This window comes from Bactrocera dorsalis, chromosome 3, assembly GCF_023373825.1.
Source record: "Bactrocera dorsalis isolate Fly_Bdor chromosome 3, ASM2337382v1, whole genome shotgun sequence".
In the NCBI taxonomy this organism is placed as follows: domain Eukaryota; kingdom Metazoa; phylum Arthropoda; class Insecta; order Diptera; family Tephritidae; genus Bactrocera; species Bactrocera dorsalis.
Window position 1 is genome coordinate 72,994,746 of NC_064305.1, and position 110,270 is coordinate 73,105,015.

The following is a 110,270-nucleotide window of genomic DNA, read 5'->3' on the forward strand; positions in this document are numbered from 1 at the left end:
TTTCTCATCGAGCAAGAACGCGTTTCATACCCAAATATCCACCAAAATTCTTAGAACAAACTCGCTAAAGATGTCGAGCTCTCTTGCCATCTCATTAACACTTACCTGATATATCCGATGTTACCCTAATAATGTTACAATAACCTTGGCAAAATTAATATACTGTGTTCAGAGTATACTATTGATTTCTAACTAATGGAACATAAAGGGTGTTTTCTTAGACGTGTGTTTTTCAAAGAGTGGCAATAATTCGAGCAGCCATTTAATTTAGTTAGTAAATAATACGCATCCTCAGAGACCCCGTGCAGTACACACCGAATACTCTATTGCTGCTGAGAAGTGTATTGCGGCAGTCACTTGCTTGAAATCATTTTTGAAACATAATGGCAATACCTTATCTTTATGATAAGGCTAAGTTCTTGGCCGAACATTAAATTATATCGTTCTATTTCTTCTCGAAAACTATATGTTTAAAAACAACTCTTTAGGTTAGACTGAGCTTGACCCAAGTTTTCGCCCATCAACAGAGAATTTTCCATCTAATTGGTGACTCATTGGTTCGACAAGGTAAAGATTTAAGTACCCATTTCCTATTTTTATTCTTGTTTCTACTTCACCCTCCTTTACATACCAGAATATTTTTCATATAAAAATTTGCATACCTTTCTTAGAAGTGTAGATTTAAAAGTAATCAAATATGTTATTATACTCTCTTGACATTGCTTCCATTCCAAGTTTCATCTCCATTACCTCTTTCTCTTTTGCTCAATACTAAACTTTTCTAAATCTCATCATTATGATTTCAGTTTTATGAGCCAATTTTTCACAGTGTGCTATTTTGATACGCCTCCAAGATTTCGAGATGTTGTGATGAAAAATTTATTTATAGCTAAAGCGAAAACAACTGTAAATTTATAGCTTGAAATTTGGGTTTTCAGATGAAAAATATATATTCGGTTAATTTCACCTTGTTTTCGAGATATCAACGCAATTAAAATCTAAATTTATTTATGATGTTGTGCAAAATAATCGCGGAAAATTTTGTTGTTTAAAAATAAATATAAAACTCGCAAGTTTTTGAGATATCATGACTATGGAGACTATTTTCAAGATATGGCTAAGAATAATTCCTATTTTAAAAACAGCAAAGTACTCGTAGTATTTAAGTTATAGAAAATAAATTGTATTTTTAGAATCGCGCGATTGTGTGTGAATCACTTAGTGAGTGAGATATAGACATGAAAATTTGAATGCGAAATAAGATATTTTTAAAATTGAAACATTTTTTTTAACCAATGAGTATGAATTATAGGTTTAGTTTGCAGTTCGAGTGAATGGTTTGAGTGTTGTTTTTGTGTGGTGGATAAAATTGAATATATAATTTTCCTGAAATGGAGATATAGATTTTTTTATTTTTGAATAAAAATTAAATTTACAAGTATACTATAAAAAATTCAAATTTCGCATTTGAATTAAATTTAAAATTTGTTTTTAATTTTCGCTTTGCTTTGCTCAATTCCAATAATTTTTTTTTTCAATACTGGCCTACACCTCATTTTACTGTTCTTTTGCAATTTTTATGTTATATGAAGCATTTTTAATAAATATCTACTGAATGTTTTTATTTTGCCAAAAATAAAATTGTCATAACAGTAAATTATATTAATTTACATAAGCGACTTGTCTGACAATTTTTAAAATTTATATTTGAAAATAAAAATGAAATATTACAATGCTTAATTTTAATTATGCGCTGATTATAAAAAGAATGTTAGCAGAGATATATACAGAACCAATTACCAACAAGTAAGGAAGGAATATGTTTGGGTGCAACCGCACATTTTATACTCTTGCAACTTTCAGGAATCAAAGTGAGGGAAATACCTTAAGCTGTAAAAATCATGACGTCAGGGGCAAAACGGACTACGGGTTCGACCTCAGCGAGCTAAACAAACAAGTTAAAGAAACAGTGCTTGAAAATCATCATGTTTGCATCATCTTGACGTGGGCTTGCAAATATGACGTCCAAATTGTTCAAATCGAATTTCGCTGAAGGCACTGAAGCCCACCACAACTTGTTCCAATTGCTATTCATGAAAGATTATTTTCTTATATTTTAATTTGAAAATGAAAAGGAAAAATAATTTGAAAACCTTCAGCTCCTTTAGCGAATTTTGTTTTATCTCTTCGGCTGAAAATGGGCTCACACGCAGCCAAATCTGGTGAATACGGTAATCGATGGTATTGATTGCGTTTTTGGCTTTAAATTCAGTCACAATAGTGGCTCGGTGGATGGTTGCAATATCATTGTGTAAAATCCAAGAATTGTTCTTCCATAATTCAGGCCGATTTCGACAGATGCTCTCACACAAACTCCTTAATGCGGCCAAATAGAACTCCTTATTGAACTTTTGTTCCTCAGGAATCAAATTATAATGTTCTAAACCACGAAAATCGAAAAAAAAACAATGAGCATTACTTTGATTTTTGAGTAGCATTGGTGTAAACTTTTTTGTTTTCGGCTCGTTTTTTTATATTCTGATGATTTTTGACTTATTTGCATGTCGAATAAACAAACCTATGCCTCATCGGCAGTTTTAGTGCTTTCTATGAATGTGGGATCGGAATTCACACGAAAAAACTCAGCTTTATCGAGACGAGTCGACCAAGAACGCGTTTCAGACCCAAAACATCAACCAAAATCAATCGAACGAACTGGCGAGAGATATCGAGCTCTCTTGCCGTCTCTTTAACACTTGCCTGACGATTTTTAAGCAATTTTTAATATTTTCATCCGTTGAAGAGTTCGACGGTTGCCCAGAACGAGGCATGTTTTCAATAATCTCTCGACAGTTTTAGAAGGCGTTGTACTACTTGTGGCTTGTGTTTTTGATAAAACTGAATCAACGTAAATCAAATTTTGTGACAAATTCTTCGTTTGATATTTTTTACTATTCTAAAAATCGCAAGGCACTACTGAGGTGTACTGATTTAAGCAGCTGCTGTAAGAAAAATGGTTGACAGATAGCGCTCATCTTTGGCATAGTAATTAAACACAGTTTTACCAATTTAGCAAAATTTTGTTTGAAATATCATTTACCTCGAGAATTTATTTACAATTTTTGAGTTATTTTTTGTCTTAATGTATTCTTAATAGAAGCTATAATTCATTACATAATATATTTTATTATACGCTAATTTAAAGACAAGTCAAATGACGAAATTTAAATAAAAAAACTTATTTTATTATTTATATTTATTACTAAATGCGTAATAAAAACTATCGCGCAGCAGTACGTGCTTTCCATTAATTTTTTATATGGAAAAATTGCAAAAACAACAAAAAGAGCAAACAAAACGTAAATAAATCCAACCAGCGCAGCTAGTTAGCAAGACAAACAAGCGATTTGGTGCCATAAAAACGCAACACACAAACACACATGTTTGGTGATTATTGAGGTAAAAGCAAAATAAAAATTCCGCCGTGAAAAACAAGAAAATTCCTGTTGCTGCTAAGACGCAAAACAGGTGTACAACTACAAATAACATTTGGCAGTGCGAAGCGCGATGCTGCGATCGACTGTTTATTGGCTATCTTCTAGTTTTACGACTAAAAATAGCTGAGTTTCGTCATTTTGCGAGAACTTCCAGAAGCACAAAGAATAATTGTCGATAGGCATGCGAAAGTATGAACGAGCTAAAGCAACAATAACACAGCATGTTATTGAAAAGCGCAACAGTTAGGCGCGTAAGTGGAAAAATATTTCGCTAGCAAAACAAGTTGATCATAGGATATTCCCAGCGGTAAGTGTATGCGTGTGTGCGCGTATACATATGTAAAAATGTAATTTCAACGATGAAGCATACTTTTTTACACGCACACCCACACGTACTTCTATACATTGTCAGCTGGCAAACTTAGTTCGCTTGCGCTTGACGCTTGTATGACTGTATGATGGACAGCAGTCACCAGTCATTACCCGCATGCCTCGTCCAATTCGTAATCAACCAAAAATGACAATCCAACGCCAACCAGCTCGCCAGCATGGCGGCACTGCTGCAGGCGTTGGAACAATTGCGGACGGGGCGCAGCACCATCGCAAATATGCCATAGGCGACAGCATTATCATAGCAGCAGCTGCGGCTGCCGCGGGCAGGTCGTTGCGGGCATTTTTCTTTACACACAAATTTTCCGTTTTGCGTAATTGCAAAGTACATTGCGTCTAGGTCCTTTATTTGTAATGTGCCAAATTAATTGCATTTTTTGTTTATTTGTTGTTGCATTTTGTGTTTTTTTTGCTTTCTTTCAAACCACTTAAAATTAATTATGAAAATGTTGCTAATGAGATTTTAAGTGTCAGAAATGTGCCCGTTTTTAAATGTAATTTACTTAAAAAAAAAAAATAACAATTGTTTAATTTTTTTCTGTGGTTCAAAGACGCTAAGGTCTGTATATAGATTATGTAACGGTAAACCTTCACTAATTGTGCGTTTTGATGAAAGAGCTGCTGCTGACAGATTCATTCAAGTGCATTTAAGCTTTTGAGGCAAAAATGTATAATTTTTTGTATTGTTGTTGTTGCAAAAAGTCAAAACTTTATGTGTTGTTGTTGTTGTGCTGTGTTTGTCAATTTGTGCAAGGACGCGTTATGCAGTGTTTTAATTCACGTATGAATTACTGCTACTTGGAAAAAGAACATATCATGTCGAAAAGGTGAACCGGAAAAAGATTGCTCGCAAGTGTTTAATTAAATTGAAAAAAAAAAACTGAAAAAAATTGTGATGTTCAGTTTTTTAATTTACTTTTATGTGAAAAATACAAAAAAATATGTTAAATGAGTTTACGTACATGTATCCTACGTTTTTTTATTTATATAATTTTTTTTTTCTAATTTGTGATTTTTTATTTAAAGAGAGAGTGGGATTAATTTGTGTAAATAAAGGCTTACTTTTATAAAATTTTTTGAAGAAAGAGTTAAACTCTCTTTTAAAAACCAATAATAAGTATAACATGGTATAACATTTTAAAAATATTCTGCGTAATTTTTATGGAGAAATGTAAAAAAAACATACGGCAATGGACCCAATTATCTTGAGCGTCTCGGGAAAAAGTGGAATTGTGGTGCTCCCCAGAACGTTTTATTACTTGATAATCGCTTTGCCTAGATAACGGGTTTTTTGATATTTAAACCTTTCACTTTTCAGAGGAAAACAATTAAATTTTTGCGAAAAATTGGTTAATTTGTTAATGAAAAATTAAAATTATCAACAATTTTGGAAAAATTCTACAATGTTTCCTCATAAAAGAAGTTTAGAATTAGTGTTCAATATTGCGAAACTATTGATAAAGTATTTAAGGGGTCAGTAGGGTAATATTTTTTCAAAAATTTTTTTTTTGCATGTTCTGTTCCCTTATACTCTTAGACCACTTTACCATTGGAAGGTTTCGAAAATTTTTTTAAATGTTCACAAAACGCCTGGCTATCGTCCTTAAAATTTTTTTGCTTATAATTTATTGACAATGTTATGACAAAATTTATGTAAAAAAAAGTTAATTACCTTTTTATTTATCGACATTTTTTTATGAATCTAGTAGGGACCATAACCATTCACGTACTTTTTAAGTATAAGTTGGGTTTTTGTGTTTCAGATGATCGTGTCTGCCAGTGAAAAAAGGCGTCATCAAAAAATTCCGAAAAAAATTGTTTATGCACTCCACGATATACCTCATAATATGTGAATAAAAATTATATTGTAGAATAAAAATTTCTATGAAAAAAATGTCAAAAAATAAGCCAGATTATCCTATTGACCCCTTAAATTTTGAAGTCATTAAAGCCACCGACTATGAAAACATCAATTGTAGGGAAAATACTTCAGAGCTTGGAAATCTGATTGAAAACGCTTATAAAACAGTATAAAAATACTCCTAACTTCATAAATTTGGTTTCAATCGACCGAAAATTTAACACAATCTTCTTGATATATAATGTTTTTAGTTAATTCAAACAAAGTAAAAATCCTACTCCCTCCTTAATTTGAAAACTTGTGATTAATATGTAAAATTACATATTTTTTACCATTTTAGTTTTTGAAAGATGCTTACTTGAAATGATTTTTCGACTTAGGGCTGGTATTATTTGAATGAATTATGGTTGAAAGACTTAAAACGCTGATAAAAGATATTTGCTTGAATTAATTTTAAAATTATTAATGGTGTTTGTTTTTCTAATAGAACAGTAACGTACTGGATTTTCTTTTGAGTCAAAATGTTCTACAAGTAAAATGCCAAACAAATGTTGTTTGGACAAATTTAATGAAATAAATTTATTACTTTTGTTTCTCAGATTATTTATAAATACCACAGTGTTATAAGTTGCGGGTTTCATAAAGTATTATTAAACTTTTTTAATCTATGAATTATGTTTTATGAAGGAACAGAAAAACTTGGACATAAATTTGCCTTTTTTTTACCTTTTTGATAAGATGTAAAGAAATAAAATTCTTTTAAAAAATTAAATTGAATTTTTTTTTAATCTATTTAAAGTATTATGAAAGATAATATTAACTACGATATAAGGGTGTATTTTTTTAGAGTTTTGAAATGTAAAAAAATAAAAATTTTGATTTCTATTATTTTTTGTTTAATATTTGTTCATCAGCAATAATTGTTTTATTCTAAAATTGAACGCGAAAAAGCATTAACGGTATTATTGTACACTTTGAAATTTTTTAAAAGCTCTAACTATGTAAATTCGTTTGAAAAATATATTTTTTTTCAGGTAAATTCAGCATATTTCATAAAAACTTTTTCATCATAATTGTAATTTTGACTCCTTTGGTTTTTTACTTAACATATTTATTTCAACGATACTTTAAATTCTAAATTATTTTAAATCAACGCGCAAGATCATCGACATTAGTTCTACGTCCGCTCAAATTCTGTAAAACTTTAAATTATATTTTAAACTTTGTTTTCGGATTTTATTGCTATTTGTAAAATCTAAAAGTTTTGCATTGTGAAGGAACAGAAAAACTTCGACATAAAGTTGACTTGTTTTACATTTTCGATAAGGTGTTAAGTATTATAAAAATTTTTAAAAAATTAAATTGAATTTTTTTTTAATCTATTTAAAGTATTATGAAAGATAATATTAACTACGATATAAGGGTGTATTTTTTTAGAGTTTTGAAATGTAAAAAAATAAAAATTTTGATTTCTATTATTTTTTGTTTAATATTTGTTCATCAGCAATAATTGTTTTATTCTAAAATTGAACGCGAAAAAGCATTAACGGTATTATTGTACACTTTGAAATTTTTTAAAAGCTCTAACTATGTAAATTCGTTTGAAAAATATATTTTTTTTCAGGTAAATTCAGCATATTTCATAAAAACTTTTTCATCATAATTGTAATTTTGACTCCTTTGGTTTTTTACTTAACATATTTATTTCAACGATACTTTAAATTCTAAATTATTTTAAATCAACGCGCAAGATCATCGACATTAGTTCTACGTCCGCTCAAATTCTGTAAAACTTTAAATTATATTTTAAACTTTGTTTTCGGATTTTATTGCTATTTGTAAAATCTAAAAGTTTTGCATTAACCATAATTTTATAAAATTACAATTACTTAAAAATTTACATTATTTTGCTGGTTTATTTGTTATGGTACTATGACAGCTGAAGATAAGCACACTCTTTCCCCATGAGCTCACAACTCACTTTAGAAAAACAAGCAAAAGTTAGCATATTGTTTAGTTACACATTTTGAAGAAAGCCATACAATTGTTTATAGGGTTAAGCATGGTAAATGTAAATAAAATTTTGTGGAGGGTTTATAAATTGAAAAATCAGAAAATATATGTATACAAGTACAAGTATGTAGAAAAACTTTAAGATATAAATTGCATAAAAATCATCCAGCAGGTGATCTGAGTTTGTAAAGATGTTCTATATATTTGGTGGTTTAGCTTTTCGGCTCTAAATAGTTCCTCCGTTTTAATAAAATCTCGAATCAAATTAATTCTGAAATGGTTTTCGATATTCATATTCAGAAAAATTAATAAGCAAATCGAATATTGCAATAAGAATAATAATATTGTCATACATATGTATATATGTAGTAAATAAGTAATAAATTGAAAATAAAAAGTTAAATGTCCATTATTTTGTTGTTTTTGTTAAAAAAAGGTCAGAACTGCGTACATGTTATCTATCGAACTGTAACTATAATCATGTCCAAATTAAAGTAATAAATCCAACTATACATATATTAAATATAATAATAATATATATTAAGTTTGGCTTTAATTTTCAATTAAATTTTTAATTCAAATGATCAGTTAAAATTGTCAATGTCAAACAGTTTCCTATCCAATTTGCGACGGAAATAAGGCTTCGTAACAAATGTTGCGTATACGCCATGTATCGCATAGTATTGAATTTGCCAGCAAATTGAGCGGAAATGCGCTTTGGCAGTTTTGTTTTATTAAAACAAAATATGCAGAACATATCGTAATATTATATTATATATGTATGTTAAATGCAAATAATAATAAATATTGAAACTTTATTTTACATATAAGCACACAAGCTTGTGGATGTAGTAAGTACATACATACATTCGTTCATAAATTTGCTGCAAGTTAGTCATTTCATGTAAGTGAATACGTGACCTGAGTGCAGTTGATTATCTAATAAGAATTAGCGGCGTGAGCTGGAAATGTGGATGCTTTTCGCAAATGTAAATATACAAATGATAAAGAAGACTTCCGTCAGCTGGCTCAATTAAATTTTGCTCTTGGCTGGATGAGCATTGCTAATGCAAATTCTGATTGTGGTTTTAGAATTTAGGTAAATATTAGCGGTTTGTGGATATAAGAAGCTTACACATCTGGTGTATATATATATATACATATATGGTTGTTGTTTATTTATGCTACGATATGCTTTAATATTGAGTTTATTGCTGGAATTATAAGATTTTTGGTTTGAGCTTATTGTCGGAATGTTAAGATTTGTGCGGTTTGAAACATTTTTCGTTGTTCTATGTTAAAATACACTTCTTATAGATACATACATTTAAGTGCATAAACATATACATTTTTTTCATAAAATTTGATTTAGAAATATTTACGAATTTTATATAATTTTTAGTACATTTCTTTATATCTTGGTATTTTTTTCGAGATGATTTTTATGTACTTGTAACTTTGTAATTTTCACATTTTCATATTGTTAATTTCTCTTATTTGTGTAGCAAGACAACTAATGGATTAAAATTTGTATTCCTTTTTATTTGAATGCCAAAAAATTTAATTGCAAATAACTTGCACATTTCTCCCCTAAGTAATGGATTGTAAAAATAAATTTTGAATACTTTTTTAAATCCAAAATTATATAGTTTTTTTTGTAATCTCGAAAATATTGATTAAAAGCAATGTTCAAATTTCTAATCTCAATTACTGGATTAATAAAAAAGTTTAAAAGTAATTTTTTAATTCCAAAAATATTATTAAAAATAAAGAATAAAGTATCTTATCTTAAATACCGAACAGAAAAAATGAAATAAATTTAAACTCCATTTTTAAATTTAAATAAAAAAAAATCTTGAATTGCAAGTTATTTCGCTCTTGCGTATTTTGTGTTAGACCTTTTTGGTAATTTTTGAAAACGACGTTTATTTTTTAATAAAATAGCAATATAGTCTAGCACTTTTCTCTCTTAATTATAGTTTTTCACTCAGAAGTATATTGGTCTTATCCCATTTCATGCCATTTTTAATATAAAAGAAAGGTTCTTATTTGTTTTTAAAATTTTTTATTAAAAATTAGAAAAATATTTTTGGGTATAAAAAATTAAATTTAGCAATTAAAAATGGAATTATAAAAAAAATTAATTAATAATTTAATTATAAAAATTAATTAAATAAAAAAAATTATAAATTTTATAAATATAAACTTTATAAATTTTTTTTTGGAGTTACATTTTTAATTACAAATGTTTTTTTTTAATTAAATTTTTGAATTAGTTTTAATTATAAAAATTATATAAATTAATAAAAAAAATATAAAAATTAATTAAATAAAAAAAATTAATTTTATAATTAATTAATTAAAAAATGTAAAAACTTAATTAAAAATTTAATTTAATTAATTAATTAAATATAAAAATTTATTTAATTGATTAAATAAAAAATAATTAAATAGAAAAATTAAATTTGTAATTATAAAAATTAATTAATACAAAAAAATTTTATTTTAAATTACATTATTAACTTCTTGTTACGATTTTGGATTAAAAATAAAATTTTCAATTTTTTATTTGAAATTTGTTAATTAAAAGTTCACAACCCTAATGCAAAATAATTGACTGATATACTGTATATTTCATCTGAAAAAATATTTTTTTTTAGTCCCACAAGCTATAAATCTAAGAATATTATTACATTTTAAGTTCAAACGAATATTTTCCATACATTGTATTGAGCGCAAAAGTAGAGAGCAGTTACTAATTAATTTATAAAATCTCTAAATTCAGTTAATATGTAAGTGCTACTATGTAAAACATACTTTATGACACCTTTTACATTTTAATTATAGTACATTACATTTTAGACGCTTTAGCCATTGTACGTTTGTATACATTTCCCACCTGCAATTTGAAATTTTATTTATATTTTAATTAACAGCAAACAGTTGTCGCATTTTAATAACAGAATTAAAAATAATAAAATCAGACAAAGCGTAACTGTGCAATTATAATAATAAAAATAAAGCCGTGAATTCATTTGGATGCTTGCAAACAGCAGAAAATCGCTTAAGCATACAACAAAAATTTCTTAAACACATATGTACATACATATGTACTTCAAATTAACCAAATTCGTTTAGTGCTGTTGACTGCTGGCAATGTGTTTTTGTTTAGTTTAAGCTTTTAATACCGCTATAGTGTATGTGTGTTGTTCATAAAGGTTATTTGGCATTGTTTTTGCCTTTTAGCTGTTTAGCGCAAACAAATAAGGTCGTGTTGAATTATTGTGTGTCACGTATACGCCATGGTGTATTTTTAGTTTAATATTTTTGTTTAGAGAAAGCGTTAAATGGCCGACACGTGCCGGAAAAACTATAAAAAAGCAAAGTATGCATCGAAATTTATATTGTTGCAAATTAAAATTAATTTCTTTTTAATTATAATTAAAATTAATTTTTTGTTAAATTTTTAGATTATTCCTAAAGCTGTAAGAATCCAGCATTTAAAATATTAAAAAGAATCTACATGTACTTAAATAGTTTTTTCCAAGAATTTATTAAAAATATCATAAACTTGATATTCTAGTATGGATACATATAAAGGGTGATTTTTTAAGAGCTTGATAACTTTTTAAAAAAAAAAAACGCATAAAATTTGCAAAATCTCATCGGTTCTTTATTTGAAACGTTAGATTGGTTCATGACATTTACTTTTTGAAGATAATTTCATTTAAATGTTGACCGCGGCTGCGTCTTAGGTTGTCCATTCGGAAAGTCCAATTTTGGGCAACTTTTTCGAGCATTTCGGCCGGAATAGCCCGAATTTCTTCGGAAATGTTGTCTTCCAAAGCTGGAATAGTTGCTGGCTTATTTCTGTAGACTTTAGACTTGACGTAGCCCCACAAAAAATAGTCTAAAGGCGTTAAATCGCATGATCTTGGTGGCCAACTTACGGGTCCATTTCTTGAGATGAATTGTTGTCCGAAGTTTTCCCTCAAAATGGCCATAGAATCGCGAGCTGTGTGGCATGTAGCGCCATCTTGTTGAAACCACATGTCAACCAAGTTCAGTTCTTCCATTTTTGGCAACAAAAAGTTTGTTAGCATCGAACGATAGCGATCGCCATTCACCGTAACGTTGCGTCCAACAGCATCTTTGAAAAAATACGGTCCAATGATTCCACCAGCGTACAAACCACACCAAACAGTGCATTTTTCGGGATGCATGGGCAGTTCTTGAACGGCTTCTGGTTGCTCTTCACCCCAAATGCGGCAATTTTGCTTATTTACGTAGCCATTCAACCAGAAATGAGCCTCATCGCTGAACAAAATTTGTCGATAAAAAGCATTTCGAACCGAACACTGATTTTGGTAATAAAATTCAATGATTTGCAAGCGTTGCTCGTTAGTAAGTCTATTCATGATGAAATGTCAAAGCATACTGAGCATCTTTCTCTTTGACACCATGTCTGAAATCCCACGTGATCTGTCAAATACTAATGCATGAAAATCCTAACCTCAAAAAAATCACCCGGTATTAACTAAGTCAACAAAAATGGCGTTGCCACTCTATTTTTTCAAGAATAAAAAATAATAAAAAAATTAAAATATAGCGCGAGTAAAAGATTTATTTCGCTTTTACAAGTAGGCTTTTTTTAATTTTTGGCGTTGCCACCTTAAAAAAATTTATGAATTAAAAATTCTTAAAAGAAAAATTTAAAGCAATATTTTCACAAGTTTGCTCATAATTTTTTTTGGCGTTGCCACCTAATTAAAATTAAAATTTAAAAGTGAAATTAATTGCAATATGGGCGCAAAAACAAAAAAAAGAATTATTTTAAAATTTTGACCTTTTGACGTTGCCACCGAATTCTAAATATAAAAAATAAAGAATTATTTTCCGCTATATTAGTAACCATTGGTGCACGCAAATGATGATTTTTAAGGCGTAAGGAGATGTTTGCGTATGGCTAACGGCATTTCGGAATAATGAACGTATCAAGAAGACTTTATTTCGTACGATAACTAGCACTTATTGCCCTCTAATTAACATTGTCTACTTAACAAACTAATGAAACTATGTTGGAGCCAAAATACTGTGGTTCAAAGTCAAAAAATTTGTTTGAGTAAAAGAAAAAAAAAACAAAGAAAATAAGTTTGTCTATATTTCAGTAAACGCTTTTGAAAACAATCATCATTTTATTTTTAACAAAATGTGACATCTCGTTGTCTAAACAGAAAAAAACTTAATTTTTGACATTGCTGTCTTGCTATCATGAACATGGGTTCAGAATAAACGAAAATACGCCTACGCATCAAGGCGAGTGCCTATACAAATTTAAAGACAAAAATATAAGGTGCCTTCAAGTATTTTAAATTTTATTATATGCTCTATTTTAGAATAGAATTTATATTTTATTTCTATAGAATAATAATTTAGGTAAGCATGCTTTTCAGGGAGCAGAAAACTATATTTGAATAATATATCCGAAACTCCCTCATAAATAAAATAAAATAACAAGAAACTATAATGATTATAATCTCCCAAAAATTGTACAATAATAAAAACACCATGAGACACCCTTTAAAATTGTTAATAAGCACACACAAAAATTCATAATTTTTTGGCACACTCTCTTTTATTGCCTTTTGGAAGTGTCTCGAATCGCAGATAGGCACAAACAAATACATGTGTGTACTAGTTGCTATATTATTAAATTCAATAAATAAAAGAAAAAACTGTAAATATGAATTCACGAACAGGCCGCATGTGGCCACTGCGTTGATTACTTTCGCGTCTGGTTGCTTTGTTTTTATAGATTTCGTTTTTAAAAATATGTTTTTATTCATACAAATTACTTTTAGTCGCCGCCACTGCATGCGTGTGCGTGTGTGTGGGTGTGTGAAAATGACGACATTGACGTATGCATGTTATTTATAATTTAAACTTAAACTTAATGAGCGACGAAAAGCGCAATGGCATTTTGCTGTGAATGACCAAAGCGTGCTATTTTTGAAATTTCGGAAAGTCATTGCGGAAAAATTTGCTCCACACATACACATACACGCGTATAGGTAGAAACGAAGTGATTGCTGAGCACTTGTAGTTTTTCGAGGCTTACAAGTGTGCTTATTAAATATGGATATGTAAGTATGTATACATATAATAACAGGATGGCATATGTGCATATATACTGTATACATTTGGATGCTTTGGTAGTGAAGCAGTCGTTTTGTAGTATGCTGTGAAATCGGCTTTAAAATGGAAATATTTTTGCACAGCCTACCATACACTGTACAACATTGTTTTTTGGAAAAACTCGGTTTTTTATTCAGCATAGTTCCCTTCAAAGGTATCACTGATTATTGCGACCTTTCAACTTTTCAATACTATTTTTGTAGTACCATTTGTCTTTTGCTTCAAAAGATCGCCTCTTCAATCGACGAAAATTTTTCCTAACGAGCATTCTCTTGACATCTAAGAGATAGTCGCTGTGGGCCAGATCTGCAGAATACGGTGGATGGAGAAGCAAATTGAAACCAAGTCATGTAATTTTGCCATCGTTTTCACTCACTTGTTACACAGTGCATTGTCTTGTTGAAGGAGCATTTTCTTAAAATGCGACTGTTTTACGGCGATTTCGTCTTTCAAACGGTCCAATAATGCTATGTAATTGTCGTTATTGATAGCCCTTCCTTTTTCAAGGAAGTCAATAAAAATTTTTTCATGTCCATTGGACTTCGGAGTGAAATTGTAAAGCCACGTTTCAGCCATAGTCACATATCGACGCTAAACACTGTCGTCCTTTTTGGTTGAAAGTGAGTTGGCGCAGCACCCACTTTGAACATAGCTTTATCATACCCAAATGTTCATGAATGATATGATGCAGATATTCAGTTAATATCTCTAGAGTGTCGGCTATTTCGAACAATTTCACTTTACGGTATTCGGTGCTCGTTTCACCACGTCTAAACTTCGTGTACCAATTTGATAGTTGATTTTCCTCGGACAGTGTCCGGAAACTCGTCATCAAGAAAACTTTTTACTTCACCTGTATTTTTTCCCTTTAAAAAACAAAATTTTATCAACACCCGAAATTTCTTTTTGGAAATTCCTTTTTACCAATTTTTTTTTAAAATCAAACAAAAGTTGCTTCATTTTAAATGTCATAATTCACAAACTAATGATCCGACAACTGTCAAACATAGACACCCGCCTTTTCAAGGTTAGGACTAACTTAAAATTAAATGAATTTAAATCTTGTAGCGCCATCTATATCTCAGACCGGAGCTTTTTAATTGAACTGTTCGTCTTTTCATGTTCTTTTCTTATAATACAATGATGTTCGATGAGGCTGTTTTCTATTTTTTGTTCGGATTTTTTACGTGGCGGGTCCCAACCCAAGTGAACAACATCTTCTCACTTTAGCTCGCATTCAAACTAATTTTATTTGGCTAACCAGACTGGAAGTTGTGAGCTGCTTGAGCCATATGTAAAATAATTGTTTCTGGCCAGGCAGCGCTCTTAAATATTGTTGTGTAATGTTTTTTGTGTGCTGGCTTTTATCCTTCTTAACGTTTTTATTGCTATGAAATAATATTATATATTTTATTAAGGATTTAATAAATGTACATGTTTAATATTTGTATTAGTGTTTATTATTTTGATTTTTTATGAAGGAATATATACATAATCTTAGTGTCACATTCGGAGCGTAGATATATACACACATACATATGTTTATATGGTGATATATACATTAATGTGCGTAAGTATTCTTTTATTCCCATTATGTTCCATGAGAAAATATGTAATTTTATATCATAAACATTATAACTTTAGGCCGAACTTTAGGTTATCGATTTTATCAAAGTCGAAATTTTGATAAACAATATCTTACATATATTAGTGTGTAATTGTATAGAAGTGTTGACTCCTGCTGCTTGATTACCAAAATGTAGTACTTGAGAAGAGTTAACTTTCAGAATATATAAAAAGTATTCTCGTCAAGTTAAAAAACGATATTAAAGAAGCTATATAGAAAATATTAAAGGTGATCTCTAAGAATGAAGTATTCAATTTTGGGATCTACGAACTCAGTTCTTTTGATTTTTTTGTGAAATTTTTTTTATTTTTATTTTACTACATATTTTATTTGCAATCTATGCAATCTGTTGTCCAGTAGATTTATTGCCATTACGTTTTCATGATTATAAAGCCTATCAAGGTATCTTCGACAAGCTTTGCTGATTTCGGCTTTAACAGAAGGTACCTTTAAGCCTTTATGGATTTCGAAGTTGCTTACAAACCAAGGTGCATTTACAAATAAAGTATAAGATTGATATTTTTGAAGGATTTAATTGAATTGTCACCAAATATAATTTATTTATTTGCGTGCTGTACGTAGCTTCTATGCTTCTATGAAAAGCAATAACGTTCGTTCAACCAAAAATGTTTCGTGATTCGTGACAGCATTTTAATAGTGATAAGAATTACATAGTTTTACAAAATTAATATTTTATTTTTGTTAAATATTATGTGCGTAAATTAGTTTTCGCAGTTTTTTTGCAAAAAATGCAATTTTGTTTGAAGTAAATGGTTACAAGTGAATTATTCAAAGTATTGCCCTTCGTCGTGTTCGAATAAAATTACGATAAAACGGTCCATCTTGTGAGTCTTTTCAAGAATCAAGTCGTTGTCGACTTGTGAATGGAACTGCTTCTGAGGCCGACCATGTGCCATCAAACTGAACAAATAATAATTGAACGGAACAATATCTGGGAAATATGGCGAGTATATTAGGACTTCCCATTTCCAGATAGGCTTCATCGGCTGAGGCCGAGTATTGTCATGCAGTAGAATGACTTTTTAATGCCTCTCTAATCGCAGCACGTTGTTTCAATTTGGGTAGCACCTCCTTAAACTTTTTGGAGTTCTCGATGTAGTTCAGCCCCTGATTACTTTGTCTGAAAAAGGAAAACAAACACTAACCGAAAATGAAGATTATTTGGAAAATAGTCGGACATATTCGCACAACCAAAAGTATAAGAGAAATAAGCGAGGTCACTAATATGAAAATGCAGTTTTTTCTTCAAATTTTTAGGTTAAGTTTATCGCCTTTTGGATATATCAAAATCGATCACCACTAACAGCTATTGACAAAGAACGGAAACTTATTAGCGGAATATTAGGGTGTAATAGTTTTGGTTAAAACAGACAGAATTGAAAATGAATCTGAGACTGACGCATATTCGAAGGTTCAAATAAGTCCAAGGACTCCTGGTTTGTTCTCGTCGTTCATAAGTAGATATATAAATATGTGGGTACTTTCGAACAATGTATCAAGGAACTATATTAATGTCTTATACAGTTAGCTTCTTAAACTCATTCATTCTATCTCATACAATAATCAACGCTGCTGAACCCAGATGTAGCTAACTCGTGAGATATTGTTAAAGCCTTTTATATTTTCTAAGTGCTTTTGAGGATTCGGTTTCACGTGTCGCGCATTAAGATTCTTACCTTTCACATATAAATTGTACCGTCTTTTTTCAGGACTATTCAATTGTTAAAATATATAATATATGTTACAGAAAATACTGAAAAATTTGATAGTGATCACATCGTTTGTCTCCATCATTTGTCTTGCAATACAAGTATTTTTTTTAGTCCAAATAATGCCGTGGCGCTAAATGGGTTAAATGGAATATCTTTCTACTGCATTAAGTAAACGTTGCCTAACTTTAGGCGCTGACCGAAATTTGCTTTGCTTAGTGACGGCGAATTTAAGCTCAAGTGTACTGATGGACGCTGCGGTAAAACATACATATAATCCAATATATGTGGTATGTATGTATTTGCAAATGTATTCAGATATAATTATGCGTATATATCTGGGTAAATAAATTCAGCTCTCTGCACACATTTGGAATCTGTCAATTCAATGGCTTACCTATAGTAAATTGTGTGGTAAAGAGGGTATATTGTCAACACAACCGGATGCGTGTGTATACAGAACAGATGATAAGCGATAGAAATATTATGTATAATTTTGCGATCTATGTATTACTGGTTGAAGTAAGTAAATATTAATTTTTGTATGACTAACGGCAGTATATGCCAAATATAAGCTTACGTATCGGGATAATTAATAACTTGTAGGCATGTATGAACCATTATATATACATTTTAAATAAATTATTTTCATAGTCATCTGTAAGACTTGTGAAATTACTAACATAATATAGTTTATTGTATTATGAAACTTATAAATTTCTATCGGATTTGATGCCTCACCTCACTTAAGCTGGGAATTATACTACGCATCAGTCTGTTGCTTTCCATATAAACTTTATAGAGCATATTTCTTAATAAAGTTTTCTGTTTTTATCTTTGCAAAATCCGTATATTTCCTAAACTAAAAGAATTCTCTAAACTATTCTTGCTGGGTAGCTGCCTATGTGACTGGCCATCATTTCCTTTTCATCATCAACGAAATAACGGAAATAAAATTGTCATCACACTCGTCATAACAACGGTATATCGGATGTCCTTTCGCAAGCCAGTTTGGCAAACACATTATATATTGACAGTTTTGGTACGTATATACGAGTATACTCGCATACTTGTATTGCTGACAGTTTGGAATTATTTTCATTCCTTTTTATTTGTCGCCTTTTCGTGCAATAAACGGTTTTGCCAATGGAATTACGTGTTTATTAGCAGAAAGTATAATATTGAGATGTGCTTACTAAAAATTTGTTAAGAAGAAGAAACAGATATATGGATATCTTTCGAAATGAGACGGTAAATGCCGTTCCCATAAATAGCTAGCATTAGCTAACACGATTTTGACCCACTTTTGTTCATAGAAAAAATGAAATATATTTAGATCGTCTTCGCCACCTCATATTTCTCGCCTAAATAGGGAGACATTGCATGAAAGTTTGGCGACTTGTTAATATCGAGATTGGCTGAGTCAAACGGCCGTCAATACACTTCAATTATTAAATGCGAATTAAAGTCTCTAGTTTATTTTCTCTGGAGACATGTCAAATCAAAGGTTTACGCAATTAAACCAGCAACGCTCGAGGAGTTCGAAGACAACATACAGCACACTATAGTTGAAATTCCAGTTGAACTGCTGTACCGGCTCATCGAAAAGAGGGTGGGCATACGTAAACGGAGCCGTGGTACTATTTAGCTGATATTTTGTTCATAACATAAATGGCAGTCAGCTTTCTTGGCAGATCTTTTACATACGAGTTAACTCATAAGTCTTCATAAAATTGTATATTATTATACCCTGAACAGGGCATAATTTGGTTAGCCACGAAGTCCGAAACACCACGAAGGAAACGTCGAAGAATCTACAAAGTGTAAACATTAATTGCCAGTGTAACAAAATGAGTATATTTAGTCAGGTCCGTCAGGCTGTACTTCTGTCGATAGATCGATCGTCGGAACCGCCTGAAACTGAACGATCAAAAAGTTGGGCTGGTATGAAAACCTTTTTTATTTGACGAGATATCATCACGAAATTAGATACTGAATATTGTCCAAGACAGCGAAAAAATCTTCGAAGAACTTTTTTCGGATCGGATTACTGTGGCATGTAGCTGCCATACAATGTGATTGAAGCCTAAAGATATTGTTCAGATAGCATTATAGCATAAAGTTGTCATACAAATCGGCCGACTAACTTTTTCTTGTTTCCTTTTAATATCGATCCACTTTTATTGAAGCTCTGTTTATCCATACGTATGTTTTTGTCTAGACATAGATACAAATTTAATTTATTTAAAAGCACAAAAAAGCTCTTAATACAAATTATATATTGTACATATGTATATATGCTTGCACGAATTTTATAGCTCTTTAAGTCCACATACTTGCATACTATATACTGCCGTTTAATTCATACTCTGAGAGTAGCGCTCTTTTGGCTATAATTTTTAATAAGTTTGAGTATATTTTTCTACTTATTCTAGCTACTTTATACTTCTAGCAAAAAAGATGAATGAAAGCATCTATAATAACAGTTGTGTGATAAAAAAATCTACAACAGCGGCAATATTAACATCTGCGGGTGTGTGCTAATAATTGAAGTGTCATGCTCTTCGTATTTATTTTGATTAAAATGAGACGGGAAACAAGAAATTATTGCCGCTACTTGTGAGAAAAACTTATGCCCGAAGATGCGACGAAGAAACACATACATAGAATTATGCATTAGAGCGGGTCGATTTACAGGGAGCCAAAAAAACGAAAAAATTACGTATGCGGAAAATGTTCTGTGGTTCAATTTGAGCAGCTAAAGAAACTAAAGCTGGTTTCGAGTCAGCGAATTTCGTTTGATGACCACAGCTGATCTCATTGAATCTATTCCCATATTTGTATAGCTAATAAAGGGAGGCGTGCTTGCAAAAAAAAAATTCTTAAATTATTTGGAATAGTTTGTTTTTGGTGCTCTATCGAAATGGTAGATCGAAAACCATGCACGGCCTATGTTACTGTTTTACTATCAAAAGGGTAAAAATGCAGTTCAAGTAATGCGAAAATTATGTGATGTGTATGTAGAAAATGCATTAAACGAATGTCAATACAAAAACTGGTTCGCCAAATTTGGTGAGGATGCACCACGTCTTGAAGCTGAAGTGGCTAACATAAAGTTATCGGTCGATGCAAATCGTCTTGTTGGTTGATTGGTCGTTTTTCTTGGTAACTTGTATGCAGAATTTTTCTGCCAAAAATTATGATCACGTAGTATAAAGACAGGTTTCGAAAATATACATATATCTCTCACATATTACCAAAGCAGATACAATCAGTATTCTTTCTCAATCTCTTGTGCTCTCGGCATGCATGGCAAGTCAGTAGAAATCCTAATTACGAAACACTTCTTAATCGTATCACAGGGGAACTAAGCATGTTCTCTGGAAATTTCGCAACAAGTCCTTAGAGGCATTTCTAGTTGCTGCTAAACCAGGAGATCCAGGAAATAATCTTTGGAATGCGACTATACAAGACAATAAGCCGATATCTAGATGTCTAACCATTTTAAATAGCAGAGGCCATTGGCGCAGGACCTATGCCGAGAAAGCCGAGGGGTTTGCCACACACCTCAAAGATACGTTTACTCCTAACTTGTTTAGTGATAGGTCTAGAAATCCGCAGTCAGCAATTTTTTGGGGTGTTGCTTGTCAAATAGAATTTCCGCTTGCTGAAATAGATGCTATAGAAGTGCTGGAGGAGATCAAAGCATTCGTAAACAAAAAGTCACAGGTTATGACAGAATTAATGTGTTTGTACTTAAAGCGCTACCCGAAAAAGTAATCAGCATGATTGTTAAGTTTTTTAATGGAATGCTCATACTTTGTCATTTCTCATCGCGTTTCCAGCGCGTTTTCAATGCTTCGTAACATTTCTGGAACGCTTCGACTGGGATATCCGCGAGTGCCCTATTCACGGCCGCCTGGATGTCCGTAATCGACTCAAAATGGGTTCCTTTTACCACCGATTTTGTTTTAGGAAACAAAAAAAAAGTCACAGGGTGACATATCGGGCGAATAAGGCGGCTGTTGCAACACGGCGATCCCTTTAGAGGCCACATACTGGGACACAGTATGGCATGGCGCGTTGTCGTGATGACGGATCCAGTTACGAGCGATGTCTGGGCTCGTTTTCGCAATCTTTCGAGTACTTGGCAATAGTAGACTTGATTCACAGTTTTCCTCGGTGGAACGAATCTTTGTGGACAATTCCACGGTCCATTCGCGTAAATAAAGTAAGTCGCATTACTTAATTGTCAAACCTCGTATTCTCTCCAGAACAAAAATTGCCCTGAAGTGGCGCAATTTGTTACCAACAAACACATAAGCACAATACTTGCGGATTATAATTGATGAATGGCGTATTTGGAATGATCACATAAAAATATATACAACACAAATACAGCCAAAGGAAACTGTGAAAACAAACTTCTATTTTCAATTGAAAACCTTCGATCTTATCGTGTGGTTTAAAAAAACTTTATACTTACAGCATTTCTATACCTTCGTTTGTACATTGCAAACAAAAAACTCGTTATTATATTGAAAATGATTGCGCAATCATTTATTAATTAATCTAAGGGCAGTACAATATGCACAGTTACGAGCTTACAAGCATTTAGCTTCGAGTTTCACTATTTTACGTAGAATTTCATCGTGTTTATTGCGTAGTTTATCCACTTTTTCCATGACAATATTGATTTGTTCCACCGTATTGTCAAAGTCCAGCATTAGAGCCGGTTTATCGAGTAAGCCGCATTGGTAGCTCAGTTCTTTGATTTCCTTACGCATTTCGGAGCGTTGCTTCTTCGAATCGAAAATACATTTGCGTGCCGTATATTTTTGAGACTGCAACATAGCTAGACATGTTTTTTGAATTTTGATCTTGCTACGAATCATAGCTTGCTTCTCCTTCAAATGACCCAAAACGTGCAAGTCGGCATTGCAGCGCACACGTGACCGAACCAATTCAGCATTGCGTTCTGCAGTGGCAAATATAAGTCGATATTAATGAAACTTAAAGTTTAGAAAAGGAATTGTATAGGGAAAATTTGCTTACCCTCAATTTTCTTATCCAAGGCTTGACATTCATTTTGCAAGGATTCAAATTCGCGCATCTGGAAATTATTGCCAAGATTCTCCAGTTTCTTCAATTGCTGTGGAATATTAAATTGAAAAAGTATGTAAAATTTGTAAAGCTAAAATCTGTAAATTAAATTTAACCAAATGAAAGTAAATTTTAGTAAAATCATTCCAAAATAACGCCCGGTGGGTCGAACGTGGGTATCTGCTGACGACAACCTGAACTTACGATGTTCAAAAGCACAGCGGACCTAATCAATGCGTTGATCAGCGCCATGAGAACGACAGGCACTTCTAATACCAATTGTCAGTATGGAATGGACACACTAACAACCTTAGTAGGGTTTGAGGTTCTCTGCCGTACTTTGGGCCTAACACCCGGTTGCAATGTACCTCCACATTCAATTGACAAAGTGTTAGTTCTTCCCGCATTTGTATTTTAATCACCACACCACGATACTTTCCAAGGGCCAGTCCGCATGAGCAGGGCCCTATTCTGTATCTCGATTCGTAAATGTATTCTATTCGAAATTCGGATTTACTTTATAATTATGCGAAAGTTGTACCACCCTGTGCCAGAACAACGACATACAATTTTCGTTTTTGCTTTCTACAACTCAAAAGCTAACGAATTTTTTATTCGAAAATTGGCTTGAAAATCCGAAAAATCGAGTTACAGAATATAACAAATCCGAATTCGAGTAAATTTTTTTTCGAATCGAGTTACAGAATAGGCTCCCAGGTTGGAGCAAACTCCAAGGGCTTCTGCTCCCCGTGGTATCAAAATTAATTCTTCGTTTAGACCGTAGCCGAAACTACTACCAGTTGAGATTCCATACAGCTCTGAACTAGTGGCTAAGAGTTGAACCCCATTCACACATCACATACACACACCACTCATACGAAACTAACCTAACGTTAAACAGTTAAACGTCGCTTAAACAACTCACGCGCACCCTAAATGTTCAGCTTTCCGACTAGTGAAGATCACACCGCTAACACCTAGATCCCAAAAGTGCATTCAGATGCTCATGCCCATCTCAGCAGAACACCCAGACTCAGACAAAAGTCATTCGGTCGTTAGGACTTTTGTTCCAACGGTCTTGCCACCTACACTTGACCCTATCACCTAGAAGCCCCCTGCTCCACAGATATCCCTCCCTCTACACGTCATCATCGGAAATCCAGACAACTCCGGAGCAATTACATACTCAAGCTTCTTTTTAACCTGAATGCAAGAGCACGTAGGCAGATTCCGAATATTACACAATTATTCTAAGTATGAAACACTTCGGCTACGAGCTGAAATAAAACGTAAGAGAACACCAATAAATAAAAAATTTGAAATAATTTTCGACTACGAGGTGTGTTCAAAAAGTATCGCGAATTTTGTGTTTTTTTCAAAAATTATTTATTCATGAATATCTATTTTACCCCCTTCAAAGTAATCCTCATGAAGCACTTCAAAAAAGCACTTTAAAAAATCATTTTTTTATCTTATTCAGCTTCTCCTTCGATGCCGTCTTCACCTCGTCAAGAGATGCGTAACGTCGTCCTTTCATGGGCCTCTTCAGTTTAGGGAACAAGAAAAAGTCACATGGGGCCAAATTTGGGGAACACGGTGGCTGTGTCATCAATAGTGTGTTGTTTTTGGCCAAAAAGTCGCGTACAAGCAATAATGTGTGTGAGCAGGGGCGTTATCGTGGTGCAAAAGCCAATTTTTGTTCTTCCACAAATCCGGACGTTTCTGGCGGATTGCTTCGAGCAAATTGCTCATAACTTGCAGATAATATTCCTTATTGACCGTTCTTTCCTGTAGCAAGAACTCATGATGCCCCACGCCCCTGCAATCGAAGAAAACTGTCAGCAAAACTTTCACACTTGGTTCGTGCGGCATGATTGAGCTTTGGTTTCCACGTCATAACTATAAACCTACGATTCGTCACCAGTTATGACCCTCTGGAGCAAATTTGGCTCGTCGCGGACAGAATTTAACATCTCATTAGCAATGTTCATGCGATGCTGTTTTTGGTCCCAATTGAGCAATTTTGGTACGAATTTCGCGGCGATCCGTCTCATGCCCTAATCATTGAAAAAATCGAATGGCACTAGCCAATCGATATGTTTAGGTCCTCAGCAACTTCTCCAACGGTGATTTGACGATTAGCCAATACCATTTTCTCCACTTCATTAATTTTTTCGTCTGCTGTTGAAGTGCTCTTCGTCGTTCACATCTTCTCGGCCTTCTGAGAACATTTTGTACCACCGATAAACGTTGCTTCGGTCCAATGTAGCTTCTCCGTATGCCACAGTCAACATTCGGAATGCATCCGCGGACTTAATTTCGTTTTTCGCACAAAATTTGATACAGGTTCTTTGATCCATTTTTTTGAATAGGTAAAAATCGAAAACGATCCAAAACACGTGCAAGCAAAGCAGCTGTCAACAATTACGCGATACTTTTTGAACACAACTCGTTTGCTTTCTAAACTATTCAAAATTTACCATATGTAAGAACTTTGTAATAAAGCTTGGAACTTACCTCCGATAATGTGGCGTTTGAGTGTTGTTTCTGTACTAGAATATATCGTGCATCTGAGATTTCTTCACGTAACTTTGCCATTTTTCGCAAATCCTTTTCGACCTCCTATTATACAAACACAAAAAGTTGTTATAGAAATGTTCCCATAACGGTAAAAATTGCTCGCTCTTACCAATGTTAAGTGCTCACCCTTTTTAGCAAAAGTTTTTTTCAAAAGTTCTTCGAACTCCTGCAGTTTTTCTTGATTTTTTATTTGCAATACGGACACATCCTGTGTAATGTTAGCAATTTCTTGTTGGGTCGAACTTTTAAGATCCTCCTCACGGCAAAGCATTTGATCCAATTTATTTGTGGCATCTTTTAGCTTGTTCACTTCATCGAGTATGGTTTCTGGTGGATCATCGGTAAAAACACGATATTGCCCTTTACGATAGAAAAATTCGGCAACGCGCCGATTAAGAAAGCTACGCGCCTTCTGTTCCACCTCAAGTAGCTTCATTTTTTTGGTTATTTCCTCAATGAGTGAGGCTTTGTCCAAATGTTGTCGCAGAAAAATATTTGGATCGACGTATTCAGACTTTTCAACCACCTCTGCGATTAGTTCTTTAAGAAATATAACTGTATCCGCAGCAATGCTTTTTAATTCCTTTTCACGCTCGTATGCAATCCAGTCGAACTCCGTTATTTCTTCAATGACTTGCTTTTTCTCCATTTCCATAAATGTTTCGAAAACCTCTGCTTCGTCTATTGCCTTTGGCGCTTCAATTTCTTCATCTCGTTTTAGCAATTCCAATAATTCTTCATCTTCAGATATATCTTCATCCTCTGTGCTGGATGATTCTTCCTCAACCATTCCTTCTTCATCGCCCTCTTCCTCCTCCTCGGTACTTTCATACAACATACCGGTTAGCGGATCAACAAAAGAGCCAATATCTTTGCCCATCTGTGTTTCTCCAACTGCAATTGCAGCTATATCTGGTATGGTGCCTAATTTTTCGAAAAAATCTTCAGATGATGATTCACTTTCTCGAAAATCCCGCGATGATGTTGTTGTTTCGGATTCACTACTCAAGAGATCTTCATCAAGTACTTCAAACACAGTTGTGACTTTTGCCGTTTCCTCAATCTCCAATATCCTTTCCTCCGGAGCTTCGGGCTCCATTACTTTACTAGACTTAAGCGCTGATTTTCCTACTTGAAAGTTGTACTTTGAATCTTCTTTTTTATAAGATGCGACATCTTCCCCCTCTACAATTCTAACGGAGTCTTTCTCCATGTTAAATGCTGTTATTATAAAATATAATTGTGTATATTTTTCTGATTCTAATAAAGCAATGAAAATATCTTTTTCCTGTGTCTCTCAGTTGTAATGTTGTGTGTAATGAAAAGAAAATCTTTACAAATATAACATTTTAAAAACAAAAAAAAAACATACATGTAAATCATGTAAACAAGTAGTCTCGGTATTGGGTTCAAATAGTTTTGGACACAAGCTCTCTAGAGCACACTTTTTTAATACCTTGGTGTTAGTTTGTAAGAAGCGTTGTTTTTAGAACGTTAGGAAATCGAAAGAGGTCAAGCTCTTGGGATGGGTGGCAATATCTTCGAACTGTTGTCGAACACAATCCTTGTTTTTAGGTACTGAACATACTTGACCGTCTGTACGAGTATGACGAATGATATGCTCGTCGAAGTGTCCGAAATAGTTATTGAGGAATTGAAAACCTCAAAGATAACTTTGCAAGATAAAACATTCTATTTTCTGGCATCCAATATTAGGAATCATAAATGGGGCAAGAGCTGGAGTTTCACAACTTTTCCGACCATGAACTAAAATAAAACTAGTCATTACCCCATCTATCATCCAATATCCTTGCTATCTAGTGATAAATGAAATAAATGAAACCATAAAAGTGTATCTTAAGTGATGAAAAAATATCAAAAATTTAATAAGCGTTTACGCTCAAGTTGGGCTATTTTACATATAATATCATCATGCCGCTGACGCAAATCCTTTACATCTATACTGGCTTTGGATATTTTCTCTAAGGTCGCTTCGTAGTCCTTTAGTAGGGCCGGCTTATCGAATAAGCTACATTCGAGATGTATTTTTGAAATTTGATTTTTGATGCGCGTTCGTTCTTTCTTTAGTTTAGATACTATTTCCCGAGTAGTATAAAATTCCAGCTGCAACTGCTGGAGTATGGTTTTTTGGATACTAACTTTCGCTTGAAGTGAAATCTTCTGCTCCATGTAGAGTCGCTGTTTTTGTATAGCCTTATGGAATCGCGATCGCATTCTGTCGCATCGAGCATTGCGTTCTTTAAAAATACATAAGTACATAAGTAGGGCAGAAGTGGAATGTTAAAACACAGTATTGAATAAAGCAAAATATTCTTGCCTCTCAATTTCTTTTCCAACTCCAGAACCGTACCATACATTAGCTCATAATCAGAAAATGTCACGCTGTCGCTCAGATCTCTGAACTTATCTACTTTCTGTGTATAATTTTAAAATTTTTGTTAAGTTTGGAACATTAAAGAAAAAAAAAACTTTTACTATTTAACCTAACCTCCTTAAGTACGAAATGCGTATGCTGCTTTCGGATCAACTCGCAACGTCGTGCCGATACTTCATCGCGTACTTTTCTCATTGTATTTAGTTCGGTCTTAACAATCTATTAATAAATAAACATAAATCGAAATTTTATAATTTGAAAATAGAAAAAATTTACCATTTTTAAGTGTTCAGTTTTGTCGCCAAAGGTTTCTTCAACGAGTCCTTCCAACTCCAGCAATTTTGTATCGTCTTTACCCTGCAGCATTGAAAGCTTGCGCTCAAGCTCCGCTTTTTTCACTTGCACTTTTGTTTTAAGGGTTTCTTCTTTACCTAAAGTTCGATCGAGTTTCATTAAAGCCTCTTGGTAGTTTTGCTTCAGTGCCTCAATATTATGCGGATCGTCTTCAGCTAAAACCCGATGTTGACCTTTGCTGTTGCAAAACATGCCTACACCTTTGATTAGATACATGCGCTTCTTTCGCTCAATTTCTAATTCCCTGAGCTTTTCTATTAGTTCATTTAGTAATAGCGGCTTATCGAGCCTATGCTGAAGAAACGTATTCGGATCATTATATTTGCATTTGTTTACAGCGTCAGCAATAAGTGCACTGAGAAATGCTTCCGTGTCAAACGCTAACTGCTTATTCATTGAATGCTGTATGTGCGGCAATGTCTTATTTGGTTCGTCTTCGTCAGTATCTTCTCTGTTCTCCAGTCTTATATTATGAATATCTTCATAATTTAGTTCTTTTTTCGTTTCAGTTTCTAAATAATTGCTCGGACAGGTCAACAGTTCATCGTCTTCAGTCGTCTCTGAAGTAATTTCTGTTGAGACCGCATTATCGTCTGGTTTCATAAGTTCCCCGAGTGCTTCGTTTTTTTCATCAGTACTATTAATATCCGTTAACTGCTCAGCGGTCGATTCAGTAGAGCTTTGATTATCTTCAAGTTTGGGCATATTACTTGTGTCTGGCAATGGAAATAAGTACTGAAGAAACGTAGACGAATGAGATTTTAGTGGTGAAGGCTTTTTCTTAAGAAGCTCTAACTTTCTCAGCAATGATATATAAGAAAATGTTGAGTATATGAGTTCAGTTTGGCTTTTGTTTTCTGGTTCTTGGTAGTCGATAACTTGCTCTCTACTTTCTTGCGCCAAATCAGTAATCTTATATTGGGATTTCATTCGTAAAAGTTGGATTTTTGTTTGTTCCCCATCGGTGATTGTTGAACGAACGAATTCTTCTACGGGTTGATAACCGATAGTTGGTACCGCCAAACCGATATTTCTTACGGAAGGGTTTATTTTTTCGGTTATTTTTTTAATATTATCATGCCCCAAAATCTTTTTGCTTAGGCGCTTTTTCTTCATTGTAAAGTTATGGTTAAATAAATAGTAAAATATATATGTTTCTCTTACAAATGTACTTGATATAGAGTTAAAGTCTGTATAATTTATGAAGATTTATTAAATTATAATGAGTTTAAAATTAGTTGAAGCATAAAGCCAGTGTGATTAAAATGTGTATTTATTTTGTATAGTATATTTTAGCGAAGTATTATTTTATCGAAAGAGGAAATATCTGTCATCCAACAATCAGTCGTCGTACTCGTGACTTAGCTCCCACGTCATTTGTTGCAGTCATAACTTCGAAGTCCTAGATAATTTCGTCTATCTTGGAATCAGAATTAACACCAATTACTACGTCAGTCTCGAAATCCAACGCATCCCAACAGGAAGTCTTCAAACGACGAACAAAGACCAAATTCTACAAATCACTCTTGTTATATGGTTCAGCGGCTTGAACGATGATGACAACTGATTAGTCAACGTTTCGAGTTTTCGAGAGAAATGTTTTGCGGAAAATTTTTATATTTATCTTTTGTGCATTGGCAACGGTGAATAATGCAGTCGATGGAACGATGAGCTATACGAGATATATGACGACATTGACATAATTCAGCGAATTAAAAAGACAGCGGCTTCGCTGGCTATGGTATGTCGTCCGAATGGATGAATCTGGCTCTGAGAGTATTCGCCCAGTACCCGCTGGGAGAAACTGAGGCAGAGGAAGACCTCCCCTACATTGGAATGACCATGTGGAGAAAGCCCTCTTTGATTGCAAGCATAAATATACTCGTATAGTACTGTTAAAGTTAATTTATTGTTTTTCAAGTCTTGGACAATATTTTTTTGACTTTATTTCTGTTCAAATACCTGTTGATCAATTTGTCATAAACGACCAGATCTGTAGGCAGAAAACTCATGGATTTTCATCACGATAGTGCGCCGTCACATTCTATCATGACTATGACTGACGGCTTGCCCAAACACGAAACGGGAGATATCGCCCAGGTACCGGTATTCGTCAGACTAGGCTCTTCGGTTAATGTGCCATGAGTTCATTGAAAAATTTTTCGCTGAAGACACTGAAGGCCAACCCACCTAAGGCTTATAACATTTATAGATTTGGAAAATTGGATTAATCCTTGCACTGATTGTATTGGCTCAAAAGGAGTCTATATTGTGGGAGATACTTGAAAAGTTAAGGTTATCATCAGTCCGGGTAAAATTTGAGAGGATAGTATATTATTTTCTAATCTCTAAAATTCTAGATTGGAAACTTATTGACAACTAGAAATTAACTCTCTACCAGATCGATGTTCCAACAATAATCCAAACCCGAAACATAAAACCTACGAGACCGTAGAAATTACTCGCTATTAGATCGACTTTCCAACTAGTAAGCCCACTTTAAACCTTGAATACCTGTTCGATGTAGTGAAAAACTAATCTAGCGTCAAATAAAAATACAATTCCTGCGGTTTTCCACGAATGTGAAAAATGTTATATTTATTGTTTACCCGCGTGCTTCCCTTGCTTTACACTTTGTTTCAATTTTAGCTATTTTATCCAATAAATCTTTTTTCTGCTTACGTAACGCCGCAATATTTTTAGCCACCATTTCAGCTTGTTCAACAGTGGAATCGTAATCTTTCAACAGCACCGGTTTGCTGGACAAACCGGTTTGAAATGTCAATTCCCGTATTTGTCGCTGTAAACCTAAGCGTTCTTCCTTCAAATGAACTAATTTCTCGCGAGATTGTTTCTTATCCTCCAGCAAATAAGCTAGCGTCCTCTTCTTCATGCCGTTTATAATGCGTGCAATATCGCTTTTAACTTTTATATTCGAGAGCGCATGAATATCGCGATTGCAACGCGCACGAATATAGCCCAATTCCACGCTGCGATCTATTTGTAAATGAAAGCGCCAAGAAAAGTTTGAGAGCAGTTTTATATATATTATTTATATAGTAGTATGTTATGCTTATGTACCTTCAACTTTTTTGTGCAAGTCTTTTGTTTCCGTTTGTAAGATCACATATTGTTTCAATCCCTTGCCGTATTCTATATAGTCGTCTTTCTGAAAGTTGAAAGTATTTTATAAAATTTTAAATAGCAAAATAGTCGTGAAATATTCTTTAGTACTCTTAAATAGATGTTCGTAATAGGGAGAACGCCACCGAATCGGCTCTCCACGGTCTACGTGTATAGTTTAAGCTACGGCTGTTATATTTTCTCACTGCGTGCTGGTCTATTCGGTCGAATATTATCCAATAATGAATGCTAGGTCTCAAGATTGAACAAAAATAACCCGTGATCTGCCAAGAAAATGTCTATTGAAAAAAGTACCTCTCTTTGTATCACCCTTTAGCTGATCAGACTGTCATCCGTGTGGCTCTACCGAACCAGCACAAGAAGGAAATGAATAAAAGAGATATACAATGAAATTTCCGTCGGATGGAATGTCTTAAGGACATGCAGGATCATCAAGATCAGCGAAGAAAAATACGCATGATTTTTACTAACACGGTCTCCGAAGAGCTGCAGGACTACCTGCTGACTTCATATGTGAGCCGAATGGGTATAAGAAACGAGATTACATGCTGCAAGTGCAGGGAAGTATGCATGCGAGCGACGCTGGAACACCTCTATGCTTCTTTCTAGCCCTAAATTTACAATAAACTGAACCTTTATCTGGTGACAGTCAGCCAGTATAACCTTATCTAAGTTCGACTTAAATTCCTGGGTTTCGAAAGTTGCGCGACGTTTCAACTTTGAGATCAGCATATATAAAAATTGAAATCAGGTACAACTGGTAACACTCTTTATATACATATTTATATATATGTATATGTCTGTATAGTAGATATAATAGTTTAGCAACATTTACCTTCTGAAGTTCTGCTTTCGTGTGTTGTATTTGAATGAGATCGAGGTACGTTTTGCACACTTCATTATATGTTGTAAACATTTCGTTCAAAATATTCGTAATAATCTAAAGGAATGAAAGTATAATATGTAATTAAAAGAATTAAATAAATATTGTTTTTTAATTAAATCATCATAATGCTTTTGAGACTATAAACTCACTGGTTCGAAATTTCGTTTGTCCTTTACAAGCGACTGGAGTACTAATGCTTTAAACTCGTCCTCTTTCTCTTGTGCACTTTCCTGCATCTGCGTGAGCTTTGCATTTAATTGGTTTTGTTCGTGTTGCCATTTCATTTTTATCGCATGTTCCATTCCGAGTGCCCGATCCAACTGTTTCGTAGCATAATTGAGCTTTTCTCTATACTCCATAGCCTGATCTGGTAAATCGTCTGTAATGGCTTGATATAATCTTTTACGTTTGTAGAATTCGATAGCTCTGCGATTAAGGATGGCTCGTATGGTACGTTCTACTTCTAATTCGTTCACTTTCTCTAAGATTTCTTCCATTACAGCATGTTTATCTAAATTATTACGTAATATTTCCATAGGTTGTTTATATTCGACGACATCCACAACCTCTTCGATTAAGGTATTTAGGAATTTTTCAGCTTCCGCCATCATTATTTTCAATACTCTCTCACGTTCGAGCTTTTCTGCTGTAAGCTGCCTAAAATTTGGTTTCTCCACTATAGTCACCTTTAGTCTCGTTAAAAAATCGTCTAAAGAATCAGCTTGAAGCTCATCTTTGGCTACTACTTCCGTTTCCATTTTTTCGAGTTCCAATAATTGTAGTATCTCACTATCTTCTGACATCGATATGTCCGCTTGCAATTCCACCGTCTCAGTTTCCTCTTCTTCTTCTTCTTCTTCTTCAACTCCCATTTTGCTAACTTCGCTTACGGCGACAGTTGGAGTGGGTGGCTTTCTTCGCTCAATTATAGTCTCGCCAGTTAGTGGATCCACAAATATTCCTTCGTCCATGGGCTCCTGTTCAATTTCGACCGTGGTTCGAACACTTTTTCGAGAGTCTATATCTTCGGAGACTTCGTCGAGATCTGGTATACCTCCATAAACGTGTAGTAAGTCAACATACATGCTCTCCATTACTGGCAGCGCGTGTTGAGATACACTCTCCTCCGTCTCGGTAGTTGAATAATCGCTGTCATACAATGATGTGTCATCAAATATTCGCGACATGATGTCCGACGGACGGCTTTCTTCAGCTGTAAATGATCGCGCGGCTTTTGATGCAATACTTTCCGGCAAAGACACGTCACTTTTTTGTGCGCGTAAAAGGCTGTCTACGTCTTTGGGTTGTTCGGTTTCGACCTCCTCCTTCGACGCTTTCACGTAGGTATGTGTCTTCTTCTTTTTACGTAAAACTAAAGTTGGTTGTTCCGCCATGACTTGGTGACCGTATTTCGAGATTACAGTTACAAAATGAAAATATAATTATAATATATAATATGTATGTATAAAGAATATATTTTTACGTGTTATACTAGTGTTCAGTAATTTAGTTACTGAAATTAAATGCGTACCCCCCGTGTATAAAATATTTTCAAATGAAAAATAAAACAAATCAAAAGCTGAAGTAAAAACCTTAGCACACATATAAGGCGATACATTTTAAAATAATTTTTTTTTTCCTAATGAAGAAATGTTCTTCTTGTTTGGATACAGTTACTGTTTCATTGAAACGCGGTGAGTCGGAGTAAGCGTTTGTCAAGCCAGTATTGACGGTTAGAAAAGTATCTTTGGTGTTTGGAGTTGGGTTTACTATGAGCTGTTCTTCTAGCAATTGAACCATCTGGAATTAGCAATCGCTTAAAAGCGGCAGCCTTTGCCGAAAGGATAGAGTTTGTGTTACATCCGCACAAGGTCTGACCCCATACATCGATGTAAGCTCGCCAGAACTATCGCGAGCTCGGTTGAGAGAGTGCTTATGCATCCATCTAATAGTACGGACCTGGCACCATGGCACCTATCTGATCATATTTGTTGCGACTTATTTTTCTGGTGAAAAATTCTCCACAAACCTCTCAAGACGGTCAGTCCTCATCACGACAATGCGAACTCTCACACATCGATTTAAAAAACTGCATTTTTGAGCACTTGAAACATAGATATAAAGAGAGAAGCACCTTAAAGTCCTGACTTGGCACCGAATGACAAAAGAATATGGATTTTAATTGAGAATTTTTTGAAAAACAAAGAAGCGATTTTCGATCATTAACCTTTGATAACAAAATCGAATATCGAATTATAAAAGGTGACCTACGTATATCTTTCTTTTTCGATAAACAAAAACATTGCTTGCTGGTATATTATTGTGGACGAAGTTAAATTTTACGTCTGTTGGATAAAGAAGTGTTTTGTGATATACTTATGTATTATTCAATTTGTACCTCATTCAGCCTTTCTTATTGAATGATATATAAGTATATCACAGAACACTCCTTCACATCATTCAGTTCGCTGTTCAAACCTATTTATCTTCCATTACTTAATTATTTTTTTTTATATCCTTACCTACATAATAAATTTAAATGTTTACGAAATTCTAATAAATTAATTGCAATTGTTTGCTGATTCAATGTTTTAGGAAAATATATGTACGTATTCGAGTACTAACATTATTCTCGTCACATTGTTTGCGATGTCATCATAAACTTCCTCTTCATTAACGAGAAGATAATCAATCATTTAGCTAAATAGCTTACACATCATTTTCCCTTAATATATTTCACTTTTAGGCCATCCATTACGGTATGCAAATAAGGGTGCATGTGAAGTTTATTACTTAGGAATAATAAACTTGAACATAAACAGTTATGTCTTTACACATCAAGCAACAAGTAATTGTTTTGGCCATATTTACTAGTGTGTTTGTATATATGTATGTATATAAAAATACAAACAGTGATGTAATTTTTATGAACTAAATGGTGACAAAATATGATAGTCAATCATAATTTTATTCGTAAAGTAACGCAATTAAATTTTCAATATATTTTTAGCAGATTTCTAGTCTGATATCAGCTCTCGGTGGAAGACGAGAAAATATCGTGTATATTTAAGATTAAGCAACGCTTTTTTCACGGTCGTCAAAATTCTCGGTTTTGTCAAACGGTCTTCATACAATTAATGGAGCAACACAAATGAACTTGAGTTGCTCATGAACTGTGTAATGCCACGACAGCTGGATGAGCACCATCGTCTAGATTATGACAAATTTAAAGGGTTATATACAATTAGAATTAAAAAAACGATTTTTTAAATTTTATTTTCTTATTGTACAGACATATGTATATTTAACCTTTATGTCAACAGCAGAACTTTTTTACGCACGTCAACAGCAACATACCCGGGTATGTACATACGTTTTGTATGGCAAATGGCATGCCGTTATAACCCGACAGGTACACATTTAACTAATCGCTTGCGATTCAGATTTTTATACCCTGAACAGGGTATATTAAGTTTGTCACGATGTTTGTAACACCCAGAAGGAAGCGTCGGAGACCCTATAAAGTATATATATAAATGATCAGTGTGTTGAGATGAGTCGTTTTAGCCATGTCCGTCTGTCTGTCCGTCCATCTGTCCGTCCGTCTGTATATATACGAACTAGTCCCTCAGTTTTTAAGATATCCTTTTGAAATTTTGCAAACGTCATTTTCTCTTCAAGAAGCTGCTCATTTGTCGGAATAGCCGATATCGGACCACTATAACATATAGCTGCCACACACACATTTGACCAGATATATTCACGAAATTTGGTATAGATTATTTTCTAAGACAACAGAGGAATCTCCGAAGAAATTGTTCAGAACGGATTACTATAGCATATAGCTTCCAAACTGAACACATAGTTACTAACAGAAATGCACCTGTGAAGGTGGAGTTGATAGCATGGACATGTGCTTGTCCGAATATAGTACCAAGCGGCGCACAAATAGATGGCCTTTGGCTTTCTTTTATAAAGTGCCCTGGAGACGATCAAATAATTGCGTCAAACACTTTAATTGTGTTGGTGTCGTCGGCTCTCGTCGGCTACACGTACGCTACACCGACTTGTTGTCGGCTCTGTTTGATGAAAATCAAAATTTTTGATATTTCTATTTGACGGACGATAATTTGATCGTCTCCACTCATGTTTGACAAGCATGACTCATTTGCAGTGAAGACTTCAAGCGAAGAGGACATACATACTTGCGGAAAAGTGAAGTGAAGCGAAAAAGAGTGAAGTGAAGAAGAAAAAAGTTAAGTGAAATAAGCGTAAAATTTTAAAATAAATAAAATCAAATCAAATAAATTAAAATAATTAAAGTAAAATCAAATAAAATAAAATAAAATATAATAAAATCAAATCAAATAAATTACAATAATAAAATAATTAAAGTAAAATCAAATAAAATAAAATAAATAAAATAAAATAAATAAAATAAAATAAAATAAAATAAAATAAAATAAAATAAAATAAAATAAAATAAAATAAAATAAAATCAAAACAAATCAAATAAATTAAAATAATAAAATTTTTCATTTTTTTTTCATAAGAATTGCATGCCAATAAAAGATAATCATCATCCGACGATGACATGACGACCGTTCGCTACAAGATCAAAAATAAACTGATGTTTGACGTGTTAATTTGAACGTTTGCGGGCAACACACGATTGAACATCACTAACACATATGCACTGTTTGACGCAATTATTTGATCGTCTCCAGGGCACTTAATATTGTGGACGTTGCTGCGTTTGCTGCATACATAATATACGTTAACAACAACACTCACCTGAAGTCATATACAAGCCGCCGTAGGATGTTTCTCCATCAGCTAAGTGAGCAACTATGCAAGCCAGAAATAGAGAGCAGGACGAATAACAGCAGAATATCCAGAGTTTTTTCAACGCGCAACGCCATCGAAGCCACGATAGGTAGGCCCATCCGAGTTGTGGAAGCTGGAGCACATGAAGCGGAGGAGCGTGATAGTACGGGACGCCTAAAAGTAAAGGGGAATTGCTACATCTGCTCCAAACGACGCCCTACTCGTAAAGCATGCACATTATGCAACAAACCAGTGTACGCAGAGCATTCCAAAGACTTGCCGCAATGCGATAGATGTAATTGAATTTCAATAATTTTAAATTTTTTCGTAGTTTTTTTAACAAGTATTTTATAATTTATAATAATTTTTATACCATAAGTATTTTTTTCACTCAAAATAAACCATACTTTTCAAATATTATCATATTTACATGCGTTTTACTATACATATGGTATGGTATACCCAGGTATGTATGCTGTTGACGTAAGGGTGCAACTTTGTAAATGGGCTTTATCTACCAAACGGATAATACAATCCTAACCAAAATTGGGGCTATTGCGTAAAACAGTTTTCGCTAGGATATCACGAAATTTCAAGTCGATCCGATTATCCAGTTCAGAGCTATAGCGTTTTGAAAACGCAAAACATAGCCAGGTATGTTGCCGTTGACATAAGGGTTAAGAATACATACAAAATATCGTTCTGGTGAATATTTTCGAAGTTATACGCAAGGCGTTTCAGAGTGTTTGAAAGTAAAAGGCCAAACTTTAAGCGCGATTTTCGCAAAATGGTGTTTTCAAATTCGGTGACCAATATTATTTAAAAACGGCTAAGCCGTAAAGTCTAAAATTTTAACACGAGCTTCTTAAATATATTTTTTAGCAATTAAGCGAAGCTTTTTTCTCTCACCAATAATATTTTTAGTTCAAAAATCGTCTTTTTTTGAGAAACCACCATTTGTTAAATTTGTTAAAAAATTTTATTTTGCTTATTCCTTCGATTTTCTCAACTAGATTTTAATATTAGTTTAACGAAATCTTGAATTCAGAAGACTTAACTGGATTTATTTATTATTATTTTATTTATTAATTTTTGGACCGAATATTTTATCTTATATTTTATCTAAAGACTACTCTTTACGAAACTCGTTTTCTTTTGATCAACGTTAGACACAAGGTCTTACTTTGATTGTTTACAAAAAATATATATTTTTTTTTCACTTTTTGTAACCATTGAAGTGAGTGCAAAAAAGGAATAAAATAAAACCCATTCGTCGATACTTTTTCTAGGGTGGTATGTCAGTGACATTTGCGTCAAATGGAATTTAAAAATAATGATTAGTGTTTGGTATACACTTGTTTTTCTAAAGTACATAAAGTGCATTCACGGTGATTACTACGATTATGCGGAATTGTGTGGAATCAACTATATGCTGCCGAAATATCATAATTCCGCGATATCTGAAAGCAAACCTCACAAAATAAACCTTATAATATAAAAATCGCAAATTTTTACTCACAAATCAGTTGTGAGTTCATCTCAGAATAAGGCGAGTTATATGCGGAAAACTTTCTGTGCTGCTGAAAATGGGTTGACATACTTTCGGTCCAGTTCAACTGGTACTGAATTTCTGTACTTGAAAGAAATCGCTCTCGCTCATTTGCATTTCGCATGCTATCTGCGATTTACTTTTCAATTTTGTCGTTTTTGAAATTTTTATCTAGAGGACACTTCTCACGTCTACAAAGGAGTGCATTTGCACCGAAAATGTAAATTCCCATTCATGTTGCACCACAGAGTGGCAATTAGCTTAAATAAATAATACGTTAACTGTTAATGGACATTGAACTTGACTCGTAGAATTATAATAATAAATACATAATAATTCGAAATCTTTAAGCCAATTTTTTTTTTTATTTTGTTCTAATAATTAACAAATTAATGTACTTATATATTCACAATCTCGGAGTTCGACGAAAGTAATATATGAACATTTTATTATTTTATTTCTTCTTCTTCTTTACTGGCGTAGATACCGCTTACGCGATTATAGCCGAGTCGACAACAGTAAAACTATTAATTACTGTTTGGAGTTGCCATTTGATTTTAATAAAAAAGTTTTAAAATTTTTAATTGAGTTTTTTGAGAAATCTTAAAGAAATGTTTAAAGGTTTGATTTTTTAAGAAAATAATTAAAACAGGGTTGCCACCTTTTTTGAATTTCTTTACATAAAAAATTATAAAAACTTTAAATTGATTTTTTGAGAAAACTTAAAGAAATGTTTAAGTGTTTGATTTTTTAAGAAAATAATTAAAACAGGATTGCCGCTTTTTTCAAATTTCCTTATACATATTGTTAAATAAGTAATAAATTATATGCATGTCCATAGTAATATCATAGTAACGGAACAAGAATATTCACAACGAAAGTCATTAATAAAAATTTGATAAAAAAATATATTCCATATAATTGTACATATGTATGTATGTATGTACGTATAAAATAATGTATTATATTTTGGAGTTGCCATATGTTTTTAATAAAAAAGTTTTAAAATTTTAAATTGATATTTTCAGAAAACTTAGAGAATAGTTTAAGGTTTGATATTTTTAATTAATAATATTTAAATTTTGAACAAGGTTGCCACGTTTTTTAAATTCAATTATGTGTACGTAGATTTTTAAAATTTGAAATTAATGTTTTTTTACTTTAATTGTTCATGGCTTGATTTTTTAATTAATACTAATTAAATTTTAAAAAGGGTTGCCACATTTTAAAAATTTTGTTATTTATAGATTGATTGAAATAAATAATAAATCAGTTAGTACATGAAATAAGTGTTACTTATAAATGTACTGTTATTAATTTGTTGCCACCTTTTTTAAATAATATTAATTATTTATAGAATATCTGTAACAGAAGGATAATAAGATGCAGAGTATTCACAATGCCGGCAGCCAAAGAAAGTCGTTTATGAAAATTTTATTAAAAAAAAGTAATAATAGTAAAAGAAATTATAAATCATTGTTTGGCGTTGCCAGCTGTTAAACAATTTTAGAATTATAAATTGATTATTTAAAAATACTTTTTATTGTTTAAGGCTTCAATTTTTTAATTAGGAAAATTAATAATTAGGGTTGACACCCTTTTAAATTTCCTTATATAATTTTTTTAATAAATAATAATGCGGTTAGCGTACTAAGTGAATGTTATTTACGGATGTACCGTTATTATTTTGTGGCCTTGCCTAAATTATGAAAATTTTGTAATAATTATTATGTATTTTTCTAATAGAAGCATAATAAAATAAGCTATTTTTTAAAGTGTGAAATTATAAATTTCTTTTAAAAGTTTGCCATAAGTAGTGCAGTTTATTGAATTGCGTCATATTGCTCAATTATAAAAGTTTTTCAATAGAATTTCATAAAGTTACTAATTGATGATATACAATTATTAGATATCAGCTTTCACACATGCATATTTAATAGCGGCTTCAGAAAGCTTTAGTGCACTTTTGACGCTTTCTCACATATATATAAATACACTCATATCTGTAGTTAGCAAATTTAGTAGTCAAGTGCAGACGGTTGACTTGTTTGCCCATTTGTGCCATAGCGCCGCTAATATACAAATAGTTTCGCCCCAGACGCCGATCGTGCCAGACAAACAACTTCAACTGCTAAAATAATATTCGTGTCATTTTGTGTGAAACGGAATACAAGTGAGAGCGCGTTTTCGTGAGCGACACGAGAGAGTAATAAAACATTGCAAACATGTCAACAGCTGATGCAAATGTAAACAATAAGAGCGAACCGGACACGGTCAAATGTGCTACACAAACTACCGCTAGTGATGATAGTAAAATTCCCGACTGGCTTAAGGCTGATTTATTTGTGAAACTGCTGGAACAAAATGTTCCCGACTTTAAGCAAATCAAAAGTTTTTCCATCGAGCCAACGCAAGAGGCGGGCGATAACTATAGCACGATTATGACCTCAGTGAAACTCGTAGTTGAGTTGAAAAGTTGAGTTTGACCTTGAAATTCAAAATGGTGTACAATATTAACAAAAAACTCTAAATTTTAGCTGGAAATACGCAGCAGGTGTCTTATATGTTAAAACTGCCAATAGAATGGGTGCAGAACTCATTGAAGGGTACCAATGTGTTCGATGTAGAGGCCATGATGTATCGTACTGTCATACCAGAGCTGGAGAAGCTCTATAGTGATGCGGGTGTTGAAGTGAAATTCGGCGCAAATTATTATGAACTCGAAACACCATCCAAATACGGTGTTATTCTCATGGAAGATTTGCGACTGCTTCGCTGTAGAAATGCTAAACGCTTAGAGGGTCTCGATAAAGAACACACCGAAAGGGCATTGAAAAAGTTAGCGCAATGGCATGCCGGTACCGCTACACGCGTAGCGCTCAAAGGTGAATATCACAAAGTGGTGAGCACTGGCATTTTCACCGAAGAATTCATAGTAATGATGAAAGATATGAATGAGCAATCAACAAAATTATTCAACGAATGTGTGAGCGCTTTTAACGGATACGAAGTGTACAAAGATGCTATGGTAAGTGTGTGTGTGCATACATTTCGATAGCTAATTGATAAAACAACCTAACTCGACTTGGCACTTTTAATTTTTCAAGTTGTAAAGTGTAAGTGTATAGCTCTGTTTTGAATTAGAAGTGAATTATGTAAGTAAAATTGAACTTAGAGAAGTTATAAGCTTTAAAATTAATATAAACTGATATAAATGAACTTTATGAACTTTAAAATTAATATAAAATATTAAATTTGCATATGAGCGCTCAAATTAAATGTTTTCAAGTGAATAAAGTGTAAAAAGTGAGTTAAGTTGTTTTATCAAATACACGTAGACCCATTTGCACCCGCATCAAATAAAATACAAAGTAGCGATTTAATCAATTTTGCCGTGTGTGCACTTAGTACTGTACATGATATAATAAATAATTAATATATGTAAATTCGACATGCCATCCCTGTAGGAACAATGTCAGAAAAGACTGGCTGCCGACTTTGGGTCCATGTTGCATAGCGATCCCAATGGATTTAATGTACTAAATCATGGCGATTTCTGGGTTAACAATATAATGTTTCAATATGATGCTGACGGCAAGATCAAGGAAACTTATTTCGTCGATTTTCAATGTTGCCGCTATGGCACACCGGCGCATGATCTCTATAATTTGTTGATATCTTCAACAAGCTTGAAAGTCAAGCTGAAACATTTCGATTATTTTGTAAAGTATTATCATGATCATCTAGTGGAAAATTTGAAGCTGTTGAAATATCCCAAGAAGCTGCCCACCTTGAAGGATATTCATATAGAGCTGTATAAAAATGGTGTTTTCGGTGAGTATTGTGTTGAAAAGAGGAGAAATATTCTAGTTTTGAGATTCCATATATTCGCTTTCATATATTTTCATTACATTTTTTGGTAGTAATTTTGTATTTAAGAACTGAATTCAACTAATTTAAGTAATTTAAAAATTGATGCTTTGCTTAACTAACCAAAATTTGAAGCTTGTTGAGTATTTTACAAAAAAAAAAAATCTGCCTCAATAAGATTTTCTCACAGATATAATTCTTGGTAAAAAAGTTTTAAACCAATAGTTTTCATTTTTGTTATAGCATTTATCTAAAGAAAATTTAAATGTGGCAACCCTGTACAAATATTTTTTGAAAAATTGAGCCTCTAAATATATAAAAATATTTCTATAGATGTATGTATATAAACATGTATCAATATTTATATATAGGTCGATTTTTATATTGCCATTTATTTAAAACAAATTAAACTGTGACAACCCTGTTCCAATGTTTTTTAAGAAATTAAGCATTTAAGAATATATTGTATAAATATTTCAAGCAACACTGCATTATATAATACATTTTCAATGGATCACATTTTTATATCATAATTTATCGAAAACAATAATAATATATGGCAACCCTGTTGCAATATTTTTGGAAAAGTAAGCTTTGAAAAATATATAAATATTTATAGTTAACATTTTTATATTATGATTTATCTAAACAGTGGCAACCCTGTTCCGAATTTAATTTTTTTGAAAAATTAAGCCTTTGAAAAACTATAAATATTTTAGTTAACATTTTTATATTATTATTTTTTTGAAAAATATTAAATGTGGCAACCCTATTCCAAAATATTTTTTGACAAATTAAGCTTTGAAAAATATACACACATTTATAGCTAACATTTGAAAAACTATAAATATTTTATTAAAAATTTTTATATTATTATTTTTCTGAAAAATATTAAGTGTGGCAACCCTGTTCTAAAATAGTTTTTGAAAAATTAAGCTTTGGAAAATATGTAAACATTTAATGCTAACTTTTTAAGATTATCATTTATCTAAAACAATAATTAAACAGTGGCAACCCTGTTTAAAAATTTTTGAAAAAATTAGGCTTTGGCAAATCCAGAAATATTTATAGTTAATATTTTTATATTATAATTTATCTAAAAAAATTTTAAACAGTGGCAACCTTGTTCCGCAATTTTTTGAAAAATTAAGCCTTTGAAAAACTATAAATATTTTATTTAACATTTTGATATTATTTTTTTTCTGAAAAATATTAAATGTGGCAACCCCCTTCCAAATTTTTTTCGAAAAATTAAGTTTTCAAAAAATAGAAGTTTTTATATTAACGATACAAATACTATATATAAAACGGTATGGCAACTTTGCAAAGAGAAATAATTGCAGTGAAGCTGGACGTATCTAAATATTCTAATTAATTATATTAATGTATTACATGTTTCAAAATATTTTTAAAAAGTTTTTTTGATTACTAAAAACATATAATCAATAATAATTAATTCGATAATCCTTATAGTTAACATTTGTGCTTCTCTTAACTTGTTTTATAATTGTGAGCTTTCATTTTCGAAAGTATTTCGTTTTTATTTTTAATTCTTAAGTTTTCTTTTTATTATCAAAAACTTGTAATTGATAAAAATAATTAATTTGATATACTTCATCATTATCATTCACTTCATCTATACATTCATTCATGCAATATTATGTTTTTGTGATTAAAAGCTTTAATTTTCAATATTATTTTGAAATGTTATTTTTGTGTTTTGTTTTTAAAATTTTTGTAAATCGTTTTACAATCTTGCAGGTTTATTCGCAACTCATGGTCATTTGGCCATTGTGCTTCTCGAACCAAGTCCTGATGCTACTCTTGAAAACCTAATGGGCACTACGCCGGAAGGTGTGGAATTCAAAAAGCGAATGTTTCAGAGCAAACGATATCGAGAACACGCCGAAGTTATCTTGCCATGGCTTTATTATCGCGGTGCTTTTGAGTAAAAAAAAAGGGGTACGATATTAAGCTGTAAATACTTTCTACAAAAAAAAAAAATGTCACTTAGACACATACCCATTTCATCGGTATATTAGTAATTCTTATTGATTATATTTCATATTTTCTATGGAGGCGTGTATGATAAATTGCAATTTATTTCATGAAGAGTAATTAAAATGGTGGAGAGTTTTTCATTTAATAAAATATTATGTTTTGTTATGCATTGCGACTAAGAATGACTGTTTTTACTATTTGGAAACATGTATGTATGTATATGTGTATAAAAATATGCATGCTGAGTAATGGGAGTTAATTGCTCGTTCCCCGTTACGCTTGACGTTCGACTCATGTTTTTTATACCCTGAACGTGCTATATATTAATAAATATTAACTTTGCCACAAACAAACCCAGATGGAAACGTCGGAGACCTTATAAAATATAGAGGCAAATCATCAGCATGACGAGCTGAGTCGATTTAGACAACTCCATCTGTTTATGTATACTAGTCCCTCAGTTTTAGTTATAGTTATTTAGATATCGCCTTGAAAATTTGTACAAGTAATTTTCTCATCAAGAAACGGTTCATTTGTTAAATCCACCGATATCGGAGCTTTATGGCATATAACTAACCTATCAAAAACTTACGAAAGAAATTGTTCAGATCTTAAAGCTGAAGCATACAACGGCCATACAAATCTAAATCAAGTTCTTGTATGAAATTGTTTGCGTTGGTGAAGGGTATTATAGTTTCGGTGCAACCGAAGTTTACGTTTTTTTCAGTTTTTCTTTTTGTATTTGTAGTATGCAATAATCAAGTGTGATTCCCATTTTATAATAGAAGCTATTGTGTTCATTTTTTACTTAATTATTAGTTAGGTGAAGTTTTCGACGCCATACAAAGCTGGAGCGATAAGATTTCAAACTAAAAGAAACAGACAGTTTTGTATGTAATTGCTTATCTCAGCATTGCTTAAGTACGCGTCAAATTAATAATACCTAGACTTGATAATAATTGGCTTTTCAGTTACGACATACAGTCGGTGCACGTTAAATGGAACCACTTTAAGATGACTCTAGTTTCTGAAAAGTTCTAATTATTGAAAGTTTTTTATTTGTGTATCACCAGAAAAATTAAGTAAATTTTCCATACAAAAAATTTTCTACAAAAAAATCGAGAATGTGTTAACGAGGAACTACGTTCAGGACGGCCATCAACGTCAACTGATGATCAACACGTCAATAACATGAAGAAATTGGTGCTTGAGAACCGACGATTAATAAACAGAGATCTTACTGGCATCATTTGAATATCAGAGGGATCAGTGAAAACCATTTTGAAAGATAATTTGGGCCTTAGAAAAGTGAAAGCATGATTGGTGCCAAATTTACTCACATCACTTTTTTTGAAAAACAGCTTGGCATCAACGTCTGGCGTATTATTACTGGCGATGAAATTTGGATCTATGCTTATGACCCGGAAACAGACGATCAATCGGTCGAAAATTATGGCAAAGTTGAGCCGAAACTTAAAAAACCACCCCAAAGAAGGTCAATAATCAAGGTTATGTTGATAGTTTTCTTCTATTATCGAGTTGTGGTTCACTCGGAATTCCTTCCGACTGGCCAAACTGTCAACAAGTAATACTATTTGGGTACTGTGCGTCGTTTGCGCTAAGCAATATTTAAAAAAAGGCTGGAATTATAGGCCGAAAACTTTTGGTTTTTGCACCACGATATTGTAACGCCACATATTGCATTGATTCTTCGTAAGCTTTCGCCAAATTTTCAACCAATATCGTGCCGCAACCACCTGATTTAGCTCCTTTCTGGCTTTTCAGCAAACTCAAACATTCTTGAGTCAATGGAAGACATTCGCTGTGCGCATTGAATGTTTTTTCATAAATAGACTTTAACAACTGCCTCGAGGATTGGAAGAAACGTTGGAACAAGTGTTTTGGGGCTAAAGAGGATTACTTTGAGGGGGACGACATAGATTTTGAAGAATAAATTAATAATTTAAAATTATGAAGAAAGTGTTACTATTTTCTGCTGATAGCGTTATGTCAATGAATTTGGTATACTCTGAATGTGACTATTTAAAAGGTTTTAAATCACACTAAATTTTGTATACAAAGATCTGGAGTACATTTTTCTTCTCAGCTTGTTCTTTGAAATTATTGAGAAATGGTTAATATATTTTCCTATAAATTAGACTTAATCGTCGAGTGAGATTTCATTTAAGTTTTAAAAACGCCAACGCAAAAATTTTATAATGAAGTTTGGATCGGATGGATCAAACCGAAAGTATGTGTGTTGTTGTTTATTAGTTACCTGCCCTCAAAAGCTAACAATTTGCTCACAATTTTGTGATATCTGAAAGCAAACCTCACAAAATAAACCTTATAATATACAAATCACAAATTTTTACTCACAAATCAGTTGTGAGCTTATCTCAGAATAAGGCGAGTTATATGCGGAAAACTATTCTGTGCTGCTGAAAATGGGTTGACATATTTACTTTTGGTCCAGTTCATCTGGTACTGAATTTCGTACTTGAAAAGAAATCGCTCACGCTCATTTGCATTTCGCATGCTATCTGCGATTTACTTTTCAATTTTGTTGGTTTTGAAATTTTTATCTAGAGGACACTTCTCACGTTTACAAAGGAGTGCATTTGCACCGAAAATGTAAATTCCCATTCATGTTGCACTACAGAGTAGCAATTAGCTTAAATAAATAATACGTTTGCTGTTAATGGACATTGAACTTGACTTGTGGAGTTATAATAATAAATAATAATTCGAAATTTTTAAGCCAATTTTTTTATTTTGTTCTAATAATTAACAAATTAATGTAGTTATATATTCACAATCTCGAAGTTCGACAAAAGTAATATATGAAAATTGTATTATTTTATTTAATAAAACTATTAATTACTGTTTGGAGTTGCCATTTGATTTTAATAGAAAAGTTTTCAAATTTTTAATTGAGTTTTTTGAGAAAACTTAAAGCATTGTTTAAGGGTTTGATTTTTTAAGAAAATAATTAAAACAGGGTTGCCACATTTTTTGAATTTCTTTACTTAAAAAAATATAAAAAACTTTAAATTGATTTTTAGAGAAAACTTAAAGAAATGTTTAAGGGTTTGATTTTTTAAGAAATCAATTAAAACAGGATTGCCACCTTTTTCAAATTTCCTTATACATATTGTTAAATAAGTAATAAATTATATGCATATGTATTGTATGTATGTATATCCATAGTAGAATCATAGTAAAGGAACAAGAATATTCGCAACAAAAGTCATTAATAAAAATTTGATCAAAAAATATATATAACATATACTTGAACATATGTATGTACGTATAAAATAATGTATTATATTTTGGAGTTGCCATCTGTTTTTAATAAAAAAGTTTTAAAATTTTAAATTGATTTTTTCAGAAAACTTTGAGAATAGTTTAAGGTTTGATATTTTTAATTAATAATATTTAAATTTTGAACAGGGTTGCCACGTTTTTTAAATTCAATTATGTGTTTGTAGATTTTTAAAATTTGAAATTAATGTTTTTTTACTTTAGTTGTTCATGGCTTGATTTTTTAATTAATACTAATTAAATTTTAAACAGGGTTGCCACATTTTAAAAAATTTATTATTTACAGATTGCTTAAAATAAATAATAAATCAGTTAGTACATGAAATAAGTGTTACTTATAAATGTACTGTTATTAATTTGTTGCCACTTTTTTTAAACAATAATAATTATTTATAGAATATGCGTAACAGAAGGATAATAAGATGCTGAATATTCACAATGCCGGCAGCCAAAGGAAGTCGTTTATGAAAATTAAAAAAAAAATAATAATAGTGCAAGAAATTATAAATCATTGTTTGGCGTTGCCAGCTGTTAAACAACATTAGAATTATAAATTGATTATTTAAAAAAACTTGTTTATTGTTGAAGGCTTCAATTTTTTAATTAGGGAAAATTAATAATTAGGGTTGCCACCTTTTTAAATTTCCTTATATAATTTTTTAATGAATGATAATGTGGTTAGCGTACTAAGTTATTTGCGGATGTGCCGTTATTATTTTGTGGCCTTGTCTAAATTATGAAAATTTTGTAATAATTATTATGTAATTTTCTAATAGAAGCATAATAAAAGAAGCTATTTTTCAAGAGTGCGAAATTATAAATTTCTTTCAAAAGTTCGCCATGAGAAGTGCTGTTTATTGAATTGCGTCATATTCCTCAATTATAAAAGTTCTTCAATAGAATTTCATAAAGTTACTAATTGATGAAATACAATTATTAGATATCAGCTTTCACACATGCATATTTAATAGCGGCTTTAGAAAGCTTTACTGCACTTTTGACGCTTTCTCACATATATACCATAAATACTCACATATCTGTAGTTAGAAAATTTAGTAGTAAAGCGCAGACGGTTGACTTGTTTGCCCATTTGTGCCATAGCGCCGCTAATATACAAATAGTTTCGCGCCAGACGCCGATCGTGCCAGACAAACAACTTCAACTGCTAAAATAATATTCGTGTCATTTTGTGTGAAACGGAATACAAGTGAGAGCGCGTTTTCGTGAGCGACACGAGAGAGTAATAAAACATTGCAAACATGTCAACAGCTGATGCAAATGTAAACAATAAGAGCGAACCGGACACGGGCAAATGTGCTACACAAACTACCGCTAGTGATGATAGTAAAATTCCCGACTGGCTTAAGGCTAATTTATTTGTGAAACTGCTGGAACAAAATGTTCCCGACTTTAAGCAAATCAAAAGTTTTTCCATCGAGCCAACGCAAGAGGCGGGCGATAACTATAGCACGATTATGACCTCAGTGAAACTCGTAGTTGAGTTGAAAAGTTGAGTTTGACCTTGAAATTCAAAATGGTGCAAAATATTAACAAAAAATTCTAAATTTTAGCTGGAAATACGCAACAGGTGTCTTATATGTTAAAACTACCAATAGAATGGGTGCAGAACTTGTTGAAGGGTACCAATGTGTTCGATGTAGAGACCATGATGTATCGTACTGTCATACCAGAGCTGGAGAAGCTCTACAGTGATGCGGGTGTTGAAGTGAAATTCGGCGCAAATTATTATGAACTCGAAACACCATCCAAATACGGTGTTATTCTCATGGAAGATTTGCGACTGCTTGGCTGTAGAAATGCTAAACGCTTAGAGGGTCTCGATAAAGAACACACCGAAAGGGCATTGAAAAAGTTAGCGCAATGGCATGCCGGCACCGCTACACGCGTAGCGCTCAAAGGTGAATATCACAAAGTGGTAAGCACTGGTATTTTCACCGAAGAATTCATAGTAATGATGAAAGATTTGAATGAGCAATCAACAAAATTATTCAACGAATGTGTGAGCGCTTTTAACGGATACGAAGTGTACAAAGATGCTATGGTAAGTGTGTATGTGCATACATTTCGGTGACTATTTGATAAAACAACCTAACTCGACTTGGCACGTTTAATTTTTCAAGCTGTAAAGTGTAAGTGTAAAGCTCTGTTTTGAATTAGAAGTGAATTATATACGCAAAATTGTACTTTAGGAAGTTATGAGCTTTAAAACTAATACGAGTATACAATAAAATATTAAATTTGCATATGAGCGCTCAAATTAAATGTTTTCCAGTGAATTAAGTGTTAAAAGTGAGTTAAGTTGTTTTATAAACTACGCGTAGACACATTTGCACCCGCATCAAATAAAATACAAAGTTGCGATTTAATCAATTTTGCCTTGTGTGCACTTAGTTGTGTACATAATATAATAAATATTTAATATATGTAAATTCGACATGCTATCCCTGTAGGAACAATGTCAGAAAAGAGTGGCTGCGGAATTTGGGTCCATGTTGCATAGCGATCCCAATGAATTTAATGTACTAAATCATGGCGATTTCTGGGTTAACAATATAATGTTTCAATATGATGCTGACGGCAAGATCAAGGAAACATATTTCGTCGATTTTCAATGTTGCCGTTATGGCACACCGGTGCATGATCTCTATAATTTGTTGATATCTTCAACAAGCTTGGAAGTCAAGCTGAAACATTTCGATTATTTTGTAAAGTATTATCATGATCATCTTGTGGAAAATTTGAAGCTGTTGAAATATCCCAAGAAGCTGCCCACCTTGAAGGATATACATATAGCGCTTTATAAAAATGGTGTTTTCGGTGAGTATTATGTTGAAAAGAGGGAAAATATTCTAGTTTTGAGATTCCATATATTCGCTTTCATTTGTTACATTTTTTGATGATAATTTCATATTTAAGAGCTGAATTTAACTAATTTAAGTTATTAAAAAAATGGAGCTTTGCTTAAGTAACCGTAATTTGAAGCATGTTGAGTATTTTACGAAAAAAAAAAAATATTTTTGTCTCAATAAGATTTTCTTACACATATAATTTTTGGTTAAAAGATTTAAACCAATATTTTTCATTTTTGTTATATCACTTATCTAAAGAAAATTTAAATGTGGCAACTCTGTACAAATTTTTTTTGAAAAATTGAGCCTATAAATAAGTATATAAAAATATTTCGATATACGTACATATATACATACATGTATAAATAGTTCTATGTAGCTAGATTTTTGTATTGCCATTTATTAAACAAAAATTAAACATTTAACAGCAACACTGCATTATACATTTTCAATAGCTCACATTTTTATATCACAATTTACCTAAAAGCAATAATAAAATATGGCAACCCTGTTGCAATATTTTTGGAAAAGTAAGCTTTGAAAAATATATAAATATTTTTAGCTAACATTTTTAATGAATCAATTATCTAAAAAAACTAATTAAACAGTGGCAACCCTGTAGAAATATTTTTAAAAAATTAAGCCTTTGCAAATATAAAAATATTTATAGTTAACAAATTTATACTATGATTTATCTAAAAAAAATTTGAAACAGTGGCAACCCTGTTACGAATTTTTTTGAAAAATTAAGCCTTTGAAAACTATATAAACAATTAAAAAACTACAAGTATTTTATTTAACATTTTTATATTATCATTTTTCTGAAAAATATTAAATGTGGCAACCCCATTCCAAAATAGTTTTTGAAAAATATATAAACATTTATAGCTAACATTTTAAATTTATCATTTATCTAAAACAATAATTAAACAGTGGCAACCCTGTTTAAATATTTTTGAAAACATTAAGCTTTGGCAAATATAGAAATATTTATAGTTAATATTTTTATATTATATTTTATTTAAAAAAATTTTAAACAGTGGCAACCTTGTTCCGCAATTTTTTGAAAAATTAAGCCTTTGAAAAATTATAAGTATTTTATTTAACATTTTTATATTATCATTTTTCTGAAAAATATTAAATGTGGCAACCCCATTCCAAACATTTTCGAAAAATTAAATTTTGAAAAAAATAGATGTTTCTATATTAACAATACAAATATTATAATTAAAACGGTATGGCAACTCTGCAAAAAGAAATAATTGCAGTGAAACTACACGTATCTAAATATTCTAATTAATTCTATTAATGTATTACATGTTTCAAAATATTTTTAAAAAGTTTTTTTGATTACTAAAAACATATAATCAATAATAATTAATTCGATAATCCTTATAGTTAACATTTGTGCTTCTCTTAACTTGTTTTATAATTGTGAGCTTTCATTTTCGAAAGTATTTCGATTTTATTTTTAATTCTAAAGTTTTCTTTTTATTATCAAAAACTTATAATTGCTAAAAATAATTAATTTGATATGCTTTATCATTATCATTCAATATCTACTCATTCAATCATTCAATGTTATGTTTTTGTGATTAAAAGCTTTCATTTTAAATATTATTTTGAAATGTTTTTTTTGTGTTCTGTTTTTTAAATTTTTTGTATCCTAAATCGTTTTACAATCTTGCAGGTTTATTCGCTGCTCATGGTCATATGGCCATTGTGCTTCTCGAACCAAGTCCTGATGCTACTCTTGAAAACCTAATGGGCACTACGCCGGAAGGTGTGGAATTCAAAAAGCGAATGTTTCTGAGCAAACGATATCGAGAACACGCCGAAGTTGTCTTGCCATGGCTTTATTATCGCGGTGCTTTTGAGTAAAAAAAGGGGTATTAAGCTGTAAATACTTTCTACAAAAAAAAATGTCACTTAGATACATACCCATTTCATCGGTATATTAGTAATTATTGTTGATTATATTTCATATTTTCTATGGAGGCGTGTATGACAAATTGCAATCTATTTCATGAAGAGTAATTAGAATGGTGGAGAGTTTTTCATTTAATAAAATATTGTGTTTTGTTATGCATTGGACTAAGAATGACTGTTTTTACTATTTGGAAATATGTATGTATATGTGTATAAAAATATCCATGCTGAGTAATGGCAGTTAATTGTTTGTTCCCCGTTACGCTTGACGCTTTACTCAAGTTTTTTTTATACCCTGAACAGGCTATATATTAATAAATATTAACTTTACCACAAACAAACTCAGATAGACCCTCAGTTTTTGAGATACCGATTTACTCGTTATTTTTTTTTAAAGAAGCTGCTCCTTTGTTAAAACCACAGATATCACAGCTTTCTGCCATATAACAAACCTATTAAAAACTTGCCAAAGAAATTGTTCAGATCAGAGCGCTGAAGCTTGCAGCGGCCATATAAATCCAAATCAAGCTCTTGTATGAAATTTGTTGTGTTGGTGAAGGGTATTATAGTTTCGGTGCAACCGAAGTTTACGTTTTTTACAGTTTTTCTTTTTGTATTTGTAGTATGCAATAATCAAGTGTGATTCCCATTTTATAATAGAATCAATTGTGTGCATTGCTTAATTATTAGTTAGGTGAAGTTTTCGACGCCATACAAAGCTGGAGCGATAAGATTTCAAACTAAAAGAAACAGACAGTTTTGTATGTAATTGCTTATCTCAGCATTGCTTAAGTACGCGTCAAATTAATAATGACTAGACTTGATAATAATTGGCTTTTCAGTTACGACATACAGTCGGCGCACGTTAAATGGAACCACTTTGCTTTTAAGATGACTCTAGTTTCTGAAAAGCTCTAATTATGGAAAACATTTTTAATTGTATATCACCAGAAAAATTAAATAAATTTTATATATAAAAACAGAATGATTTTCTTTTCAATTAATGAAATATTTCATGTTCACTCATATGCATTATATATACATATAAAAGATATATATTAGGGTAGGTCAAGCCAAAATCATTGGTTTTTCCGCTCTCTGAAAAATTAGTTGCTAAAAACCTCTTAAAAATCTCTAAACGTTACGGGATGGTCCTCCGCCTAGCGATTTTCGATTTTTTTCTTATTATCAATTAAAAAAAAAATTTTTCTCGCTTCATAGATAGTTAGACTTTTTAAGTCCATTCGCCGAAATATTTTTTTAAGGTTTGGTAGAATATCAGTAGCGTTAACGTCTGGCGTATTACTACTGGCGATGAAATTTGGATCTATGCTTATGACCCGGAAACAGACGATCAATCGGCCGAAAATCGTGGCAAAGTTGAGCCGAAGCTGAAAAAACCACGCCAAAGACGGTCAATAATCAAGGTTATGTTGACAGTTTTCTTCGATTATTGAGTTGTGGTTCACTCCGAATTCCTTCCGACCAGCCAAACAGTCGACAAGGAATACTGTTTGTGTGTTATGCGTCACCATATAATACACCGTCACATACTGCATTGACTCTTCGTGAGTTTTTCGCTAAATTTTGTACCAATAGAATGCCGCAACCATCGTAGTCGCCTGATTTAGCTCCGTGTGACTTCTGACTGTTCAGCAAACTCAAACGATCGCTCCGGGGAAACTGCTTTGAGTCAATTGAAGAAATTTTACTTAAAGTTAAAATAAAGTTAAAATTTTAAGGATAAAGAACTAAGGTATTACAAGCTACTTATTTCAAACAGTATACTGAGGCCTTAAACTCATATTAAGGAGATACCACAAATTTATTAAAGGCAATAATATATTTAAACATTATATAACATTATATAGTATATGTATACATATATGTAACTGCTTTCTTTTGGCATTTTTTTACTATCGCGACTTTCAGTCTGCACTTACGTCACTTATAAAAAAAGACCTAACTTAGTGTTATCTGTGTCCCGTTATCTCGAGTGGGCATTGTATTTGTGTATGCGCAGCAATCGCATTTTAAGAGCTCTAAAACTCTAAAACAGGAATGGAAAATATTCTGCAATGACAATTCTGTTATCTATCTGTTATCTAATAGACAAGGTTAATCGATATTAAGTATCTGATAAATACGGAAATAGAGACAGGTGTGAACTACAAAGAGAGAGAGTTTTAGAACAGCATTTCAAGTACAAATGTACTTATGATTATAATTAATATTACTTCCTTAAAAAAATTGATCACAACCGAAACTTAACTATTTATATATTATTTCCTTAAGCTCCGTTTCGAATGTAGGGCCAAATACTCACAACAGTACTGACACTTTCGTATTTACTTATAATAAATGATTTACGAGCTTTGTTATTCAAATTATAAATAATGAGACAATAAGAACTGGTTGCCAAGCAATTAAATTTTTTACCAGTAACACCATTGACATCTCTTACATTGTCATTGTGCCTCTTCATTGTATTTGTATGTGTCACAAATTTTCTCTTCAATGATTTAACCCACAAAAATTTTTTACAAAACGTGGATAGTAATTTTACGCTAAGATTAATAGTTGTATGAATAATGACAATTAATTATTCCATTTGCATTCCTATTGGCTAAATAAGCAATTAATTATATATGTATGTATAGTATATAGGCAAACAAAGTCTAAATGATAATTAAAGTCTTATGTCATTAGCATGTGCATGGTGGAGATATAAGTTTACAATCTATACTGTACAGAAATATTAAATATTTGTGCTTATTAATTTTTATAACGGTATATGCAGTTGGACTTAATGTTTACTATATTAATACTGATGCTTTTATTTATATCATTTTCAAGCTTTGTGCAAATATTTAAAATAAGTACGTTCAAAAAAATTTTAGCAGAAAACCCTGTGCAGTAATTAAAATATTCAAAGAATCAAATTTCAAAACTAAATTTTTTTTCTTAAATTTAAACTAAATTTTTTTTCTTAAATTTTTTACCAACAGCTGTTGTCTTTGTAGTAGGTATCGGTGTCGCCAAGGCACTGCCTATCGGCGTAAGCCATCACGTGCAGCCAAGCAATTACTGGCACATAATAAGTGTGTTCTTAAAACAACTACAACATAGCGTATTTTGTATTTAGAAAATTTACGAAAACAAGCAATTTGGTAGTAGCTAGAGTTTCATGCATAATTCAACAATTTTAAAGCCAGTTCAATATCGTCTCTAGCAGCTATATTATACATAATATACGTGTGTGTGTAAGCACATAGGTGTGTGTGTATATATACACGCTTTTTGTTTGTAGAGCCCATAGCAATTGCGCCGCCAATTCGATACTTCCACTTGACTGCGCCAAATGGTAGGTTATATTGCTTGCATACTCGGCTGTGGGCCGTTGACTTTCGCTCGAGCGTTTAAAATTTAGACAAATATGGCCGATGAGTCTAATGGCTTTAACATAATTTAGGGCTCTCCACATGTAGAGGAGATAGTAGCGTGCAATCTCATTCGCAAACTTATCAAATACTATTGAATATCGGTTTAAACTAGTGCCTTAAACTTAACTACAAGTTCTGTGGTTTTTGGTACTTTTGGAGAAAACGGACGTTTTGACTTTGTTTACTTTTCTTGTAAGTTATTTGCGTATCTTCGATAGTCTGGTCCTTAATAATTATACGAAATATTTTATATAGGTAAATATGTATACTTATAACCCTTTTTGTGTAAAAGAAAATAAAAAATACATTAATTTTAATTAATTGTTAATTTTCATTATATTTTATTGGAGTCGCCCTGTATTAAAATATAACATCAAGGAATGCAGCCTTGCGCTTTTGTTTACATTCGCGGTTAAGTGAATAAATTGCTGTGAACAAGCAAATCAAAACAATTAAGTTAGTGTTTTCTCTAAAATTCCAGTTAATATATAATTTAATATTCTGAAATCAAAAGTGTAAAGTGAAAATAATATATTTAAGTAATTAATTGTGTAATGCCTGTAAATATCGCGTGTGCAGCAAAAACTCTCAAATTGTGCATCGCTACGTGAGTGAGAGCAAATTTTACGGTTTGCATATGAAATTTGCCAATCTTTTGTGGAAAAGTGGAAAAAAATGTGTGAATTGTGTTTTAAAATATTTGTGTTAACAAAAAATTATGTTATTAAATGATATGAGCTTTTTTGTTATATATGTATGTATGTATTTTGCAAATTGATAAATGATTGTGCGTCGTTTGTGGTTCGTTTATGTTCGTAGCTGCTTGCCAAAACACGTTCAAGCGTGTTACAGGTAAGTCGATAAGGAAACGCAATGTTATTGGTTTTATTTATTATTATATACATACATACTTATGTACGTTATGAATATTCACTAAATTACAATAGTCACTATTAGAGACATCAGACAATCGTCTCACGCAGAATACCGATATAAGTAATATTTGTGTGTAGGTAAATATGTTAGTGTTTCGGCTATAGCCACGTAAGCGGTATCTACGCCAATAAAGTTGGATCATGCACATTTAATAAAAAAGTAATGTTTCATTTTAATGTATGTATGTATTTTTATCCAAGGTAATTGAGTTTGCCACGAAGTACGTACATATGTATGTAACACGCAAAAAGAAACGTTATAGATACCATAAATTATATACATATGTACATATATAAATGAGCAGCAGGACAAGCTGAAACAATTTAGGCATTTCCGTCTGTCTGTCCCTTTTGTATATGCCCTTAGCTTTCGAGATATCTACTTATGTAAAATTTTGGTAATAATTTTTTCTCCTCAAAAATTTGTTCGATTTTCGGAACCGTCGATACCGGACCGCAGGCCCGTAGCCAGCTTTTCATTTCGGGGGGGGGCTGAAGTAAAAACATATATAAACTTTAAATTTTCTGTTTATTAAAAAAAAAAACAATATAAATTCATATACATATTACTTAAATGATTTGTTAGTTGTAACTTAAAAAAGTATTATTGCCATATCATTAATTACTTCATCTGGATCTATTTTAATATCCCAGTGCACTGCATTAACAGCAAGTGCACTCAGCCGCTCATTGCCCATCACACTGCGTGGTAAAGTTTTTATTCTTTTTAAGGTTTAAGAAGTTCTTTCGAAAGAAGCGGTCGTCACTGGAAGAGTTGGTAAAATTGTAAGCAGGTAGTGAATATTTTTAAAATACGTTGCATCGCAATGTTGCAGTAATTTTAACACTTCTATGGTTGGATCTATTGTTGATAAGCTGGCACACCACAATCGATACTCTGATTTTAATGCTGTCATTGATATTTGCTCCTCGAAGTAAATAGTTAATTTTTTTAATTCTTCGGCATTATCAATTGCAGCAAAACATGGGAGTAGAATTTGAAATGACGAGAGTATATCCTCATTTCAAATCTTTAGACATTTGTGATGCTATTTGGCAAATATCGTTGAAAAAACCATCCGCTGTTTCTCTTTGCTGATACAAAATCCATAGATTTTTCTTGGAGTTGCACAGACAGTGGCAGCGTTAAGCTGAACAATTGCTCACAGACGAATAGACTAAGCAAAAAATCGCTTTTCTCTACCGCTGCTAAGAAGGCTGATGCTTTAGACGAAATGGACCATGTCTTACTCGAAATTATTTCCAAACTTAGTACAATGAATTTGAAAAGCTCCACAAAGCTTATAATGCTTTCATGCCTTTCTATAAACCTTGTTTCACAAAGGCGAACAAGTCGTCTTTTTTTGCTTTCTGGTGCGTGCTTCTGTATAACGTCCTGGAAAGTTGTGTTTGCATTTGAATGGTTTCTAAATAAATTTCCTATTTCATTGACAATACCAAGGCAGTTCCGTATTGAAGGTAATGACATAGTATTAGAAAGCGCAAGGTTCAATCGGTGACTAGCGCAATGAACATATCGTGCTTTTGGATACAGTTGTCTTATCCTGGTTTGCACTCCACTTAAATGCCCTGACATGTTTGCTGCTCCGTCATATCCCTGTCCAACCAACTTCGCCATATCAAGATGGAGATCTGTACAACGCTTAAGTATGACTTTTGATAAGTTTTCAGTCACCGTCTAGTGTAGTTGCGATTTATTAAAAAAATTTCCTTATTTCGGGGGGGGGGCTTCAGCCCTCTAGCCCCCCCCCTGGCTACGTGCCTGCCGGACCGTTATAGTATACAAATTCATGGATTAAAATCATGTCTGCGTAATCTTCATACAAGATATTTTGAAATGTCAGGCTTCGTGGCTAGAAAGAATTTAGAAACCGTTGGCCAGATTTTCAGGTGGCACATACCTGTGAAGGAAGTGAAAGAGCAGTCGAAGTTTAAGTTATTTCTTGTTTTTTTTTTTAATGTCAAGACTTTGTGACCAAAATACTCTATATCATTAAAAACATATGGATTGAAAGATATTATCTTTTCTGTAGACATACGCCTTATAGTATTTCTATTGTCGGTATAGGGAACTGGTTTGAGTCCAGGGTTCCTAAGGTGTGGTAGTTTCTTGGCCTTAAGCCAAACTTTTGATATGAGGCAAAGCAAAAGACTATCGAAGGCTTATCGGTATTATTGTGGGTATATGGTCAGCCGTTTAGAGGAAAGTGCTTGCATCAGAGGTTCACTAACTGATTCGATGCAAATTTGAATATTGAAATGTTTCGTGAGTATAGAATTCACGAAATGTCACTTAAGACCCTTTTGTGAAATTTTCTGGGATATATTTTTAGGTCGATTAAAGGTAGAGAGCGAGAATACATTTATAGCAAAATATGAATGGTTTCTAAAGATGTTTTAGAGAAATTTTATGATTTGGCTATTTGGATGTTGAGTTAACGAGACGGTTTCCACTCGGTGTTTCGTCTAAACTAAAGCTCAATTAATTAAGAAGCACTGATTCTATTCTTGCTTTCAACAGTTTTCTTTGATTGGACCTTGGGCACTGAATGTCTGATAATAAGATAAAGAAACATAAAGTTTACGATTAGATATCAAATATTCATTTTTCTTGTCGGATAAGCAATTTTATGCAAAACATTTTAAATCAATATTATTGAATTGTGTAAACAAACCGAACGTAGTCATAATACATATATCGTACTATAGTGAACCAGCGTTACTTCAATAAGAAGAAAGTGTCACAATGAAGAGAAAGTAAACATCACGTCGAAATAAACTATAAAAATGTTTAACAAAAAATCTTTCGAAATTTTAAAAACACGACAAAATCTACAGGACACCAAAGCAAAATGTCACAGTCACGTGAGAGGCGAAGAAGTAGGAGAAAATACAGTCGCCAACCGCTCATAAATAAATCAACACAAACCGAACAAGAGCGTTCAACGAATCAGACGCGCACAATAAATGGCTCGGTTATTTTGAAAATCACCGACTATACAAAACTTGATGATAACGAACAGAGCAGCATAGAGGAGTCATCTCCAAGTGACACATCGTCGCGTGGTTCATCGCTTTCAAAATCGAAAAGACATGAAAATGCGACGATAAATGTTAAAAGTGATGGTAGCCAAACAAAGAAAGATTGGCGCTATGCAATTGTAGACCCAGCTGAGCTGTCTATAGATTCGGATGATTCGATTAATTCAAATACGCAATCATATGACTATTTAGAACGGGAGCCGTTGGTGACATCATTGACAGATCTAAGATTAAGCGATAGCGAAGAAGAGCAACAGCAGTTATACTTAACCGAGATGACAAGTAATGAGGAAAAATTGGCTAAACTGTAGATCTAGCAGTTTTCGATTTTGAATATTTTTTGGCAATTACTTTTGTTCCACTATTTTTTTTTCGGGATCTTAATAAATCAAAGCGGAATGAGTAAACGAAAATTTCACTTTGTTTAACTCATACAGAAAATATCAGCGAATAAGCAAAAAAATTAGGGATGGTCTGGTCCTAAAAGGAATATTACCGAAAATATTGTTGCAAATTCTGTCACCTGACTTAAGCTTTAGTCATCAGAAGTGCTTAAATTATATTAAGGGGAAAGAGATTTAAATATTTTATTCTGCTAGTAATTTGAGAAACTCTCATTCGAAGGAGATCACTCTTTTTTTTCAATGGATGGGTATACCTAACTGGAATGTACCTGAATTCAAATACGGACAAGGACTTATACCACAATCCATAAAATTATGTTGGAAACCGAAGAAGATTACTAAAATAATTTTTGTTCTGATTGTACCGAGGCGTTATTTATAGCCTACAAGGTTTGCAAAACTCACAAAATTTTTCTTTTTCTTTTTAAAGTAGTTCACAAATTCTCTCAAATCAAATTTGATGGCAATAAAATTCAGTCTTTTACCGACTGTCGTTTGATATTGTTTGGTAGCTTTTTTTTATATTTTTTTATACTTTTTGTACCGTTTTATAAACATTTTTATATTTTTTTTTTTTAATTTTTTACACATTTCGCTTTTCTAAAATTTTGGCAAAATGGATCAAGAAAGCGACTACGCTGAAGAGTACGATAATACTGAGTCCGAGCCACATTTTGAAACACAGAATGCTGATCTACACAGATCGCATGACTCGCAGCAAGATGCAAAGAACCGAAGGTCCCGCAGTTCAAGTCGGGCTGGTAGACATTCGTTCCGCGCTTCAAAAATTACCACTGATGAGCTTAATCGCGCTGGTTTCCAAATCAGAACTACTATACAGTCATTCGACGATGAAGATTACGAATGTGAAGATTTTTTGAACTATGATGAGCACTTGGTGCAGTTAGAACATACGCTGCGAATGAGTTTTTTGGATAAATTTACGGGTTTACCAAATATCGATGAAATTTCTTCCGAGTCCACCGAATCTATTATCGAACAAGTGGAAGAGAAAACGATGGATATGACATTATCGGGTAAATTTGTCGATCCACTAACCGGCTTAGACATAATAGAATCCGATAAAGAGGATGAATATGAATATATGGAGATCGAAGAGTCTTACGAAGAGGAAGACGAAGGTTACGAACCATTCGATATTACCGAAGATAGTGAATTACTACAACTACTGGGACATGAGGTTTCAGAAGAACCTGAAGAAGTCGACAAGGCACTATTCGATTTGGATTATATACAGAAAATCATGCAAGCTGTAGACGTGCAGGATATCGAACAGCTCATAGTGGAGGATACACGCCGGCAAAATGAAGAAATCGTTGCTGCTTTCATTGAAGATCTATTTCAAATAGTTGCCAAAGCAACTCAATATAAGGATCCGCAAGAGATATTGCGCAAATCCGTCGACAAGCGTCGGTTAATGGATGAAATTAATGGAAAAGTGCGAACACTCGAAATGGAGCAGAGCGTGCGTTTATATCTCAATCGCAAAGTCGTCGATCATCATAAGCGTAAGCATATGTATCGCGCAATAACAGAGGATTCTGTCGAAAATCTGGAATTTCAAATGGGAAAATATCACTCTTTTTTACAAAAATACAACGAAGTATTGGGCAAAGAGGAGGAACTTGAACGTGTGACCAAAACCAAAATTGACAAATTGCATGAGATATTCGAGGAAAAACAGTGTAAAGTGAGTGAGAAGATTAGCGAGTTTGAGGCGCTTGCTTACCGCGTGATACTACAAAAACAAAGAAGGGACAACATGAACGAGGGTGAGATCGATTTAAATGTCTTCGATAGCGCGGAAAATGAGGAACGCTCCAGAGTAAGCTGACGCACTGGTAGTGGGTTTAAATAAAGTGCATTGCAAGACTTTAATTTTTCAGATTATATCTATATTTTTGAAGAAAATGGCACTGGCGCGCAGGGAACTGTCTAAAGTTCGACTTATCTTAATCAAAAAGCAGCACTTATTCACTGATCTGCAAACAGTAAAAAGAAAATAATTGTATATCTAAGCTTTGCTTGTAGTATACTTAATTCTTTTAGCGCCTCAATCAAATACAAAACATCGGCAATGGTCTAAAATTATTTCAATTCGAGAATCTGCAAAACGATGTCATACAATTGTTCAAGAAAAATGATGGTGTGTACCACAAGTATAATTTACAGTTTATTTTGATTTGTATTAAATTTTGGTGTTCCTCATTACCATCGCAGAACGCGACTCGGAGCTGGCTAAAGCTCGCACCCAGCAACAACTCGACGTTCACATTAGCTCGCATCTGAGGGAGCGCATACTGATGCTGCGCAACAGGTTGAGTGTGCAGAAAATGACCTTCCGCGAATTATTGAGGCAATCGCAAATTGCCCGACGCAATGTTTATAAACAGAAGCAGATACGCGCACAAATCCGTAAAGAAATCAAGGAGTGCACGTTTCAAGGCGGTATATTGTCGAAGCCCTCACTGATGGTTGATTATGATCGAACTGAGGAGGCGATAGATGAGAAAAGGATAATCGTTGAAGCTTTACGTAGTCAATATAAGAAAATAGTCGATAAAATTGCATACTATGAACAAATGCTAAATTCAAGATCCTCAAATAAATATGTTTTAGGAAAGTGAGAAATAGCGGTTTCCATGTTTTGAAGCAGCAAATACGAGAAACGTTTGCCATTACGTTAAGTTTGGTTTCAAAGACAGGTTGGAAGTGTTGTTGTTGTTATAACGGTTATCTAATCCTCATATGGGTGAAAAGGTTCAGATAAGTTGTCATAGATGTCATTCAACGATAGGGCCAGGAAAGGTGTTGTTTCGACGGGGTCCGAACAACGGGAGAAAAGTGTCATGCGGGGTCTCATTGCACGCTGGATATATGTTTGTTATGTCTGGGTCTATTACGGATAAGTAGGAGTTCAACTTTCTACAGTATCCAGAACGAAGCTGCGCAAGGGTCACTATCGATTCTCTCGGCAACTCGAGCTCTTCCTCGGCAATGGGTGGTGGTTTCCCTCCAAGTACCTTACCGTAACTGAGAGATAGACGGTGAAGGTATTAAGAGCTCCACTGTAAATGGCGGTCAGTGCTTGTCAGGCTAGTTACATTATTGTTTTATGTCGTCGACGTAGTTCAGGAATGACCTTTTGATGCTCCTATGAGGCAGTTCCGCTCCGAGCAGGTGACTGCAGGGATAATATCTGCGAAAGCAAACCAGCAGGAACTCCTTGGAGAGGAGTTCATTGTGCTCCTTAATTGGGAGCATACGGGCTTCGCTATGCAGGTGTACGATGGCAAGAGGCGTGCTGTCGTAGTCCGGCAATCAGAGTAGAAAGTGATTCTTCGCTTAGAACGATATCTTTTTCTTTCACTATCCGTTGGTCAGCACATTTCCAGAACTACAAGTATATTTTTATCACTGCTGAAGATGATTTACCAATGATCACATTTGATTCGGATTGACAAAAAAAAAAACTACTTTTTTACGTATTTTAAAACAAATATTTATTATCGCCTTCAAAATAAACTTCTGCGACAAGCGTATCCGCTGAACCCAATATTATATACTTTTGTTAAAAGCCTCGGCATACACGATCTTCATTCAGCGAGTTTTGATCTTTTCGGTTTCGGCTCATTTTTGGAGCGCGATTCGCTAAATTTTTTGACAGACACAGTGTTATATTCATCATGTTGACGATCCTACAGAGAGTGCACCCTAGCAAAGGATTTTGGTGAGAGTGTAGCAGTGAATTTTTATCAATGATATCGGTCACGATATTCCCTGATGAAGCTGAAACTTCACACCCTTATATTTGTGTCAAGATTAGTTCGAGTTCTTCAATTATCTTTTAGTATTTTCGATTTTGCTTTCTAAAAGAAGTGTAGTTGCTCTTAGATTATAAGGTTTTAATGCCCTAAGCAGGACAAAGTTTGTAACACCCAAAAGAAAGCGTCGGAGACTCTCGCAGGTATAAAATATATACCTAAATGACCAACATGACGAGCTGTATCGATTTAGCCTTATGCGACTGTCTGTTTGTCCGTCCGGACATTTCGATTTGACGTCCTTTTCTCTCAAAGAAACTGCTTATTTGTCCAAACGCCGACATCTGACCGTTGTAGTGAATATTTGTCATACGAGTACAAACTAATCGATCAAAATCAAGTTCTTTTGTATTGTGTAGAGTATTAGTGTACCTGAAATTTATCGCACAGCAACACATCGAAGATAGATTTTGATTGATTATACGCAAGTTGCTAGCAACCGCTCCAATTCTGGAGTGTTAGTTCTGAAGTGTTGTTAGATTTCGCCTATAATTGGTAGAGCTTTTTGACCACCATTCTCATCCACCATTAAGCAATATTAAATAATTAAATATTATATAATATACTTTAAACTTTAATTAAGATTGTAAGAATGCGTCATACAAAAAGTTTCACAATATTTTCTTGGTACACTTCCTTGACTGACTACATTTGGTATAGTATATATATTTCGTAGAAACATGTTGATAACACTTTAAAACTGCAAAGACTTTCGTAAGCATCCTTAAAATTGATAAAATTCGTTTATCAAAAAAGTTAAAATTTCAGCGGTACATGACACATACAAACGTTACAGCAATTTGTGAATTTCCCTGCTGACTGTTGCTCACTTTCCTGCGTTAGTGCGCCTTCGGTAACGTATACGCAGTTGTGTCCTATTGCATTTGCATTTACATAAGTTGCTAGAATAAAAAACAGGTTTGCATCTCTTAATGGCATCTGTTATATTAACCATTTCATGTGTGAAAAACTACTTAAATTTTATATTCATCTACTTAGTGTAATGCATTCTGCTAATATGTACATTTGTTGATCCATACACAATAGTGGATATAAGGAGGAGTCACGAACTTTATCTTATTTGTAAAAAAAATTTAGAAAGTGGACGCATTTTTATATACTTGTTTGACTAAAAGTTGCAACAAAATATATATTCTCCTATACGTTTGTTATAAAGCATTAAGAGATAAAGAATTGAGGAAAGGTTTCCTTACATGCATCATCCATCAACATCTGTTAAAGATAATAGTAACCACTGAAATCTATCAGATCACTGTTTCCCTCTTTTGGTATTCCTTGAGTTGAGTTTTCGGTGCAATGAAAATAAATAGTTTTTGCTTACGAATTGAATATATTTATATACTACATACTCGTATGGAAGCAATTCGTAAAGTTCACCCAACTTTAGCATTGTTGGCCTTCGTACATAGTTGGCTTTTGAACTCCAGGCCTCAATATTGCCGTTTGCATGCCATTAAAAGTAAATTTCATGCAAAATTCTTCCACTACAAATTTCAATGAAAACTGTAAACGAGAACTTCATGACAATTGTGAATGACAATGAATAAATATATCGATTTGCCAATAGGCAGCAACAGCGAGCGAAAACCCCAAAATGTCTGCAATGGCGTCCAACATTCCAAAGTTCACTAAGGTCTGAGTGACGTGAAGAAGTCACGCCATTTGAGCTTTACCAAATTGAATAGTTTAGAATGCGCTGTAAAGGAAAATCGTTGAATAGCCTGTCTGCCACAATGAAATTGGATTCTTAATCGAATTCAACAACTGCAAAGCCAATATACCACATGAAGCTATACATACATAGTTGCATGCACCGCACAATAAAGCTGTGATCGGAAAGTGAGTGACTGTGTGATTCCTTATAATAGTAGTAGTTGTTGTTTGTACATAGTCTGTACTTATTGTGTGCATTTATAAACATCCAGTTGTACATTTGAAAGTCACCAAGCGATTTCTGGCACTGCCGCGACAAAGTCTCATTTTGATTGCAGGAACCTTATGCTGCATGTAGTCAACTATCTAGGTAAAATGGACTATGTACACATGCATGTGATTGGATTTTATACAAACTACAGTGACGACCTCCTTTAAGCTTACGCTAACTGTTGCATAAGTACGAGGGCTGTCCGATAAATAACCGACCTAACCATAATGCACGCGACTTTTTCAAAATTTTTTTTTTATTTTTCTACATAGTCTCCTTATAACTCCACACACTTCTCCCAGCGATGCTCCCATCTCTGCAACTCTTCCAAATAGTACTTGGCGTCTTTGTCTGCAAAATACGAGTTCACGAAAGAGATTGCCTCGTCATTTGACGAAAATCTCTGCCCGCCGAATGCAGTTTTAAGTTGAGGAAACAAAAAAAAATTGCTTGGGGCGAGATCCGTTGAATAAGGTGGATGGTCAAGCAGTTCGAACCGCAATTCGAGGATTTTTTGCCATGGCGACTGTTGAGGTGTGAGATGGTGCGTTGTCTTGGTGGAACAAGACTTTCTTTTTTTGCAAATGTGGCCGATTTTTCGAAATTTCTTCCTTTAGTTTGTCCAATAATGATGCGTAGTATGCTCCTGTTATAGTTTTTCCTTTTTCAAGATAGTCGATAAAAATAATTCCACGGCTATCCCAAAAAACACTCGCCATCACTTCCCCAGCCGAATACACAGCTTTAGGTTTTTTTGGGACTGGTTCTCCCCCTTTTCAATCCACTGTTTAGATTGTTTTTTTGTTTCGGGCGTATAATGATGAATCCAAGTTTCGTCTACAGTTATCAATCGGCGCCAGAACTCGGTCTTATTGCCTCTAAACTGAGCCTACAGAGCGCTGGAAATGTTCATGCGCGCACGTTTGTGGTCTAGCGTAAGCAAACGCGGCACCCAACGCGCGGACAGCTTTCTCATGCCCAAATCTTGGTTTAATATGTGACAAACAGTTTTTTTTGACATCTTCATAATCTCAGCTATTTCCCTAACTTTAATCCGGCGGTCGTCTAGTACCAATTGATGAACTTTAGCGATGTTATCGTTAGTGGTTACAGTTTTTGGACGCCCAGGACGTTCATCATCTTCCAAGCTCCTGCGACCACGTGTAAATTCAGCTGCCCAAAATTTTACGATGGTAAACGATGGTGCAGAGTCACCATACACAGAGTTCAACTCATCTTTTATTTGTGAAGGCGTATTGCCTTTCAAAAATAAAAATTTAATTACAGCTCGATATTCAATTTTTTCCATTTTGGGGAAATCACCGAAATAGACTCACAAAAACGACTGTCAACAGATAATTTCGCAAGATAAATTTCTGAAATTTTGGCGAGTAGCTATTATAGTATGCACAATTTGAAGTAGAAACTTTTTTTTCAGATGTGCCGCTAGCTTCACGTTGAGGTCGGTTATTTATCGGACAGCCCTCGTATTGGTTAACGCAACAAAAATTTAAAACAACTGGAAGTCCAGCAAACATTTTTGGTTATGCCTCATTTTCAAATATACATATCTCCAGTTTTGATGAGTCAAGAAAGAAAAATTTCGAAAAGCTCTTCCGGCTTTGAGAAAGAAAGTTTCCGGGATGGCGAACTGGCGATTCATTTTGAAAAAGATTGGTTTCCTTAGATCATATAGCCGATAACTAGGATATCTGTCGGTGAGAAAGACGGTATTCAACAGTTTCGAAGAAAACTGCCTTACCAACTATAAGAAATGCGCTTAAAGAAAAACGTGCTTAAAGTTTTGGAAGCCGTTTACACTAAGTTACCGGATTAAATTAAATTTTTTTCTGAAAAATTGTCAAATATGGAGGATGAAGCCATGTGTAGAAGCTTTCTGAGCGCCATTCACTTGGGAGTGGGCAGAAACGATTATTTTACATATGGCTCAAGGAGCTCACGACTTTTGGTCTTGGACCATCGTCCATCGCATATAAGATTCTATCGAGCGTATTGTGTGCACGATTAAAGCTCGTCGTCAAAAAACTGATTGGATCGAATCAGTGTGGCTTTAAAACCGGAAAATCAACAAATGACCAGATATTCACCATACGCCAAGTCTTGGAAAATATCAGTAAAAGAAGATAAACAAGATTCCCAAAGATATCTGATATTGAATATCAATCTACAAACAAAAAATCAAATTCACAAGTTACCTACATCTAATTTTATTGCATTTTTTCTGTAAGGTGACATTGTTGACTGGTGTACCTTTTTTTATCGTGATTTGTAATATGTTACTTCCATCGAACTGCATATCTTTGCATGATATTCTTCGTATTGATTGGTGACATCTGTTGACGTTAAATTTCGGAATTCGTGACACGTTTTCGGTACATGACATGTCTACATACTATACATATGAATGTTTGTTTGTATGAATATGAGAGTGTATGCATGGTTTGACATTAGGTTCTGTTCAAACTTATAGTTCGTGTCTTAGGTTGACATGGAAGTAGACTATGAGGGTCGTGGGTCGCACTTAAAGAGAAAAAATTACTTGTTGATTAAATCTAACTAAATTTAGTTGGTTGTATTTGAATTATAATTTCATAAAATTGGTCTGAAATCAATTTCAATAGTTGAATCTCTTTTTCAAAAATTATATTCTTCGTTTTTATTGGCGTAGACACCGCTTACACGGTTTTCGCCGAGTTTACAACAACGTGTTAGTCGTTTTGTCTTTTTGCTGATTGGAGAGATGAAGTACCTCTTCCTCTGCCTATCCTGGTGGGTACTATGTCGAATACTTTCAGAGCTGGAGTGTTTTTATCCATTTGAACGACAAAACCTAGCCAACGTAGCTGCTGCCTCTTAATTCGCTTAACTATTTCAATGTCGTCGACTATCTCATACAGCTCATCGTTCCATCGAATGCGATATTCACCGTTTCCAATGCGCAAATAAACATTAATTTTCCGCAGAACCTTTCTCTCGAAAACTTGTAACGTCGACTCATCAGATGTTGTCATCGTCCATGCCTCTGGACCATATAACCATATCAGCCGCTAAGCTTAGTGTGTTTTTATGAGCTTGACAATTTTCGTGTGTAACAATAATTTCTAAAATTTTCGTTATTTTCTGTATGCGCCCCATATACATACATATGTACATATATGCACTGCGAACTGCGGTTCTATGTTGTATTAAAAATGGATTTGCCACATGTGGCTCTCGCTTGAAATGTGATCTTTTTTACAGCTTAGTGCAGTTAATTGCAGTTTTGTCTATATTATTCTGACAGTTTTGGTGAGCTTTCAAGCAAGTCTCTTATGACTTAGTAAAGCCATTTTGATTAGACACATGTTGACTTTATATACATATTTCTTGTTTATACAATAATTACTTCCTAAATAAATGCTATGCTTATATTGAATTCCTAGCATTTAATTGCGTGCTATTTTTTATAAAATATAAAATTCTTATCAACATCGAATTATATTTAATTTTCTAATAATTATAGTTATGTAATAAATTCATATTAATAAAATATGTGTGAATTTGAGTTGCAGTTGCCATATTCGCATATTTACTGCAGTTATGCGCTAATCATTTGATCTCTTCCCCTATGTAGTTCAAAATATAATTATAATAATCGCTGAAAATAAATATTACTCAAATATTGTTGATTAAAAATTGTAATCGCTTGTTTACTATTCGTGCTGTTTTTTGTGAAATGATTAAATAGCTAGATCCTGGTGTTATGTTGGGTATTAGTAAGCTATTAACTGAATTTAGGCGTTGATATAATCGAACCAAGATTTAAGGAATTGAATAAAACATAAATAAAGTCCTAAATTACTTAGAATCAATATATTATATACATATATATTATATATATGTCCGTATGTATGTCGATTCTATGAGAAACGATCAAGCCCGATCTTGGGTTCTGTTACCAGAGAGAGCATAGTTTGCTTTTTATCTTTCGAGATTTTACAACCCTATTAATGGAATCCGATAACTCACATCTTTCCCGTAAAATGTGACACTTTTGATGTACATACATATTCAGAACGTTTTGATGTTTTTGTGTTGTTTACAGTCACTTAAAATATTCATTTTGGCCAAAACAAGGAATTAAATCGCAAATATTTTTTCGTGAAATATAAAAGGAAACCTACTGCTAATCTGCTTACGCCCATATTTTTCAGTTTTATCTATTATCCACAAGAGTGGCTGTGGTCGGTGCTCATTCCGAAGTGTATCTAACTATCATGTTATTTTTGTTCAGTGTTTTTTGACATTTCATCATGGAAGAACTTATTTCTGTCTCAATGGGTCTATAAACAAGCAAAATTGTCGCATTTGTACGACGAGCAACCGGAAAAGTTTCAAAAGCTGTCATTTAATTCAGAAAAAAAAATTTGGTGTGGTTTTTGGGCAGGTGGAATCATCGGTTCAAATTTCTCCAAAAGCGATGCCAGTGAGAACGCAACTATCAATGTAATGATCTCGAAGACATTTGGTTTCAACAAGACGACGCCATTCACACACATCGCATCAATCAATGGTTTTATTGAGAGAACTCTTTGGTGAGCAGATACTCGTAATATCACGTTTTGGGCGGGCCGGTCGATTGGTCACCAAGATCGTGATATATCACACCGTTAGACTTTTTTTTGTGGGAATATGTAAAGTCTAAAGTCTATGCGGACAATCCCGAGCAAAACATCACGTGTGTCATTCGCAAGTTATCATTCGAAATGCCCGAACGAGTCATGGAAAATTGGACGTAAAGAATGGACCTAAGACGTAGCCGCAACCAACATTTGAAAGAGATAATCTTTAAAAAAATAATGAAAAAGAATATTCTATGAAATAATAAAAAACATTTCGCATTAAATTTAAAGTTTTTGTATCTTTTTTTTGAAAAAGTAGGAAATGGATCGCCTTATATTATTCTTGATTTGTCGGATAACATTACACATTTCCCTTAAAAATAGATGAACGTCGAAGGCATCGATAATGCAGCATGGTATCGCTGCCGAGATGTAGTGATCGTATTGTGATCAGTTATTATGGTTTTAAAATTTCTCTTTACAAGTCTTGTGCGATCCATATATTGCAAGATATGAAAATTTGGGAACATTTCGGAAATGTTTCAATTATTGTTGACAGCATTTGGAGTCAAAATTTTTATTCTGGTTATTTAAAACAAAAATTCGTGAGTGAAAGAGTTGTTGACTCGTTGGTAACTAAGAACACTGTTGATAATTTAATCACCACATAGTGGCTTTTTCCAGAATTAAAAGACCTTTGGCTTATCTTGCACTTTATTTTGCATAAACACAGTTGTTTAGTGTCTTTAATCTAGATGAAAGTCTTAGTAATTTAGTCGCCTAGAACGAAAAATAGGATTATTTTGCTGCAAATACAGTCATAAGTTTGAATTCCGGCTAAAAAAATTTCCGTTATTCTTGATTTAATGAATCATTAGTAGATAATTTGGCTAAAGTAGGATTATAATTACTGTATGCTGAGTGATGAACCGAATTAAGTTAGGGATTTGTTAGCAAATATCTACTAGATACAAATGTTTATTTGATATGAACTCATGAAAGTAATTATATCTCATAATATTTACAATTATATCTCATAAGATCTACACATACATTTTCATTTCATTGCGACCACGCATGTAACGCCTTCCCTTGGTAGAGAACAAACTTTATTGTATTCTAACTGGTTTATCTTCAGTATACGCACCATGACAAAAACAACCACACCAAAAGATTGTTCCTTATCGCTACGTCCTCTGTGGGAATTAATTCATCAGAAACTAACAGAACGTTGTCAGTTGAGTATGACAAGCTTGACGTTCGAAATAAAAGTTAAAAAGCAACTACACTTGCACTTGTAAGCATATGAAAAGCTTTTTATTTGCCAGACTGTAAAACTAAAGCACTGATTAAGTCACTAGTATGAGCACTGCTACTGATTGCTGTCCGAACTGATAGCCTTAATGAGACTGACACAAAAGCATTGCAGTCAGTGCAAAAACGCGCTTGCAACGAAACGGTTTTGCGACAAGAACAAATCCATTAGTTTATCGAGTAACCCGAACAACATTTCAAATCACTTAAATTAAGTCGTAAAGGATTTGGTTTGACAATAAAATTGCCTGTGGAAGAGTGACATCGACGCGTTTATTCGAGATGCGCTTACTTCCGTCGGTGGCGTTGCTGCTGTTGGCGGTCGCGTTAACCACTGCGGTACCGCTGCCTGTCAAGGATAAGGACGAATCCAATTCTCTTTCAGTAGAAGAAGTTGGTGCGCCTGACGCAAGCTCGGACGAGACACTAGAAGACACAAAGTTACTTGAAAAGCGTTCCGCTGACGCCATACCCGACGTAGACTTGTGCAAACACCACAAGCACAATAAAGACAGTAATGAATTTGGTAGTGAAGATGCTTACGAGCGTTATTATCAACTCGAAAAATCATATAATAGTGAACTTCGAAGGAAGCGTCAGAAAGTTGACAAGAAAGACTCATCACAAGAGGATTCCTCCGAGTTGGAAGGCAGTGATTTGCTAGCACAAGAATTACGTAGAAAGCGAAAATCTGACGATAGTTCATCTGAAGAAGATTCATCTGAGGAGAAAGGTAGGCCAGGTGCACCTGGGGCGAGTGAAGGTGAAGGAGGCAAAGGCTCAGATGGAGCGCGCAGAAAACGAAAATCTGACGATATTTCATCAGAAGAAGATTCATCTAAAGATTCATTAGAAGAGGAATCGACTACAAATACCACTTCATCAGAAGAAGAATCGACCACAAATTCTATTTCATCAGAAGAAGATTCATCCGAGGAAGAAGTCAAGCCAGGTGGTGGCGACGGCCATGGTAAAAAGAGATCAGATGGACCGCGTAGAAAACGGAAAACTGACGATAGTTCATCAGAAGAAGATTCATCTGAGGAGAAAGGCAAAAAAGGTGGACCTGGGGTGAGCAATGGCGAAGGAGAAAAGGGATCAGATGGAGCGCGTCGTAAACGCAAAGCGGACGATAGCTCATCAGAAGAAGATTCATCCGAGGAGAAAGGCAAAGCAGGTGCAAGCGGTGGCGAAGGTGCAAAAGATTCAGACGGAGCTCGTAGGAAACGAAAAGCTGATGATAGTTCATCAGAAGAAGACTCATCCGAGGAGAAAGGTAAAGCAGGAGCACCAGGTGCAAGCGGTGGCGAAGGTGCTAAAGGTTCAGACGGAGCTCGTCGAAAACGCGAAGTTGATGATAACCTTTCAGTAGAAGATTCGACTAAAGATTCATCAGAAGAAGATTCGACTACAGACACCACTTCATCAGAAGAAGAATCGACCACAAATTCCATTTCATCAGAAGAAGATTCATCAGAGGAGAAAGTCAAGCCAGGTGGTGGCGACGGCCATGGTAAAAAGAGATCAGGTGGACCGCGTAGAAAACGCAAAACTGACGATAGTTCATCAGAAGAAGATTCATCTGAGGAGAAAGGCAAAAAAGGTGGACCTGGGGTGAGCAATGGCGAAGGAGAAAAGGGATCAGATGGAGCGCGTCGTAAACGCAAAGCGGACGATAGCTCATCAGAAGAAGATTCATCCGAGGAGAAAGGCAAAGCAGGAGCACCGGGTGCAAGCGGTGGCGAAGGTGCAAAAGGTTCAGACGGAGCTCGTAGGAAACGAAAAGCTGATGATAGTTCATCAGAAGAAGACTCATCCGAGGAGAAAGGTAAAGCAGGTGCACCAGGTGCAAGCGGTGGTGAAGGTGCCAAAGGTTCAGAAGGAGCACGTCGTAAACGTGAAGTTAATGATAGCTTTTCCTTAGAAAATTCAACTAAAGATTCATCAGAAGAAGATTCGACTACGGACACCACTTCATCAGAAGAAGAATCGACCACAAATTCCATTTCATCAGAAGAAGATTTATCCGAGGAGAAAGTCAAGCCAGGTGGTGGCGACGGCCATGGTAAAAAAGGATCAGGTGGACCGCGTAGAAAACGCAAAACTGACGATAGTTCATCAGAAGAAGATTCATCTGAGGAGAAAGGCAAAAAAGGTGGACCTGGGGTGAGCAATGGCGAAGGAGAAAAGGGATCAGATGGAGCGCGTCGTAAACGCAAAACTAACGATAGTTCTTCAGAAGAAGATTCATCCGAGGAGAAAGGTAAGGCAGGTGCACCAGGTGCAAGCGGTGGCGAAGGTGCAAAAGATTCAGACGGAGCTCGTAGGAAACGAAAAGCTGATGATAGTTCATCAGAAGAAGATTCATCCGAGGAGAAAGGCAAAGCAGGAGCACCGGGTGCAAGCGGTGGTGAAGGTGCCAAAGGTTCAGACGGAGCTCGTCGAAAACGCGAAGTTGATGATAACTTGTCAGTAGAAGATTCGACTAAAGATTCATCAGAGGAAGATACGACTACAGACACCACTTCATCAGAAGAAGAATCGACCACAAATTCCATTTCATCAGAAGAAGACTCATCCGAGGAGAAAGTCAAGCCAGGTGCGGTCGACGGTCATGGTAAAAAAGAATCTGGACCGCGCAGAAAACGCAAAACTGACGATAGTTCATCAGAAGAAGATTCATCCGAGGAGAAAGGCAAAGCAGGTGCACCGGGTGCAAGCGGTGGTGAAGGCGCCAAAGGTTCAGATGGAGAGCGAAGGAAACGAAAAGCTGACGACAGCTCATCAGAAGAAGATTCATCAGAAGAAAAAGCTAAGGCAAAAGGTAGTGGAGCAAACAAGCTGGACATCCGGCGTTTAAAACGAAAAGGAGACATAAGACTTGCACCGAAGAGCAATGAAGATTTGAACGACGTGCTTAACTTTAGTTTAAACTCCGATGAAAACAGAGAGTCTAATGAAGTATTGGAATTTAAAAAGGATTCCTCCCTGGAAGATTACGTGCAGGGATGTGAGGTAATGGATGCAGATTCGGATGAAGCCAACGAAACGACCTACATTGAAGATAGACGTAAACGATCATTAGAGAGTGTAGAGAAAACTGAAAGCAGCAAAGCATCAGGAGAGAGTTCCAAACAAAGTGCAGAAGACAATACGAGTGAAGAAAACGATGCCGTAGCTGATAGTGCAGACGAATCCCAACAAAATTCGAACGAACGCCCAAATGGTAAACAAGTTATTCCTAAAACCGAATCTGAAGAAAGCGAGGAAGATGACTAGGTTTTCGCCGTGATGTCTTAAACTACTTAGGAGCGAGCCACTGTAGATGCCCAAATGATGTACTGCGCTTTAATAATAATATACAACAATTTGATGCTGTATTTTTTAAGTTTCGTGTTATTGTGTCTTTAAATAATAAATTATGTACATACATTCTTAAACTAATTTGTTGTACTACAAAAACGAACATAACAGATAATTTGCAGTTTGTTTATATTAACCTTTGTAATGTTGTTGCAAAAACTGTATAAATATATCAACGCGCATGGAAGCTTCTTATCAGCGCTGCCGGCAATTGTCGGCTTGACTAAATGCGCGAGTTCCAACTGACTCGAAGCTTCGCCCAGTTACACTTGTACTACTTATAAGTATATACTCACGCCTTGGGGTTATCTTTGCCTGCTCGTGTTGCTGGCAGACGCCCGCCAACAGTTGATTCTGAGGCATTTTGTTGCTGAACCATGAGTTTTGTTGCTGTTGCTTTTGCTGATATCGCCGCTGGTCACGTCAGTTGATAAGCGTTAAAATTTAACCCAAGTGACATGGTGATGCGCATTTGAGCAGTACGGCTCTTTGGGCCAATAAACAATAATGAATTAAAAGACTATTAATATGTTGTTGTCATAGGCGGAGCGTTTCTCTCACTTACTTTTGCTGTTTTAAAGTCTTGTGACTCATAATGGCTACCCTAGTGTCTTTTGCTATCAATGAATTATTTTTTGTAATTTTTTCAGATTGCGATGAAATATTTATTATTCGGTAAATGTGTGCCGGGTGCACTGATTTCTTTGTTTACCTATAAAAATCAAAAGGCCAAATAAATGTAATTGTGATTTCTTGGAAATTATGTTAGATAACGAAATTTCCTAAACAAAGTATTTATAACGTTGCTGTGAACTGTTTTAGATTATGTTGTACTACTAAAGTAACGGGTGATTTTTTTGAGGTTAGGATTTTCATGCATTAGTATTTGACAGATCACGTGGGATTTCATACATGGTGTCAAAGAGAAAGATGCTCAGTATGCTTTGACATTTCATCATGAATAGACTTACTAACGAGCAACGCTTGCAAATCATTGAATTTTATTACCAAAATCAGTGTTCGGTTCGAAATGTGTTTCGCGCGCGTGTTTTGTTCAGCGATGAGGCTCATTTCTGGTTGAATGGCTACGTAAATAAGCAAAATTGCCGCATTTGGGGTGAAGAGCAACCAGAAGCCGTTCAAGAACTGCCCATGCATCCCGAAAAATGCACTGTTTGGTGTGGTTTGTACGCTGGTGGAATCATTGGACCGTATTTTTTCAAAGATGCTGTTGGACGCAACGTTACGGTGAATGGCGATCGCTATCGTTCGATGCTAACAAACTTTTTGTTGCCAAAAATGGAAGAACTGAACTTGGTTGACATGTGGTTTCAACAAGATGGCGCTACATGCCACACAGCTCGCGATTCTATGGCCATTTTGAGGGAAAACTTCGGACAACAATTCATCTCAAGAAATGGACCCGTAAGTTGGCCACCAAGATCATGCGATTTAACGCCTTTAGACTATTTTTTGTGGGGCTACGTCAAGTCTAAAGTCTACAGAAATAAGCCAGCAACTATTCCAGCTTTGGAAGACAACATTTCCGAAGAAATTCGGGCTTTTCCGGCCGAAATGCTCGAAAAAGTTGCCCAAAATTGGACTTTCCGAATGGACCACCTAAGACGCAGCCGCGGTCAACATTTAAATGAAATTATCTTCAAAAAGTAAATGTCATGAACCAATCTAACGTTTCAAATAAAGAACCGATGAGATTTTGCAAATTTTATGCGTTTTTTTTTAAAAAAAAGTTATCAAGCTCTTAAAAAATCACCCTATAGTAATTAATGAAATTTAAGATATTAAATATATTAACCGCCAGTACTGTTTTTGACAGTTTATTGAGCACGAGTACAGACTCATGTCATTCTTCTTCTTCTTTATTGGCGTAGACATAGTTGCGAATATTTTTCTATATAAAAGGGTACAATCGCATAGATGATGTGCTATAAGGTGTTCCTAGCCTACTGGTATGTCTGCTTTTTTCACAGTGATCTGCGACTCTCTACTAGATTTCTTAAAGTATATCATTTCTTTAAAAAGAGAATTTCATAATATTTCATTAATTGGAAGTGAAGTTATTGCGTTTTAAGTGTCCGTGTGTTTGTGTTATCGGTGCAAAAATGAGCTTCGAACAAAGAGCCAACAATAAATTTCGTTTTGAAATTGGTAAAACTTTTAACGAAAATTTTCAATTGATGAAACAAGTTTATGGCGATGATTGCCTATCCTGTAGTAGAGTGCACGAGTGGTTTCAGCGTTTTCAAAGTGGTCGTGGGGACTAAATGACGATCAGCATGTGGCCAATCAAAATCCGTGATCACCGGAAATTCCATCGAAACTGTACGTGAATTAATCAAAAATTAGCCGAAATCATCATTGAACTTTATGGAAATGGAATTGAACATCTCCAAAACATCCATTTCGCATTTTGACTAAACATTTGGGCTTACGGAAGGTGTGTGCACGGTTTGTTCCGCACCAATTGACTGACGACCAAAAATTGCTCAGAACCCTACATTCGAAGGACGATTATTTGACCAAAAATCACATTTTAACCATTAACCACTCCCCGTATTCCCCTGATATCGCACCGCGCGACTTTTTCCTTTCGGAAAAATGCATTTGCCCATGAAAGGAAAGCGTTATGCAGACTTTGAGGACATTAAAAACGCTTGCACCGGCATTCTGGCGGCCAACAGCTAAAACACTCGTTCACATGCTTTTGGACCGTGCCAAATGAAGCAATAGGAGACTATTTTGAATAAAATACATTGATTTTTCTCTAAAAACCATTTGATTCGTTTTTTTTTTAAGTCCTGTTTACTTTGGAACGCTCCTTGTATGTTCCATTCATACCACCTTTACCTGCTTCTTGAGGGCTCTTACCCTACCGAGACTCTGCTAAACTTTTAACATACATATTTGTCGATTAGATATCTTCAAGTTGCCAGAGGAATGGAAACTCTCTCTTTTCCGAAGTCTAATTGTATTGTGGTTCCTGTTTTCTCTGCTTCACGGTTCCCTGATCACTATGGTTCTGGAACTTAATACAGGTTTATGGTGAACTAGGACTTTAGATCCACTAAGAGATCAAAGCATTCTCTCACTAACTTAGATGGAACTCGAAGAGACTTTAGCGATCTCAAAGTCACCTGGTTATCTATATATATGAGTATATCTATCTATATATTCCTTATTGTGAGCACACTTCTTGCCAGAACAAGAAGTCTTTCTTTAATTGCGGTAATCTTCGCTTGAAACTAGTACAGTGGTCTGGTACACGGAAGCAGATTTTGGTATCTAGTTTAGCAGAGAAGATAACTTCTCCCACACGGTTTTCTAGTTTAGAGCCATACTTGTACATATGCTTAGCTCTCCGCCCTTGTCTATCTCGCCATTTTTTCACTAATCTCTGGAAGTGGAGGTAATATTGGTGATCGGAGTTAGATGTCCTTTATTCAGATACTTTATTTATGCATTCTTTTCACTTTTGTATATTGAAGAAGCTACATAATTTTTCTAAGAGTTCTTTAATCTACTTGTATATGTACATATATATTGTACTATAACTATATATAATAAGTGGAATATGCGTATATATACTTATTAACGTAAATAAACAGACTTGTTATATACCACCTATTTATATAAATTATACCATTAATATTCACTGATTTGTTTGGGTTATAAATCAATCTTATCAACTCATCTTAATAAACATAATGCATGTAAGAAATCTGTCTAAAAAGTTAATAGTAGTTACTTTAAGTGAGCAAATTTTGAAAATATTTAATTTTTCTTATCAGATTGAAATATTTGTATATTTAATACAAAACGTTTTCTTAATATAAAATCGTAAAATTCAAGTAACACAAAATATATATAAAGGGTGATTTTTTAAGAGCTTGATAACTTTTTTTAAAAAAAAAACGCATAAAATTTGCAAAATCTCATCGGTTCTTTATTTGAAACGTTAGATTGGTTCATGACATTTACTTTTTGAAGATAATTTCATTTAAATGTTGACCGCGGCTGCGTCTTAGGTGGTCCATTCGGAAAGTCCAATTTTGGGCAACTTTTTCGAGCATTTCGGCCGGAATAGCCCGAATTTCTTCGGAAATGTTGTCTTCCAAAGCTGGAATAGTTGCTGGCTTATTTCTGTAGACTTTAGACTTGACGTAGCCCCACAAAAAATAGTCTAAAGGCGTTAAATCGCATGATCTTGGTGGCCAACTTACGGGTCCATTTCTTGAGATGAATTGTTGTCCGAAGTTTTCCCTCAAAATGGCCATAGAATCGCGAGCTGTGTGGCATGTAGCGCCATCTTGTTGAAACCACATGTCAACCAAGTTCAGTTCTTCCATTTTTGGCAACAAAAAGTTTGTTAGCATCGAACGATAGCGATCGCCATTCACCGTAACGTTGCGTCCAACAGCATCTTTGAAAAAATACGGTCCAATGATTCCACCAGCGTACAAACCACACCAAACAGTGCATTTTTCGGGATGCATGGGCAGTTCTTGAACGGCTTCTGGTTGCTCTTCACCACAAATGCGGCAATTTTGCTTATTTACGTAGCCATTCAACCAGAAATGAGCCTCATCGCTGAACAAAATAAAGCGCGAAACACATTTCGAACCGAACACTGATTTTGGTAATAAAATTCAATGATTTGCAAGCGTTGCTCGTTAGTAAGTCTATTCATGATGAAATGTCAAAGCATACTGAGCATCTTTCTCTTTGACACCATGTCTGAAATCCCACGTGATCTGTCAAATACTAATGCATGAAAATCCTAACCTCAAAAAAATCACCCGTTATTAACGGGTGATAGGGTAGAGGTACTCACAATAGCCTTTATTTGACAGATCACGCGCGAGTCGTGTCAAGATGTCATGTTATTTTTGTGCAGTATTGTTTGCATTGCAACATGGAAAAATTTACGACTAGACAACGTTTACAAATCGTTCAACTTTATTACGAAAATTCACGTATAAAAAATGTGTTTCGCGCGCTTCGCTCAACTTATGGTCAATATAATCGTCCTGCTGAGCATGTAATTCAAGCCATCGCCCATATCATATCAGCATTCATTATTAGATAATATTCGAACGAATAGATCACGTCCAGTACGTAGTGAAGAAATTATTGCAGTCGTAGCTGAGAGTGTACACGAAGATCATGAGAGTCGATTCGGCGCCGTTCGCAGCAACTCGGACATATGGAACGACTTTATGCATTTTATGTCTAGATCTTAAACTGGAAGCATACAAAATACAGGTTGTGCCAGAACTGTAACCGCTCGACCTTCCCAAGCAACAACGCTTCACTCTATGGACTCTTGAAAAGTTCTACGAAGATTCGACGTTTTCGAGCCAAATTTTGTTTAGCGATGAGATCCATTTTTGGCTCGTCGTGTATGTAAAAGAGCAATACCTGTCGATGAATCGATGTTTGATTTTGCTGTAATCATAGAGCGCTCTGTGCTTCATTATGTGACTCTTTTGCTTCACTTCAAAAATTGTTTTAACAAGTTTCAAACTGGTCGCTTTTAGACGAGCCACTCTTATATGCTCCAAAAACGGCTATCATGGAGGATAACATGACATTATCTCATTTTGGTAGACCACTGACTAAAAGTGTGTGAATTAGCTGATATATTAAGCATCCCAAAAGGCAGTGTGTGCCATGTCTTGTGTGAATTTTTCGATATGATAAAGTTGTCTGTGTAAAGGATGCTGTAATTGTTCTCTCAAGACACCAGGTGTAACCATGAGACCAGGTAAAATGTGTCGTTTAAGTCGGAAAGGTATTAGCCACCATTTATAAGATGAGATCATCAGGAGCTACTTGATGTAGAGACTGTTCAATGTCGAATTATTGGTCCAATCAGACATCGAAATGCAGAAAAAACAGTCTCGATTGACGAATAACTTTCAGATTCTGCGATTTATTTTTGTTTCTAATGTTCAAAAAGTCATTTGGTGGTAGAAATTTGAGTTGTTTTAACGATGATCCAGACCTTGGTTGGTCGACAAGGCGTCAGTTAATTAGCACTAAAGACATCTTACAAGAGGATCAGGAGAAATGCTGTTTCGATGTTGTCGGACCTTAGGAAGAGGGTTGTTAAATGAGTTGCTTTCATAAAGAATGCAAAGAGCTGATTGGAGATATCCTCAAACTCTTTACGTACAGAACAGCAATTTGAGTCGAATGAAGAGGCTGGTTAGTTGGAAAATTGCTGGCTAAAGAATGTCAAGCTAGAAGAAGACTAGAAGCGCTAGAATTTATACTCTTTGCATTTAACCCAATTTGCAGTTAAGCGTTTTATGAGTCAAAACCTATTTTATTTTATTTATTCGGACTTAAACTGAAATTGATAACATCAGCGCGTGTTTTCAAACCAATATTACAAATGTACATATTAATAATTTTTGTCTGAAAACTTTTCTTATCTACTGTGCCAAATAAAAATAATGTATAGCTGTGGTTACATATGTCCGCGTTCATTCACCGCATGCTGTTGAGAATTCTACGCAACATTGTATGCACTTGGAATCTAACGAAAATAAGCAACAATGATGTATATACGCACACATACACACATATATATATATTCCATACATACTTACATTTATACAAATGTTTTATGCATACTACAATGTGCTTTGAATTGCCAGCGGCAGCAGCTAGCTTTCAGCGAAGCATTTGCGAGTAAACAAATTGATGGACCTATCCCAAAAGGCAAACCATTGGCCCTTGCGTGTTGTGTTGAGCCAAATTAGTCAGGCGAAAGCACAAGAATAGCTCGAAGCAAGCATAATAATGGAACGCCGAAATTGTATTTTGACGCTAGAAGAGCGGGAGATGGCGCAACGGTATTGCATAAATAGATAGAAGAGAAATGTGGAAATGTTGTGGCGGAACGCGGTGTTTTTTGTGTATTTGTTTGAATATATAACGGGTGTTTTTTTAGACTTTCACAGTTGGTCTTTTTGACAACGCTGCGTTCAATATTAGGTCGACATAATCTCGAAGTAGAGTGAGTAATTTGAGCAACGACGGGTCGGTTTCGTACCACGTTTAGTGGATTATGAGAATCCTCTGTGATGTCGTACTGTGCGCACCGAATACTCTGTTTTTACTGTGAAGCGGAGTATCGAAGAATACCCGAATTAGTCTATCCGCCATCGCGTGCAATAATTGGGGATGGCTTGTACACTTTTTGGAAGATTTTGCGGAAGCATTTTAGTTTGAGGTCTTACAATATTACCAAACGCGTCCCATCTTCATTGAATGAGTCCAAAATGGGATCGTCACGATTTCTGATTTTGTAGAACCATGAATCTCACTTTTGGTGGGTACGGTAATAAACCAAATAAAAAGTACTTGGAGTGACAGGTAGATAGAAAAATTTAGGCATTGCACAGCGACTTATAGTCTATAGTGTCCTCTATATATGTATTATATGTATTACATATGTTCAGATAAGGTCCAGCATTCTGAACAATTACAGGAGCCTGCAGGGCGCGACTAAGGTGATGTGATCTCTGTCCACGTATATGGAACCTAGGATCTTGAGTCTGCTTCTGAAAATTACTGTGTAATTTAGAATTAGATGTTCTGGAGTTTCCTGCTCCATGTTGCAAAACCGGCGGTTTACTCAAGAGACCATGTTGGGCAAGTGCTTCCTGAGCCTACAGTGTATAGGGCGCGACAAGGAGGCGGAATTTGTCTCGGGTAGGGTTGATCAGTTCCTTGCAAAGTTTTACCCTCCCAGGAGAAGCTTGGCATGGCGCATTTCTGCTGCCTGTGGCCAATGCTGTTTTCTTCCCACTCTCCCCTCAGTGCCAAACGACTAATTTATAGTGTCGACCCCACTGCAATAAATGGTTCTGGCCCCATCAACCTGGAAGCTACCGCAGAGCGGGTTAGTTTGTCGACCAGCTCATTGCTGACTACTTCTTTATGCCCGGCAACCAGATTAGGTGCATACGGTTGCAAACTGATAGACGGTTCCTATACGCTCCTCCACTAAAAGCGATTCAGCCTCATGCACTGAGATCGTCTTTACTGCCGCTTGACTATCGCTAGGTATAGGAGGGGAGATTAATTTCTACACACTGACTTTGCAAGAAGGGTTAAAAGATGCTCAGAACGCGACCCATTGGTCTCTACGTTAGAATTTATGCGAACAATTTAACAAAGTTGGATTAATTTTTGTGAGGTTATAATAATATTGAGATTTGTTTCTTCTTGAATACCACATATCTGAAAAACACCCTTTTCGGATAGATATACATACATGTATATTGTATGTCTGTATGTTTTTATGTTTTGGTTTTTTATGAGCGCACGCAGGAATTAGTCGCCGCGTTAACGGTGCACACGTAGAAGATGATGAAGGCGTCGAAAGTGGCGCAAAGCCATTTGGCAACACAGACGCGCGCACAAACACACATACACATTACTATTGGAGCCGATGAAGTAACAGCATAAATAAAATAGCCAAAAAGCTATTTAAGCGAGCATTTGTTTGTATGTATATCTGTGTGTGTATATGTATGTGATTAAGAGCAACAAATTGACTGATGTGCTGCTCTTCTATTTATCTATTGCGGCAATAGCGCAGCGCAGCATATGGTGGAGCTGCTACAAGTTGCTGAAGTGAGCCATTTTCAGTTGGCGAATTGCAGTCGCGTGTGGCAGTGAAGTGGCAGCAGCGAAGTACAGAAATAAAATCAGCAATAAATGTTGTCGCATTTGTCAAGCAAATTAGTGGAAAAATGTAATATTATTATTGCGGCAGCAACCAGAGTGTTTTTGTTCTGTGTATTGTGTGTCCGAAGGCGGAAAGAAATGCAAAAATCAAGATAACTTGCTATAAATCATTGATAAGCAATCGCATTGAATTCGCACTGCATAAAATATATTGTGCAACACAAGCGTAATTAATTATATAACACACAAGCTCCTTAAAAGAAACAGTGTATAATTCAAAATGATGGCGCATAAATAAACTAAATTAACACGACAACAATAAATATGTAATATATGCCTAGAAGCCGGTTGCAAGTGAAAATCACTCAAAATTCGTGTTCTCATATGAAGTGTGTTCTGCTGCTCGTTTGTCTGAAAAATTGAGCACACTCATATTCGTTCAAAATCTACGAGTCATACACACGGTTGCATGTCCAAGTAGCGAGCAATTTGTTGGCAAGTTGCAGCTATAACGCACATATATACATACATACATACATTGCATATATAAATAAATATTTACTTGGCATTTAAACGGTTTTTAGAAATGCTAAAAGTGAGTTGAGTACAACAACTTTGTGGCACTGACGCCAGTGTGTGTTGACATAGCGAATGGGGGCGAATACATAAATGCATCCATAGGTGCATATATGTACATATATACGTACAAGTATATGCAGATATTGATGAGTTTGATAGTAAAAAAAAAAAAACAATGTTATAGATAGGGTGGATCAAACGCACTTTTGTTATTTAAGTTGTGACGAGATACTGAAATAATTGCCTAGTTATCTACAGCCTAGTTAACTACAGCGCGCCAGTCGCTATTCCTTTTCGCTGTTTAGCGCCGTTTGGAGACTCCAAGTGTAGCTACCAACTGGTCTTTCCATCGAAGTTGAGGTCTTCCTCTTTTTAGGCTTCTCAGACCCATTTACTTCGCTTTCCGCCTGGAGAAAGCAGAGCTAACGGAGCGTTGTTGTGGCCAACGATATTACTATCATCGGCAAACGCCAGCAGCTGTACGTCCTTATAGAAGATGGTACCTTCTCTATTTGGTTCTGCAGCTCGGATTATTTTCTCCAGCAGCAGATTGAAGAAGTCGCACGATAGGGAGTCGCCTTGTCTGAAACCTCGTTTGGTATCGAACGGATCGGAGGGGTCCTTCTCGATCCTGACGGAGCTTTTGGTCTTGCTCAACATCAGTCTACACTGTCTAGTAGTTTTGCGGGGATACCTCCTTTTCGGGCTGTCAAAAGCAGCTTAAAATCGATGAAGAGGTGGTGTGTATCGATCCTCTTTTCACGGGTCTTTTCCAAGATTTGGCGCATGGTGAAAATATGGTCAATTGTAGATTTTCGATGCCTAAAGCCACACTGATAAGGTCCAATCAGTTTGTTGACGGTGAGCTTTAGTCTTCCACACAATACTCTCGATAGAACCTTATATGCAATGTTGAGGAAGCTTATCCCACGGTAGTTGGCGCAGATTGTAGGGTCTCCCTTTTTGAGGATTGGGCAGAGCACACTTAAATTCTAATCGGCGAGCACCCTTTCTTCTAAGTATATTCTACAAAGAAGCTGATTCATGCTCCTTATCAATTCTTCGCCGCCGAAAATTTTGGGCTTCGGCGAAGTCGATCAGCCTCAATCCATTTGGGAATGTGGTGAAGGCAGCTATCATAGGTGCTCTCCAAGCGCTCAAAGAAGGCATCTTTGGTCACATCATCCTTCTCTTCCGTCGGGGCGGAAATTCGCTTTGATGCGGATTGTGGCTAGACGTTCCTTCACCTAGGTGAATGCCAGTTTTATATACAAGAACTTAATTTTGACAGGACAATTTGTATGAAAACCATATGCCGCAATAGACCGATATTGGTGCTTCCGACACATAAGCATCTTCTTTGCGAGAAGAGGACATATACAAAATTCAAATCGTTATATCAAAAACTAAGAGAATAATTCACTTATACTATACTGTATATATACATATTTATAGGTTCTCCAGTGTTTTTTTACGGATTTTGCAAACTATATGCCAAACCTGCTTAAGGTTTAAACGTTTATTACATATTTGGGACCTTAGTATAGTGAAAGTATTCAATGATGACTAGAGAATTGTTTATTGGAATTTCTGGGTTTCCATGTGAATAATTCTTTCAGTTCATTTTCGTGCTGCTATAAACGTTACTTTTCAAGGTTTTTCAAAGAATAGAAGCCCATTGAGAATGTTTTCTACTTCTGAGACACCGTCTGTTTTGTTCGCAAAAATTTTTGAGCAGTGCTAAGTAAGTGTGCCACATGAGATTATACTATACATACATATAGTATTTCATCTTGTTAAGAATGCAATATCTGAGCTCAGTAACCTATACTCTGTAGCGCTTATACATTTTTAATTACGCCTATTTTATTACGCAGAAAACAAAATATTGCTTTACACTTTCTTACCGCCGAGAAAAAATTTTCGTCGAAAGAAGTGGTGATCGCAGAAACTGGGACCTACAGGTTCATTTTAGCAAAGGACAAATCGCGCTACAAAAATGGTATCGAAAATCTGGAGGGTCGCTATAACCAATTACCCTTTGTTGAATGAAAACAACGAATTTTGCTTAAAAAACTTGTTTTACTATGATGGTAGGCCGTAGATTTTTCAATTGACCTGTTATTAGATTGGTTTTTAGGGCAATATCTACTCTAAAGAGTCAGCCAACCTAATTATCGTTAGTCCTATTTCTTTCGTATTTATCGTTAGTGTTATTTGGGTATAGCATTGCATGTGTGACAATAAGAGAATGAAGCGGAAGTCATAAATCTTTGAACTGTTTCTGTGGTAGGAATACAATACATAAGCACGTATGTAGTATGTGTGTACGTATGTATGTAGTTATCATCTGCAAATGAGCAGCATAAGCGGAAAAGAGGTTGAGAGTGTTTTTACTTAGGCATAGGTCCCATACGATATCACAAGCAAAAAGAACTTTTGTTAAGTATAATCCATTTCGAGGTTCCCTAATTTTTTAGAGAAAAAACACAGAAAATTTAAATTTAAAAGGTAATGTTTATTATCATTGGAAAGAACATTCTTTGGCATTTATTTTTTACTACTAGTTGGAGCATTTCGACTAGTAACTTCCGAATGACATGCGTTTTGTCTTGCTCCAAGGCTTAAGTCGAAGCGGGATTATCCGCATAGACTTTAGACTTTACATATCCCCATAGGAAAAAGTCTAACTGTGTGCTATCACACGCCTTTGGTGGCGCCTTGTTAAAACCAACTATCACCGAGATTACAAGCTTCAATTTCAGGCATAAAAAGTTGGTTATTATGGCCATTAACGATTTCGTTTCTCATAGGTATCATTTTTGATGAAATATGGAGCCATAATTCCACCGGCCTACAAAATTATAACTAACTGTTGTTTTTTCTAGATGAAGTGGCAGATCTTGAATATCTTATCAGGTTGCTCTTCGACCTACATGCGGCGATTTTACTTGTTGACGTAACCATTCAGCCAGAAAGGGCCCTCAACGCCGAGTAAAATTTTGCTCGAAAATCTCGGATCTTCTTGAAACTTTTCACGAGCCCATAGAGCGAAGCAATGTCACTTGGGAAAGTAGGTCGACTTCAGTTCTTGCAAAAGCTGTATTTTGTACGCTTCCAATTTCAAATTTCTACGTAAAATGCATCAAGTCGTTCCGTACGTCAATCCGAGATGCTGCGAACGGCATCGAATCGACTCTCTACGGTCTTCGTGTACACTCTCAGCTGCGGCTGCTATATTTTCCTCACTGCGTGCTGGACGTGGTCTCTGGATAAAATTGATTTTTTTTTTCATATTTATGTACTAGAAAACTCCCTGAAATTAGAAATCCTTTTATTTGCACCGATATAGTTCTTTTTATAGACCTGCGAACTGTGATGTACCGTAATATTTTTTAAGGAACTCACATAATGATATCTTTAAACAAACGCATCACTTTTGGCAGTAACGCGTTGAGTGTGGCAACACCATAGCTATATTTAAAGCTGAAAATGTGCGTTCTATTGCTCAAATTTTGCATTCTCTCAAATTCGTTTTGTATTTAATTTTATTTGGTTTTATGTGGTGATGCTTTTGTGGATTCTATTATTTTATGCTGATCGAGAGAAAAGCTTTTCAAGTTGACGCTCTCTACATACAAAATCACGCATACATTTACAGTAAATCAATCGTTTTGCGACAAGATATACCGATTTATCTCTTATCTGCTCTTCTTTCGAATATATGTTTTATTCATGTCCGTTGTATGCGTGTTTATAGCAACGCTCACATTTGCCTTTAAATGATTTGCCGGCAATAAATAAAAGCACAAGTGAGTGAGAAAACTAAATAAAATGTGAATGAAAAAAAAAAACTGAATAAAATGTATGCGCATGTATGTATGTATGTATTTATTTATTTATTTATCTCGCTGAGAGCGCTCAAATAAGTGGTGATAAAAATAAATGCGTAAAGTGTGAAAATAATGTGAAGGCGTGGAAATAGACGACAAATACTCATACTCGAAGCAATAAGAAATAAAATAAACAAACGGCAAAAAAGAGGTGTAAAATAAAGTACTCAATATACTCGTAAATACACGGTTTTGATAAAAATAAAGTTACGAGCGAATAAAACAATACATGCGCAAAACTTGAGAGGAAAGCCAAAATAGAGACTAGCAAAATATTCTACATATTTATTTGAATAACAATCACATATAAGAGCAACAACTACAACGATGCCGGAAGCCACATCAACTTTCCCCTTTGTGTACACACCGGAACCGCCTAAGAAGGCGCCCATCATAAAACTCTCATGTGGCATCGGCGATACGGATGGATTTCCCGCCTTTGATGTAGATTCGGACGCCTATGCGGCTAAAGATGATCCCAAATGGGGTTTTCTAATCACAGGTGGCGCTGAGTTTCACATGCCTCTAACCGTATTTCAGGTGAGCGACGCATGTATTTGTTGCTGTTGCTTATTTATTTATGTGCACTCATAAATTATAGTTGTGGTTTTAGGTGTGCTTGCATGATAATTGAGGGGGAGAGGTAGACGTAAGTGTATGTACATTTTTAAATGTTTATTTGCTTTATTCTTAAACAAATGAATGTGAGTTTTTGCACGTATTTTTAAGTAAAGAAAGAAGTTTATCGTGGAAAGACACTTTTTATTAAAGTTAAATAAGTAAAAATATAATATGTATAATCCAAAGCTAAATACAAAGAGGTTGTAAAATATTTTTAATTACGAACTTCCTTGAACTGCATTCTTGAAAACTTAGATCACAAGATGTTGGAAGAATGAGGTTGAAACATCTTGGCAGTTTTACCTTCGTCAAGCCATAAAACATAGCCAAAACTGACCTTCGCCGTGCGTCTCAACACATTTTTGATAATCTTAAAACGCTTTGTCGATTCGTGAGGCTCTTATGATAAATTATATTGGAGTTTTAGACAACACAATGAATGGCGCTATAAGGTGTGCATGTGAGATTTTTGTTAGAATCGATCTCATAACTTAACTTAACCTGGACTGCACCCAAGTTACAATACCCTTAAGAAGTGAATTTTTTAAAACATATAGGGGTATGAAAAGAGTTTTGACTTGATTTTGATTTATAGAGATCTGGTCTGAACCATAAGTTAGAAGTTCGAACAATATCGCAGAACAATGTCTCGAAGATATTATGCCAAATAAAAAATATTTCCATATTGGATACAATCGATACAATTAAATTCTGAAAATGACATCATTCAAACGGCCGTCACGAGTTCTCTTGCAAGAGCGAATTCGACTAACCCAATTTTCGAGTACTTTTTCTACTATATTAAGTCGTATGTCATGAGTAACACGTTTAATATTGACTTCTAAAGCTTGAATAGGGTTGCACGTGTTGTGTGACACATAGCCACGCCTTGTTGAAACCAGGTGTTGTCAGATGTTATCAAGGCTTCTTCCAATTACGACAATAAAAATTTGGTTATCATAGATCGGTAAAACTATTCATTTTGTGATGCTATCCAAGAATTAAACAATTTTCCTATGCCGTCTTGTGAGTGGAACTGCTTCCAGACCATGTGCTTTCGAGGGGTACAAATAATAATCAAATAATAAACGGACGGTGAACAATCTGGGAAATTTGGCGGGTGTGTTTGGGTAGAGAAGTTTTACCAGGTTAGTCAACTTGAAGCATTTTCATACATAGAAGCAAGTTTTCGTACTTTTCCTTGCATTGAGCTCGTAAGAAACTTGAGTTCCTCGTTTCTAAATCATTCCGAATGTATTTAGTCGGTTTTGTGGGTGACTCTTAATGCTGAAACAAGCTTTTCTTGCATTGGACACGTTTGCCAAGGTTTTTCCCTTCCCTCACTCAGACGGTTGTTAGTATCGAAGTCGCCGTCTGTGAAGCGACAAAACTAACCATGGCACGTTGTTTTATTTTGGGCTTGTGCTTCAGTCATAAAATGTTTCCATAAATTTGTGGAAAAGTAAAAGTACAAGTTCTTCTGTCATTGCTCCAAATCAAAAAATTTACCTCATTTCCCTCACTTTGTACTCTCTGATTTAAAATAAAAATATTTTAGTTAAAATATAAATAAAAGCAATTAGTGTCTGTGCCAAATGCGCATATATGTATCTCGAGATTAATTATTTTCTTTACTTAAATTTAGCCCAAAACGCTTCCAAAATTTAATGCACCAGAAAATATGCTTTTCAGAATAACAAATTTAAGCCAATAATAAATAGCGGCACAGATTACGTTGCTCCCAATTCACTAAAGTATCGCGCCAGATGCATCATTTGAAATATATATACACTATATGCATAATGTATGTACATGCAGAATAAATATTTATGTACATCGTTAGATAATACCCTGTAGGAAATTTAACATTTTTGCTTTATGCGAGTTTATTACGTTGAACATTAAAATTTTAATGCAAAAAAAGTTGTAAAAGTTTCTACTCAAAAGATTTTCTACGCTTACATACAATATGACAAAAAAAATTCAAGGAAATTGTAATTCTCCGCTTAAAAATATTTTCTTATGTGGGTACACCACAGTACGGTATGGTAGTGCGTTGCTATTTTTGCAATGTATAAAAATATCAAACTAAGAATTTCTCTAAAATTTTGTATTTCGAACCAAATTCCATTTGCGGAATCGTTGTGAATGTTTGAAAATGCTTATGGTAATTTAGTTTTATCAAAAATCAAGCATCGTTCTCGATAACCTTCAACTTCTTCAACTACCGAAAATATTAAAAAAGTGAAGGATATGGTGCTTGAAAATCGTCAGGCAAGAGTTGGAGAAATGGCGAGAGAGACTCTCTCGCGAGTCCGTTCGAAAGATTTTGATGGATATTTTTGGTATGAAGCGCATTCTTGATCGACTCGAAACAAATCTTACGGCCTTTGAAACATGAATTTATGGGTTTGGAATGCCAGTAAGTTAACAATCTTTGGGAAAAACGAGCTGAAACCAAGAATACCTTGTCAAAATCTCTCAAAACTCAAATTAGGTAAATCATAAGGATTTCTATTTGGCCGTATTGAGGCGCTTGCGTGAAAACATGCGTTGAAAACGGCCGGAATTTCGGAGGAACAAGTCATGGATTTTACACGTTGCTAATGCACCGTCGCGTCGATCTACGACTGTGACCGAATTAAAGCCCAAAACGCAATGAATACCATCGAACAACCACCGTATACACCACAATGAGTTCCGTGTGATTTTTTCTTGTTCTCCAAACTGAAATCGCCGCTCCGTTCAAGCAGTTTTCTGTCGATCCAAGAAATAAAACAAAAGCAGCTGAAGGTCATCCCAAAAAGTGCTAATGAAATGTGTTTCGAGAACTGGAAAAATGATTGGCGTAGCTGTGTTACATCTGGTGGGTATTACTTTGAAGGCGACAAAATAAATATTGATGAATAATTAGATATTTTGCATTTTATTTACAATTTCCAGGTACTTTTTTGTCACAATGTATATTTGAATATGGTATAAAGTTTGTGGTAAATTTTATTAATAATATGTATCAATATAAACATTAATTTGAAGCAAATTTGATCTATTATATAGTTTCAAGTGGTTTTGGCTAGTTTAGAAGCCAAAAATTGCTTAACATTGACAATTTATTCAGGGTATTTATTCTGAGTGAAAACTATTGAAAGAAATAATTAATTTTAAGCTTTTCTTGGCATTTTAATTGGATTTGACGCTAATGGGCCAATCATCGGTATCCTTTTTAAAATGGCCTCGTTGATGACGATGTTTCTAGCAACTCATGCTATTTAAAATAAAATTCAAAAACAGATCTTAATCTACATACAAATTTTAGTTTTTAAATAAAAATATTACAAATTCAAAAAATTGCAGACTGGTATGCATATTTTATTTTTTTGTTATCAAAAATATTAGCAATAATTTGCTTATTTAAAAAGTTGCAGTAATTAATAAATTACTAGTCACTTAATATAAGAAATTCAATTTTGAGAAACACGTGAAAATTCTACTCTGAAACTGACTGAATTTTTGTTGAGATATTTCCCTAAAGGGTATTGACGAGAGTACATACATATATGAGGATATTTGTATGTATATTTATAACATAATTTATGTTTTCTGTATTTATATTTTTATGAGCTTGTTAGTGAGTTTGCCCACCACTTGCCCTAAGTCATTCATTATGAGATGAAATGAGATAAATGAGCATAAAAGTGTCGAGGCAGATACAACAACTTTTTTGTCACTGCAAAAGTTTGCAAAAAAGTTAATTAGTCAGAGATTTGCAATAATGAGGCAGCAAAAAGTTATCGGGCTTTTTCTGTGTTATGCCGTTAGGCGCAATGTATGGAAATAATATATAGAGTTACAGTGGAAAAAAAGGAAGTTATTTCTATTAAATTTATAATGTATTTAGTATAAAACAGCAAGAGTTTTTATTTCGCTTCGAGCGTGCGATTGCATGTTGTGCTAAATAAACGGCTAATTAAAGCACAAACTAAACGAGAATTACGTATACGCCCTGTAGAACGTTTAACAATTGATATCAAATTAGTCGTAGATTTTTATTTTTTTTTATTTTTTTTTAGTTATTTTTATATTTTTTTATTGAATCTTTGCTTTTTAGATAAACTAATAAATAATGTTTGAACAATGCCGTAATTAAGTATTCTGGCTTCACGTTAGCAAACCGGTTAATAATCGTACATTTGTGATTTGAATACGTGAATGCTCCACTTTTATTTTCAATCACTGGCATTGACGGTTACGTTCTCACCGGCATAATATTTGAAGTAAAAACGGCTACTATATTTTCTTCAATACGATCTGGACGTAGTCTATTCGGTCAGATATTATCAGATAATGAAGGCTGGGTCTCAAACTGGGTAATAATGTGGTGAATGCTACGCTCAGTAGGCCGATTTTGTTGACCATAAGTTGAGCGACACGCGCGAGACACATTCTTTAAAGTTTCTGTGATGAAATACCACAAAATATTGAACAAAAATAGTATGACAGTTTGACACGATTCACGCTTGAGCTGTCAAAAAAGGTTATTGAAAAAATGTACCTCTACTTAGATCAACCGTTAAAAGCAATATTTGAGTAATTTTGGCAATTATGTATAGCTTGATGAAAATAGTGGGCTCGGCTGCCGCAAAACTCAATTCATAACAGGTGTTCGCTTGAACAGGTGCGAAAATTTTTATTACATGAGAAATGATCTCGTACGTTTGCTCTTAAGTGCTAATGAGAGGAAATGACGCTACAACATATAAATTTATAATAAAGGGTCAATCAACAGGAACGACGTTTTGTTAAACACTCAAATGTCGGCAAAATAGCTAATTATGATCTTATGCCATTTATGATTTGAAAAAAAGGTGGCTACCTCCAATCATTTACAACAATTTTTGATGACCCGATGCAGCATTTCGACTAGAACTTCGGCTTTAGTGCGCTGAACGTTTCTTTCTTTTCTCGAGCCTTGCTGTTTGCTTGAGGTAAATCTTTGATCTAACTTACCTGCAGAGAAAATGATGTAGAAGCAGATAACGTCTGCATTAATATTATCAAATTCCGTAAAAAAATGACGGCCAAGGTCATGTTATAAATGCTGCTATTTTTGATGGAAAAGCATTTACGGCCTCGTTTCATAATAAATAAGGCTCTATGATATCGCCATACCACAATCCATGCCAAACGGATTTGACTCAATTTGTTCACCAAATTGGCCAGAAATGGGGCTCACTTGAGAAAACCATATTTTGCTTGAAAAGGTCTTATAGCAGCCATCGGAGAACACGATCGATTCCCAAGCGTTGAACCAATGTGAAACGTGATATGATGGACTGGCAAACCTTACCGAACATACTGACAAAACTTGACATAAATCCTTAAACTAGCATGACCACCAAGAGCTGTCAAAATCAAGTCCTCTCTATTGGTATCAGTATATACATATAAATGAATTAGAATTTTGAATAATTAAATTGCATTGTCTACAGAATTCTGAAGAGATATTTGGACCTACGAATTCAAAAATCAATCCACTTGTGTATAACTGCCAATATAAATAAATTTTAAATATTCATATTTCTCTGTGGCGATCGCTGCTTGCCAAAAAAAATATTAGTCGTCAAACCAGTGTCCCGCTATTACGGCCAAATTACGGTTTATTTATTTGTGTACATAGTTTTGGCAAATTTGAAGCACACGACAGCCGTCAATTGGCAAGCAAAAGGGCGTTGTGGGCATGGTGCGGTGGAAAGTAGGTTGTATTAATATACATATGTACATGTACTCATACGAATATTTATGCATGTTCTACAGCGTACGTCAGCGCGACGCACGAGCTGCGCAATAAACGCCAGAACAACTGAAGGAGGCGCACAAAAGAACATACTATATTTTACTTAAAGTATATATGAGCATTGTGTTTTAGTTTTTTTTTGTAAATATATAATATACATATGTACATACATATGCGCATAAATACATGAATGTACTTTTTAATTTCGCTTAAGAAAAATTTTTGAACTCAATATTGTGCATTTAAAAATTGTGTGTGCTCATTGCTGTGTTGAACGTTTCATTGAAAGCATTACTTGTACGTGCGTATTCGCCGGGAGCTGCTTGATAAAATATAAATACCATCCTTTTGGCACTTGCATAAGAAAAATCGTAACGGAAATATATATAAAAAAGTACCAAAAGTTATTGTCAAAAACAATTTCACTCTAGTTTTGTGCGTGTTTCGCCAACATAACTGGCTTTAAACTGATAAAAGTTGTTGTGTCTGTATTTTTTTAGGTGACGCCAGACGGTTTAGCGGACAAAGGTGGCATCCGTTTGGGTGATATTATACTAGAAATTAACGAAGAAGACGCTACTGAGCTTACACTTACTCAAGCGCATGAGAAAATTGCAGCTTGCGGCAAGAAAATCCATTTCCTTGTGAAGAAGTGAGTAGCTTTTTTACAACTGCAGTTGTTGTTGTCTGTGTTGTGCTTTGTAGTTGCGTTATAGTTTCCGTATATCATTTCCTGTGCGAGTAAAAACGAAATATTATTTCTTCTGTACTTTGCAGCATGGAGGAAGATCCAGATTTCGAGTTGGGCGAGGAAAAGTCTATTGTGCTGCGTGTGCCAAAACCGGCACCACCGCCGAAGGGTGAGTGTGAAACGACTGCATTTTTTGCCAACTTCAATATATGTATGCTGGCAATCTTTCGCCAGTTGTGGCATGCAACCGTTTGTATTTTGTGTGGCATGCACTTAATCCCAGTTTCCTTCACTTAGTGGCATGTTGTTTATACGCTTGCATTTGCATGTATCCAACGCATATTTAATCCGAGTTTCCGCACTTTCTTCTTACCTTTGCACGCATATTCTGAAAATTTTTTTGTCGTTGTTCTTGTTTTTTTTTTTGCTTTTCGCTTTGTACTCACTTACTAACGCGGTTTTCTTGGTTTATCAATTTCGTTTCTTTTTATTTTCTGTAGAGTTCACCCCAACCCCATTGCTAGGCACCCGTTTTTGGCATCCCATCATGTGGATCGATCCACCCGAGCCACCGAAACCGAAGAAAAAGAAAACCAAAACCGAAATCGATGAAGAGGGCAATGAAGTTATCATTGAATTGAGTGAGGATGAATCCTCAGAGGATGAAGAGGAAAAGGTGATTTGCTTAATGCACATCGTAACATTCGATGTGATAATTTATCCTTTCATGCTTTACTCCTTTTCCCCAACTACTACCACTACTACCGCTAATTGACACGCTGATGGCTGCGCGCCAAACATTCATACATAATTGACGAGTTGCGTCACAAGCAAAATTTGATAAACGCGTTGTAACTCTGTCAGGATACATACATACGCATACATAGTAAACTCTATGGGTTAAAGGCATTTACATATGTACATACGTAATGAAGATTCTATTTCATAGCGAACTAAGAAGAGGTCATGTCCTTGTAGTAAGTTGCGTCTATTGAGTTCAAAGTGGGCTAGGAAATAAATAAGTAGAAGAATGGTTCTTAAGAACAAATTGTGAAAGATATTTAGTGAAGATTAATAGTCTCAGCTTAGAGGTACCAAATCCTTTCGAAAAGCTTTCGTAGATTTTAAAGGGTTATTTTTTATTAAGGGGATTAGAGATAGCAAATTAATTTCTCGTTCCGAAGAGAGCTTTGAGAGCTGAGAGCTTTTCGAAACTCTCAGAATTGGAGGGCAAATTTGCCCAACTCGCCGGGAATAAGTATTTTTGTACACTTGAACTTTAGTTAGGTTCGGAAGCCGGCTTTACGCGCCGATAGAAGGGCATATTATCACGCCTGGTGGTAGAAGGTGATACTAAGCTGAAGTTAAGAATATTTCTGTATCCTTCGGCGATTTTCAAAAATTTGTCCCACAATATTCTTTTATTTCAATATTTTGTATGCTTGACGAATAATTCGTGGATCCGCATTATAGCCTTTTTCAGAAGAGGGTGATCATTTACTATGTCTCTGTCATAAAAATCATATATACATATATTTACTTCATTATTAAACTCGTTTGGGTGCCTGGCCATAGCGGAACCGCTAGAAACAGTTAAGCTGATGAGCTAGGGATGCCTTTGTCTCATCTTGTCTCACCTTGTCTCATAGGCTGTTATGTTGTCCAGTGTATTCTAGCACTCAAACTATGAACCTCTCTGACTGATAACGAGCCCCTCTGCGACTGCAATATCCTTCTGGCCCAGAGTAAACGGGAGGGGACTTACTGAACTACTTTTTTGTAACAAGATTCATCTTGCTTCAATTGTAAGGCTTCTTATAGGTTACTGTCTAATAGGCATTGATGAGGTAGGATCTTGTCGAACGCGAATTGTCAAACTTGGTTGGAAAGAGATGATGTAGAAACATCTCCTTCATTTCCCAGCTTTTGCAGGACTAAGATTAAAACCACTGGGCTATTATACTTTTGGTGAACCAGGAGAGATTCCGCCTCAAAAATTTGTGATAGGCTCGAATCACGTTGAATTATGTAGGGCTTTACAATCAATATATAAGAGTTTTAGGTATCACAACTATATGACGTTCTAAGTTATCTAAGTAAAATCGTTTTAATATGATGCACCTTTTAATCAAACTCTGACCTCATATGTGCAATATTTTTCTCTGAAATTAATTCACATTATGATATGGCGAGTGATCTACTTGGAATGACTTACTGCCAAGTCCGTGGTTTAAGCGTCGTTGTCTCGGCCCTTGTTTACGGCGCGAAAGGATCCATGGTTAGATCTGTTATAAAATGTACTGACTTTAAAAGAGGATAGAGTTGATCTAGATTATAGAATTTTTCTTTAATTGAATGACTTGAACTTAGAGTTACTTACTGAAAGTTTCATACACGATGTATGAAGGGCTGTTTCCACTGACTCACCCTTGTAATAAGCATGATGCGCTCCTGATAAATGATAGTTTGGAATACGGCCCATATGTGTCAGCCGATCCTTCTTCAGCCTTTCAAACTTCAGTACGAAAGAGGAGAGCCTGGTGGGCCAAAATTTCTTTACCGTGACGTGAGAGCTTTTACCATTTTTTGGAATGAACGTAACTCTGACTTTTCTCAAAGCCCTGGTAAATCCCAGTCTTATGAAGTTCGCGTAGATATATGTCAGCCAGTTTCATGATCATGATGGGCGGTCATCAAGAACCCTCCAATCTGAGACCGCTCGGCTGGCTACCTGAAAGCTATAAGATATATCACTTTTGAACATTATAAGAAATAGCTTAGAATATGTCGGTTTCCACTTCAAATTATAGCCAGTAATGTCAATAATTAATATGTTCATTAAAACTTTTTAAATTTTGAATATTACAGCCCTTCAAAAACTTCAAAGTTAAACCAATATAAGTATGTACGTAGTTCTTTTTAGGAACACTAAACTGGGTATTTTCCTTTAAAAATAAATAAATATGAAATTAACATAACTTGAGTAGACCTTAATTATTTTGGGAACTGATTATGGAAAAATAATTTTGAAGGGGCTTTATCTATTTTCTTAACTTTACCACAAGTTTGAATATACATAGAAACATAAAAATACCCGCAAAGAAAACGACATTCACATTAAAAAAAAATCAGATCCAAAAATATACTAAAATAAACCAAAAGTTTGTTTACTACCCAAACAGTTTTTGGCAAAAGACATGCTAAAGCAAATAAAATCAATAAAATACCGAGCTTATAAACACCTAAAACCGTTAAGATGTCGTTAACACCGTAAAGTGCCTTGACATTAAAACGCAACCACTTCCGCATGAAATTCCAAAGCCAACCACAGCAACCACCCACTAATGCATATTCTACTTTACGACTGTCACAACGATAACTGTACAATAAAAATTAAAAAAAAAAACAAAATTCTCTATTCACAACCCGCGCTGCCGCCGACGCTGCTGCTTTAAACCATGCTTTGTTACGCCCCACCAAAACCAAACCACCGTGAAACGCCAAACGCTTTCCGCCATTTGAATCGACTGTGTATGTACTTCTTCACCGCCGTCGTGCCATCGCAGGAATTGCCACACCATCGCATCATACGCAATATACGCCGCTTCTTCGCCGAGGTGGGCGAAAATCATGAGCTGAGAGAGCGCACCATTGAGGATATGCTGCTGGCGCTGCCCACCGCCTCGCGTTCGATGAAGCCCACCACGCAGCCGCGGGAGGACAACAGGGGTCGACGCAATGTTAATGCGTCGAACGCCAAACGACGCGGTGGACGTCAATCGGGACGTAAAAGTGGTCGCAAAACGGCAAAGGACTCAGATGATGAGGATACGGACGAAGATAAAGACGAATATGATAGTGATGAGGATTAGATTAGCTTGGCGAGGGGTGAAGAGCTTGCGAATAAATATTATTGCGTTTTGAAATTTTGTCCGCTTTACATAAATCACAATATGAAATTATAATTAATTAAAATAAATTTTTGCTGATAACCAACCAAAGAAGGTACTATTGTATATATGTAAATATAATGCTTATGAAAATAAGGAGGGAACAGGATTTGCGCACAGTAAATGAAATATAAATATATATTTTGTATTTTGAGTATGTAAATATGTTGTTGAACCGATATCCGTGAGTTGTAAATACGTTTTTTTGAATTTTTCGTTTTTTTTAATCCTTGTTTGATAAATTTGCATGGAATTTTAATTTTTAAACTATTATTATATCTAAATTAACAACACACTGTTCCAAAAACGACTTTTTTCTGGGTATTCGGCCAAATCAAATTTTTTCGCGTAAATTGAGGCATGAGTAAAAAATTAATCTCTGCATTCTTCGAAGTTAGCTTCGAATTCGAAATATTTGTTTATGAAATTTGGTTCATTAAGAATTATCATTATTTGTTTTAGTATAGTACATAGTTACTAAAAAATTAAAAAAGATGGACATAATCTACATTTTCCTCCTACTTCAATGATCTATAACACGGTCTATTATATGAAAGTTGTTATGTGGGGCCAAAGTCGGATCTCCCAAAAAAAATTATTTCAATATTTTGATTGAATATTTTTATATTACACTGGAATATGAAGAAAACATTGATGATATAATTAATTGATTAATAAAGTTTTCAGTAAATTTAATTTAAAACTTTGAAGGCAAAAATTTCGATATTGAAAGTTTAGTATGAAAAAATTGTGTCACACAATTCCTAAGCACAAAAAATTAGTTTGGTACCAGCCGAGTGTAATTAATGGGCAGTTCTAAGATTACTTTAGATCAGTTATCTGACCTAACTGATCACTCAAAATAACAGGAAATCACATTTAGACTGCTAAATGTAGGCTTTGTAAGGCCAGATTCACACTTTTGTGATTGAAATTAATTCTTGACAAAGCGCCTTGAATCTATCACAAATCTATTCAGGTGCTTTTTTTCTTTTCCCTTATTTTACCTTGATACCTAAGAGTCTTAGATATTTTGGTCTTGATCTGGTAAATGCGGGACATCTGAGTGGGAACTAATGAGATGACTATTAAATATTGGGTTGTCAAAAAAGTCTTGCGGTATTTTTTATTGAATCAATTCGTGTGGCACCCATATATCGAGCTTCTTAGTGACTCCAAACTTCTTCAAATGGTTTATAACGGTTTGATGACTACTATGCCGTTCTCTTTCGACCAATTCAGCGATTATATCGCAATTTTCGATGACAGGCCTTCCGGAGCGTGGCGCATCTTCGACCACCTCTACACCAGAACGAAAACGTTGAAACCATCGTTGTGCGGTGCAAATGGAAACTGTATAGGGTCCATAAACTGCACAAATTTTAATGGCGGCTTGATATGCATTTTTGACTTTATCGTAGTAGTACTGTAAAATATGCCGTATTTTCTCTTTATTTTTCTCAATTTTTGAGACGCTAAAACTCACGAACGACTAAAAAGAAACGACAATTAATCAAACACGTGTTACCGCGTGAAATGAGCTTTCCAAAAAGGTATAGCATGACTCGATGCGACGATAAAACTAGAACTACGCGCTTTTAGCGCCAACTAGCCAAAATACCGCAAGACTTTTTGACAACCTAATATATCGAAAACTTCTTGAAAACTTGAAAATACGTTAAAAGAAAAAAGGTTAATAACATGGTGGTAATCTGTTTGAGCGTGATAATATATAGAAAATATTTTTTTATTTTCTCCTGTCTCAGAAATTATTCCCAAGTATTTTTTGATGACAAAACAGTCTCCTTCTGTTTCAATACGGCTTTTTGTCGCGGTCCAAAAGCGTGTCGAAGGAGTGTTATAGCTCGTTGGCCGGTATGCCGGTGCAAGCTTTTTGAATGGCCTCTACGTCTGTATAACGCTTTCCTTTCATGGGCAAATGCATTTTTTCGAAAAGGAAGAAGTCGCACGGTGCCATATCAGGTGAATACGGGGAGTGGTTAATGATTAAAAGGTGATTTTTGGTCAAATAATTGGATCAAATAATTGGATTCTGAGCAATTTTTGGTCGTCAGTCAATTTGTGCAGAACAAACCGTGCAGAAATGTTCAGTAAAAATGCGATAAATCAGGTTTTGGAGATGTTAAATTCCATTTCCATGAATTTCAATGATGATGTTGGCTGATTTTTGATGAATTCACGCATAGTTTCGATGGAATTTCCGGTGACCACAGATTTTGATAGGCCCACATGTTGATCGTCATTTGACACTTAAAACGCAATAACTTCACTTCCAATCAATGAAATGTCATGAAAGTCTCGCTGGACAATCAATAAAGATTCTAACGCAACAATCGACATATAGATAGCGCCACCAGGGGCCGCTAGATTAAAAAAATTCTAGATTCTGTTTACTTTGGAACGCACCTTGTACTCATGATCCGATACATAATGCGACTACATTTTAAAGACAACTTAATTAAAAATTTGGCTGAATCAGTTATCTCAAAATACGAATTGAATTTAAGAAGTTTTCGTGATTTGTGGAACCGATGATTTCAAAAGTGGAGACTTCAATGGCTGTTAAGAATACTAATATTATAAGAAAGGATTTGACTGTTTGTTTGTTTGATTGACTTGAAAAATTCTTTCACTTTACATTTTCAAGAAATCCTTACTGAAATGTCAAAACGTTTAAACCAAGCTGTAAAATAAGAACTAAAATGTTGATTATAAAACAAAACAATGTGCTACGACTTAGCAAAACATATAATTATCTACAAATAATTTTAAGACAACATATGTCAAACTGTTATAAAGGGTGACCCATTTCGAGATTCCCTACTTTTCCTTAAAGAAAAAAAAAAAAGAAATTATACATTTATTGGCGAACGTTTATTACCATTCGAAAAAACATTATATATTTTTCTGCCGTCGCCGTGGTTTACATGTTAATGGCGTGCGTCACCCTGATACCACTTCCGAGTAACATTGAAAAGTTTTTATAAAAGCACTAGGCATTTACAAAAACCAATACAATAGTAGTTGCCATACTGCTTTACTTACGACATGAAAGTTTTTCCATTTAGCATTGCAGAATTCAAAATCATTGAGCATAATAATATTAGAAAGAGAAAATATTAAAACAAAATTGACAACTAAACTTTTAATAATTTTTTTTTAATATCACAATTTTTATTACCACAATATATAAGCAAAAACCTTATTTCTTTTAAACTTATTCAAAATACTAATAGTTTTATTTGCTAAGTTTTTCAATATTTTTACTAATAATCAAATTTTTATTACTAAGTGTTATAACTCTTCCATTTCATTTTCTTTCCAATTGTAAGCTATACGCTTACATCTGTCATTTGCGTGTTTTTCTCTCGTTTATTAATTTCCGTTTAATATTTAATTTCCATAAAATTTCTCCACCACTGTAAATAGTGAAATCGGCTGCTTCAATAGAGGCTCGCCTGCGCGAGATGCAACGTAAATTATCGGAAATTGCGGAAATACCGAAAATACTCTCCTCCACACTCGCCACTGTGTCGCAAACATTCGAGAAATTGAATCCCAGTGATTTGCAGCAACACCGCAAGCATTCCTACGATGAGGATGCACTAGATTACGAGCTAAGTGGCGCCAACGCCGAACAACGTCTCAAGTTGAAGGCTAAAGGAAAAGCAAACGCCAAAACCGCTGAGCCATTCGGCGGCGCGAAAATGTACTTGGCAAAAGACTCGACGCCGGAATCGGATTATGCATCGGAAGGCAATTATGAATCAAATGAAGCAGACACGGATGACGATTATGACATTGCTGATGGCGGCGACGGCGACGGCGGCGGTGATGCTGACGATGATGATGATGAAAATGCTTGCGAGGGTAGAAATATTAAAGAACGTAATGGAGCGAGCAAAGCAGCCTATTTTGAGCACGTTGAAAGTGGAACAAGTAATTACAATTCGCGCGCAAGGGATCCGGTAAAAAACAAGGCTGGCAGTGAGGCAGAAGCCGCCATACCATATGCGTTTCTGACACGAATGCGACCGGCCAAGTCGAGTCTGCCGCAGCGCAAACAATATAAGCAACAACATCATCACGACAATGTCAATGACAGCGCTAATGTTGTTGTAAGTGACAAAGATTACGACGATATAACGACGACGGATGATGAAGCTCAGGATTATGCCGATGATGATGACAACGAGGATTCTGACGAAGATGTTGTAACAGCCAGACTCGTTAGTGACGACTCAGGTAGTGAGGTTGAAACGGAAGTCGCTGACGTGGCAGGCAATGGTGATGACGACGATGACGATGCCATTGATGATGACGAAGCGACGGATGATGACGAAGATTTCCTAACTGCCACCTACACCTGGAATTTGAACAAAATACCTAAGTTACAGTTGAATGACGAGAAACAATCGGGCGACGAGAGCAATTCATATAAGGATCAGATTGACATGGATGACACGGACGAGGAAAAGCCGAAAAAAAAAGCGCGTTGGTGCCATGCTGACGATGACTTACAGAAGGAAAAACATTTGCAGTGGGTCGATGAGGAGGACGAAAAAGAGAAGAAGGTAAGTGCCGTCTGCTGTTTCATAAATATTTATATGCACATTTTTCTGATTTGTGCGGTTTTTCGTGGATGGTGGTAGGGAAGCCATCAAGCAGGAAGCTTTTAAAATGGCTAATGTTTGCATTGGGTGTGCGCTGTCAAAAGTGAAGTGATGAGCCATAAAGTTTGAGGTTAAAAATTACTTTTAATAACCTAACGGTGAACCGGGTCTGTGCTTGGCTTGAGTACGTGTGATTATTTATTTTTTGATTGATCTATAATTTTAATTACTTCATTAGGGCTAATAGCGTTTTATTATGAATATTTCTTACTTACAGACTATTCAAGTGTGTTGGTTTTTACGGAGTTTTCAGTTGCGTGAAAATCAACTAATTATTGCAATTTTTTTTAAGTTGAGAGTTGAACACCTTCTAATACGTAACCAAGCTACCTTTGAAGAATAAAGTGGAGATATTCACCATAAGTTCTAAGAAAATTATTTAGTAAAAGGGTTAACAGTTAATTAGAGTGGTCGTTTAGTAAAATTTTATATCACAATGCTAAGGACACGAGTACGTTTAAAACCCAGATCAGAATCGGGAGCTTTAGTTGGAGTAAACTTCGGTTTAATATCAACTGTTTCTAAATTTATGGTCGTCATAATGGTCCTGTCAGATCAACAATTGAGCGTCTAGTAGAAAAATTTGAATCCACGGGCTCAGTGTGAAAAGTTCCCGTACCAGTGAGACAAAGTAGTGCCCACAGTGTCGAGAATATTGCTGTCGGTAGCGCAAAAATTGAGGAAGACCCAAATCAGTCTTTCGTTCTCAAGCATTGGGAATCTCTTTGACGTCCTTGCGGCGAATTTTGTGAAAAGATCTTGGTCTACATCCTTACAAGATCAAATTAAAGCAAGAACTAAAGTCGCTTGACCAACATAATTGTTGTATATTCGTGTATCTGCTGGGCAACAACTAGAAAATGATTTGGATTTTCGTCGATAAATCATCTTCAGCGATGAAGCTCATTTCTGGCTGAATGGTTTCATCAATAAGAAAAATATAAGTTATTGGTCAGGCAGTTATCGATACGTACTCTGTGAGTCACAATTACATCCCAAAAAAAATACGGTTTGGTTCGGCTTATGGGTCGACGGCGTCATTGGGTCGTACTTCTTCCGTGATGATCAAGACCCGAACGTTACTGCGAATGGGAATAAAACCGCTCAATCAGAACCGAATTGGTTGATGTGGACTTGGACAATATGTGGTTCCAACAGGGCGGCGCTACAAGCCACACGGGGAATGTCCCAATCTATTTATTGGAAACCAAGTTTGCTGAACGTGTTATCTCACAAAATGACCCAGTAAATTGGCCGCCTCGGTCGTGCAGTTTGAAGCCGTCAGACTATTTCCTATGGGGCTACATTAAGTGGCCCATGCTAATAAGCCAGCGACGATTGATGAGCTTCGTACCAATATCGAACCTGAAATTGCAGCAGTATCAGCCGATTTATGCTTGAAAACCGCGTCTGAACGTCTGCAAGCATGCAGAAGAAGTGCAAGAGAAATCGAGTTCCATACATAATGGCATCGAACGTACTTCTACAGGAATAAAGAATTTCATTGATATTTCAAACCATTTTTGTTTTATTTAAAAAAAAAAAAAAACTTTTGTAGCTCTCTTATTAGAAACCCCGTTATTTGGGTTCGATTCGTGTCAATGTTCGACTCGTACCAAAAGACTTGACTCTTTTCAAAAACCGTATCAAATAGAAGGCGCTAACAAGATGCTTGACAACGTAGCTGAAGATCCTTCACTCATCTAACGCATCGTTACTTGTGACAAGACCTCGAATTTCGGGTGAATGGTGATCCAAAAGTAAGATAAAACTGTTGAAAGGACGGCGCTGATTTTGCCTAAACACGAAACTAGAGTCATCGCTCAGTCACCGAATTCCCCAGATTTAGTTACCTGCAACTTCTTCTGATGTTGAAACTGGGAAATCCTTTTCGGCGATCACGATATGAGTTCATTGAAGCCATTAAAAGTCATTTACTGAAGGTCGTCGCAGACGAGACTTATAAAAATATATGGGAAATTGAATAAGGTGTTGTTTATATTGGCTCAAAGAAGTCTATTTTGCAGAACATAATAAAATACAAGTAGATAAAATGTTGTTTTTTTCTTAGTCCGGGTTATTTTTGATCAGACGGTTTATAAACAACAGAAAGGTGAATAAATTATATAATATCGAAAATATTTATTTAAAAGAAATTACTTGGTAAGATAGCCAATTCTATTGACATTTGAACGAAAATGAAAAGAATAAAAGTCCTCCGGCATCCATTGGATTGGTCTTAATCACGCTTTTGTTAGACGGTTATAAGTCCACTGTGTCAGCTAGATGATAATAACAAGTATAAACTTTTATTTAAAAAAATTCAACATTTTATTCATTTTTTTCAGTTTGCCGATAAATTGGAGCGCTCTTGGCCTTGGGCAGATCGAGAAAAGATTATTTACAAGTAAGTAAAGGAAATATACTAAGGTGCGTACACTTTTTAAACTACCTACTTATGAATGAACGTACATACATACATATATAGTGCACAATCTTGTGACTATGTATTTTATAAAAAGTAATTTTTCCCTCACCACCTGTGCTTGGAGTACATAAATTAAATGCAAAGAACGCTACTCACGAATGATTTCCATCTTCTTCTCAGGCAATCAACTTGTCACCTGGTACGTCGCCGTCCTTTGGGTTTGGTTGAGCAGCGCATCAAATTATTGGCTAAACAGAATCTCAGCGACAGCTTGGAACGACAGCTGCAGTGAAATTAAATCATTGCTTGGACAGGTTATTGGCAATAGTTCCATTGACATTGCGGAATCGAGTTGATATGCTATGAGAACTGCCATTATTAATATACCGCTAGTCAAATACATATTATATATTGTTTATATATTCCTTATATTTATCGAAAGAATGTCATATTAAATCGTTATTTAGCTATATTAGCGCCCATTTGCATATTTCATTTTGAATAAAGCGTTGTTTTTGAAAGTGTGTGGATTTAATTTGAAGTGACAAAGAGGATGTATATACGAGTATAATATATGTGCTTATATATAACGGGTGATTTTTTTGAGGTTAGGATTTTCATGCATTAGTATTTGACAGATCACGTGGGATTTCAGACATGGTGTCAAAGAGAAAGATGCTCAGTATGCTTTGACATTTCATCATGAATAGACTTACTAACGAGCAACGCTTGCAAATCATTGAATTTTATTACCAAAATCAGTGTTCGGTTCGAAATGTGTTTCGCGCTTTACGTCCGACAAATTTTGTTCAGCGATGAGGCTCATTTCTGGTTGAATGGCTACGTAAATAAGCAAAATTGCCGCATTTGGGGTGAAGAGCAACCAGAAGCCGTTCAAGAACTGCCCATGCATCCCGAAAAATGCACTGTTTGGTGTGGTTTGTACGCTGGTGGAATCATTGGACCGTATTTTTTTCAAAGATGCTGTTGGACGCAACGTTACGGTGAATGGCGATCGCTATCGTTCGATGCTAACAAACTTTTTGTTGCCAAAAATGGAAGAACTGAACTTGGTTGACATGTGGTTTCAACAAGATGGCGCTACATGCCACACAGCTCGCGATTCTATGGCCATTTTGAGGGAAAACTTCGGACAACAATTCATCTCAAGAAATGGACCCGTAAGTTGGCCACCAAGATCATGCGATTTAAACGCCTTTAGACTATTTTTTGTGGGGCTACGTCAAGTCTAAAGTCTACAGAAATAAGCCAGCAACTATTCCAGCTTTGGAAGACAACATTTCCGAAGAAATTCGGGCTATTCCGGCCGAAATGCTCGAAAAAGTTGCCCAAAATTGGACTTTCCGAATGGACCACCTAAGACGCAGCCGCGGTCAACATTTAAATGAAATTATCTTCAAAAAGTAAATGTCATGAACCAATCTAACGTTTCAAATAAAGAACCGATGAGATTTTGCAAATTTTATGCGTTTTTTTTTTTTAAAAAAGTTATCAAGCTCTTAAAAAATCACCCTATATTTATGTATTGTATATTTGAACGAGTTGTTGTGACATTTTAATATATATAATTTGGAATGGGCATTATTAATATAGATACTTACTACTGTGGGCAAAAAATAATAAGGCTAATGAATTTAAATTTCGCGCGAAATCCCATTCGTCACCATACTTTTTTTAGGTTGGTATGTAAGTATTTTTTTCCCCATAAAATGATTTCCTTAAGCAGAAAAAAATCCCTGTTTGAATCAAATAACCAGTATATTGAGAAATTACTTAAACAGGCGATCATAAATTAAGAATAGTTGTTACTATATTAAAAAAAAATTTACTCCACCAAACATAAGTATGTAACATCATCTGCTGTATGACCTTGGCGCTAAAATATTTCGTGTTTCAATTCCCATACTGTTACTACTTAAAATTGCATTGGACGTTTTTTATGTTACACAGTTTGTTATTGTGATTTTATTTGCCGTTTCTCATCTTCGTCACAGTAAAAGCCAAACATAGTTTTGGTCAGTTTGTTTAAGACTTGTTGTTGCATAATTCGAAGTTCACAAATATTATGGAAGCGAGTAAATTCATTACATTATTGTAATCCTGATTTTCTCGTGTAGTACATTGTAGCAGTTCGTACGAGAGGATCGTTAGCTGTACGTTGTCTTTGCTTTACAAACATCATTAAATTTTGTGAGAGTGAGTTAAATTGTTTTTATTTTTCATTTGCATGTCCATGCTTGCCATTAAGTGCTACTTTGTTTGAAGGTAAGCAGAATTTTCATGAATATTAATTTTTCCATATTTATTCAGCTTAATTTTTTATTTCATTACTTGCTTAACTAAGTTTTTATGTAAATAATATTATGTATGAAGTGTTTATATAAAGACATTTTATTTCGCTTCTTATTTAGCAATATTTTTTTATAATAATACACGCCTAGACCAAAGCGCAACATGTTTTTTTTTGCTTGGCACCTTGTGAGTAGATTTTTGTCGCGATCACCATTGATACACTGGCAAACAACGTATTAAGCTCAACATTCAATGGGAATCTTAATGGCAAAAAAAAAAAGTATATAAAAATGTATTTTTTGTATCTTCTTTATATAGTTGAACAAAAGAAAAACTAATTTTTTAGCGCTTGAGCAATTAGACAACCATTTAATAACAAATAATTATTTCAATGTAGCTTTCTGTGAAACAAATTGCATGACCCGACTTTGATATTGTTTTAAGAATTTTAATAAGGATTTTTGCTAATAATAACAAACAAAAATAATTCGTGAATTAATTTTCATATCAATCGCATTGTACTAATTGACACTTGCTATTATTTATACTGTAGCATACTTTTAGGCGCAAATTTTATTAACCCTTAGAACACACCATTCGCATTTCGAATTTTCTTTGATTATGTCGATATTGTTGTAGCGGCAGAAAACATTCCAGTAGTAATTTCGAGAAATAGTGGCGGGTTTATAGTGCTTAGCTTAATCAAAATTCGGGGGCAACTCGGTTACTTTGATTTGACTGACCTGGGATTGTTTCTTGGATTATTACTTAAGGCGCTGATTTTGGCCTTGCTTTCACATTTACTAATTTTTATTTCAATTTTAAAAATATTTTTGCTTCTCTTTCATTTCAGAAGATCTCTCAAAGACCTCACTTTTTCTATACATTTGGATTGAGGGGTTACATGGGCTTATGGGTTTCTAAAAATCGATTTTTTTTTATAATCTTATTAAATTCTACGACACGTCTAGAATATTGTCGTAAATTTTTAAGTTGATGCGAGTAATAGTTTCGGAGATACAGCCTTGAGAACTTGTGCGCTCGAGGCTAGCTAGGCTAAGTGCCCCGTCTTGCAACGAATTTTTATAGAAGCATTATTTTTGAAGTCTATTGGCGAGATTTCTCGAGAACTACTCAACCAATCTTCATGAAATTTTACACAGGTCTCTGAGATATATCCTTAAAGACTTGTACGAAGAATCTTTTTTCGATTAAAAATATTTGCAAAATATATTATAAAAAATTTTCACTGAAATATTAATTTCTTGTTAAAAGTAAGCCAAAAATCAATTTTCATTTTTTTCCCTTCTTCCGAGAGGGTCTCCGGAAAGGACGTCGCAATCGCCTAATTAAAAATATTTTTTTCCGAAAATTTCAGAATTTTTGTTAATAGTGTACGTTTGTGACAATAAAAAATTATAATAAAATATTTAAATATAAAAAGAATTTAGGAAAAAAAATAATATTGAAAAAATTCTGTTGTTTACCCGAGGAAACTTATGTA

At 34.6% G+C, this 110,270-nt stretch overlaps 7 protein-coding genes across 35 annotated transcripts; 4 read left to right on the plus strand and 3 right to left on the minus strand.

Moving 5' to 3' along the window:
- Positions 1 to 21,858: 21,858 nt before the first annotated feature.
- LOC105223368 (coiled-coil domain-containing protein 96) lies at positions 21,859 to 26,325 on the minus strand. The gene is made up of 4 exons (XM_049451024.1): positions 25,106 to 26,325; positions 24,934 to 25,038; positions 22,369 to 22,465; positions 21,859 to 22,291 (listed from the first exon to the last, which is right to left on the minus strand). Exons 1-4 carry the CDS (start codon positions 26,207 to 26,209, stop codon positions 21,918 to 21,920), a joined length of 1,680 nt encoding a protein of 559 aa, XP_049306981.1. The 5' UTR covers positions 26,210 to 26,325; the 3' UTR covers positions 21,859 to 21,917.
- A 535-nt stretch (positions 26,326 to 26,860) lies between these two features.
- Positions 26,861 to 28,948, minus strand: LOC105223366 (uncharacterized). The gene is made up of 4 exons (XM_011201083.4): positions 27,668 to 28,948; positions 27,506 to 27,610; positions 27,335 to 27,431; positions 26,861 to 27,254 (listed from the first exon to the last, which is right to left on the minus strand). Exons 1-4 carry the CDS (start codon positions 28,859 to 28,861, stop codon positions 26,872 to 26,874), a joined length of 1,779 nt encoding a protein of 592 aa, XP_011199385.2. The 5' UTR covers positions 28,862 to 28,948; the 3' UTR covers positions 26,861 to 26,871.
- A 1,362-nt stretch (positions 28,949 to 30,310) lies between these two features.
- Positions 30,311 to 48,537, minus strand: LOC105223365 (uncharacterized). Of its 2 annotated transcripts, none has more exons than XM_049454008.1 (5): positions 48,380 to 48,537; positions 31,925 to 33,171; positions 31,725 to 31,829; positions 30,827 to 30,914; positions 30,311 to 30,742 (listed from the first exon to the last, which is right to left on the minus strand). In XM_049454008.1, exons 2-5 carry the CDS (start codon positions 33,167 to 33,169, stop codon positions 30,351 to 30,353), a joined length of 1,830 nt encoding a protein of 609 aa, XP_049309965.1. In that variant the 5' UTR covers positions 33,170 to 33,171; positions 48,380 to 48,537; the 3' UTR covers positions 30,311 to 30,350. The 2 variants fall into 2 exon arrangements, with proteins under 2 accessions (XP_049309965.1, XP_049309964.1); XM_049454007.1 differs by lacking the exon at positions 48,380 to 48,537 and adding an exon at positions 36,570 to 37,099.
- Positions 40,163 to 52,097, plus strand: LOC105223374 (uncharacterized). The gene is made up of 8 exons (XM_049452742.1): positions 40,163 to 40,626; positions 40,689 to 41,179; positions 41,619 to 41,985; positions 43,783 to 43,971; positions 48,595 to 48,855; positions 48,918 to 49,408; positions 49,818 to 50,184; positions 51,907 to 52,097. The coding sequence occupies exons 1-8, from the start codon at positions 40,377 to 40,379 to the stop codon at positions 52,095 to 52,097; spliced, it is 2,607 nt and encodes an 868-aa protein (XP_049308699.1). The 5' UTR covers positions 40,163 to 40,376.
- A 3,923-nt stretch (positions 52,098 to 56,020) lies between these two features.
- On the plus strand, positions 56,021 to 106,974 carry LOC105223364 (VID27-like protein). 19 transcript variants are annotated; one of them, XM_049453232.1, is made up of 8 exons: positions 83,736 to 83,870; positions 88,143 to 88,194; positions 88,299 to 88,815; positions 95,191 to 95,342; positions 95,468 to 95,550; positions 102,782 to 103,926; positions 106,374 to 106,432; positions 106,634 to 106,974. In XM_049453232.1, the coding sequence occupies exons 3-8, from the start codon at positions 88,603 to 88,605 to the stop codon at positions 106,743 to 106,745; spliced, it is 1,764 nt and encodes a 587-aa protein (XP_049309189.1). In that variant the 5' UTR covers positions 83,736 to 83,870; positions 88,143 to 88,194; positions 88,299 to 88,602; the 3' UTR covers positions 106,746 to 106,974. The 19 variants fall into 19 exon arrangements, with proteins under 19 accessions (XP_049309202.1, XP_049309187.1, XP_049309203.1 ...); XM_049453230.1 differs by lacking the exon at positions 88,143 to 88,194 and having other exon boundaries at positions 83,712 to 83,870; positions 88,313 to 88,815; XM_049453231.1 differs by lacking the exon at positions 88,143 to 88,194 and having other exon boundaries at positions 83,717 to 83,870.
- On the plus strand, positions 60,467 to 62,642 carry LOC105223363 (uncharacterized). Its single transcript, XM_011201080.3, has 4 exons — positions 60,467 to 61,836; positions 61,898 to 62,002; positions 62,061 to 62,157; positions 62,232 to 62,642. The coding sequence occupies exons 1-4, from the start codon at positions 60,607 to 60,609 to the stop codon at positions 62,636 to 62,638; spliced, it is 1,839 nt and encodes a 612-aa protein (XP_011199382.2). The 5' UTR covers positions 60,467 to 60,606; the 3' UTR covers positions 62,639 to 62,642.
- Positions 71,780 to 75,156, plus strand: LOC105223373 (uncharacterized protein DDB_G0286299). 10 transcript variants are annotated; one of them, XM_049453220.1, is made up of 4 exons: positions 71,798 to 72,668; positions 73,212 to 73,445; positions 73,563 to 74,015; positions 74,133 to 75,156. In XM_049453220.1, exons 1-4 carry the CDS (start codon positions 71,999 to 72,001, stop codon positions 74,993 to 74,995), a joined length of 2,220 nt encoding a protein of 739 aa, XP_049309177.1. In that variant the 5' UTR covers positions 71,798 to 71,998; the 3' UTR covers positions 74,996 to 75,156. The 10 variants fall into 10 exon arrangements, with proteins under 10 accessions (XP_049309180.1, XP_049309181.1, XP_049309182.1 ...); XM_049453221.1 differs by having other exon boundaries at positions 71,799 to 72,668; positions 73,212 to 73,319; positions 73,554 to 74,015; XM_049453223.1 differs by having other exon boundaries at positions 71,780 to 72,668; positions 73,212 to 73,553; positions 73,989 to 75,156.
- Positions 106,975 to 110,270: the final 3,296 nt, after the last annotated feature.

What these genes read in the sequence shown, in the direction of transcription:
- LOC105223368 (XM_049451024.1), bottom strand. Translation starts at nt 26,209, where the DNA reads ATGGAGAAAGACTCCGTTAGAATTGTAGAGGGGGAAGATGTCGCATCT. An exon ending in AGGGTGAGCACTTAACATTG is followed by an intron (nt 25,039 to 25,105) that starts GTAAGAGCGAGC and finishes TTTGTATAATAG; the next exon opens with GAGGTCGAAAAGGATTTGCG. An exon ending in CTTGGATAAGAAAATTGAGG is followed by an intron (nt 22,292 to 22,368) that starts GTAAGCAAATTT and finishes TTGCCACTGCAG; the next exon opens with AACGCAATGCTGAATTGGTT.
- LOC105223366 (XM_011201083.4), bottom strand. Translation starts at nt 28,861, where the DNA reads ATGAAGAAAAAGCGCCTAAGCAAAAAGATTTTGGGGCATGATAATATT. An exon ending in AAACTGAACACTTAAAAATG is followed by an intron (nt 27,611 to 27,667) that starts GTAAATTTTTTC and finishes ATTTATTAATAG; the next exon opens with ATTGTTAAGACCGAACTAAA. An exon ending in CGCATTTCGTACTTAAGGAG is followed by an intron (nt 27,432 to 27,505) that starts GTTAGGTTAAAT and finishes AATTATACACAG; the next exon opens with AAAGTAGATAAGTTCAGAGA.
- LOC105223365 (XM_049454007.1), bottom strand. An exon ending in CGAAAGCAGAACTTCAGAAG is followed by an intron (nt 30,915 to 31,724) that starts GTAAATGTTGCT and finishes TTCAACTTTCAG; the next exon opens with AAAGACGACTATATAGAATA. An exon ending in CTTGCACAAAAAAGTTGAAG is followed by an intron (nt 30,743 to 30,826) that starts GTACATAAGCAT and finishes ATTTACAAATAG; the next exon opens with ATCGCAGCGTGGAATTGGGC.
- LOC105223374 (XM_049452742.1), top strand. Translation starts at nt 40,377, where the DNA reads ATGTCAACAGCTGATGCAAATGTAAACAATAAGAGCGAACCGGACACG. An exon ending in GTATAAAAATGGTGTTTTCG is followed by an intron (nt 41,986 to 43,782) that starts GTGAGTATTGTG and finishes ACAATCTTGCAG; the next exon opens with GTTTATTCGCAACTCATGGT. An exon ending in TTATCGCGGTGCTTTTGAGT is followed by an intron (nt 43,972 to 48,594) that starts AAAAAAAAAGGG and finishes GAGAGTAATAAA; the next exon opens with ACATTGCAAACATGTCAACA.
- LOC105223363 (XM_011201080.3), top strand. Translation starts at nt 60,607, where the DNA reads ATGGATCAAGAAAGCGACTACGCTGAAGAGTACGATAATACTGAGTCC. An exon ending in AAAATGAGGAACGCTCCAGA is followed by an intron (nt 61,837 to 61,897) that starts GTAAGCTGACGC and finishes TTAATTTTTCAG; the next exon opens with ATTATATCTATATTTTTGAA. An exon ending in ATTGTTCAAGAAAAATGATG is followed by an intron (nt 62,158 to 62,231) that starts GTGTGTACCACA and finishes TTACCATCGCAG; the next exon opens with AACGCGACTCGGAGCTGGCT.
- LOC105223373 (XM_049453219.1), top strand. Translation starts at nt 71,999, where the DNA reads ATGCGCTTACTTCCGTCGGTGGCGTTGCTGCTGTTGGCGGTCGCGTTA. An exon ending in CGAGGAAGAAGTCAAGCCAG is followed by an intron (nt 72,669 to 73,211) that starts GTGGTGGCGACG and finishes AAGTCAAGCCAG; the next exon opens with GTGGTGGCGACGGCCATGGT. An exon ending in AGATTCATCCGAGGAGAAAG is followed by an intron (nt 73,980 to 74,096) that starts GTAAGGCAGGTG and finishes CCGAGGAGAAAG; the next exon opens with GCAAAGCAGGAGCACCGGGT.
- LOC105223364 (XM_049453230.1), top strand. Translation starts at nt 88,603, where the DNA reads ATGCCGGAAGCCACATCAACTTTCCCCTTTGTGTACACACCGGAACCG. An exon ending in ACCGGCACCACCGCCGAAGG is followed by an intron (nt 95,551 to 102,781) that starts GTGAGTGTGAAA and finishes CACTGTAAATAG; the next exon opens with TGAAATCGGCTGCTTCAATA. An exon ending in AGGACGAAAAAGAGAAGAAG is followed by an intron (nt 103,927 to 106,373) that starts GTAAGTGCCGTC and finishes CATTTTTTTCAG; the next exon opens with TTTGCCGATAAATTGGAGCG.